The sequence below is a fragment of the Lynx rufus genome, unplaced genomic scaffold, assembly GCF_022079265.1.
Source record: "Lynx rufus isolate CCGP_SWC_20201006 ecotype Redwood Valley unplaced genomic scaffold, mLynRuf1.p SCAF_8, whole genome shotgun sequence".
NCBI classification, from domain to species: domain Eukaryota; kingdom Metazoa; phylum Chordata; class Mammalia; order Carnivora; family Felidae; genus Lynx; species Lynx rufus.
The window spans coordinates 22,446,018-22,590,196 of NW_025814896.1; the positions used below are offsets into that span (position 1 = coordinate 22,446,018).

The 144,179-nt window shown below is 40.1% G+C and overlaps 3 protein-coding genes across 5 annotated transcripts in view; 2 read left to right on the forward strand and 1 right to left on the reverse strand.

The window, feature by feature from the left end:
• Positions 1-8,116: 8,116 nt before the first annotated feature.
• RBL1 (RB transcriptional corepressor like 1) lies at positions 8,117-68,842 on the forward strand. Of its 3 annotated transcripts, none has more exons than XM_047068928.1 (22): positions 8,146-8,466; positions 12,724-12,857; positions 19,666-19,866; positions 20,231-20,295; positions 20,401-20,529; positions 20,641-20,801; positions 22,593-22,642; positions 24,046-24,232; positions 25,303-25,469; positions 29,883-29,995; positions 30,186-30,289; positions 35,190-35,327; positions 37,062-37,226; positions 39,789-39,936; positions 46,092-46,358; positions 47,157-47,368; positions 54,171-54,347; positions 55,804-55,875; positions 57,780-57,870; positions 62,988-63,136; positions 64,543-64,707; positions 67,352-68,842. In XM_047068928.1, exons 1-22 carry the CDS (start codon positions 8,311-8,313, stop codon positions 67,520-67,522), a joined length of 3,222 nt encoding a protein of 1,073 aa, XP_046924884.1. In that variant the 5' UTR covers positions 8,146-8,310; the 3' UTR covers positions 67,523-68,842. The 3 variants fall into 3 exon arrangements, with proteins under 3 accessions (XP_046924886.1, XP_046924884.1, XP_046924885.1); XM_047068929.1 differs by having other exon boundaries at positions 39,789-39,921; XM_047068930.1 differs by lacking the exons at positions 57,780-57,870; positions 64,543-64,707; positions 67,352-68,842 and having other exon boundaries at positions 8,117-8,466; positions 62,988-63,118.
• Positions 68,843-83,930: 15,088 nt separating this feature from the next.
• On the forward strand, positions 83,931-129,169 carry SAMHD1 (SAM and HD domain containing deoxynucleoside triphosphate triphosphohydrolase 1). The gene is made up of 16 exons (XM_047067907.1): positions 83,931-84,236; positions 88,053-88,119; positions 93,078-93,150; positions 98,881-99,041; positions 101,955-102,070; positions 104,246-104,316; positions 110,262-110,417; positions 111,450-111,550; positions 111,728-111,836; positions 112,678-112,769; positions 113,853-113,968; positions 119,667-119,806; positions 120,572-120,667; positions 122,598-122,702; positions 123,873-124,010; positions 126,908-129,169. The coding sequence occupies exons 1-16, from the start codon at positions 84,029-84,031 to the stop codon at positions 127,040-127,042; spliced, it is 1,884 nt and encodes a 627-aa protein (XP_046923863.1). The 5' UTR covers positions 83,931-84,028; the 3' UTR covers positions 127,043-129,169.
• Positions 129,170-130,567: 1,398 nt separating this feature from the next.
• Positions 130,568-144,179, reverse strand: part of TLDC2 (TBC/LysM-associated domain containing 2) — a 16,037-nt gene continuing 2,425 nt past the window's right edge. The window contains exons 2-7 of the mRNA XM_047069148.1: positions 142,161-142,268; positions 140,777-140,926; positions 140,144-140,296; positions 136,866-136,961; positions 131,782-131,855; positions 130,568-130,757 (exon numbers count right to left, since the gene is read on the reverse strand). Coding sequence (XP_046925104.1) covers positions 130,568-130,757; positions 131,782-131,855; positions 136,866-136,961; positions 140,144-140,296; positions 140,777-140,926; positions 142,161-142,268 — 771 coding nt within the window. The remainder of the gene's footprint in view (positions 130,758-131,781; positions 131,856-136,865; positions 136,962-140,143; positions 140,297-140,776; positions 140,927-142,160; positions 142,269-144,179) is intronic.

The window sequence follows — 144,179 nt, forward strand, 5'->3', positions numbered from 1 at the left end:
TAAATAAATATAAAATCATATAGTATCTTAGAAGCTGGAATATGTTCTTGGAAAACGATCAGGGTATGAGGAATCAGTAGTGTGGTGGTTGTGGGGACCAGGGGGTATAATTTTAAATAAAATGGTTAATAGTAGGCTTCATTGAGGTGATATTTGAGCAAAGACTTGAAGGAAGTGAGGGAGTTGATTATGCAGACCTGGGGAAAGAATATTAGCAGCAGAGGAAATAGACATTTCAAAAGCCATAACGTGGGACACCTGGCTGCCTTAGTCAGTGGATGGAGCATGTGACTCTTGATCTCAGGGTTGTGAATTTGAGCCCCATGTTGGGCATAGAGATTACTTATGTAAGTAAATCCTTAAAATACAATTTTTAAAAAGTCATAAGGCATTAGGGTTGCCTAGGTATTCTAGGAACCATAAGACCAGGATGACTAGGGTGGGATAAAAAAGGAGAGAAGCAAATGAAGGCAGAGGGAAATAAAGTTATATAAGGGACTAGATCCAGATTCCTAGTGACTTGTAAGCTGTGACAAAGAGTTTGACTTAACTCTGAAATGGGGAGTCACTGAAGCTTTCCAAACTTTTGGATTTTTGACAACTGAATAGATTTAAAAAAAATGTTTTTTGGGGGGCGCCTGGGTGGCTCAGTCAGTTAAGCGTCCGACTTTGGCTCAGGTCATGATCTCGCAGTTCATGAGTTCGAGCCCCATGTTGGGCTCTGTGCTGACAGCTCAGAGCCTGGAGCCTGCTTCAGAATCTGTGTCTCCCTCTCTCTCTGCCCCTCCCCCGCTCATGCTCTGTCTCTTTCTCAAAAATAAACATCAAAACATTTTAAAAAAATGTTTTTCAGTGGTGTAAACCTGTGTTTTTTTATTAGGTTGAGCACCTTTTGATATCTTAAAGCTGTTATTTCCTTTTCTAAGTATTCAAATCCTTTTCTCATTTTGAGGATGTTAAGTCTTTTTCATGTTGATTCATAGGAACTTTTATATATTGACGAAATTAGTCTTTGGTCTGTTACTTTGTTACAAATTCAGTTAATATCTGCAATGGTCTAACCACATGAGTTTCACTTTTGTCTGTTGCATTTCAAATTTTAGGACCATAGAAGTAACAGTGTGATTGTACATGGAAATTAATTCATGATTCTCTATTCCTGCATCTTATTTTTTAAATCAAATATACAAAGAAAAATAGTTTCTGAAATGAACAAAATGCTTAGAAGTCCTTAGGTGCATTTTTAAAAAATGTTTATTTATTTTTGAGAGAGAGAAAGGGGGGGTTGGGGAGGAGCAGACAGAGAGGGAGAGAGAGAGAATCCCAAGCAGGCTCCACACTATGATGCTTAGCCAACAGAGACACCCAGGCACCCCTTAGGTGCATTGTTTTAATTAACAGAGCTAATCAATAAAAGCAGGTAATAAAAAAAGTATCTTAAGTATCATAGCAAACATACATGACAGTCTATCTCCTTTATAGCATACATTTTATTTATTAGGTTATTTTTTGGAATAAGTACAAAGTTCGAAGGATACCGAAGATACACAGTAAAAGGCAAATTTCCTTATTTTTATCTCACCATTATTGAATTTCTCTTTCCTTAAGCACTACAGTTCTTATATTTTTCAGTTTCTTATACATCCTTCCAGAGACATTTTATATGGATGTGTGGGTACATATAATCTTCAGTCTGTTTGCTCTAAGTAGACCCATTCCTAATCTCAATTATTCAATGTAAATTCATGCATTTAAGAATTAACTATATTGACGGGGCTAACGTTTTAAGATGTGGAAGTGAAGATTAGCGTCAGGTGTTTCTGGTGCGGTAGGAAAATAGTAAAGGAAATAGTAAGTTATAATGTTATTTGTATGGAAGTTTCACATATTTTTTTCCCTTGCATTAGTTGTATAATTTAGACATTATTGTTATTGCCATTTTACAGATGAGGAAACAGGCTCAGAGAGGTTAAAGAACTTGCCAGAGAGCACAGAATCAGTAAGTAGCATTACTAGGACTTAAACTCAAGTGTCTTGATTCTAATTCTCTGTACTTTCTTTGGTAGCTCCACAGGGAACAGCCTTAGCTATTTCAAAGTTTCTCTAAACTGAATGAGGAAATTGAAATGAGGCAAGAAGCAACAGGTATAATCTCACCAAGACTGTTTGCTATTACTGTCTTTGAATGTTACATACATCTCTCTCATATGGTTTGATTTTCCATCAGGTTCCTCTGCTTTGGGCTAATATCTGGGGTGATTTTTAGTTAATAATGTTCAGCTTCCCGGGGATTAAGGGTGAGCAAGATTATTCTAGGTATGCATGGGTTCAGGAAACAAAAATGATCATAAGTTTTGGTCCTAGGTAGAATTAAGTCTGTGTCAGTGTAATCTCTTAAAGGAAAACTTAAAATGCCGTCCTGAAATATCTTCTTGTGACCAAATTGAGTGCCCTAGACATAGATTTTGATGGATAAAGACCTTAGAATTACATTTTTAAGTTAAATTGGACTTTTTAGTTTCTTGTTTCCTTATCCAAAGTCCAAAGGAAGAGGAGCAAAAATCACTTAACTGCCCTTGTGAGCAGGACTGGTACTACTTTCCTGGGAGGGACCCAACTCACCAACCACCACTTTAGTTTTTCTTTTGAGGAACAAGAATAGGAAGAATGAGGTCAGGTTATGCTCCTCCCCACAACTATCAACTGCTTTTTTTTCCGACAGTTAAAAGGTTAGGTGGGTAATTTTTCATTAGAGGAGCATGTTTGTGCACACCAAGTACCTGCTTAGGGCACAACATAGCTGGGGGACGAAAAAATAATTTTTTGAACGAATTACAAAATGAAATAGCCATGTTGGAAAAAACAATCAGAACTTTGTTACACTTTCTTTTTGTTGTTTTTTGTTGGTGTTGTGCTTATTTTGTTTAGAATTGTTTATATTTTAAATTACATCTGGAGGAGGTACACGGTAAATGTTTTAGTTTTGGAGCCTCTAAAGACCTTAAGAGGTTCTGGACGCATGCTCTGGAGAATTCTGAAATATTAAACACCAGGGAGGCTAATCATAGGGCCCTATCACACAGTGGAATCAAAGCAGAGACAATTTTCACAATGTATCTGGATTCAGTACCCATACTTCATTTTCTATTCGAAATTCAGTGTAGTGTTAAATGGGAATTCATCTGGATAATAAGAAAAAATAAAAACCAACATGGGTAATAAGAAAAAATAAAAACCAACATGGGTAATAAGAAAAAATAAAAACCAACATGAATCCTGATAAAAAGCAGGGAGAGCGTATTGATGAAAGAAAAAAAAAAGCATGTAGGTGAGGCTGGATGTGACAGACATGTCCCCAATGCTCAATGCTGAGCTGTCTAAATCTGATTCAGTTATAATAGTGAACCCCTGAAGAGTTCTGAGAAAGAAAGCGACATGGTGTAAATGTTGCTTGAGAAAAACTGGTCTAGTAACTAAACATAAGATGGATTGGAAGAGAAAACATAAAATGTTGAAAGACAACCAGAAACCTGGTGGAGGAGGAATCCACAAGATTTAGTGACTAGGTATAGGGCATGGAGTGGTGACTAAGAGGGAAGCATGGCTGGTTTTGCCGGGGCAGGGGGGCGGGGGGTTGGTGACTACGGCAGTACTGTTTATTGAAAAGCAATGACATAGTTTAGTTACAGTCCGAAAGAGGAGGAAAAAAAGAGTACTGTTTAAATAATGCTTTATTTCATAAGGGAAATAAAGGAACATAAAGAGTTTTTTCCTTTCATCTTGGCCTCACTGCCAAGGCATGTACTTTCTAATAATTCGGTTTAGAACATTTGAAAGAATTACAACATGGCAAAAGAAAGTCGTAAAAGTAAGTCATTGATGGGGCGCCTGGGTGGCTCAGTCGGTTTAAGCGTCCAACTTAGGCTCAGGTCACCATCTCGCAGTTCGTGGGTTTGAACCCCACGTCAGGCTCTGTGCTGACAGCTCAGAGCCTGGAGCCTGCTTTGGATTCTGTGTCTCCCTCTCTCTCTCTGCCCCTCCTCTGCTCATGCTCTGTCTCTCTCACTGTCTCTCAAAAAATAAATGAAAGTTAAAAAAAAAAGTAAGTCATTGATTTAATGTAAAAGGCGATCAGGTGAATCAAAAGATAGGAGATGAAAGTGGAAGGCTTTACATAGACAGGATATGGCTTACTGAAAATCCAAAGTTACAGCCTAGATCCAGTCGTAGAAAGAAGGAAAAATGTGTGTTTCTCAATTTTTCTTTGCTGGATGACATTTGAAAGGTGCTTATTTTGTTTCTTGGATCATTTTTAAGCCAGCAGTGCCCCTCAGTTCAAGTCTGGATGTTCTGAAAGTCACATCAAAGGAAGAATCAGTATCTTGCACAAAGCAGGCAATCAGTAGACATCGTGGAATGAAGAAATTAAGGAGTTTCAGGACTCAGTATACATGAAGTGAGAAAAGAATCAGGAGAATCAAATCCAGTAGCAAAGATGAAATGGGCTAGAGTCCGTATGCTGCAACTCAATGAAAGCCAAACTACTAGAGAAATGAAAAATGAGGCAGCGAGTCTCTGGTTTGGTTTGTAATTCCTGAAGCTCTTTCCTTTTATCTTGGTTTCTTTTGAGGTCAGAATCACCCTCTGCAGGTTAGATCTGGATAAAAAAGTGATTAGTTGGGGCGCCTGGGTGGCGCAGTCGGTTAAGCGTCCGACTTCAGCCAGGTCACGATCTCGTGGTCCGCGAGTTCGAGCCCCGCGTCGGGCTCTGGGCTGATGGCTCAGAGCCTGGAGCCTGCTTCCGATTCCGTGTCTCCCTCTCTCTCTCTGCCCCTCCCCCATTCATGCTGTGTCTCTCTCTGTCTCAAAAATAAATAAATGTTAAAAAAAAAATTAAAAAAAAAAAAGTGATTAGTTATGACAAAGGCAAAAAGCTTGACATTTCTCAGCTCTTGTGATCCTATCCAGGACCAACTATGAAAGCCAGGATCCCATGGGGCAGAGATAGTTTTATTCTATTTTTCCTCAAAAACTTACGACCAATATGTTTGCATTTGACAGACCAAGTGATATTTCTCAGCAGTTGTTCCAAACAAACCTTTACCACTCTCAACTCCCTACTGCATGTTGCTCTACTTTGCACTCAGCAGAGCACCTAGCAGTTCTGCTTAATCTAGATGTAAGGTGATAACCTTGCAGACAAGAGCTACCTAGAAAAAAACCCAGGCTCTGGATTCTTGGCTTGGCCAGCTTTTCCAGGGCCTGGCTAAATCAATGATCTCTTTATCTTCAGTCTCTCTCTGCCTGCCCCTGTTGCTGATTATTCACATACTTGTGTTTCCCCTATCCTAGAAAATTCCCTTCCTTTTGCCTCTCCACCACAAAACTTCTTAGAAGCTTTTATTTCCTACTTCCAACTTTCTGACCTTCCTCCCTTTAGCCCCTCAGCCACAGTATTCTGGCTTCCACTCTCACCGTGCCAAAGAAAACTGCTCTGGCAAAGGTCACAAAAAACATATGAATGATAAGATATGAGGTCTTCTTTGAATTCTATTTTAATTCTCTGCGGTGTTGGGCTCTATGGAATACTTCTTTCCTGGCCTCTGAGATACCACTCCTTTATGTTTATACCTGTTTAGAAGTTTAATTCATTCATTCCTCAAATTCTGCCCATCTCTGAAATGTAGGTGTTCCTAAAGGTTCTACCCGGAATCTCTTCTCATGCCAACACACCCCCTACCTGCTCCGTTAGCATCAGGAATTGCCTGAATATTCCCAATTCCTCATATCCGGGCTGTCCCCACTCCTGTAGCTCTCTCCTCAATAAGCATAGGTTAATCAGAAAACAAATGAGCCACTACAAGAGGAATTTCACCCATTACCTCCACTAATCCTGACATTTCTTTACTGACACACCCCTTGGCACTGGAGATAGACCTCCCCTCAACCACCCATACCAGCCCTCTAAGTAAATAAAAACCAATGGGAGGAGATTCTCTGTGCAGACACTATGTGCCAACATTCCCTCCAGAGATAATGAGATGGTCCTAAAGTCAGCTGCAGTAGTAGCTTCTAGAAGGAAGGAGAGAGCTGGAAGTACCACATGGGTGTTTCAGTTTGATTTTGAGGGGTAAGAGGAGTTTGAGTTTTTTCTCCTTTGAGACCTGGCTTGCAGCTGGTTCCCAAATCCCACCCCTCTGCATGTGTGGACAGTATAGAAGACTGAGAAATTGTCAGGAGAGAGGAGAAAGGGGCTACCTTCCAGGTTCCAACAGCCTCCTCTTAAACTTCCTGCAAGCATCCCAAACACAGCTGCTCTGCGACTGAGCTCGTCCCTCTGCTTGCACTCCCATTCCAGGAAACCGCATCATCTTTCACCCTCTTGGCCTAGATGGAAACTTCTGTTTGGGGGGACTTCCCTCTTTAGCAGTGTCCCATTCAGTTCTGAGGCAGTGACCTCTCTTCAGACTGGCTCCTTCCAATGCTGGACCAGCCCCCTGCCATCTCCATACCTCTGGTCTCTACCCCATCCAATCTGTGTCCCACTGTAGCCAGAGGGACGTTCTCAGAACATATATGGATCACTCATTACCTCCTTTCATTAAAACCCGCCACCGATGGGGCGCCTGGTGGCTCAGTTGGTTAAGCGTCTGACTCTTGATCTTGGCTGAGGTCATGATCTCACAGTTTTGTGAGTCTGAGCCTCGAGTCAGGCTCTGCGCTGGCAGCACAGAGCCTGCTTGGGATTTTTTCCCTCCCACTCTCCGTCTCAAAATAAATAAACATTTGAAAAACACACTGGCAATGTCTAGGCTTTCGGTGGGGCTTATGAGGTCCTTTGTAACCTACCTTGACTTGTCTTCCATTTTCATCTCTGGTGACTCCTTCCCTCACCCAAGCATCAATGGACATTTTGTAATTTTTCAAGTACTATGAGCCAGGCACTAATCTAAACATTGTAATACTGTGAACATGGAAAAAAAAAAAAAAAGCCCCTGCTTTCTTTCAAGTCACATTTTAGTAGGAAGAGCCAGTGAATAAACAAGATAATGTCAATTGTGATATGGTACTATGAGACAATGAAAAGGAGTGTTGGAGGGAGGGCCAGCTATTTTACATACAGTGCTCAGGAATGGCCTGAGAAGTTAACATTTAGTTGAACTTGAACCAGGAGGAGGAGCCAGACAAGCAAAGACCTGGTGTTGAGTATTTGGGGCTCTTTGATGAACAGCATGTGAGAAAGGCCTTGAGGCAAGAACTAGCTTGACAGCATGGCATTTTCAAGGTTCCAAAACAAAGCAGTTAGGCTGCACCTTATTATATACTCGTGAGGGGGGCAATGAGGTGAGGCCAGATCACAAGGAATTTGGATACTATTTTAAGGGCAAGAGGAATCTTTTGAAAGATTGTGAGTAGAGTGACATGCTCTGGATCACTCTGGCTCTTCCTGCAGAAGGGGTTTTGGTGGAGCAGAAGGGGAAGCGTGGAGACCCGTTCCATGCCTTAAGGCTTATGCTCAGGCCATTTCTAAGCCTGGAATGACTGTCTTGACTAGGACGGTTCCCAGGGTCATTGATTACTGCAATTCTCTCAGCCCAGGTCTAGCCTGGTTTAGCAACCGAGAAGAGACAAGGAGTAGTTCCCTGACATCCCTGCCTCTCCAGTCCTTCAGTCATCTAACAGACCACTCACTGGCCGCTGGAGACGGGAATCCCGAGGCCTCCCGCTGTCACGAGACCACTTTTTTCAGTTCGTGCCTCGGTCTCTTATCAAGGGGCAAGTCTGAGACGAAGTTTGGCGAGGCAGTGGAAAACACACGCCCATGGGTTAGTGGTACAGAGGAAGCTTCTCCCGAAGACGATCGAGGAGACCACCTCACAAGAGACAGCTCCGTCGAAGCCGAAGAGCAGCCGAAACCCGGGCAGCGCCGCGGCCGTCAAGGCAGGATATGGACTACAATTCCCAGCAGCCTCTGCGCGCGGCTGCCGATCCCTCCGCAACAACTTGCTGCGCTGGCTGTGCCCCTCGCAGCCCGACAAAGACCACGCCCAGGGTGTTTTTGTTTTTGTTTTTTTCCCCAGGAATTGAGATCCATCTTCTTATCACACATCTCCAGAGAGAGGCCACTGGGTGCCCTGGAGGAGAAACGGACTTTTTTGAGGGGAAACGCGGATGCAGACTGTCGGAGAGACGTCGTGCTAAAGTCACCGACTTTCGCGCGCTTTGGCGCAGGGGGTTGTGGGTAGCGCGCCCAGAAAACGAGAAAGGAGCCGGGGGGCCGTGGCTGCGCCGCCCGCAGGGCCTGAGGGGATGTTCGAGGACGAGCCCCACGCTGAGGGGGCGGCGGTGCTGGCCGCCGCCGGGGAGGCGCTGCAGGCTCTGTGCCAGGAGCTGAACCTGGACGAGGGGAGCGCGGCCGAAGCCCTGGACGACTTCACCGCCATCCGGGGCAACTACAGCCTAGAGGTGAGCGGCGGCAGGTGGGGCGGCCGGACCAGACCCCTGCCAGGCCCCACCCTCGCCCCGCCCCTACCCCACCCTGTGGGGCGGTGGGAGTTTCCCCGCCGGGAAGGGTCGCTGCCCAGCCGGGAGCAGAGGAGTGCGAAGCTGGAAGGGCGGGTGTAGACCAATCTATCCGTTTTCTTTCTGAGGCGGGAAACCGAAGTCCGGAAGAGGAGCGGAGGGTCACACGTCACTCGGGGGTCCCCTAGACTCCAGACCAGCTTCCCTCCGCCCCGTCGAGCGCCGCAGACGTCATGATAGTGCCCGTAAATGTGTTAAAAAACCAAATGCCATAATGGTAAAAGCTAAAGTGAAGTTAGTGCCTACACCACTGCCCAGCTCTTTAAATCTGTTATCTCACTTAGTTCTCACCATGACCCTGGGAACCCGACCTGGGATCGCCATTCCACGAAAGGGCTTAAGCTTTGGCCTCCACCCTTTGGCCTCGTCCGGGCGGAAGTGTGGGGTACTCGCTTTGAGGAAAGGCTCTCAGCCCCAGCTTGCTCCTGTGTCCGTATCCTGATGCTTAGCACAGTGCCTGGTTCTGGATAAAATAAGTGTAAACCATCATTAGATTCTTCCCAACCATTATTGCATTGAGTCCTCCCCCACCGCCCTGTGAATATGGCAGGGCCGAATTATACCTGCTTTCCAGGTAATAATATCAAGGCCCAGAGAAGGGTCTTCCTCAGGGTCGTTCTGCTAATTATTATAGGAATCCAGACAAGGAATGCAGTGGAGAGATGGCATTGCGGCGGAGTGTATTTCATTATATTTAAATTCAGAGGTTTTGTTTCATGATCCAAGGGGTCTAGACACACACACACACACACACACACACACACACACACACAGTGCTCCACCGACTCACCACCCAGTGAAATAATTAATTGGTGGGTTCAGAAGCATATAGTTGGATATTTGAAATTGAGTATGTGTGTCTGTATATGAGGGAAAAATACCTGGGAGACACTCTTCGTATGTCTCTACAGTAGGACTATTGTAGACTGGATAAAGGACAGTGACCTGCATCCATGAGTGGCATGACTGGAAAGCTGAAGGAAGAATAAGAAAGGGAGATTATGAATTATGGCCACTCAGTGAAAACAAACTAATTTCTAAAAGCCCAAGAAAGTGTTTCCGACATCCCAAGTCCTCTTTTGGTCGCTGAATAAGAATTTACTGTGCAAACTGGTCAGGGCATTAAACCGGACACCTCTTTCAGATTCTTGAACATGCCAAGTTTCTTCCCACTTGTGTACTTTCTTCATGCTACACCCTCTGCCTGGAAACTTTTCCCACTCACCAACAGGCAAATTGAAGAACTAAATCTCCAGTTAGGGGAAGTTAATCAGGACATCCTGAATGTTTGATTTAGAGAGCACAGATCTGTGAATTAAGATTTGGTGAGGGTTTATTCTGTCCAGAGTCTTTTATATTCTTTCTCTTCTTTTATTTTTTAAATTAACTTATCTATTTGAGAGAGAGGACGAGCAGGGAGGGGCAGAGAGAGAATCCCAAGCAGGCTCCACACTTACAGCGCAGAGCCGGAATCAGGCTCCATCCCACCAACCATGAGATCATGACCTGCACCCAGAAGCAAGAGTTGGACACTCAACCAACTTAGCCACCCAGCCGCCCCTCCTTTTTTTTCCTCTTTTGTTTGTTTTTGGTGAAAGACTCTTAGAGTAGGTATTTTCATAGATCTACTGGTTTTTATAAGGCAATCTTTAAAAAAATTTTTTTAAGAGAGAGATCATGCACGCAAGCAGGGGAGGGGCAGAGAGAGAGAGGGACAGAGGTTCTGAAGATGTGGGGCTGGAGGGACTGAGATGTGGGGCTGGAACACGTGAACTTCGAGATCATGACCTGAGCCTAAGTCAGACACTTAACCAATTGAGTCACCCGGTGCCCCTCTGTTGTTAAGAAGCCCTGTCCCCAGCTTCCTGCCTGTCAGTATGCCTAACAACTTCCTGCTTACATTTCTCCTTTGCCTTTCCCTCTTACATTTTGGTGTCTCCCTCTGTGAATCCTTCTCTGACCTCCACTTAACATCAGTTATTATACTGTAGTCTCTCACACTTTATCTTCAATTCTTACAGCATGTCTCACCAATTATAGATCATGGTTTTCTGTTCCTTTTCTTAACTCTAAATTTGTAATTCCATGAGGTCAGAAACCATCATTGCATTTCTAAGGCCTAGCATCAGAATAAATAATAAAGATGACTTTTTTCTTTCTTTCTTTTTTTTTTTTTTTTTTAGGAAAAAGAAGCAAAACTTTCAGTACTTATTTTCTTTATCTCAATGGTGTTTTCATCTAGTAACCTGTATCCAATGGCTCTTTTTTTTTTAACGTTTATTTTTAAGAGAGAGAGAGAGAGCATGTGTGACTGGGGGAGGGGCAGAGAGAGGGGGAGACACAGAATCTGAAGCAGGCTTTAGGCTCTGAGCTGTCAGCACATAGCCCAATGTGGGACTCAAACCCACGAAGCACAAGATCATGACCTGAGATGAAGTCAGATGCTTCACCGACTGAGCTACCCAGGTGCCCCTCCAGTGGCTCTTGTAATATTTGGATGCTATTCCCAAATAATTGGTTAATCAAGGCTTCTAAAATTATCCAAACTTAAGCTTACATGCCTCATTTAATACCTTGAGCAAATAAGATTTCTCACTACTTTAAGGTAGTAACACTGGGCTTTAACTGCCACCCCATTTCTGTCCACCCCTTTTGGATTACTACAAGAAATCTTTCCATGTTTTTATCCTTCTAGAATCTGGTCTTAAAGAGGATCTGTAGAATAGTAAATAGGAACAGTAATATGTTGTGCTGTATTGTGTCTAATTCTTAAACCTTAAAATCCATATATAGTTCAGTAGTAAACTTATAAAGTGATTTTAAGGGGCACCTGGGTGACTTAGTCGAGTGTCTGACTCTTGATCTTGGCTCAGATCATGATTTTACACTGTTTGTAGGATCAAGCCCTATGTCAGGCTCTGCGCTGACAATGCAAAGCCTGCTTGGGATTCTCTCTCCCTCTCTCTGCCCCTCCCCCACTGGCATGCATACTCTCTCTCTCAAAATAAATAAACTTCAGAAAAAATAATAGGGATGCCTGGGTGGCTCGGTTGAGCATCTGACTTTGGCTTGAGTCATGATCTCATGGTTCATGGGTTCAAGCCCTTCATTAGGCTCTGTGCTGACAGTGCAGAGCCTGGAGCCTGCTTCAGATTCTGCGTCTCCCTGTCTCTGCCCCTCTCCCATTCGGGCTCTGTCTCTCTCTCTCTCTCAAAAGTAGATAAACATTAATAATAATAAAGTGATTCTAACTTGGGAGATATCTCAAGTCTAAAGCAGACAATTAAGTGTTGAATTACCAAATGTCATCTTTTTTATAGCATTATAAATTGAGATATCTGCTAAAATAGGCTAAATTACTATTTTAAAGATCAGGTAAATATGGGTGCTCGGGTGGCTGAGTCAGTTGAACATCTGACTCTTGATTTTGGCTCAGGTTGTGATCCCAGGGTTGTGGCTTCAAGCCCTTTGTCAGGCTCTTCACTGAGCGTGGAACATCTTCAGATTCTCCCTCCTCCTCCCTCTCTCCTTTCCTCCTCCTCTCCCTCTCGCCCTCCTTTTCTCCCTCTACCCCACTCCCCTGCTCATGCTCTCTTTCTCTAAAATAAAAAAATTTTTTAAAGATTAGGTAAATAATTCCCCAAATTTTTACCTAGCAAAAATGACAGTCTCCTTTATGTTGCTTGAGATAGATATGAACTTTTTATGTGTCTCCCTGGCCATCTTTCTACTCAGTACTTTCCTTTCTCTGCCAAACTGGTTAAAGAAGAAACATAAAATTAACATGGTGGAGAGGAACTTAAGCATCTTCAAGGCCATGACTCACCGGTGTTATAAAATTGAGAAAGCCAGTGCTGAGAAATTTTAAGAGAACTCTTTGGATAATATTAGATTTGGGGTGTAGATGAAAGATCTGTTTTTAGACTAATGTTGATTTAGCATCTTACACAGGACTGATGTAAGGAGTTTTATACCCATTACTGCAAAACTAAGCTTCGTGACCTTGGGCAAATATCTTCATCACTTTGGCCTGTTATATACATAATGTAAGATCAGACAATTCCAAGATCTTTTTTGGTTGTAGAATTCAAGCATATTAACATAATACATCCATTTTACTGTTTGTCTTTTGCCTGCCAGGGAGAAGTTATACACTGGTTGGCATGTTCGTTGTATGTTGCATGCCGCAAAAGCATTATTCCTACTGTTGGGAAGGGTATCATGGAAGGAAATTGTGTTTCACTTACCAGAATACTACGTTCAGCTAAATTAAGGTAAAGCACTTTGATTTTTCAAACACTGTTTTATAAGTCCTAAATTTAGCTTTAGAATTTAATTTCTGTTTAACTCTATTCCATTTTAAGTTTGTTATCCTATAGGTCTCCTTTTCTAATTCTCACATTATTCCATTGCTCCTTTTCCTCAAATTCTGACTTCAGAGGTCTCTGTACTAAAAATTTTTTATCTGTAGCTTTTTTTATTAATTTTTTTTAAATTTGGAGACAATTTCAAGCTTTCAGAAAAGTTGCAAAAATAAGCAAAGTAGAAAGAACAACAATATACCCTTGACCCAAATTCAGCTATTGACATTTTACTCCATTTGCTTTGTCATTTGATCTTTCTCAAATAGTTTTTCCTCAACTATTTCAAAGTAAGTAACATACATTATAGCCCTTTGTCCCTAAATAGTTCAGTGTATAAACTTAGATAACTACAACAGTTATCAACTTCAGCAAAGTTAACATTGATACAATAATTTAATCTATTATCTCTATTCTAGTTTTATTAGTTGATCCAATAATGGTCTTTATAGCAGCTTTTTAAAAGAACAATTTCCAATCTAGGATCAGTTATCACATTCACTTATCATGTCTGTTTAGTTTCCTTTAATCAGGAATATTTCCACAGCAAGAATATAGTCCACAACCACCTTACCCCCCACTTAAAAAAAAAATTTTTTTTTTAATGTTTATTTTTGAGAGAGAGAAAGACAAAGTGCTAGTAGGGGAGGGGCAGAGAGAGAGGGAGACATAGGGTCTGAGTAGGCTCCAGGCTTGGAGCTGTCAGCACAGAGCCTGTTGTGGGTCTCAAACTCATGAACTATGAGATCATGACCTGAGCTGAAGTTAGATGCTTAACCAACTGGAGCCACCCAGGCACCCCAATTACCTCCCCCTTTTTAATAGATTACTCCTCATTTTGGATTTGTCTCATATTTTCTTATACTTAGAAGCAAGTTACATATCCCCAGATAGAAAACTACATAAGTAGTTTTGTGTCTTCACTATATTACATCTGGAGGCACGATATCCACCTGCTTCTCTTTGGTGATGTTAATTTTGATTATCTGCTAAAGGTGTTGTCTTGTTTTTCTACTGTATAGTTAGTATTTTTTACCTTGCAACAGGTAAGCAATCAGAAGGTCTTAGCTATAGCTTTTACTTGCTCTAGTATTAATCATGTGGAACTATTTGCCTGGATACAAAACAAAAGAAATGGAGTGAACCAGATATAGGTGGTAGTGTTCTCAATTTCTGGGATTTTCTACCCATGACAAGACTACTTGAGGTTGTTGTCAATTTGCTGTCATGGGTTTCCAGCATGGAAGAGAAACAAACTTTGAAAGACCTATCCAGGGAGAGCAATTAGGTTTCAATTCATGCTAAATTAAAAACCAAAATTTTTTTTTCTCAGAACAATTTTAGTTTTCATAAGTGGAAAAATAGTACATTAAAGACAAAATTTTTCCCTGAAGGCAGTTTTTAAAACTTTAATAGGTATCAATTTTTGTCATTAGTGATAAAAATAAAATGAAAGTATAATTAAGATTGAATTCACATAATTTTTTTAATTGAGCAGAATATCCCTCTTCATTGTAATATAAAATAATCTGACTTTTCTATCAGTGTTTCTCATTATTGACCATATAAAAATTTTTAAATATTTAGAATATTAGGTTGTTGGGGAAACTGAACCAAAAAGAAGAACTTAAAATTTAGAGCAGTATAAGTATATGGTAAAAATTTCAAATAATGAAAACATTCTGGAGATGTATGGTGGTGATGGTTGCACGTTGGGAATGTACTTAATGTACACTTAAAAATGGTTAAAATGGTAAGTTTTCTGTTATGTATACTTTTACCATCATTTTTTAAAAGGTTCACAAATTTTCAAATAATACAGAAAGTTTAAAAATGTAAAGATACCTCTTTCTTTTTTTTCCTCATTCCCCAGAATTAACCACTTAAACAATTTACTGTTAATAAATTATTAAACAGAAAAAAAAGCCTGTTTTTTAGTGTTTTGGTTGTTTTTTAAAACATAAATGCGATCCTACTATACGTATTGTTTTGCAGTTGCTTTTCTTAATATTCTGGTAATCCTTCCATATCACCATAAGTAGCTCTTCCTTACTCTAGGATTTAGGGTGTAAGGATGTTTCATATAGTTAGCCAACCCCTTATCAATGACCATTTAGGTTGTATCCAGTTCTTTGTGATAATACACAGCTTAACATCATTGTGAAAATGTATTTCCGCTAAATTTCTAAAAATGTAGTGAAGGGTCAAAAGATACTAGTTTTTTAAATGTAGATTGATATAAATTAAAAACAAAATTTTTTTTTAATGTTTATTTCTGAGAGAGGGTGAGCAGGGGAGGGGCAGAGAGAGAGGGAGATAGAGAATTCAAAGCAGGCAAAGCCTGTCAGCACAAAGCCCAGTGTGGGGCTTGAACCAACCAAACTTGAGATCATGACCTGAGCCAAAATCGGGCACTCAACCAACTGAGCCACCCAGGTGCCCCTGATATAAATTTTTTCAGGTGTCAGATTCTGAACTACTAAAAGAGCATAGACCAGCTTCATCATGTTCAGACAAATAAAAAAGAATTACAAGTGATGTTATTATTTACATTGATTTATAATAATTTGGGCTATTTTCACAATTTGAACTTTAAGGATAATTTTAAATGATTAAATCTTTTTTTTTTTTAATGTTTATTTATTTTGGTCATGGGGGAGAGAATCCCAAGTAGGCTGTGCACAGAGCCCTACATGGGGCTTGGTCCCATGAACCATGAGATCATGACCTGAGCCAAAGCCAAGAGTCAGACATTTAACCGACTGAGCCACCCAGGTGCCCCTGATTATTCTCATCAAATATTGCTCATAAATCATACTGCAAAATACTGTGCAAATTTAGATTCTAGATGTACATGTAAAACTAGAAAATTTTTATTGAGAAATTACCTGTATGGTAGGCACTTACTATATACTAAGGGTTTGTATTTTTTTATTCAGTTAATCCTCACAGTTAATCCCATGAAATGAATCTCATTTTACAGATAAGGAAACCAAGTCACCAAGAACTTAAATTACTTCCCAAAGGTTATACTCCTAGTAAGTGGCGGAGCCTCCCAAGTCCATGCTGTATTACATATGCATCCACCCACAAATATTAGTATGTTTGTTTTGAACTGTATTTATATATTCAGCCTCAGTTTGTGAAAAAACTTAACCAAAGCAACTTTCTTTTTTTTTTAATTTTTTTTTCAACGTTTTTATTTATTTTTGGGACAGAGAGAGACAGAGCATGAACGGGGGAGGGGCAGAGAGAGAGGGAGACACAGAATCGGAAACAGGCTCCAGGCTCCGAGCCATCAGCCCAGAGCCCGACGCGGGGCTCGAACTCACGGACCGCGAGATCGTGACCTGGCTGAAGTCGGACGCTTAACCGACTGCGCCACCCAGGCGCCCCCAAAGCAACTTTCAACTTAAAATGAGTTCCAACTAAAAATTTATTTGGCTATTAAGTGTAATATTAAAAAATAGTTACTGTTATATAATTTGAATTTTTATTTTATTTTGTCTGCATCTTATTGTATTAAGTATTGAGAAGTAATTTTTCCACATTTTTCACAAGTTTTTCAATAACTTGCGATTTAAATCAAGATGACATTCATTCATTATTTTTATGTTATAATAGAACCTGAATGAATATTTAGTTCATGAAAATTTTTTTTTCATAATTTTAATTGGAACATTGATGATGTTAACTTTTTACACAATAATTTCTTTTTTATTTTTTGAGTGCCAGTAAAATTCAGTAGTGTGCTGCTATTGGGACATATGCCCCATGTTTACCATCCCTACTCTATATTTGTTTTAGGGTGTGTGTGTGTGTGTGTGTGTGTGTGTGGTAAAATCTACATAACAAAATTTACCACGTAACCAATTTTAAGTGAATATAGTTCGGTGGCATTAAATACATGTACATTGTGCAACCATCACCACTATCCGTCTCCAGAACTTTTTCAGTTTCCCAAATTGAAACTCTGTAACAATTAAACAACTTCCTTCTTCTCCCTCCTCCTAGCCCTTGGCATGTATCAGCACTTCATTCCTTTTTATGTCTGAATAATATTTACATTGCATGGATATATCACATTGTGTTTATCCACTTATTAGTTGATGGATACTTGAGTTCTTTGTACCTTTTGGCTATTATGAATAATGCTGCTATGAACAGTTGTGTACAACTTTTGGAGACATATATTCATTTGGGGGGTGGTGTATATGTATGAATGAAATTGTTGGATCATATGGGAATTCTATGTTTAACCTTTTGAGAAACTGTCAAGATTGTTCTCCAAAGTGCACGAGTTTACATTCCCACCAGCAGAGCTTGAGGGTTCCGTTTTACCACTACCCTTGCCAATACTTGTTATTATTTGTCTTTTTTATTATGGCATTCTAGTAGGCATGAAATGGTATCTTGTATTTCCCTGATGGCCAGTGATGTGGAGTTTCTTTTCATGTGCTTTTTGGAATAATGTTTTCTTTACAACAGAATCCCAATGAACAGGATAGTTTTGAAAGCTGTCAAGTTTACTTTGCTTCTTATTTTAGTTTTAAAAATCATAATCCTAGTTTAAGTAATAACAATGCTGTAAGGTTTTTTTTTTGTTTTGTTTTCAAACATTTGATGTACTTTGTTCCACAATAGAACAGCCATTTTGGGGGTAACAGTAAATACAGTGGATTTATATGGGGATGTGTTAGTCAAGCCCCTTGTTTATAAAAAAACAGATACCAACTACCAACTTTGGCTAACTTAAGGAGAAGAGAAATTTACTGAAACGATATTGAATAGCTGACAAAGTCTTTAGAATGACTTGAAAGAATAGACTTGGAAAATGTCCAGGAACAAAAGGAGCCTGGCTATAGCGAAAAGCATATCACAAAAATTTATCTAACAAGGACATGACTTGCATGATCATCAGTACCATCCCTGGACATTGCGACTGTATTTGCCCCTAAGAGCTAATTGATTGTAAGAATTAATCAGTTGTTGTGTTCTCTGCGCCACCAGCTCCATATTCAAAATCCCAAACATATATAAAAGACCTCAGGTTTTATGCCTTCACCCTAACTTCCAGTGAAGGTGATCTATCTAGCAGATGGCAAGACTCAAAATTGGGGAATTCCTCAAACAAAGGAAAGGATTTCACATGCTGAGCATCCCTGCCTCCCCAAACAAAGTCTCCTACAAGAGACTATAATTTGTCAGCCCAAATAAATATTTAGCAATCTGGCAATAATGTTTTTGGCTATTGTTTATAATCTTTTTTAAAATATTTATTTAATTTTGAGAGACAGAGAGAGAAAGCCAAGGAAAGGCTGAGAGAGAGGGAGAGAGAGAATCACAAGCAGATTCCAAGCTGTCAGCACAGAGCCTGACACGGGGCTCAGACTCACAAACCATGAGATCATGACCTGAGCTGAGATCAAGAGTCAGTCGCTTAAGCGTCCAACTTCGGCTCAGGTCATGATCTCACGGTTCGTGGGTTTGAGCCCCAGTTGGGCTCTGTGCTAACAGCTCAGAGCCTGGAGCCTGCTTCAGATTCAGTGTCTCCCTCTCTCTCTGCCCCTCTCCCACTCACACTCTGTATCTCTCTCTCTCTCTCTCAAAAATAAAGAGTAAAAAAAAAATTTGTAAAAAGACTCTTAGAGTCTCAGATTTCAGTCAGCATATCTGGAGTTTGAGTACCTGTGGACAATTAGCTGATGATGTCTTCTATCAACTTTTTTTTTTTTTTTTAAGTATCATTCCAGGGGCATCTGGGTGGTTCAGTCAGTTGAGCATCGGACTTAGCTTCAGGTCATGGTCTCACGGTTTGTGGGTTCAAGCCCTGCATTGGTCTCTGTGCTGGCAACTCAGAGCCTGAAGCCTGCTTCAGATTCTGTGTCTCCCTCTCTCTCTGCCTCTCCCCCATTCGCTCTCTGTCTCTGTCTCTCAAAAAGCTAAATAGCATTTAAAAAAAATTGTTTTAAAGTATCATTCCAGGGGCCCCTGGGTGGCTCAGTCAGTAAAGCATGCAACTCTTGATCCTGGGGTTGTGAGTTCAAGCCCCACGTTGGGTGAAGAGATTACTTTTAAAATCTTTATAAAAAAAGTATTGTGTATATAGTGCTAGACACTTAAATGGACTTTAGCACTACATATTTTCAATCTAAGACCATACTAACATGGGGACATAAAAAATGTACCCATAATTGAATAAGCCAGAAAGGTGGAGTAATAATCATTAAGTGATTTTCTGGATATGTACTACCTTCTTCGTTTATATTTGGTGGTAGAACCACACATTGGAACATGAACACTTGAATTTTATTCCTAAACTGTAGCTGTCTGGTGCTTTGTGATCAACTTCCAGAATCCACTACTTGGGAGATTATGTCTGTCCTCAAACTAATTTTGTGAACTCAACAATCTGTTGGTATTTACTCTGTAATGTATATACAAATTACTGTCTAGGTGCTGTAGGGAATAAAAGAAGTAGGTAGGTGTCATTGCCCCTTGCTTAGAAGACATTGATGTAATGACCGTAATTCAAAATCTACATTCCTATAGTGATTCTGGGAGTCAGAGTAATTTCATAGCACTTGGGAGCGAGATTTTTTTGGTTGTTTTTTTTTTTATAAATTTAGGTTTTTAAATAAAGATTTGTAGGCGTAAATAAAATGTTAACTTGTCCATTGTATGGACTCCTTTTAAAGTTGCTTTTTTTTAATTTGTTTAGCTTAATACAGTTTTTTAATAAAATGAAGAAGTGGATGGACATGTCAAACCTGCCACAAGAATTTCGTGAACGTATAGAAAGGCTAGAAAGAAATTTTGAGGTGTCTACTGTAATTTTCAAAAAATTTGAGCCAATTTTTTTAGATATATTTCAAAATCCATATGAAGAGCTACCGAGGTTACCACGAAGCAGGAAGCAGAGGTGAGAACCTTAATCGTTATATAATTGATATTAAAAAAACATAAAGCTTAGGAAATTTGCATTTTTAAAGTCTGCTTTTTACCATAAGAATCCATTTGTGGAAAAAAAATTTTTAAAAACCCATTTATAATTACCATATCTGGAAATTCAGGGTAATACTTATTTTTTTATGTTCTGATTATTTTGTGCAGACTAAAAAGGCTTATTTAAGTCCATTTAATGGACTGTAAATTGTCCTTTGTGAATGGAATTTTACATGTAATTGACTTTCTAGTTATTTATATTTGCTATTTCAATTTAAATGACAAATGTGGAGTGATATTTAGCAAATTGGTCAATTAAAAAGTACATTTTTTCTTTCTAGGAGGATTCCTTGCAGTGTTAAGGATCTCTTTAATTTCTGTTGGACCCTCTTTGTTTATACTAAGGGTAAGGTGATACTTTCAGTGGTTTTACATTTCTACTGTGGGAACTGGTTATTTGACATGAGAGGTTTCTGGTCTTCGTGTCTTTTTTTTTTTTTTTCTTATAAAGGTAATTTTCGTATGATTGGAGATGATTTAGTAAACTCTTACCATTTACTTCTGTGCTGCTTGGATCTGATTTTTGCCAATGCCATTATATGCCCAAATAGACGAGATTTGTTAAACCCATCATTTAAAGGTAATAACCTTATTTATTTTTAAAAATTCGTCATTAGTTTTTAGAAAAAGTTTTGAAAGTTGACCATATTCTTCTTCCCCCTCTTTTGCTCTTCATACCCTATCAAACTAGGTTTACCATCTGATTTCCATACTGCTGACTTTAGGGCTTCTGAAGAACCTCCCTGCATCATTGCTGTACTGTGTGAACTGCATGATGGACTTCTAGTAGAAGCAAAAGGAATAAAGGAGCACTACTTTAAGCCGTATATTTCAAAACTCTTTGACAGAAAGGTACTGTACTTATAAGTGAATGGCTAAGATTTTTAAGGGTCAGTAGCAGAAGCCTCAAAGGCAAAAACAAGGTTTTAAGCAAGTTCTCAGTGTTACAGGACTCAAGGTCAAGATTATCAGGGTTCAGTCTCTGTTGTGATGTAGAATGCTGTGGTGCAGAATTGCCCTATGATCTTTTGTGGTGTGCAAACTGAGCTGTTAAAGACTGTGACCAACTGTATGTACTGTCAAGTAAATTCATAGGCAGAGGCAGCTGTAAGAGGCTCTGATAAAAGAACTATGAAGAACAGAACGTAAAAAGCAGGAGGTCAGAGTAAACTAATTTACTGCCACAATTTGAGTAACTGCTGAGTATTTTCTAAAGGTGGGATGATCTATAACAACTATAGCTTTAATTCCATATAAATAGAGCAGGAAATCCGTTATAGTTTTGTAGCCGCTTACAGGCTATCTGCATGCATTCTGGGTTTTCGTCTAGGTAATTCACTTAGCTATTTCTGTATTTATGAAATGGCTTATTCCTCTTGGTCTCAATGTCTTCCCAAACATTGAGCCATTTAATCCAGCTAGTCCTTGAGTTTTCTCTTTGGTGAAAAAGGGTTTTAAATTAGGTCATCACTGTGGTACCCCTCTTTGTAGATATTATGAGATTTTTCTTTAAGCATAAAGTCTTTCCTACGTGGTGACTCTTCTTTTACACAAACTTTTGTATTTAGTGTTATCTTTCTTCCAGTGTGTGTGTGTGTGTGAGTGTGTGTGAGTCATGGCTCCTTATCTGTATGTTAAACATCTCCAGCAAAGTAAACTTTGACAGGAACTCAAGGATTATGTCTTTTTTGCTCTGCAGCAGCAGCATACTAGTAGCTCTAAGGTATAATGACCATACATCTTGGTTTGCCTGGATTATCTAGTTTTGGGTTGTTGTCTTGGCATAATTATTATAGGACTTCATTTCACTCCTGAAGTATCCTGAGTTGGACAATTGTCCTTCTGCTCTTGGGCCACAGATATTTTGTTTGGCCTGTGTAGGACGTTCTTTAATTTCATTCCATTTTAATTTACATATAAAGACTTTTTATGTGACAATCTCTTTCAAAAATCAGAAGCTATGGCAAAACAGGATTGGAATATCTACATGAATTTCTACATGGGTAACTCTGATCAAGTTAAATGATGGCCACGTCTTTTAAGATGGGAAGTATGCTTTCTACCCTCTTCATTTATGTATGTTGAGCTTTGACCCCTGAAGGCATTTGAGTTTGCAACCCTGATGTATAGTAGTCTAAGCATAGTGTGGGGTACATAGAAAATATTATAAACAGTGTACTTTTCTTCTCTCACCAGCAACAGTACCTATATTCCCTTTGAATCTTTTTCTTGCCTGATACATATAATCATTCAATAAATGTTAGTTTCCCTTCTCCATAGACCAGTGTTTAAAATTGGACTGCTTTTGTCAGAATCACTTGGGGAATTTATATAAAATGCTGCCTCAGCTCAGACCTTGGGGTCCATCAATCTGCATTTTTTATAAGTTCCCCTAAGTGCTTCTTATGTCACTAGAATTTATAAACCACTGCCATAGGCCAACTTCAAAGTATTTTCAAAATGGACTTTAAACTTTTATTTGCACACTATATAGGTTTTACTGGTTTGAAAGAAATATTCAGTAATTCTCTTTTGTGTGTATATTATTTATAACAACTACCAATGTGAAAATTTAGATAAATGTCATGTTTTTGTATGTTATTGTGTTTAATTACATGTCACAAAATGACTTTTTCTTCCCAGATTTTAAAAGGAGAATGCCTCCTGGACCTTTCCAGTTTTACTGATAATAGGTAAGTATCTAACACTAATGGTATCTGCCATATTATATGCTGTCAGTAATGATTTATTGCAACTTATTAAGTGGAACATTGTATCAAGTTAACTCCTTCAAACTCAAGTTCCTTCTGCATTAGTGGTATTAACTAGATGTTGTTAACTAAGCCTTGTTGTCTTTAAGTACACTTATTTTAGGAAACCTTTGCCACTTAAAAGAGCTCCTTCCAGAGAAACTCATAAACAGACCCAATGACTTCTGGCAAATTCAGAATGTATATATATTCAAAGCAACTATTGTTCTCTCAACGATCAGATCTTAATTAGGTTCAGCTAGTTTTGAGATTAAGTTTATACTCTCTTTTTGCTCATCTTTCAGAGTAATTTATTATCGTTATATATGTGAATGTGAAGCATGTCCATAATCAGATAAGAACCTTCAATATTGTTAGATGGGCAGAGTTAAAAATTTGAAAGTCATCAGCTTTTCCAGGTCTTGGAGTCTAAATCTATCTTGAAGTGAAGATAAATCCATTGTGGAGATGCCTAGCTGTTTCAGTTGGTAGAGCATGCCACTGTTGATCTTGGGATCATGAGTTCAAGCCCCATGTTGAGTGTAGAGATTACTTTAATAAATAAAAATTTAAAAAAAAAAAAGGTAAATCTGTGTGTAACTTAGTTTTATTCTAACTACTTAAAATAATTTTTGGGGTGCGTGGCTGGCTCAGTCAGAAGAGCACAAGACTCTTGATCTCAGGCTTATCAGTTCGAGCCCCATGTTGGGTATAGAGATTACTTAACAATAAAATCTTTAAAGGGGCACGTGGCTGGCTCAGTCGATTGAGTGTCTGACTTCAGCTCTGGTCATGATACCACAGTTCGTGAGTTCGAGCCCCAGACTCACTCCTGTCAGCACAGAGCCTGCTTTGGATCCTCTGTCCTCCTCTGCGCGCTCTCTCTCTCTCTCTCTGTCTCTGTCTCTGTCTCTCTCTCTCAAAAATGAATAAATATTAAAATAAAATCTTTAAGGGATGCCTGGGTGGCTCAGTTGGTTAAGCATCTGATTTCAGCTCAGGTCGTGATCTCACAGTTCATGGGTTCAAGCCCCACATCAGGCTCTGTGCTGACAGCTCAGAGCCTGGAGCCTGCTTCGGATTCTGTGTCTCCCTCTCTCTCTGCCCCTCCCCCACTCGTGCTCTGTCTCTTCTTTCTCTCAAATAAACATTAAAAAAAAATTTTTTTTTTTTTTTTACTAAAATCTTTAAAGGGGCATCTGGGTGGCCAGCGGGTTAAGCATCCAACTCTTGATCTCAGCTCAGGTCATGATCCTTTCTCTCTTTCTCTCTCTCAAAATAAATAAACTTAAAAAAAAATAATTTAAAAAAATCTTTAAAAGTAAATAAAATAATTCTCTTTTCAGCAAAGCAGTGAACAAGGAGTATGAAGAATATGTTTTAACTGTTGGTGATTTTGATGAGAGGATCTTTTTGGGAGCAGATGCAGAAGAGGAAATTGGAACTCCTCGAAAGTTCACTGGTGATGCCCCATTAGGGAAACTGACAGCACAGGCTAATGTGGACTGTAATCTTCAACAACACTTTGAAAAAGTAATATAACTTAGCCTGGCCTCAGTCTTGAATGATCTTTTTCTCTCTGTGTGTGATTCTACTAACAACAGACACATCTTTCAAGTTAAATCTTGAGTTTCTTCTACTAATTTATATTTTCCATGAAAGCCTTAAAAGGTAGTTTTTAAAAGTGGCATTTAGGGGGCACCTGGGCGGCTCAGTCAGTTAAGCATCTGACTTTGTCTCAGGTCATGATCTCACAGCTTGTGGGTTCGAGCCCCATGTCGGGCTCTGTGCTGACAGCTCAGAGCCTGTAGCCTACTTTGAATTCATATTCTCTCTCTCTCTGTCTCTCTCCCCCCCCCCCTCCACCTCCCCCTCTCACACTCTGTCTCTCTGTGTCTCTCAAAAAATAAATAAACATTAAAGAAAATTAAAAGTGGCATTTAGTATTACCTCATTTCTTGATGCTTTTCATATTTTTGATGTATTTTCCCAGAATGCCTGGACTTTTCAGTAGGGTATGTGTCTTTTGACATAAAGAAGGGTTTATGCTTTCTTATCATTGTTTGCATCACTTTAGCCACTTGCTTTAAAATTTAGTTTCCTTCTACCCATGACAAACTATGTGCTTTCCCTGAACTTTAGCCATACAACTCTGGGCTTGATTGTGAATAGTGAAGGCTTAATTCCGTATTTATGTGTAAAATGGGTTGGAGAATGAGGTCTAATGGAAAATTTACTGGTCTAGAAGGTAGAAAACCTGTTTTAGACCAAGCCTCTTCCATTAACTTTATCAGCTTCAACAGTTTTTTAAACTTTTCTGTGCTTGTTTCATATGTAAAGTGAAAATGTGTATATTTCAAATGAGTATTATGATAAAATGAGATAATAGGTAGTAAGTACTTTGAAAAAGTGTTTTTTTGAATGTGAGGATGTTATTAGCATTATACTGTTAAAAATTTGGTGGATAACCAGAGGAGGGAGGAAAAAAGTACTACTAAATATGAATAGAGAAGGTGATACATACACTGAATTAAACACATAATGAGGGCAAGGTAACTTTTTAATCTTTTTAAACTTTTTAAAAGATTTTTCTTTTTTGACAGAAAACATCATTTGCACCTTCTACCCCACTGACAGGACGGCGATATTTACAAGAAAAAGAAGCAGTCATTACTCCTGTTGCTTCAGCCACTCAAAGTGTGAGCCGGTTACAGAGTATTGTGGCTGGACTGAAAAATGCACCAAGTGAACAACTTATGAATATTTTTGAGTAAGTATAATATGATTATCCTTCTAAATAAATTTTAATTACAAGGTATGTTGACCTAAAATCAGATGGAAGTACCTATTAAAGTTACATAGAGATATTATTTCATAATATTATAGACCTTAAAGTTTAAATAAATACATCTTAAGGTTATTTAGCCCTGACATCCCACTCTTATATCTACCCCTAAGTTACGCATTAATTGGTTTTCTTCTTACATTGACTTTAAATGGGTTCAGTCTAAATGTTCATCAAGTGGGAGACTGAATACATATTGATGGTGCAGCAGTAAATGGAATTTTAATGCAGTTGCTTAAGATAAAGAGGCATGTGTCCTAGTAAAGATGGTAAATAGAAGCCAGATCAGAGAACTTTCTTTCCTAATACTTAGTGAAATAAGAGAATAGTAAAAACCAGCAAACTACTTACTAGCAGCAACCAAATGAGGAGAGGGATATGATTTCATGCTATAAATTTCCAAAATGATGGTAAGGAAAGGAATGGATGGTTCTTATATGCCCATCTCCAAGAAGCATTACTAGGGAAAGAAGATATGTTGATGGATCTTGAGAATGTTTGTTAATACCCCAGATGTAGAGAGAAACAAATGGGGTTAGCAGAAAAATGAGTAAAAGGTCATTGATACCTTCCCAGGTGAAAGCCCCTATATTCCACCACCAAGATCGCAGCAGAAATATGAAAAACTCGCAGGGCCTGTCCTTTTCCAAGGTTCCATACCGATTTGGGGTGAAATCCTAATCCTAATAGAACTAGAAGATATCTCTGACTAGATATAGTGAACCCTGGAATAGGGATATTTAATTAAATCTCAGAAGAGTAATAAGCAAAGCCCTGATCTTCTAACAAAAGCTGAACATAACACCACCTGAGCTCTCTTCTACTCCCAAACCTTTAGTTTACAGAAAAGTAGACAGAACAATCCTAACCTCAGACACAGCTCAAAAGATATGCAGACTGCTGATAGGGTAGGAAGACTGTCATGGAGAGCTTCAATCCTCATAGCACTTGAATAAAATAGATCTGGACTAAACTGTGTAAGCATGAACAAGTTGAAAAGAAGTGTCAAGGTAATGATGCAAACATTTTATAGCAACAAGAGAAAGTGGGAAGCAAGAAAACATAGTATGCAAAACACAAAGGACCTAGAAACAAATAAATGGGAAGACATTCCATGTTCATGGATGGGAAGATTTAATATTGTTAAAATGTCCTTATTACCCAAAGCAATCTGTAGATTCAGTACAGTCCATATCAAAATGCCTGTGGCATTGTTTATAGAAATAGAAAAAAAATTCCTATAATTTCATGTAGAATTTCAAAATACCTTTAAAACAATAAAGCAAGAACAACAAAGCTGGAATGCTTCCTGACTTCAAAATATATTGCAAAGCTACCATAGTCAAAACAGAATTGGATTGACATAAAGACAGGCTTGTAGACCAATAGAACAGACTAGAGAATGCTAAAATAAATCTTCATGTATTTGGTTAAATGATCCTTGACAAAGGTGCCAAGACTACGCTATGGGGAAAGGATAGTCTCTTCAACAAATGCTGCTGGGAAAACTAAATGTCTACATGCAAAATAATGAAGGTGGACTCTTATCTTACACCATACCCAACAGTTAACTAAAAAAGTTAACTTAAAAACCTAGACATGAGGGGCACCTGGGTGGCTCAGTTGGTTAATCATCCAACTCTTGATTTTGGCTCAGGTCATAATCTCACAGTTCATGGAATTCTCTCTCCCTCTCTCTCTGCAACCCCCCCCCAAAATAAATAAATAAACTTTAAAAAAATAGTTAAAAAAAATTAAAGACAACCTAATTGGAAGAAAACATTACTTAAGAGGCACAGCTTGCATTAGAAGAACTTGCTAAAAACAAAGTATTTTTGCCATATGTGTTGCTTACCTCTCTACACATCATACTGGTCTGTTTGGACATGGAGTTGGGAGTCCTGAACACTGCACTCATTATCTGGTTTCAGGCAGATCACTTTCTTTCTCATAGTCTGGATTTGTTTTGCATTTCTTTTTTTTTCCTAATGTTTATTTATTTTTGAGTGAGAGAGCACAAGCAGGGGAGGGGCAAAAAGAGAGGGGGACAGAGGATCGGAAGAGGGCTCTGTGCTGACAGCAGAGAGCCCAGTGTGGAGCTTGAACTCACAAACCGTGAGGTCATGACCTGAGCCAAAGTTGGACGCTTAACCACTGAGCCACCCAGTTGCCCTTGTTTGTCATTTCTGAATTAAGATTCTGTGTTTGAATGACAGAAAGGTAACAATATAAGGGTAACAGTTATTTCTTGCTAAGTGCCTTTTTAGTGCTGTATTTTTCTATTTATTATTATTTAGGCTTCGATGAGAATTACATACAGTTTATTGTTCCACTACTATAAATATATATAGTTGACCCTTGAACAGCATGGGGGTTAGAGTCACCAACCCTCCACACAATCAAAAAATATGTATATAACTTTTTTTTTTAAGTAATCTCTCCACCCAACATGGGACTCAAACTCACGATCCTGAGATCAAGTCACATGCTCTACCGACTAAGCCAGCCAGGTACTCCATAACTAATGATTCCCCAAAATCTAACTAGTAACAGCCTACTGTTGACTAGAAGAAGCCTTATCAGTAACATAAACAGTTGATAGACACATGTTTTGTATGTTATATGTATTGTATACTGTATTCTTAGAATAAATTCAGCTCGCGAAGAGAAAATGTTATTAAGAAAATCATAAAGAGGGGCGCCTGGGTGGCTCAGTTGGTTAGGTATCTGACTTTGGCTCAGGTCACGATCTCATGGTTCATGGGTTCTAGCCCCACATCAGGCTCTCTGCTGTCTGTACAGGGCCCACTTTGGATATTCTGTCCCCCCTCTCTCTTTGCCCCTTCCTCCATTCCTCCCTCTCTCTCTCTGTCTCTCAAATATAAACATTAAAAAAATTTACAAAAAAACCATAAAGAGAAAATACATTTGCAATACTGTACTATATTGAAAAAAATCCATTTATAGGTGGACCTGCACACTTCAAACTCATCTTGTTGAAGGATCAACTGTATCTATTATATATATATTATATATAATATATATATGAATACTGCTATAGCCTCTATTTTTCTTTAAATCAGGTTTATTGAGTATAGTTTATATGCAATAGGAGTCATCCTTTTAACTGTATAGTTGTATGAAATTTGACAAATGCATAGTTATGTAACCACCACCATCACAATCAAGATGTAGAACAATTCCATTAGCCCCCAAAATGTATGCCCCGTTTTAGTCAACCCCTATGTTATTCCCACCCACTGGCAAATACTGATTTATTTTTTATCCCTATAATATGGCCTATTATATATATAATATATATATCTGTATAGTTGTATGATTATATAATATATAATTAAAATAATATGTAATATATTATTACAATTATATAAAATTATAATGTGTAATGTTTATAATATAATTATATTTATACTATATTTATAATTTGGAATTTCAACTTTATATTTACTTATATAAGTATATTTTTATATATTAATATATAATTATAAATATATGTATTTAAAATCATAATTATATTAGGAATTAAGTCTGGAATTTCAACATTATACTTATATTTACATAAGTATATTTTATATATTAATATATATAATTATAAATATATGTATTTAAAATTATATTTGGAATTAAATTTGGAATTTCAACATTTATATTTATAATTGTACAATTATAATATAATTATAATAATATATTACATTTATAATATTGTGTTTATAATTATTATTTATAATATTATATAATTATATATGTAATATATATAAATATATAGTAAATTATATTACATATTATAATATGTATGTGTAATATATACATAAATACTGCTATAGCCTCTATTTTTCTTAAATCAGGTTTATTGGAGTATAATTTATGTCAGTTTATATATATGTAAATTTATATAATTTTATATAAATTTGTATATATATTGTATATATATAAATTTATATAATTCACAATAGGAGTCATCCTTTTAACAATTTCATTAGCCCCTAAAATTTATGCCCCTTTTAGTCAACCCCTGTGTCATCCCACCCACTGGCAAATACGGATATATCTTTATCCCTATAATTTGGCCTTTTCTAAAATGTCATATAAATAGAAGAACAAAAGAGATAATATTGACACTGCTAATGTTGAAATTCCAAAACAGTATGCCAGATGATTTTGTTTAAAAGCTGTAGATTTATTTGAAACATGCTTTTAACATATCTAGATTTACAGTTGGGAATAAAACTGTGGTCACTAAAACCAAATTAATTCTTGAAGAAATGTTGGTAGTCTGGGTTTTTTTCCTGGTAATTAGGTTCCTCTTCTATTTTATAGATCTTGTATACGTAATCCTATGGAAAACATTATGAAAATAGTGAAAGGAATAGGAGAGACTTTCTGCCAACACTATACTCAATCAACAGATGAACAGCCGGGATCGCACATAGGTAAGAAGACAAAACTAAAGTTGACACAGCATTGAAAGTAGATACATTGGCCCTAAAAAAGTAGAAATTAAATTTTTTCCTTCCTTGCTATTCTTAATGTATAAGATTTAAGCTTATATAAGTTTTTTCCTTCAGTGCTTAACAGTTACATTTCAGTAGCAAATATTTTCCCTTTTATTCCCCTCCCTAGACTTTGCTGTAAACAGACTAAAACTTGCGGAAATTTTGTATTATAAAATATTAGAGACTGTAATGATTCAGGAAACACGAAGACTTCATGGAATGGACATGTCAGTAAGTAAACCCATTCTCCCAGCCACTGGTAAGGTTCAAAACTCCTAAGCCTTAAAACAGTGTATTGAGAGGCTCTAAGGGTGTTGTGGGCATCAGCAGTTAATAGCAAACTTAGCCAGTATGACTTGCTAGTTGGCCCTAGTTGTGTTTTGCACATCTAGACCTGGCCACCTCTAGGTAGAAATGTAAAGTACATGAAATTCATCTCTGCTACATCATTAGTATCCTTTCCCTTCAGGTCCTTTCATTCCCAGCTAGCTAATAATGAGTCACCCCCCTCCCCTAACTATTAACCCGACTGATAATTAAGATATTTGCTCATACCTCCCAGGAATTTTTGAGGAATAAACTGTGAGTGGCTTGTTAAGAAATTCTTTGTGTCCTTTGATCATTTGATAAGTCTGACCACTCTTTCCAATAGCTATTTAAAGGAATTTTTCAAAAAAGTCAAAGTTGTTGGGGTACATGGCTGGCTCAGTTCGCAGAGTATGTGACTCTTGATCTTAGGGTGGTGAGTTTAAGCCCCATGTTGGGCATAGAGCTTACTATAAATACATAAGTAAATACATACATATGTACACACGTACATATATACATACTGTTTATAAAAACTCAAAGCTGTTAATATCTTTCAGTTTCCTCCTCCTCCCCTTTCTTGTCACTCTTGGAGTCCTCTGACTTTCAGTTCCATTAGCAACAGGTTGATGTCTAGGGGTGCAGCATAACTAATGTAATAAAATTTCTTTTAGTTTTCATTCTGGAAATGTTCATCTCTCTCTTGTGTTGGTCCACCTTTTTCCTGGATTTCATGGCTTTCTCTTTTGTGATTTATCTTAATATTTGATAGAGCATATGGTTCCATAGCTTCCTGAGAAAGAAGTAAATTTTCAACTTTTTATTTTGAAATAATTATAGATTCACAGAAAATTACAAAAGTAGTACAGAGAGGTCCTATGTAGTCAGTTGCCCCCAGTGGCTACATTTTACATAGTGTAATATCAAAACTAGGAAATTAATATTGGAACAATGTATGTATCTTCTTCCTCACCATTGCATCACTTGTAGATTAATGCTACTACCACCAAAATCAAGATACTGAATTGTTCTGTTATTACAACAGTCTCCCTCATGCTACCCTTTTGTAGTAATGCTCATTCTACTCACACTCTTTATGAGTTCAATTTTTTTTAATTTGTTAAGGTTCATTTTATGACCCCTAGTGTATTCTGTTGTTGGGTAGAGTGTTCTGTAAATGTCAGTTCTATAGTATTAATTGTGGTGGTGTTGACTTCTTCTGTATCCTTGTTCATTTTCTGTCTGGCTCTTATCAGTTGTTGAGAGCAGTATTGAAGTCTCCAGATATAATTGTAGATTTATCTATTTCTCCTTTCAGTTCTTTCCTTTTTTTTTCAGATTTTATTTTTAAGTAATCTCCCTACCCAGTGTGGGGCTCAAACTCACAACTCCAAGATCAGGTAATCTACCGACTGAGCCAGCCAGGCACCCCTCTCCTTTCAGTTCTATCAGGTTATTTTTTATTCATATATTTTGAAGCTCTGCTGTTTGATATATACACATTGAAGATTGCTATGTCTTCTTGCCTTTTATCATGAGATAGTGTCCTCTCTGAAGCCGTTAATTGTTCCAAAGTCTTATCTTTTGTTCATATATAGCCACTCCTGCTTTTGATTGTTTGCATGGTATGTCTTTTTCCATCCTTTTCTTTTTTTTTAAGTTTATTAATTTATTTTGAGAGAGAGAGAATGTGCTCAAGTGCACTTGAGCAGGGGAGGGATAGGGAGGGGGAGGGAATCCCAAGCATGCTCTGTGCTGTCAGGATGGAGCCCAGTGCAGGGCTCAATCTCACAAACCCTAAGATCGTGAGCTGAGACGAAATCAAGATTCAGTTGCTTAACTGACTGAACCACCCAGGCACCTCTCTATCCTTTTATTTTCAAGCTACATGTATCATTATCTTTGAGGTGAATTTCTTATAGGCAGCATGTAATTGAGTCACATTTTTTCATCTCAGTCTCTTTAAATCAGTAAATTCAGACTTACATTTAATTATTGATCTGTTAGGGCATATGTCTGCCATTTTATTTCTTGTTTTCTGTTTGTACTCTTTGGTGTTTTGTTTGTTTTTTTTTCCCCCATCTTCCTCTTGATTACCTGAACATTTTTTATTTGTTTTAAAAAAATTTTTTTTAACATTTATTTATTTTTGAGAGACAGAGATAGAGCACAAGTTGGGGAGGGGCAGAGAGAGAGGGAGACACAGAATCTGAAGTGGGCTCCAGGCTCTGAGTTGTCAGCACAGAGCCCAACGCAGGGCTTGAACTCACGAACTATGAAATCCTGACCTGAGCTGGAGTTGGACACTTAACCGACTGAGCCACCCAGGTGCCCCTATTTGTTTATTAAGCTCTATGCCCAACATAGGGCTTGAACTCATGACCCTGAGATCAAGAGTTGCATGCTCTACTGACTGAGCCAGCCAGGCACCCCTGCTTGAACATTTTTTAGACTGTTATTCTTTGTATGGATTTGTTTTAGTGGTTACTCTAAGTATTACGTTATATATGCATATCTTCACAGTCCACTGGTATAGACATTTTACAGTTCAAACAAGATGTAAAAACCTTAAGGCCCTTTTTTAAAACTCTGCATAAAGGCTTTATTTTATTTTATTTTATTTTTGTTTTGTTTTGTTTTGTTTATTTTTTAGAGAGAGAGTATGTGTGAGCTGGGGAGAGGGGCAGAGGGAAAGAAAGAATCCCAAGCAGGCTGCACCCTCAACACAGAATCCAACGTGGGGCTCAATCCATGACCCTGGGATATTTAAAGTTTATTTATTTATTTAGAGAGAGCACGAGTAGGGAAGAGGCAGAAGAGAGGGAGGGAGAGAGAATCCCAAGAGATTTGTGCAAACCCAAGGCTCAGTCCCATGACCTTGAGACCGTGACCTGAACCAACCGACATCAAGAGTTGGACACTTAACCAACTGAGCTACCCAGATACCCCTTAAAGATTTTAAGTAACGCCTCCACCCAACATGGGCTCCAACTTACAACGCTGAGAACAACCAACTGAGCCAGTGAGGTGCCCCTTTTTTCTCTTTGTTTTAATTTTTGTCTTCCAGTGGGAGGATTTCCTTATATTGTTGGATTGTTCTTGGATATCCACTTACATTTAAATGAGGCACTAAAAATGGGACATTAATAAACCCTTATGGTAACTGAACAGTTTGGTTCAAAGCTTTGTTGGGGCGCCTGGGTGGCTTAGTTGGTTGGGCATCCGACTTCAGCTCAGGTCATGATCTCACACACAGTTTGTGGGATCGAGCTCCGTATCAGTCTCTGTGCTGACAGCTCGGAGCCTGGAGCCTGCTTCCGATTCTGTGTCTCCCTTGCTCTCTGCCCCTCTCCCACTTGCACTGTGTGTGTGTGTGTCTTAAAAAATAAATAAAAACATTAAAAAAATTTTTTTAAGCTTTGTTGGCAAAAATAGGAATATAAACCCAACAGTCTCATATAATCATGTAGTATTAGAGACCCTCAACATTTGGTGTCTTTAAGATTCTTCTGGAATATTTCAGTTTCTGTAAAGAAGTATCTGCTAATTTTTTGCTGGATGTTGGTGTTACTGAACAGAGCAAGAAAGGGAAACTTGATCTCACAATGCAGTCTGCAGACTTTTGCCTAAAACCACAGTTTCTCCTATGTCTGGTGTTCTCAAGCTCTGAGTCTCCCTAGTTCAGTCTTAGAATAATTCTCCAGATCCCTGTTGGGACAGACTAGAGGCCTATCATCTGCTTCATTAGAGTAGGGGTTGAATGGGGACCTGACGAGTTCTAACTACTACAGACTTTCAAATCATCCATTCGTGTCAGCCCCTACCTAGCCCCTACTTTCCATTCCTCCTGTCCCTTCAGTTGCTATGTTTTCCCCAGGTTGCATGGAGCAAATTAATTAGGTCCAAGTGTCTCTCTTCAGGCCCTTATGTTTGACCATCCTACTTTCTACTGAGTAATTTGTCATCCTTCCATCCACTTTCAGTTTTCATGTATTCTAATTTGCAGTTACAGCTGACTTCTAGTTTTATCCAAGGAGTTTCTGTTTCTTATCCTTTTTGTTGATTTGGAGTGATATTTAAAAGAAGGATGGCAACAAACACTTTTTAAAACTGAAAATTTTGTTAAATCTTAAACTCAAAAAAAAAGTCTTAATGGTCAACACGACTTTTATCTTCTTAGTAAATTATTTCTCTGAACTTTTTTAAGTCTTAGCTGTGACATAATACCTTTGATTTTAGTGTTTTGATTAACAAATATTTTTTTATTAAGTTTAGTTGTTTATTTTGAGAGAGACAGAGACAGCGCAAGTGGGGGAGGGACAGAGAGAGAGAGAGAGAATCCCAAACTGGCTCTGCACTGCCAGCACAGAGTCCAGTGTAGGGCTTGAACCCACAAAGCCGTGAGATCATGACCTGAGCTGAAACCAAGAGTCTGACTCTTAACTGAACCACCCAGGCACCCCTGATTAACAGTCTTTATGTTAACAAAATAGTTGTTGTAAAACTGGCATTTAAAAACAAACAGAACAAAAAAAAAAAAAAAATGGAACCAATCCTAATGCTTCCTCTTGATGGGAATATTGACTGTTTTATTATTTCAAAGCAGATTGTTGTGTATGCCTCATTTAAATTTAAAATCTACCATTGAGCAAGATTATATGTTATAACAAAACTCTTTACCAGTTTGAGAGCTCACATTATTATCTTTGATAATCTGGTATAATATAATGTACACATTATTTTATGTTGTTTCTGTAGTCTTTATAGAATGGCAAAGGCTGAAATTGCTGAGAAATATTAAACTGCAGTTTTTCTGTTCTCCAAGGTTCTTTTAGAGCAGGATATATTTCATCGTTCCTTGATGGCCTGTTGTTTGGAAATTGTGCTCTTTGCCTATAGCTCACCTCGTACTTTCCCCTGGATTATTGAAGTTCTCAATTTACAACCATTTTATTTTTATAAGGTGAGATGAGAGCAAAGTTATGATATGGTGCACCTCATAAACGTTCTGTTTATCTTAGTGTTAAAGTTACAGGCTGTAATGATGTCTGGGAAATATTTCCAGAGGTATTCTGAAAACATTTTAGTCCTTTGGGTGGAATCAAAAACAAAAGGGAAAGGATGAGGATATTAGTAAATTCAGCCAGTCTCAAACTGCAGTCCTTTCTCCTTCACTGACTTGCAAATGTGACCAGGAATTAAGTAGTTAGCTTTGAATTTTCCATATTTATAAATGGAAATCATAATCCTATTAAACAGATGCATAATGAAGAAGAAAAGCTCTTTTCCCCAGGAGAAAGAAAAGGTATAAAATGGTTTGTGGTTATGGTTTAGCTAATGAAGCTGAAATAAAAGATTGTGCTCCTTCCTTAAATTTGAACTAATTCAGTGTGGATCAGTCTTACTTAGCTTTTTTTTTTTTTTTTCCTGCTAGAACTATTTTATTAATCTTTTTCTTTTTTCTTTTTTTTTTTTTTAAACTTTTTTTTCAACGTTTATTTATTTTTGGGACAGAGAGAGACAGAGCATGAACGGGCGAGGGGCAGAGAGAGAGGGAGACACAGAATCGGAAACAAGCTCCAGGCTCTGAGCCATCAGCCCAGAGCCTGACGCGGGGCTCGAACTCATGGACCGCGAGATCGTGACCTGGCTGAAGTCGGACGCTTAACCGACTGCGCCACCCAGGCGCCCCAATCTTTTTCTTACACAACATAAGGGTCACAACTACAGTAACATTTAATGTTACCTAGTATCCGAATTTAAGACTGATGCTACTACATTATCCTTATTGGTATGATTTAGTTAATATTTTGCTGTATGTGCTATTTTCAAAGTATTTATAGAAAAGTTAGTTTGAAGAGTTCAATTTTTATACCGAAAATATGTCTCAAGTAATGGAAAATGCAGATCATTAGAAAGCTTATCCATTTGAATTGCTGAGTGGGATTTAAATATTTTTTTAGTGTCTTAGGGAAAATTGCTTCTGATACTTGATGTGTGTTTTCAGATTTTCTGTTAGGAAATAAAGGGTAATTTTATTCAAGGACATTGTTGGTTTTGACCTTATCTGATAGCAATTCATTTTTATTTGTAGCATCCTTTTTTCATTCAAGAAGTGAAATGCCTTTGTTCTTTAACCACATAAATAATATAGCCTCCTTGAAGAAAAACAGGAAAGTACATATAAATGTGAATATTAAAACCATACAATATAATCCTAATTATAAATAATAATCACTTAATATTTTTGTGTATATACCTACAGACTTTGTTCTAGAATTTACCCTTATTAAAATAGAATTATATAATATAAGCAGAATTCCTTTTAAATATATTATCCATCTGTTCTCTTGATCTATTGGGAAGAATTGTCTGAGAAGAGACAGTAAATTCAAAGTAGCACTGGACTCAGAACCCAAGACCCGACTTCCACTATTGGCCTTGGTTGACCAGTTTCTCCCTATCATTGCCTCATTTCTCCATGTGTAAAAGAAAACATGAAAACCAGAAATGTATGTGAAAGTATTTTGGACATCTTAAGAAGTCCTTTTAAATTAAAATATATCGATCAGCCATTGAATCATAGTTCAACAATATCATTAGTTCTGTGTCCTTATAAGACCAAAGCTAGTCATACATGAAAGCCTAGAAATGACCAAGACTACCTATATTACCTTTACAATTTTCTCTTTACCAGGTTATTGAGGTGGTTATCCGCTCAGAGGAGGGACTTTCCAGGGACATGGTGAAACACTTGAACAGCATCGAAGAACAGATTTTAGAGAGTTTAGCGTGGAGTCACGATTCTGCACTGTGGGAGGCTCTCCAGGCTTCAGGAAACAAAGTTCCTACCTGTGAAGAGGTGAGTTAGGGCAAGGCTGATGATCCTGTCATTTTAAAAAATAATAGCTTTATGGGGTGCCTGGGTGGCTCACTCAGTTAAGTGTCCAACTTCAACTCAGGTCATGATCACGCAGTCCATGGGTTCGAGCCCCACATTGGACTCTATGCTGACAGCTCAGAGCCTGGAGCCTGCTTCGGATTCTTTGTCTCCCTCCTCTCTGCTCCTCCCCTGCTCACACTCTGTCTCCCTCTCTCAGGAAATGAATAAACATTAAAAAAAATTGTTTTTAAACATATAATTTAGTGTTTAGTACGTTCATGGATAGGTGCACCCATCACCTCAGTCAATTTTGGAACATATCCATCACCTCAACAAGAAACTGTATCATTTAGCTGTCACTTTCCTTACCCACCTTCTTCTCCTTAGCCCTAAGCAACCTTAATCTACTTCTGTCTTTATTAATTTGTGTATTCTGGACATTTCAAATATGTGGAAGCATATGATATGTGGTCCTTTGTGTCTGGCTTCTTTCACTTAGCATTATGTTTTCAAGGTTCGTCCATGTTATAGGATATATTAGCACTTCATTGCTTTTTATGGCTTAATGATACTCTGTCATTTGAATATATCATTTTGTTCATCCATTTATCAATTGATAGACATGTGGGTTGTTTCTGCCTTTTGGCTTTTATGAATAATGCTGCTATCAACATTCACACACAAGATTTGTATGGACATGTTTTTATTTTTTCTTAGGTACATTTCTAGGAATAGAATTGCTGGGTCACATGAACCTCCAGCTGTGTACACGTATACTTCCAGCTGTGTACCTCCAGTTTGGGGAAACCGTCACACTCTTTTCAAAGTGGCTGCACCATTTAACATTCCTACCATCAGTGTATGAACATTCCAGTTTCTTCACATCTTCTCTAAAACTTACCTTTGTTTTTTCTTCCCTGACACTTATCTTTTTTATTCTAGCCATTAGTAGACATAAAGTGATATTTCGTTACGGTTTTTATTTACATTTCCCTGTTGGCTAATGATGTGCAGCATCTTTTCATGTGCTTATTGGCCATTTGTGTATCTCCTTTGGAGAAATATCTATTCAAATCCTTTGCCGTTTTTTAATTGGGTTGTCTTTTTATTATTGAATTATAGGAATCCTTTATATATTGTAGATATGACTCCCTTATCTGTTAATAGGATTTTTAAAATTTGCCTTTCATTTCATGGGTTGCCTTTTAATTTCTTGATCAAGTCTTTTAGAACACAAAGTTTTTAATTTTGATAATGTCCTGTTTATCTATTTTTTTTGTTTCTTGTGCTTTTGGAAGTCATATCTAAGAAACCACTAATTTTATCATATTTAATTTTTCAAATGTCTATGTAAAAAATTAAATGGTTTTCATTAGTAGTATTTAGAATTTAAAAAATCAGAAATTTGTGCCTAATACACACAAGCCACACATTTCACAGTTTAGTATCATGTGAGAAACTGAGTTTTTTCTTCTTTACCTCTGTGTTGCTCTTTCGTAACTCTTGTGTTTTCATCTTTCTTTGCTTTTTTGTGTCTTATACTTCATGAAACCTGGTGAATTTTTCCCTAATTCCACACTACTGGAAGGACTATCCAAGACCAGGAAGAACTGAAAAGAAAATGATTTCTTGAAATCTCTCTTCCATGTATCTTTGGTTTTTTGCAACAAACTGTGATTAACTGTGCAATCTTTAGTATTCATCAATACTTCCATTGTAGAATCTCTTGGGAAAGTGAAAAAAGGCAATGAACTTGAAGAAAGAGGATTTGGGTTGAAGCCCTTGCTCTGTTACTTAATAGTAGTTGTCCTTGGGGCACCTGGGTGGCTTAGTTGGTTAAGTGCCTGACTCGTAGTTTCAGCTCAGGTCATGATCTCATGGTTCATGAGATTGAGCCCCACATCAGGCTCTGCACTGAAAGCACGGTGTCTGCTTGGGATTCTCTCTTTCCCTCTCTCTCTGTCCCTCCTCCACTCCTGTTTTCTCTCTCTCTCCCTCAAAACAAATAAAAAATAAACTTTAGTGATGCCTGTGGTGGCCCAGTTGGTTAAGCATCCAACTCTTGATTTTAGCTCAGGTCATGATCTCACGGTTCATGAGTTCAAGCCCAGCACTGGGCTCTGTGCTGACAGCGTGGAGCTTGTTTGAGATTCTCTCTTTCTCTCTCCCTCTCTCTGCCCCCTACCAAAATAAATAAATAAACATTTAAAAAAATATAAACTTAAAAAATAGTAATTGCCCTCAGGCAAATTTCATATTTTAAGCCTGTATTTTGTCATCCTTAAGTGGAAATAGATGGTGCCTACCTCATCAGTTTACTTCTAGAAGTGGTCAATAAACTTAAGGAGATAAATTATAAAATTAAGTGAGATATGTGTAACAACACAAACTATTGAGCACTTTATGCAAGTTGTTCTATTTTGTGAAGAAGAAAGAAGGGAAATAAAACAGTTGAAGAAGACTTTTTTCTCATTTTTCTGTTATAAGTTTTCATCAGTAGGTTTATCTATATGTAAAGCAAGAGGTTTTTATTTTTTACAGGTTATATTCCCAAATAACTTTGAAACAGGAAATGGGGGAAATGTACAGGGACACCTTCCTATGATGCCGATGTCTCCTCTAATGCATCCAAGGGTCAAAGAAGTTCGGACTGACAGTGGGAGTCTTCGAAGGGGTAGGTTCAACACAGGTAAAACAAAAAAATAACAAAGATAATTTTCTCAAAATTTCAAGTCTTGCTAATATATTATTATGAAATCTAATTTCTTCATCAAGATTGAAAAAGGGGCTTATGAAAAAGAATTTTTAAATTTAAAAGATAAACAGGGGCTAGGACACCTGGCTGGCTCAGTCAGTAGAACATGGGACTCTTAAACTTGGGTCATGGGTTTAATCTTACACCCACATTGGGTGTGAAGCCTACTTAAAAATAAAAATAAAACAAAATGTAAAAGGAGGCTTATGCTAACACCCTTTTGTGGCTTGTTGTATAGTTTTTCATATCAAAGTAATAAGATTTTCACTCTGTTTTTTAATATTTTTTTACTTCAATGTCAGTTGTTGTGGAAATAGTATTTTAGCCTTTTAATAAACACACTTTTCCTAATGCTAACAGAAAACTGTAAATAAGCAAAATACCTACTTTTCAAATGTGACAAAAGTTATATTCTTTCTCTATGTATGTCTTTATAGAAAGAAAAGTATTTGAAGCAGAGCAAAAAACTCTTTGGGATGCTTAAGTTCATCTAAGAAATAACTTATCCATACTCTCTTAAAATAGTTCATATGAACTTTACGGGAAGATTTTAGTTCATTCATTCGTCCTTATTTTCTCTTAAGATGTGTGCATCTGATGTGTGCATCCTCTGGATTATATAAATTTTTTCTTGAATTTTTTAATCAGTTAAAATCTTTTGATCACATATCCCTGAACAAACTTCAGATGAACAAGTACTCGGGCTTCACATGGCTCTTGATCCAACTTGAACTATAATTTTGTGTATGTGTGTGCAGGCACACATATAGTCTTTGCTTTACATGTAGTCCAAGATGATAAAAATGTGCATGCAAAAAAACAGTCTTCATAAGCAGTGAGAATGATTAAGATTGTTTTATGACCTTTAAAAATCTTGTCAGGAGACGGGCGCCTGGGCGGCTCAGTCGGTTGAGTGTCTGACTTCGGCTCAGGTCATGATCTTTCGGTCTGTGAAGTCAAGCCCCGCATTGAGCCCTGTGCTGACAGCTCAGAGCCTGGAGCCTGCTTCGGATTCTGTGTCTCCCTCTCTCTCTGCCCCTTCCCCACTCATGCTCTGTCTCTCTCTCTCTCTCTCTCTCTCTCTCTCTCTCTCTCTGTCAAAAATAAATAAACATTAAAAAAAAAATTTTTTTTTTAATTAAATCTTGTCCAGAGGCACCTAGGTGGCTCAGTCCATTAAGCAGCCAACTCTTAATTTAGGCTCAGGTCATGATCTCATGGTTTGAGCCCTGTGTCCAGCTCCACGCTGGCAGCATGGAGCCTGCTTGGGATTCTCTCTCTTTCTCTGCCCTTCCCCTGCTTGCTCATGCTCTCTCTCTCTCAAAATAAATAAGCTTTTTAAAAATATATAAATAAAAGCCTTTAAAAAGGAAAAAAATCTTGTCAAACTTGTATTTATCTATTTGTTTCATCAAAACTTTTAAAAATGATCAGACATTAGGGGCGCCTGGCTGTCTGTCAGTAGAGCATGTGACTCTTGATCTCAGGGGCATAAGTTTGAGCACCACATTGGGTGTAGAGATTACTTTAAAAAAGTGATAATTTAAAAAAAAGCTATGAGTCCTTAATGTTTAGCAAAATGAAAGATAATAAAAGTATTTACATAGTACAGTATAAAGCACTGGAAACATTGAGAATGGAAGTGGTTTGTTTTTCATCTTTTTGGTTTTTGTTTTTTCAAGATTTTATTTTTAAGTAATCTCTATACCCAACACGGAACTCAAACCCACAACCCCATGATCAAGAGTCACACACTCCACTGACTGAGCCAGCCAGGTGCCCTGAAAGTGGTTTGGTTTTTTTGTTGGTGGGTTTTTTTTTTTTTTTTTTTCCAAACTTACAAAGAATAGTTTAAACAGTGCTTGCCACCTCCTTCTCCTGTAATTTATGCTGGTGAATGAGCATCTTTTCTGTGCCTTGGTGAACTGTCATGTTCCTTTCTAAATTTGGATCAGCTTTCAACATTTTATACTTTGTGTGTTTAATTCTTTGAAATATCTCTGAGAGTTCCTCAAATGTGAAGTTTTTGCCATCATCACTTTCTGTTGGATATTTTCATCCTTTTAATCTCAACAACTTTCTTCAATTATGTCAACGAATTTCACTTTCAGGAAGTTCTTCAGGCTGTGTATCTAATCTCTTGAACAGTGTCAGTGTCAGTATTCCCAGAGTCAGTTGTTCCTTCTGTAACTTTACTGACATTCTAAATTAATTTCAGTTTCAGTATTATCACTTCCATTTCTTTGTTGCAATTTTCTTTTTTTTTTAAGGTTTCTTTTTTTTTTTCTTTGGTGTTTATTTATTTTGAGAGAGAGAGAGCACAAGCTAGGGAGAGGGGCAGAGAGAGAGAGAATGAGAATCTCAAGCAGGCTTCATGCTCAGCACAGAGCCTGATGTGGAGCTCGATGCCACGAACGTGAGATCATGACCTGAGCTGAAATCAGAGTCAGACATTTAACCGACTGAGCCACCCCAACACCCCCGTACTTTTTTTTTTTTTTGATGATTCCCCTCATGTGTCTGTTTTTATAAAATGTCATATAGGGTTTTTCACTGGAGACAAAGAGACAACATAACTGTATGCTTTCCTGTGCTCATGAATTGAATAGCAGATGTGCCCTGACCAATCAGTGACAGACTTTGAAAGAATTAACATGATTAGTTACTGATCGTGATTCACATCTATTAGTTATATAATGATTTGTAAACTAAAGTTTGTTTATGCAGTTATAGTTAGTACATCATGGAAACTGAAATTTGAACCATTTTGTTAGGCTGTTGTTATTTTAACTAAACTATGGTAACTTAAATTCTTGCATATTGGAACTGAACAAAGTATGAACAGTCTGTGTGAGAATGTGTGCATATGTGTATGTATCCTTGACTGTAATATATATATATGTATACGTATGCATATGTATTTATATTTTATATGTGTGTGTGTGTTTACAGCCTAGCTAGACATCTCAGAACTAAGATCATGAATAATGGTCACCCAAATATGATTCTCTCCAGATGGTGGTGTTTTGAGTGGATGTTACTTTCTATATTACAGTTTTTTGGTATTCTAAGAATTTTCTTTCGGTGAGCTCTTTTGTTCATTGGGTTATAATTCACATACCATAAAATTCACCCTTTTAACATGTACAGTTAAGTAGTTTTTAGTATATTCATAAGACTCTACAATTCTCACCATTATCTAATTCCAGAACAGTTTCATCAGCCCAGAAAAGAAACCCCGTATTCAATAGCAGTCACTGTCCAGTTCCCCCACCCAATCCCCTGGAACTACAATCTGCTTTTTGTCTCTATAGACTTGCCTATTCTAGAATTTTATATAAATAGAATCATATAATATGTGGCCTTTGTGCTTGGCTTCTTTCATGTAGCATGTTTTCAAGATCTATTTATATTGCAGCATATATCAGCTCTTCATCTTTATGACTGAATAATATTTCATTGTGTGGATATGCTATATATTGTTTGTTCATTCGTTAGTTGATGGACATTTGGATTATTTCCACTTGTTGGCCATTATGAATAATGTTGCTGTGAACATATAGGGCATATATTATTTTTTTTCAACGTTTTTATTATTTATTTTTGGGACAGAGAGAGACAGAGCATGAACGGGGGAGGGGCAGAGAGAGAGGGAGACACAGAATCGGAAACAGGCTCCAGGCTCTGAGCCATCAGCCCAGAGCCTGACGCGGGGCTTGAACTCACGGACCGCGAGATCGTGACCTGGCTGAAGTCGGACGCTTAACCGACTGCGCCACCCAGGCGCCCCTTCTTTTTTTTTTTTTTTTTTTTTAATTATTTTTATAAGTAGAAGAAAAAAGTATTTTCTCATAGGGGTTCAGGCAAGAGAATCAAATAATGGAAAATCCTTAGAAAACAATATTGAGCCTTGACTCTAGGAAGAAAAAGACATAATATTAATTTCTGTATTTATTAAATGTAAAGAGTTGTTCACTGTATCTTTTCCACTTCTGTGCTAACAAAAGATAATTTGAAGGGGTTTGCAGCTAACCTCATGGCTATACTATGAATCCTCTCTTGAAATGTCAACTTTAGGAGCACCTGGGTTGCTCAGTTGGTTAAGCGTCCGACTTCAGCTGCAGTCATGATCTTGCGGTTTGTGAGTTTGAGCCCTGTGTCAGGCTCTGTGCTGACAGCTTGGAGCCTGGAACTTTTTTCGGATTCTGTGTCTCTCATTCTCTCTGCTCCTCCCCACTCACACTCTGTCTCTCTCTCAAAAATAAACTTCAAAAAAAATTGTTTGAAATGTCGGCTTAAACATTCCTAGTCAGATTCAAGGGCTGTGTTGGATTTCTTAGGTATAAAGGATCCAGGTACACTCCTATTAAGTGATCATGGGAGTTACCACAGAACTTTCTATCTGCCACTGAGGTTGGGAAATCAGAGCTGTTTTCATAAGCCCCAGAAATATGCAGAGATTTTTATTAAGACATAACTGTTTCTCCTCTCACCTTATTAATACAGAGAGCTGTCAAATCATTTCCAGAAGTTATTTTTATACCTTGTAAACATGTTTAATAAGTCATCTTTACACCCAACATGGGGCTTGAACTCACGAGCCTGAGATCAAGAGCCACATGTGCCACTGACAAGCCGGCCAAGTGCCCTGAAATGCTTTCACTTTAAACAGCACATTATAGGTAGGACATCTGAGTGGCTCCGTTGGTTAAGCGTCCAGCTTCAGCTCAGGTCATTCATGATCTCAGTTTGTGGGGTTGAAGCCCACATTGGGCTCTGCACAGTCAGTGCTTGTGATTCTGTCTGCCCCTCCCCGACTCCCACTTTCTCTCTCTCAAAATAAATAAATACACTTAAAAAAAAAAAAAAAGCATACCATAGGAGTGTCTGGCTCAGTCAGTGGTGTGTGCAGCTCTTGATCTGGGGTTGTGAGTTTGAGCCCCACAATGGGTATAGAGATTACTTTAAAAAAAAAAACCTTTAAAATAAAAAATACGAGCGCCTGGGTGGTTCAGTTAAGCATCTGACTTTGGCTCAGGTCATGATCTCACAGTTTGTGAGTTCGAGCCCCATGTCGGGCTCTGTGCTGACAGCTCAGAGCCTAGAGTCTGCTTTGCATCTGTGTCTCCCTCTCTCTCTGCCTCTCCTCCAGTAATGCTGTGTCCCTCTCTCAAAAATAAACATGAAAAAATAAATAGAGAAAAATAAAAAGTATATTATATACCTGTAAAGAATCAGTGGGTTAGGGAAAGTGGGGAAGGATTGTGGAAAAAGATGTAGGGTTTTTAGGGGCTAGGAGAACCTTTACACACTTGGTATATAGGGAAAGCCCTCCTATGGAAGGATAGCATTGAAAACTAAATATAATCTATAATCTTTTAATCAACACACTACTGCCAACCCTCAGATTAAGGCAAGTTAAACAGAGTCTTATCACCTTTGCTCATCTTTATCTTCTCGTGAGCTTATAAAAGATGATTCTGTACCTACTAAATCAGAAAGCCATAGGGGCACCCGGGTGGCTCAGTAGGTCAAGCGTCCAACTCTTGATCTCAGCCCAGGTCTTGACCACAGGGTTGTGAGTTCAAGCCCCATGTTGGGCTCCATGTTGGGCATGCAGCCTACTTAAACAAAAGAAAAAGCCGAAGCTACTGCCTTAAGCTGCTTGAAGTATGGGTGTGTAGGAGGGGCCAAAACTGTGAACCAAATCACTGATTTTTCCTTCTCAGATGTTATTTACTAGATAAGATTGGGAGACAGAAGCTAATTGGACTGCTCAAATTTAGTGGTCACCTCATTCTACCTCTCAGCTTCTATTTTACCCTTAATATTTTGCTCCTTTAATAGTAGGCAGAGGTTCAAGAAACCAGGAAGATGAACTATCATAATTTTCACATGTAGTAACTTTTTCATACCTCTTTTGCTATACTCTATATTCTGTGAAGATAGAAGCCGTGTTATTTACTGCTGAATACCTATTGCTTAGCATATAGTAACTCAGTATCTATTTTTTGAGTGAATGAGTGAACCTGATTTATTATTTTAGAATACATATCAAACTATTTTAAATTTATTTTTCTCTCTATTAGATATGCAACCGTTGTCTCCAATTTCTGTCCATGAACGCTACAGTTCTCCTACTGCAGGGAGTGCTAAGAGAAGACTTTTTGGGGAAGATCCCCCAAAAGAAATACTTATGGACAGGATCATAACAGAAGGAACAAAATTGAAAATTGCTCCTTCTTCAAGCATTACTGCTGAAAATCTATCAATTTCACCTGGGCAAAGTCTTCTAACTATGGCCACAGCCATAGTCACAGGGACAACGGGACATAAAGTTACAATCCCATTGCACGGTAACATTTTAATGTATTTATTTTATTTTTTTTTCTGAGTTGGTTAGTAATTTAAGAAATGTCTTGCTGGGTTGAATCACATGGCCTTTTTGATCCAGTTTTTTTTTTTTTTAACCTATACCATTTTTTTAATTTATTATTTTAGAGCAGTTTTGGGTTCACAGCAAAATTGAGTAAAAGGTATAGAGATTTCCCATTTACCCACTGCCCACACACACACGGACCTCATCACCATCAACATACCAAAGAATGGTGTATTTCTTACAACTGATGAACCTACATTGACACATCATTATGACCCAAGTCCATAATTTACATAAAAGTACACTGTTGATGTACACTTCTATAGATTTTGATGAAAGTCTGATAACATATATCTACCATTATAGTATTATACAGAATAGTTTTACTGCCTTAAAAATCTTCTGTATTCCACCTTTTGTTTTGTTTTGAACTTATACTGGTTTTTGAATTTTCATACTTTTATGAATTTACCACGCTTTTCATTGGACTTATTTTCTTATCTGAGCTTTACAAATGAGCGTGTTAAGCAAAAATCTTTTTTCTTAATTACAAACATCTCCTTAAGAGTTCAAAAGAAAACATTGTTTCAGAGCAGAAATAGAAAACAAGAGTATTATAACCTAGAATTACAATTTTTGTAGCTTTCCTCTTTTCTAACCTATTCCTATGTTTGGATAGCTAGGTAGATAGGTAGGTAGGTAGGTAGATAATTGACAGTTTTTCTGGAACACATGCAACTTATTTCTAAAATAGAATTCTTGCTTATACATTTAGGTATTGCAAATGATGCTGGAGAGATCACACTGATACCAATTTCCATGAACACAACTCAGGAGTCCAAAGTCGAGAGTCCTGTGTCACTTACTGCTCAGTCATTAATTGGTGCTTCTCCAAAACAGAACCATCTGACTAAAGCACAAGAGGCACATACAGCTGGAATAAGCAAACCAAAGAGAACTGGGTCTTTAGCACTGTTTTATAGAAAGGTATGTGATTTTATGACATCTAAAAAGATCTCATTTGACGCACCCGCCTGGCTCAGTTGGTAGAGCATGCAACTCTTGATCTCAGGGTTGTAAGTTTGAGCCCCACATTGGGTATTGGGTGTAGAGATTAGTTAAAATATTTAAGGAGCACCTGGGTGGCTTAGTTGTGGCGTCCAATTCTTGATTTCACCTCAGGTCAAGATCTCACACTGGGTGAGATTCGGCGTCCCGTCAGGCTCTGCACTGGCAGCATGCAGCCATCTTGGGGTTCTCTCCTTCCCTCTCTCTCTGCCTGCCTCTCTCTCTCTCTCTCTCTCTCTCTCTCTCAAAATAAATAAATAAACTTCAAAAATAAATATTTTTAAAAATTAAAAAATGAAAATAAAATGTCATTCAATCAATGCAAGAAAGATTAACAGCAATTTTAGCCTTCTTTTTTGGATGTGTGGTAAAATGGACATAAAATTTACCATCTTAACCATCTTTAAGTGTATATTAAGTACAAAAGTGTCGGGGGGCCTGGGTGGCTCGCTCAGTTAAGCGTTCGACTTCGACTCAGGTCATGATCTCACGGTTCATGTGTTTGAGCCCTGCATCGGGCTCTGTGCTGACAGCTCAGAGCCTGGAGTCTGCCTCAGATTCTGTGTCTCCCTCTCTCTGTGTCCCTCCCCTGCTCACGCTCTGTCTCTTTGTCTCTCAAAAATATTAAATAAGCATTTAAAAAAATTAAAAGTACAACGTCATTAAGTACAAAATTGTCATTGAGTACATTCATATTGTCGAGGAGCTTTCACCACTATCCATCTCCAGAACTTTTTTATCTTCCTAAACTGAAACTCTGTCCCAAACAATTACAATAATTCACCATTTCTTTCCCCACCACTGGCTCCTAGTAACCACCATTCTACTATGAATTTGACTATTCAAGGTACCTTATATAAGTGGAATCATACAATATTTGCCCTTTTGTGACAGGTTTATTTCACTTAGCGTAAGTTTTCAAGATTATCTATGTTGTAGCATCATTCAGAATTTCCTTCCTTTTTAAAAATTTTTTTAAGTTTATTTGTTTTGAGGGAGAGAATCCCAAGCAGGCAAGCTCCATGCTGTCAGCACAGAGCCTGACGCAGGGCTTGAACTCATGAACCATAAAATCATGACTAAGCCAAAGTCAAGAGTCAAACACTTAACTGACTAAACCATCCAGGTACTCCTGTAGTAAGTTTTGAAATTAGGAAATGTGAAACCTCCAACTTTGTCTTCTTTTTCAAGATTATTTTGGCTATTCAGAGTCACTTGAGATTCCATACGACTTTTAGCATGGATTTTTCTTTTTCTTTTTAGAATGGATTTTTCTATTTCGGCAAAAAACATCTTGGGGATTTTTTTTTAAAGTAGGTTCTATGCCCATCATGGAGCCCAGCACAGAGCTTGAACTCACGACCCTGAGATAAAGACCTGAGCTGAGATCAAGAGTTGGATGCTTAACCAACTGAGACACCCAAGCACCCCATCATGGGGATTTTGATAAGGATTGCATTGAATCTGTAGATTGTTTTGACTGGTATTGACATCTTAACATTATTAAATTTTCAGTCCAGGGGCACCTGGGTGGCTCAATTGGTTGAGTGTCCAACTTTGTCTCAGGTCATGATCTTGTGGTTCGTGGGTTTGAGCACCATGTCAGGCTTACTGCTATCAGCATGGAGTCCACTTTGGATCCTCTGTCCCATCCCCCCCCATCCCCCCACCTCTCAAAAATAAGTAAACATTTAAAAAAAAAAAGTCTTCCAGTCCATGAACATGGGGCGTCTTTCCATTTATTTGTGTTTTGAGCTTTTTGTTTTGCTTTTTTGTTTTTTAGTTAACATGCAGTGTTTTATTATTTGCACTTTCTTTAATTTCTTTCAGCAGTATTTTGCAGTTTTCAGTATACACTTTCATATACTTGGTTAAGTTGATACCTAAGTATTTTATTCTTTTTCAGGCTATTGTAAATGAAATCATTTTCTTTATTTTTGGATTATTCATTGTTGGTAGTATAATAATGAAAGAGATTTTTGTGTGATTTTGTATCCTGCAACTTCGTAGAATTCATTTATTATTTCTCACGTTTTTTAAGGACTTTTTAGACTTTTCCAGTATTCTACATATGTAAACTACACACAGAGGTGATTTTACTTCTTTTCCAGTTTGGATGCCTTATATTTCTTTTTCTTGCCTAATTGCTCTGGCTAGAATTTCTAGTACTATGTTGAAAAGTGCTGAAATTGGGCATCCTTGTCATGTTCCTAATCTTAGGGGAAAAGCTTTTTTCTTTTCTTTGTTTTATTTTTGAGTATGATGTTAGCTATGGATTTTTCATATATGGCATTTATCATGTTGAGGTAGTTTTATTCTATTCTTAGTTCATCGAGTGTTTTTATGGGGAAAAAAGGGGGGCTTTGGGGGCAGCTGGGTGGCTTAGTTGAGCATCTGACACTTGATTTCGGCTCAGGTCATGATCACAGGGTCACGGGATTGAGGCCCAATATCAGGCTCTGCCATAAGCATGGAGCCTGATTAAGTTTATCTCTCTTTCTTTCTCTCTCTCCCTCTGCCTCCTCCCCAGCTCACACTCTCACTGTGTAAAATAAAAATTTTTTAAAATTAGAAAATAAAATTTAAAAAGAAAAAAAGCATTTTGGATTTTGTCAGTTGCTTTTTCTGCATCAATTGAGATAATCATATTTTTCCCTTTATTCTGTTAATGTAGTATATTACTCTAATTGGTTTTTCTATGTTAAACTATCCTTCCATCCCAAGAATAAATCATAATTTGATCACACTGTAAAATCCTTTTAGGGTATGCTGTTGTGTTCAGTTTACTGGTACTTTGTTGAGGGTTTTTGTATCAATATTCATGAGATATTGGTCTATATTTTTTGTAGTATCTTTGTCAGCTTTGACATCAGGTAATATACGTTTACCCTTTTAAAAGAAACATATTTGACCTCTTAAGAAAACATTATGATTTTGGTGAACTGTGTTTGACTCAGGCTTATATGGTGTGACTCCATTTCATGATATAACTTATATATCCTACCACCTTATGTTCTTATATCACTTTGAGCAGTTGGCCATCCTCTGAAATTTAGTGGAACTACATCGTGTTAGGTTGCTGTAGATTAGAGTTCATTGTGGGACAGGTGCTTCTTGGATCTTACAGATAAGCTTAAATTATTGAAGAATTGTTATAAAAATTGGTGGAATACTGGGTGGCTACACAGTTTTTATCATAAATCCAATGCGTTACCTTTTATTTATTTTTTTAAGTAAATTCTGTTCCCAAAGTGGGGCTCAAACTCATGACCTTGAGATTAAAAGTCACATGCTCTATGGACTGAGCCACCCAGGCACCCCTTACTGTGTTACCTTTTAAATTAAGATTTGACCAATTTCCATTATAATACATGCATTACTGTAGTATTAATGAAAAAGGACTGAAAGATTTAACATAGAAATAATTTCAATTTGCCCTACCCATTTTTACAAGCACTGTCAACTTCTGATAAGACAGGTAAGTTAATTAGATTTTTATAACCAAACATGATTCTTCTCTAAAATAAATCCCAGAACTGAAAGTACCTCTGTAGTCTACTCCATAACTACATGGCTGGCTAGCCCATTCTCAAGAATTATAAAGGAGGGGCGCCTGGGTGGCTCAGTTGGTTGAGCTTCCAACTTCAGCTCAGGTCATGATCTCAAGCCTCCTGATTTCGAGCCCTCATCGGGCTCTGTGCTGACAGCTCAAAGCCTGGAGCCTGTTTCAGATTCTATCTCCTTCTCTCTCTGCCCCTACTCCACTCACACTCTCTCTCTCAGAAATAAATAAACGTTAAAAAAAATTGTAAAGGAAAAAGAAAGCACTGTTTTTTGTCTTAGCATTGTGATTAGGGTTTAAGACTTAAAAATTTTAAGAAATTATCTTTCCAAATTACTTCTGATGCAAATTTAAATTTATTTCCTCTAGTCTTTTTAATCATAATTCTTGAGAGACTTGCCATTTTCTCCACTTCCCACTGCCTCCGCTACTCTGCCTCCATGACTACTGCCTCCACCTTGTGCCTATATAAGGCCTGTTTTTTGTTTTTGTTTTTAAAGTTTATTTATTTATTTAGAGAGTGAGGGAGCACAAGCAGGAGAGGGACAGAGGAAGGGAGAGAGAGAGAATCCCAAGTAGGCTCTGCGTTGTCAGTGCACAGCCCGATGTGGGGCTCAGTCCCACAAACTGTGAGATGATGTCCTGAGCAAAAATCAAGTCGGACACATAACCTACTGAGCTACCCAGGCGCCCCTAGTTCTGAATTTTTAATTCTGCATTTATTTCAGAATCTTGGGTTTTTTTCTTTCCATTTATTTATCTATTTGAGAGAGGGACCAGACAGACAGAGAGAGTGCAAGCTGGGGAGAGGGGCAGAGGGAGAGAGAGACAATCCCAAGCAGGCTCCATTCTCATCGAGGAGCCCAATGCAGGGCTCAGTCTCACAACCCCAGGATCATGACCAGAGCCAAAATCAAGAATCAAACACTTAACTGACTGAACCACTGAACCACTCAGGCATCCTTCTTTCCATTTAATTATAACCTGTTTGACATAGATTAGAAACTAGAAAAACTCTATCCTAAAAGAGAATAGGATGTCTGTATAAAGAAAATATGTGTCCGTGGGGCGCCTGGGTGGCTCAGTCGGTTGAGTGTCCAACTTCGGCTCAGGTCATGATCTCGCGGTCCGTGAGTTCGAGCCCCGCGTCAGGCTCTGTGCTGACCGCTCAGAGCCTGGAGCCTGTTTCAGATTCTGTGTCTCCCTCTCTCTCTGACCCTCCCCCGTTCATGCTTTGTCTCTCTCTGTCTCAAAAATAAATAAACGTTAAAAAAAAAAAAGAACATATGTGTCCGTATCTATAGTGAATTCAAAATAACCATTCCTTGAGTAAGTTGCAGCTATTATCTATGCTGAATTCAGCGTGGTGCTGGTGTTCCAGGACTGAATAGAATGTACTCTGAATTTTTTTGTCAGAATCAGACTTCCACAGTATGTGTTTCTTTAAGGCATTGGATCAACTCTGTAAAGGATACTTAACAAATATTACTTAATGACTTATTATTTTTAATCTTTTTAACTAGGGCCATTATCTTTTATTTTCTGTGACAAATGTAAAGTTCTGGCATCTTTCCCACTGCACTGACCCAAATGGATTCTGTTTATCTTTTGGCCAGATGGACTAGAAACAAGGGGATAGGATGCAGAAAAAATGAATTTGCTATAAAATGAATCACTTGTGGCTTTGGAGTCTACCATTTGACTTTCTATCAGATTAGTGTATTGGATAGCTTATGATTTGTTTTTAAACTCTTATTTGTGGATTATTTTCCTGCCAAAGATACTTTTTTTTTTTTTTAATTTTGAGAGAGAGCGGGGGAGGGGGCAGAGGGAGAGAGAGAATCTTAAGCAGGCTTCATGCCCAGCACAGAGCCTGACACTGGGCTTAATCTCAGGACCCTGGGATCATGACCTGAGCCAAAATCAAGAATCAGATGCTTGGGGCGCCTGGGTGGCTCAGTCAGTTAAGCGGCCGACTTCAGCTCAGGTCATGATCTCACGGTCCGTGAGTTCGAGCCCCGCGTCGGGCTCTGTGCTGACAGCTCAGAGCCTGGAGCCTGTTTCAGATTCTGTGTCTCCCTCTCTCTGACCCTCCCCCATTCATGCTCTGTCTCTCTCTGTCTCAAAAATCAATAAATGTTAAAAAAAAAAAAATTTTTTTTTTAAATAAAAAAAAAAAAGAATCAGATGCTCAACCAACTGAGCCACCCAGGCGTCCCCAAAGATAATTTGCTGTAAGGGATGCCTGACTCTTTTTCCCTGAACATTTAAATTTGAAGACTTAGTTCAAACAGAATAGTGTGATTTAGGAATACCACAGCAGGGTCACCAGTTTTTAAAACAGTAAAACATAATGCTTCCTGGATGATTGGAAGCCATTTTAGAATCTTGCAGGACCTTCAGGTCATTTGCATTAGTTATCAATTCGTATAAAAGTTGTATATGAAAGGTTTTGGGCATTGAACTAAATTTACTCTGATGTACTTAGAAACAACAAAAACAAAAAACCTTGTATCTCATTTACTTTAATATTCCATTTATGTGCTCATAAAAACAGTGTAGAATATAGGGGAGGTTTTTAAAATGGTTTTGCTTTCTGACTCATTCTTGAAATCAAACATTTTAGTTCTTTATTATCTGACTTATTATCAAAAATTTTTAAAGATTTTACTTTCAGGTAATCTCTCCACCCAGCATGGGGCTAGAACCCCCAACCCCGAGATCAAGAGTCACACTCCACCAACTGAGTCAACCAGGCACCCCTATTATCTGACATTTTAGACTTCCTAGTAATCTTTTCTGAACAAAAAAAGGTATGGGGGATTTCTGAACACTTGAAAAATTATGTATTCATAATGATCATGATGCAAGTAAATCTTGCATTTTAGTGTTTCTTACTTTACATAGATGACAGGATAGAGGACATCTTTTCCAAAAGAGTTTTTAAGACAGTCTTCTGAAGAGAATTGAAACTAGTGAAACTAGTTCTGCCAGTGAACTAGTACTATAGAACAGAAATTTTATGTAATTTTACATACATTTATCAACAGCCTAGGTATTTGTTAATCTTGGCCTGAAAGCCCATGTTCATGGTAAGACATAAATTCGAAGAATTATTTACTGGTTTTCTTTGCATCAATGTGCTACCTTCCATCTTAGGTCTATCATTTAGCAAGTGTACGATTACGAGATTTATGTTTAAAACTGGATGTTTCAAATGAGTTACGAAGGAAGATATGGACATGTTTTGAATTCACTTTAGTTCATTGCCCTGATCTAATGAAAGACCGACATTTGGATCAGCTGCTTCTTTGTGCCTTTTACATCATGGCAAAGGTAATGTATAAGTTGGGGGAAGCTCTTTGCCCTAGTTACCCATTTTTGAAGCACAAAGTGAAAATCTTTTGCACTTAATTGTTAGTTTGTTCAAATGCCCACTATTGTTAAGTAGTAAATTCCAGCTACTGCATCTATTCTCTGGACTCTCCATTTCATTTTGTAATAATCAGCTTTCCCACATCGTAAGAATACATTGGTTGTAAAGAAATTGGAAAAGGTCTTAGAGACCATTTGTATAAATGGTTCTCCATACTGTTAATGTGAACATCATTTTTACCGCCATCGCTGTGACCCCTCTCATCTAATACTTTACAATAAAATGATCATTATGTTGTAGGTAGTAATTGAGGCCCAGAGCTGAAAGTAACTTGGTCAGTTATACAATTAACAAATGGCACCCTAGGATTTCTTATTTCATAATTTAATGAACTCATACTTCATAAAATAGCTTCTCTAATATACTGCTTTCCAGTGATTTTTTGCACCACCTCAGAAAAGCACTTTACTTTCTAGGTGCTACAACATGCTTTCATTCATAAAATAGTATATCTTACTTGCTTTTTAAAATTCTGATATACCTGAAACAATCATCTATAACTTTGGTCTGAACCATATTGACCACACTGGCAGTACTAGCAGATGTACGTAGTTAAGACCTAATTCTTAAGCTTTTTGAGGCAGAGGACATGTTTTCAAACTCCTTTTGACTCCTCTCTCACAATGCCTTTAAGATCTCTATACAAAATAGAGATTAATAAATGTTATTACCTAATATTTTGTGTTTTCCATGGAACTCTCAGAGTTCAGGCTTTGCCATTTTTAGCTCATCATTATGGAAGAACAGGTTTAGTGCTAACGGACAGTAAAGCAGAGAGAAGGAGTAATTTAAGTAAATTTTATAATAACTGGAAGGGATACTGTTATGGATCACCAATTCATTTCCTTCCTTTTGGCCACCACCATAACTTTTCTGTCTAAGCATTAGAAACCATATAGTCTGTCCTAAAATATTAAAAACCTAATCCTGTAATAATTGTTCAGTTTTCTTGTGAATCACCATAAGACATTTTTTATCCTTTAGTAAGTGGCTACTTTACTTTTAAGAGGGTACTTTAAAAGTCAGTAAAATCAGAGACTGCAGGGGATACAGCAGATTGGAGTTTTCTGGTATCATTCTTTTTATAAAAAGAAATGTATTTTCAGTAAAGTTATACCATAGCAATCTCAGTGCTTTTGATTAATGAAGCTATTAGCTGAGTCCCCACAGGCCACAAAGCTTGAACTTTAAAGGTAGTAAAAATCATAAATGGTAGTGGTTTTTAGTCATGGACTGGCCTGGGGTTAATGACTTTCTGCAGGACTGCTCTCACTGCCAACCTATAATTGAAGCTTTTGTTCAGAGCCATTTTTCTTTTAAAAGCAACTGATAAATGCAGAATTTACTTTTCCTTAGGTAACAAAAGAAGAAAGAACTTTTCAAGAAATAATGAAAAGTTATAGGAATCAGCCCCAGGCAAACAGTCATGTGAGTAACATTTTTCCTCCCGTCCAAAAATAGATTTGTACTAGTTCTCTGTTGACAAGTCATAGAAAAGGTAAACTTCTTTTATAGTTTTACTGTACTTTAGATTTTTTGGTTTAGTGGATATCATTAAACTCTAAAGAAAATTTCAGTAAAAGCCAGGAAATTGGCTGTTTATATACTAATCAATATATTTGCATATATTTGTCATGTGTTTTCCTATTCCATTTATTTGTTCATTTGTTGAGTGGGACATTTTTCACAAAAAATCTAATGAAGGGAAGTGCCTGGGTGGCTCAATCTATAGAGCATAAGATTCTTGATCTCAGGGTGGTGAATTTCAAGCCCCACGTAATAATACGGAGCCTACTTTAATAAAAAATCTAGGGGTGCCTGGATGGCTCAGTTGGTTGAGTGTCCAATTGTTGATTTCACCTCAGGTCATGATCCCAGGGTTGTGGAAGCCTCGCATCTGGCTTTGCACTGACAGTGCAGAGCCTGCTTCGGATTTTCTCTCTCTGCCTTTTTCTCTTTCTTACCCTCTGCCCATTCCCCACTTGCACACGCACTCTCTCTCTCAAAATAAGTAAACTTTAAAATAAATAATCTAATGAAAATCATCTATAATAATGCCTGGCTGGCTCAGAAGAGCACGTGACTCTTGATCTCAGGGGTCATGAATTTGAGTCCCATGTTGGGTGTAGAGATTACCAAAAAAATAAATTTAAATAATAATAATAATATTCTCTAATTGTGTGGGACTTGATTCTCTAATGATGTTTAAAATCCCGTGAAATTTGAGGATTTATTAGCTCAAGTCTAGCTTCATTTGCCACCTACTAAGAATCTTAATGTTTGAATCTTTAAATAGATACCAAGCATATTTGATAATGTCATTTTATAATAGCCATGGTAAAAATCCTATAAAACCTTTCAGTCATGGAAATATAAAATGCTAGCCTAGTGGCCGGACACATAGTAAGTATTTAATGACTATTCTGTATTGTTATTATTACAGCTGAAGAACATAAAGTTGGGCTACCTTAAGGCTTTGACCACTCAGGAGCTTAGTTGCTGAGCTCTAGGGAGCATAATGACCTCTTTTCTAGCCTTGGTGATCTGCCATCTTAGGAAGAGAGATGTGATGTGATGTAGCTACTCAGATATCCCATGCTTAAGTACTGGTAGTCACAACCCCTTCTAAGAGAGCCCCACATAGAGTTTCACTTCTTTAAGCTCTAAAATACATGGAAGAGCCAAGTACAAGCATTTGCTATATCCTTTGATAGGCTAAGAGTGTCTGGACCTCTTCAGAAAAATCCTTCAGGAACAGATTCTAGAAAGGTCCAGATTATCCCTAAAGATCATTAAGGTGAAGTTAGTGTGGGTCCAAAATGGACCGAGCCATAGCTTCCTAAATATCCTCTCATACCTACCACCCATAGGATGAGGGGAAATGGATTATGCCTTTCAGCTGTCTTGGAGGTAGGAAAGAATTTAGAAGAAGGAAGGGAAACAGATTTTCATGTGACCATCTGAAAGGAGATGGGAATGGGATGGGAGTAGGAAAACAAGCCTTAATGAGATCAAATGATTCTTATGCAAGGAATTAAAAGGAAGAACAAGCTCAGATATTTGAAGTTGCTTTTATTTGGCAAAACCTGCTCATCAGTGTTTAGTTTTTGTAAACTACAGTGGCAGTATTAGGTGGTAGGCTCTGTTTCCATATCCCCTCTACTAAGATAGTTGCTATAATCTATATTTACCAGCCTAGTAACATTTTGCCCTCGATTATCACCAATACAGACAAATACCTTTTAACTGGCATGATATTCTATTCTTATTTTGGTTTTGCTTAAACTGTGCATCTTTATGACTTAGCAGTCTTTTTCCACTCTAACCTGTAGGTCTATAGAAGTGTACTGTTGAAAAGTATTCCAAAAGAAGTTGTGGCATACAATAAAAACATAAATGGTGATTTTGAAATGACAGATTATGGTAAGTTGCCCAATTTAATATTCTATATGTAATATACCTTTGATTACATGGTACATAATGCAGTGGATGTCAGGCAGCATGGAGTTAGTGATGTAAGTGGAATGGATAATGCATATGTGAAAGCATTTGGGAAGAAACAAGTTTGAGATAAGTATGAGTCAGATGCCTCCATCCAAAGAGGTTGTGAGTTGAAACCATTTTTCCCCTATTAATTGTGCTTTAGAAGAAGTTTTGTGGGGCGCCTGAGTGGCTCAGTCGGTTGAGTGTCCGGCTTCGGCTCATGTCATGATCTCACCGTTCATGAGTTCGAGCCCCGCGTCGGGCTCTTTGCTGACCGCTCAGAGCCTGGAGCCTGCTTCAGATTCTGCGTCCCCCTCTCTCTCCGCCCCACCCCTACTTGTGCTCTGTCTCTCTCTCTCTTTCAAAAATGAATAAACATTAAAAAAATTTTTTTGTTTTAAAAAAGTTTTGTAGTATACTTACAACATTAATAAAACACATAAAAGGCTCTTAATAAATTTTAAAAATAAATCTGAATTACAGGGGAAGTAAGGTAGCTGTCAGTGATCTGCCTGGGGTGACAATTAAGGAAATGTCTTGTTCATTAATAAGTATATAAGTATTCTTCCACCACCAACAAAGCTGCCATCCTGTTGTTACCATCATGATATGTAAGACTTGAGGCACTAGGAAATTTTTTTCAAAGAAAGGAAAATCAATTATTCATATTGTCAAGGTAATTATTCCTATGTTGATAAGCTGTAAAAATGCTTCTTCTGCCCATCTTTTCCTTGTCTCATCTTCCCATTACTTAACGTGTACATGTGTAACACATGTACTGTGATGTATTCTACAGTGTGGGACATTTAGATTATTAACCATTATACATAGCTTTGTGAGGAACATCACTGTAGCTTAATCTTTGATCCGTATCCTTAGGATAAATTCTTAGAGAAAATTGCCAGAGTCAAGGACTCTTTTTTTAATCACGTAGATATCCGTGATCATTATGGTGTTTATTGGGATCTGAACTTTTAAGATCTTACTCAGCAAAAAATTTTTTAATAACAATGCCCTAGAATCTGCCCTATTTAAGGATACATAAGCCAAGCTCAATTCTTTTTACATAGATATATTATTCCTGAGCCTTTTCAAGGCAATGGAAGTGTATTAGACAGTAAAACTGAAAAAATGCATATATATTATATATACGTACATATACATCAACTACAAACGTGTGTATAAAATACACACATACACACACACACACACACACACAGCCTTTCTATTTTTGTAACACATGTTGCTCATCTGTCCCAGGTGGTTTTTCTGTCCATACAAAACCAGGCATGTGGGGTGGGGGTAGAGACAAACAGGCACCAGAGGTTAGCTGGAAAATAATGTTCTCTATGAGAAACAAAGTAACTACTAGCAAGTATCTGGCATACAAGGAGCAGTGAAGTTCAATAGATACAGTATCTGCAAATGAAATTTGAGGTCAATGAAGGTTAGCTACTCTCTACAACCTAAAGGTTTCAAATCAATTTCTGTTGTATATACATTTATTAACTAGATATTTATTAGCAAGCAAACAACCATTTTTAAGATTTTATCCAATGGTGATGGCACAGAGCTGCACAAGTATCCAGTGATAATGGACTCAGGAATTCTGGCACCAAAAAGGAAAAAGTTACAGTGGAGGATACAGTCAGGCAAGTTTATATTCAGATAAGGTATGTTAAAGTTTCTCCAGCTATGGTTGGTTGCTATGACTTAAACATAACAAAGAATACCACATAGTGAAGAACAATTCTGGTTCTATAAAATTCTTAATTAGGTATAAAATGATTACTATTTAGAAAGCACAAATAGTTTATGCATCCTATATAGGTTGTCCAAACACCCAGCTGTCCAACCACCACCTCACACATTAAAGGTTCACTTGAAGCAGGTGCCAAGATTCCAGATTCAGGACTCTGTTAGCCTTAAAGCCAGGATCAAGCAAATGACATGCATCAGAGTTCAGGGCTGGTCTTCATTATCATCCATAATAGTAGAGCTCCACAGACTTCAGTGAATCACTCATCTGTATCATGATGTTGTGGACAGTGTCTCAAATATGTTAACCAGTCTATTTAGGTACTTCTAATTTCCCCAGCATGCACCAACTTTAAGCATTAGGCTTTCATAACAGTCACCATTTTCATCAATAAAAACCAGATTCTTAAATTTTTAAATTGCTTTTTAATGTTTGTTTATTTTTGAGAAAGAGAGAGACAGAGTGTGAGCAGGGGAGGGGCCAAGAGAGAGGGAGACACAGAATCCGAAGCAGCCTCCAGGCTCCAAGCTGTCCGCACACAGCCTGACGCAGGGCTCCGGCTCACAAATGGTGAGATCATGACCTGAGCCAAAGTTGGCCGCTTAACCAACTGAGCCCCCCAGGCGCCCCTTGAATTTTTTTTTTAATGTTTATTTTTAAGAGAGAAAGAGCACAAGTGGGGGAGGGGCAGAGAGAGAGGGAGACTCAGAATCCGAAGCAGGCTCCAAGCTCTGAGCTGTCAGCACAGAGCCCATTGTGGGGCTCAAACTCACGAACCATGAGATTGTGACCTGAGCCAAAGTCAGACTCAATCGACTGAGTCATCCAGGCGTGCCTACCCCCCCCCCTTTTTTAATGAATAAAAACCCATTTCTTACATTGAGTATGTTAATTAGCAAAGCATTGGCCTTTGATTAAGATAAACCTAACAGAAACTCTTATAATAGCTACCTGTTGGGAATGAGCTTCCTGATCAAAATACCAATTCTTCACCATTATGTGAGCAGACCACCCTAGACTGGCATTATTGACTAGAACACTTGAGAGACCCAGATTACAGCTTAATCTCAGTAACAAATATAATACTCAAGTGTATAATGGTACACTGACAAGTTTACAGTACTTCCTCAGAGACTTGTTTTAAGGATTACAAAGAATGATGTAAGTATCATGTTTAACACAAGACCTGCTTATAGTAAGACCTCAGTAAGTAACAGCTGTTACTTAAGTTTTTTTTATTTTTATTTATTTACTTATTTTTTTTTGAGAGAGCGAGCATGAGTGGGGGAGGGACAGAGAGAGAATCCCAAGTAGGCTCCATGCTGTCAGTAAGAGCCCAATGCACGGTTTAATTCCATGAACCATGAGATCATGACCTGAGTGGAAACTCGGAGTCAGACAGTCGACCAACTGAGCCACCCATACACCCCTATCATTTTTTAAGCAGTGTAAAATTTATGGTTTTTTATTAATGAATATTTCTCTTTAAATTTTTTTTTCTTTTTCTTTTTCACGCTAATTTGTCTAAGGCCATATTCCTTATTTGCAATACTTTAAATGTTGTTGGGTGCCTGGCTGGCTCTGTCGGAAGAGTGTGTGACTTTTGACCTCAGGGTCGTGAGTTCAAGCCCCATGTTGGGTGTAGAGATTAAACATAATAAAAACAAAATACTTGAAATGTTGAGTAGGTCACATTAAAAGAAAACAGTAAAAGCAAATTCTCTCATGAGACGAAAATTCTGTTTTCATATGAGATATATAATATTGGTAACTGCATATTGAAAATCAGGTAACTTTATTTCACATTATGCCCATCTTAAAATCACCAGATAGACAATGAAGATAAAAATAGAGCACAGTTTTACTTGTTTTTATATTATGGTCATGCCTTTTAGAGTTCACAAGAAACTGCCAAAATATCACTGTTTGTTTGTTTTTTGTTTTTTTAAGTAGGTTCCACACCCAACATAGGGCTTGAACTCACAACCACCAGAGTAAGAGTTACATGCTCTGCTGACTGAGCCAGCCAGGCATCCCACCAAGGTCCCAGAGAGTTTTAAATGTTTGGTTCCTTCAAAATAAATAGAGCCCATTACTTTATGTAAATATTAATGACGAGAATTGGAATGACACACAAATCTGAAGACTGTGTATAGTCTCTGTGTCCAGAAATTTCTAATCAAAGGAGGACCTTAAATAATTTTGACTGATCCATGTAGTGAGAATAACCTACAACAGCTGATACAAAGCCAATATGGCTTGGAATAGCATTTATTAGGATGGTAGTAGGTGTTACAGGGAAAGGGGACTGTGCATAAAAAATTTGAGAAGAAGGGCCTGGGTGGCTCAGCCAGTTAAGCGTCCGACCCTTGATTTCAGCTCAGGTCATGATCTTGTGGCTCATGAGTTCAGGCCCTGCGTTGGGCTTTATGCTGACAGCATGGGGCCTGCTTGGGATTCTCTCTCTCTCTCTCTCTCTCTCTCTCTCTCTCTCTCCCCCCCTCCGCCAATACATAATAAATAAATCAATAAACTTAAAAAGTATCATTGTGAAAAAATTCTTGCTGAAATAGTATCTAGAGAAAAGAGTATTAGCCTTGGGGTGCCTGGATGGCTCAGTCGGTTAAGCTTCCGACTTTGGCTCAAGTTATGATCTCCTGGTTTGAGTTTGAGCCCCACATCAGGCTCAGAACCTGAAGCCTGCTTTGGACTCTGTCTCCTTCTCTCTCTGTCCCTCCCCTACTCACACTCTGTCTCTTGCTGTCTCTCAAAAATAAACATTTAAAAAATTAAAAAAAAAAGAGTATTAGCCTAAGTACATGTATTTGTATTTCTCAAGTTTCCAATTTAATTTATACATAATATAGATGGGTTTCAAACATTTTCTAAAAACATTAATTGCTTTATATAAAGATTTGTGTTTCCTTTTTTTCCCCCTTAAATTGGTTCCAAATCCAGCATGGAGCCCAATGCAGGACTTGAACTCACGACCCTGAGATTCAGACTTGAGCTGAGGATCACCTGGGTGGCTCAGTCAGTTAAGCATAGAACTCTTGATTTCAGCTCAGGTCATGATCTCATGGTTTGTAAGTTCAAGCCTCACATCAGGCTCTGCTGTCTCTCTAAATAAATAAATGAACTAAAAAAAACAAAAAAGATCTGAGCTGAGATCAAGAGTCAGATGTTTGACTGAGCCACCCAGGCGCCTCTGATTTTGTTTTTATATCATAGAGTTGTGATTCAGATCACCACTTTGTGTATTATAATACATCTGTCATAACCCTGAATCTTTTAACAGAATTGGAAGATGCTACAAAAACACCTGACTGTTCTAGTGGACCAGTGAAAGAGGAAAGAGGTGATCTTATCAAATTTTATAATACAATATATGTAGGAAGAGTGAAGTCATTTGCACTGAGATATGACTTGTCAAATCAGGACCATGTGGTATGTTTTATATTTTACTATGATATGAATATTCATAGTCATAGTTAGATTACTATAAGTTTATTAGATAAGTGTTTCAGAGTTAAAGTGTCACTGATGCATTTTATAGGAGAAAAAAAATACCAGTAATTAATTAGAGAATGATTAAAACTATCATACAACACAGACCAGAAGAAATCAGGGAAATTTTATCCGTATTATGATTATGTTGCTGGAAATTATGTTAACATATGGGCAACTACTAGATGAGAATGTGGAAAAAAGAAAACAATTCTGCTAATTTTTTCTCTTAATTTTAATTTCTGTTGTAATATGTATATATGAGATAAGTGGTTTTCTCAAGATAAAGAGAAAAGGAAATAAATAGGCCTGAATCATTAGTAGAGGCAACACTAAGACATTTTAATGCAGATTTGGCAGTACTAGCAGGCCTGTGAAAACATCATCAGTGTATAAGCTGAGGTTGGTTCCCAGGAGAGCAGACTTTAGTTGTAAGAGGAACCAAGTGAAACTGCATCTAGCCAGTAGCCATCTATGTGTATTTTGTGTCTCCCTTTACATTTCAAGGAATGCGGTCTGTGACTATTCTCAGAGGCCATGACTATTCATTCAACTCCCATCAGGTCCACCTCCCCCTATCATGAATATGTCTGTCATGAGCCAATTGAAACTAGTTTTATTAGCTTCAGTTGAAGATGATGAAATTATTAATTAAGGAACCATCTCTATTTATTCCTAGAATGGAAACATTGTCGAGACTATTAAAGGAAAGTGCAGACCCTGCTTCCCTAATTCTATTTCTAAATAATTTGCATTTTAGTATAAAGTCTTAATCATTTCACTAACAAATTTGTTCCATGATGGACCCATCCTTCTGGCTCATAGAGTTCTGTCTCTCTTTTATTCTCTCTGCTATGGCTTTGGTTATGGGGCAGGAGGTGTATGTTATGTATATAGAAAGATTATCATTGTGTTAGAATATTGATTACTCTTTGCCTCTCCTTTCTGGCTTATTCCTATATACTATACTATACTCCTGGCTTATTACCACTTCTGGGTGTCTCAGAATTCTTCAGTATTTCCTGAAAGATGCAGGAAAATAAATTTTAGTTTATCTGTTAGTAACTCTTGAAAAACAAGGGGTAATGGACCATGTCTTTGCTTTTTTTCAGCCATTAATAGATTCTTATGGTGTAGCTGACACATAAGAAATGCCAATAAGAATAAAAATATGGGGGCACCTACCTAGCTCAGTTGGTAGAACATGCAACTCTTGATCTTGGGTTTGTGAGTTCAAGCCCCATGTTGGGCACAGAGCCTACTTAAAAAAAATAAAGGAATAGAAATATGGTGGGATTCAAAAAAGAACTTTTATCATACAAAAATTTACTTTTGGATTATTTCAGATGGAAGCTCCACCACTTTCTCCTTTTCCACATATTAAGCAACAACCAGGCTCACCACGCCGCATTTCCCAGCAGCACTCCATTTATGTTTCCCCACACAAGAATGCATCAGGCCTTACACCAAGGAGTGCTCTGCTATATAAGTTCAATGGCAGCCCTTCTAAGGTAAGGTGTTACAACAATCTATGTACTTGTGTTAAAAATTGGATTTCATATTGCCAGTTAATAATCTTTAATCTTGGGGCGCCTGGGTGGCGCAGTCGGTTAAGCGTCCGACTTCAGCCAGGTCACGATCTCGCGCTCCGTGAGTTCGAGCCCCGCGTCGGGCTCTGGGCTGATGGCTCAGAGCCTGGAGCCTGTTTCCGATTCTGTGTCTCCCTCTCTCTCTGCCCCTCCCCCGTTCATGCTCTGTCTCTCTCTGTCCCAAAAATAAAAAAAAAAAAAAAAAAAAAAAAATCTTTAATCTTGCTCTGTCTGCAAAATTACTAGTAATAAATATGAGTTGGGGCACGTGGGTGGCTCAGTCAGTTGAGCGTCTGACTTCGGCAAATGTCATGATCTCATGGTTCATGAGTTCAAGCCCCACATCAGCCTCTGTGCTGACAGCTCAGAGCCTGGAGCCTACTTTGGATTCTGTGTCTCCCTCTCTCTCTGCCCTTCCCCCACTCACGCTATCTCTCTCTCTTTCTCTCAAAAATAAATATTTTTTAATTTTTTAAAACACGTAAACCCACAATATTGGTCTTCACTTTTGACTCAGACTGTTCTTTACACTTCATGTCAGCAGGGCTTTATAAAGCATTTCTTTGTAATTAATATAGGGGTTGGATTGCTGCAGTGAATTGAAAAAAAAGAAAATCCATTCCCTGCCTTGATCTGAATCCACAACCAGGCAGGAAAATAGATGAATAAGAAGGTAGTTTTGTCAGAATATCACAAATACCGTGATAGCAATATACACATGAGGTTTATGGATACTCAGGTCATGATCTCACTGTTCGTGAGTTCGAGTTGTGTGTCTCCCTCTCTCTGCTCCTCCCCCACTCACACTCTGTCTCTTTCTCTCTCAAAAATGAATAAACATTTTAAAAAATTTTTTAAATAATATGAACTGTTACTGTGGCAAGTTTCCTGTGATTAAGAGCAGTGTATTCAACTGCTTCAGTAGCTTAATCCATTACTATTGTTGTGATACTAGGGAAGTTCACTGCAAGAGTCCAATGTGTCACCCTGCTTAAATACGATCTTGAGAAGGGACCAGTAAGGCAGGTGGTCAGACACGAGGAATATTGACTTTAAAGAAAAGCTTTCAAAGTGGAAGTTCCTTTGGTGATGGGATAGTGAAAAGTCTAAAAACAGAGGCCTTCTCTTATTTATGCAAACAGTTCTGTGGTTATCCTCATCTTAACTCCCATACAGTGATGAATATGTGACAGTTATATGATAGATGTTTTCAGATACTTGAAAGGCTATCAAGCAAATATGTTTAGTATGTCTCCAGAAGTCAACCTCACTTGAGATAGAATACCTCACAGATTTGCATTTCCTCTTCATAGAAGTTGATTTCCTACAAGGATGTTTAGAAGAGATTCTTAAATGAAATCAAAGATGGGACCACCTGACTTCTAAGGCAATGATTTCAAAACCATAGACCAGAATCACCTGGGGGACCTTGTTGAACACGGATCTGTTCAATAGACCTACTGAATCCCAAAGCTCTGCCAGTCAGGTTCTCTAGACAGTTATGATCCACAGCTTTCAGGAGCCACTACTCTAAGGCCTTTCTACTCAATATAGTTTATAGACCTTCAACATCAGCATCACCTGGGAACATATTAAAAATGCAGGATCTTGGGGCACTTGGGTGGCTCGTCAGTTGAACAACTCTTGATTTCGGCTCAGGTCATGACCCCAGGGTCTTGGGATTGAGCCCCACACCTCAGTACGGAGCACACTCAGTGTGGAGCCTGCTTGAGATTCTCTCCCTCTACCCCCTCCCCTGCTCACACGTGCATGTGCTCTCTCTCTCTCTCGCTCTTTCTCTGTCAAAAAAAAAAAAAATTAAAAAATAAACTTAAAAAATGCTTGATCTCAAGCCTCATGCCAGCCCTGCTGAATCTGAATCTGCATTTTAACAAGATCTGCAGATGATTAGTAAGCACATTAAAGCTTAAAAAGCATTGCTCTAGGAAGAGGATTTCAAATGTCAAGGGAGCTCAGAATCACCTGGAGGGCTTGGTTAAACATAGATTGCTGAACTCCATCCCTAGAGTGTCTGATTCAGTAGGTGTTAGGGTGAGGCTTGAGAGTTTGCATTCCTAGTAAGCTCCTTGATATTTCTGCATCTGGTCCAGTGTCTTTGAGTACTACTGCTGTAAGGTAAATCCAGTTTTTTTTTTTTTTTTTTTAATTTTTTTTTTTTTCAACGTTTATTATTTATTTTTGGGACAGAGAGAGACAGAGCATGAACGGGGGAGGGGCAGAGAGAGAGGGAGACACAGAATCGGAAACAGGCTCCAGGCTCTGAGCCATCAGCCCAGAGCCCGACGTGGGGCTCGAACTCACGGACCGCGAGATCGTGACCTGGCTGAAGTCGGATGCTTAACCGACTGTGCCACCCAGGCGCCCCTAAATCCAGTTTTTAAAACCATGAAAAGATTAGATCTAATCACTCTTAGTAGGTTGGCCTAGATTCAAAAGATAATCTCTACCCTAGTGTTCAGCTTTGGGTAGAGTGCAGGAAAAAGCAGTTACTTAGTTCTTTTTTTTTTTTTCCCCTTTTACTCACACATGTCCTCTATTTTTGCAGAGTTTGAAAGATATCAACAATATGATAAGACAGGGTGAACAGAGAACCAAGAAGCGAGCAATAGCCATCGATGGTGATGCAGAATCACCTGCCAAACGCCTCTGTCAAGAAAATGATGATGTTTTGCTTAAACGACTACAGGATGTTGTCACTGAGAGAGCAAATCATTAACGCCCTTCCTGTTTCTACGCTAAAAGCACTTTCAGGTAGCAGAATGTTGGGGCTCTATCCCTCAAAACTTTCAGCCCTGTAGATGGAAAGTATCACTGAATTACAAGAAAAATTGCACCAAAATTATGCGCTTTTTTTATGTCCAAAATTAATTGACGGTATATTTGAGTTGGATTGGAAAGCAATATTTCAAGTGCCTTTTAAACATTTTAATAGTTAAAGAATTTTTTAAACGTCTATTTCTTGGGTTAGTTTTAAGATGAAGTAAGGAGATACCTCATAACTTTTTAGCTCACTTTTTAAAAATCAATGTCTCCTTCTATGCTTTGTAATATGAAGGTACATAATCTGTTTTTGGTAAGCACACTTTGAAATATTTCTGTTCTCATTTAATATTGAGCAGGGGGGCACATGGCTGGCTCAGTTGGGAGAACATGTGAGTCTTGATCTCAGGGTTGTGAGTTCAAGCCCCATGTCGGGCATAGAGATTACTCTAAAAAATACATATGTGTATTGAATAGGGATTGGTTCCTATAGCACCTGAGCCAAAGGATGATACACCAGCCTGTCTCTGACCCACTATGGTAACTCCACATCCAAGTGCCACTACTATCCTGGGTTGTCTAGCTCCCTTCTCATGGCCTTTCTCTCTTTGAGCATAAGTAGATTTGTACCTGAGCTCCAGCTCCTTGCCTTCCAGACCTAATAAAGGCCCTCTTAGCTGATGTCACAACCTAATAAAAGGGGTACTTGGGTGCAGCTTTCCAAAGAATCAGCTGTTCAATATTCACTTTTTCTAATGTGTTTCCAGAATCTGGAAGGACATGGATAAACCATTCTTAATTAATTTTGAGAAAATGTTATGAAATGTATGTTTTTTAAACTGAAAAACTTATTTTTTTAAATACAAAATGTTTAACTTAACTTATGTCTAACCCTGGCTAATTTGACTTAGTCTAAGATTTGGCTGTAAATTAGTAATTGCTGTTGTCAGGAATTTTATTTTTAAATTTTAAGAAGAAAAGTGATTTTGGTCACATTTTACTTTTCTGCAAATTATATCCTCACTTTTTTGTGTAGTATCTACACATGTTGTAAACCAAATAATATCAAATGTGTCTTAAGTCCTTGTATATATTTTTATGTAGCTGTAACTATTGTGTCATTTTCATCTTCATTATTAATGTAGAAAACATACATGAGCATTTGTACAGTGACTATATAAGAAGCTTTGGACATGTTTTTATTAGTTTTCAAGACGATATCAGTGTACATAAAATGGTTAATAAAACATTGGAGTTTTTGAGATACTGAAAAAAACTATATTTGTACTCTTTTCTGTGTGACTAGAAACAATTGTACAGCTATCTAGAACCTAGACCTTTTTAAATACCTGCTTTATATCTTTTAAATACCTTAGTGTAACTTAAAAGTTAATGTTCCTGGTGGTTTTCAGGGGCTAGGAGGAAAATGGGGAGTGACTCACTGCTTGAGTATAGGGTTTCTTTTTTTTATTCCTTTTTTTAATATAATTTATTGTAAAATTATCTAACATATAGTGTATAAAGTGTGCTCTTGGTTTTTGGGGTAGATTTCCACGGTTCATCGCTTACATAACAACACCCAGTGCTCATCCTAACAAGTGCCCTCTGCAATGCCCATCACCCATTTTCCCCTGCCCCCCACCCACCCCCATCAACCCTCAGTTTGTTCTCTGTATTTAAGAGTCTTTTATGGTTTGCCTCCCTCCCTCTTTGTTTGCAATTTTTTTTTCCCCTTCCCTTTCCCCATGGTCTTCTGTTAAGTTTCTCAAGATTCACATATGAGTGAAAACTCATATCTGTCCTTCTCTGACTGACTTATTTCACTCAGCATAATACCTTCCAGTTCCATCCACGTTGCTGCAAATGGCAGGATTTCATTCTTTCTCATTGCCAAGTAGTATTCCATTGTATATATAAACCACATCTTCTTTATCCATTCATCAGTTGATGGACATTTAGGCTCTTTCCATAATTTGGCTATTGTTGAAAGTGCTGATTCATAGGGGCACATGTACCCCAATGTTTGTAGCAGGGTTTCTTTTGAGGGGAGGAAAATCATTTTAGAGCTTAATCTAGATGGTGGTTGTATAACATTGTGAATTCACTAAAATACACTTTAAAATGATTATTTAAAAAAAATAAAAATGTAATTTTTAAGTTAGGTGAATTTTACCTCAGTTCAAAAAATGCCTTAGACACAGAAACAGGACTATTTCAACTCCTTGGAATGAATTTGTGGACCAAATTATGTTACTGAATTAAGGAAAGGGTTTATTTCTCTCTTAGTGCCTTCACGCATATTTCTCCAGATGAAACTCACAGCTTAAAGTTCTTTTCTAATTAAGATTTTAATGTTAGATTATATTAATTCAGATTTTTAAAGAAAGTAATAATATTCCTGCTCATTTTTATTTTCTTCTTTTTTTTCTTCTTTTATACTACTTTCACTAAGTCAAAAATGTTACTAGCTGCCTACCATATTCCTGGCCCTTAGCTAGGTGCTAGGGATATAAAACTAAACCAGCCTTAGTTTTCATTCTCAAGATATAATAATTGTAACCCATTACTACAGTTGATCTTTGAACAACGTGGGGGTTAGGGACACTGACATCTCCACACACACACCTCATGCCCTGCCATTAAAGATCCGTGTATAATTTTTGACTCCCCCAAAAATTTAATTATTGACCAGAATTCCACCTTACCAATAACAAATGGTTGATTAACACATATTTTGTATGTTTTATATGTTATATATCGTATTCTTACAATAAGAGAAAAAAAATGTTAAGGAAAATACAGTACTGTTCTGTATTGAAAAAAAATCTGCCTGTTAAGTGGACCTGCACAGTTCAAACCCACGTTGTTCAAGAATCAGCTGTATAATGTAATAAGTATAGTAATAGAGTTCTACACAAAGAGGCATGGTATTAGCACAGAAAAGAGAATGAATTACTCTGTCTGGGCAGGTGTGTGAAGGAAATCTAAAATTACTCTAAAGGCGAAGGAGCTAAGTGGTAATTCAGTCCTTAGGGATGAATAACTGCCATTCAGAGAGCACAACCTGTAGAAAGGCCCAGAGGCATGACTGTACCATAGGTTTGGGAATTACAGGTAGTTCAGTGAGGTTGGAGTGTAGTATGCACAGGCAAAAATACAACGCAAAATAGGGCTAGGAACGCAGGCAGGGGCCTTTCACAGTTGGGTTTTCTAATCTAGGTTAAGCAGCTCAGGTTTGATCATTCCCAGTGGTTCTTAACATTGGCTGCAACTGGGGAGCTTTGAAAAATTCGCCAGTGGGTGGGTCCCTCCCCTAGAGTTTTTAGTGGGTTTGGGGAACAGCCTAGCATCCAGATTTCTAAATACTTCCTAGGTAAGCACCTAAGGTTGAGTTGAGAATCACTACTGTAGGCCATGGAGAGTCACTAAAGAGATTTTAATTTTAGGTGGATAATGACAAAATCTGATGTTTATTTTAGAGTAGCAATTCCCAAATTTGCCCAAGGATGAGAATTACCTGAGCCACATGATAACAATATAGATTCTTAGGTCCTGCCCTTTACCATGGAATGATCATCTCCAGAAATTTTGTTGAACTGTTAACCTCTGTTCCAAGTGATAGTCACCCCCAAGTAAGTTAGAGACCTGGTAGTGCTTCTCAAATTTAATGTGCATAGGAATCACCAGGGATTGTTGATCCTGGTAAAACTCAGATCCTGATTCAGTAGATCTGAGGTTGGGCCTAATATTCTGCTTTTCTAGCAAGCTCCCTTAACGCCAATGCTGCTAGTCCAAGGACTACACTTTGAATAGCAAGGTTTAGGAATCTGAAGCTGTGGAGAGGCTGGAGGAGAGGATGGTTAGACTGATATGAGACACAAATTTGTAGTTCTTAATTTTGGAGTAATTTTGTCCCTTTAAGGGACATTTGGCAATGATTGGAGGCATTTTTGCATTTTTGGTTATCGCAATTCAGGGGCGAGCATGCACCAGTCCCTGAATTAAGTAAACACCTGTCAAGAAGAGCTGTACACTTTCAGATGCTGGTAGTGGGGACAGAGAGTCACCTGACTGAGCATGTATGGGGTCACAGTCAGGGATGACTTTCCAGGAAGGATTAATAATGATAGATTCCAGGTGGGGTAACTAATATATATGTGAGGTTATTTGGCATCAATGACAGACCCTTAATATGTTAAGAAAATGTTCAGGAGGTTTCAGATCCTCAGATCCTACATCTAGGCAATAGTCCCATCAAAATTCCCAATGGTAAGAATCACTGTTGAAGATTTATGAACCATACAGATTCAATAGGATGATGCACAGTTTTGTTAAGCATCCCAGGCTGTTCTTACCATGGAAGTCTGAAGCCAGCAGAAGAGTATAATGGCCAAGAGTATGGAGATCCAGGTTCAAATATCCTCCTTGACACTGCACTGCCAAACCAAATTGAATGTTACTTCAGTTAGGTCATCATCATCATCATCACTTCGGGAAATAATTAATTATAGAAAATCACATTTATTGTAGAGAAATTAGAAGATACATAAACAAAAGCAAAACAAACTATAGTCCCAGCACTCAGACGTCATCTTTCTAAAGATTTTATTTTTGAGTAATCTGTACACATGACGTAGGGCTTGAACTCATAACTCTGAGATGAAGAGTCTCACACTCCACCAACAGAAGCAACCAGGCGCTCCTAAAAATTTGTTAAATTTAAAAAGATGACCTCTTTAATAAAATTGGCCAGAGCTTGTTTTAATAAACAAACGACCTCAAGGGCACCTGGCTGGCTCAGTTAGTGGAGCATGAGACTCTTGATCTCAGGGTTGTGAGTTCCATCCCCACATTGAGTGTAGAGATTACTTAAAATCTTTAGGGGGGCCTGGGTGGTTCAATCGGCTAAGTGTCTGGCTTCGGTTCAGGCCATGATCTTGGGGTTCATGAGTTTGAGCCCCGAATCAGGTATGCTGGAGCCCCAGTTCTGGTGAGCACGAGTCCCTCTACTCTCTCTCCCCGCCCCCCCCTCTCTCAGACCCTAGTCACTTGTGCCCTCGTTCTCTCAAAATAAATAAAATAAAATCTTAAAAAAATGTATTACAATTATTTTTCACATGAAGGAAAATGTGTAAGTCTTAAGTTGTATATGCTACACTGAATTTTTTCCAGCTTTGTTGGGGTATAATTTACATAGAGTAAGATGTACCCATTTTCAGTATACAGTTTGATAAATTTTAATAATAGTATATAGTTGTATAACTACCACCACAATCCATATATAGAATATTTCCAGGGGCACCTGGTGGCTCAGTTGGTTGAGCGTCCGACTTCGGCTCAGGTCATGATCTCACAGTTCGTGAGTTCAAGCCCCACGTTGGGCTCTGTGCTGACAGCTCAGAGCCTGGAGCCTGCTTCAGATTCTGTGTCTCCCTCTCTCTCTCTGCCCCTTCCCCGTTCATGCTCTGTCTCTCTCTCTCTCAAAAATGAATAAACATTAAAAAAAAATTTTCCGTCACTTCAAAATGTTCTCTTGTGCCCTCTGATCTTCCCTGCCCTCCCCACATCCTTCCCACCACACACTCTACTCAGTCAACTGTTGACTCTTTTTTATCATTATAGTCTTGCCTTTTCTAGACTTTAATATAAAATATATGTATGCACAATATGTAACCTTTTGTTTGTTATTTGTTGTTTTAAATTTTTTTTAGTGTTTGTTTATATTTGAAGGAGAGAGTGACAGAGCATGAGTGGGGAGAGGCAGAGAGAAAGGGAAGAAGACACAGAATCCAAAGCAGGCTCCAGGCTCCAAACTGCCAGCACAGAGTCCAACATGGGGCTTGAATCCATGAGCTGCAAGATCATGACCTGAGCTCAAGTCGGATGCCCAACCAACAGAGCCACCCAGGTGCCCCTTTTTAAAAAAAATGTTTAATGTTTATTTATTTTAAGAGAGAGAGTACAAAAGCAGGGGAGGGACAGGGGAAGAGAGAGGGGGAGGGGGGGAGAGAGGGGGAGGGAGGGAGAGAGAGGTAGAGAAAGGACCCCAAGCAGGCTCTGTGGTAGCCTGAACCATGAGATCATGACCTGAGCCAAAATCAAGAGTTGGATGCTTAACCAACTGAGGAACCCAGGCGCCCCAGTATGTAACCTTTTGTATTTGAGTTCTGTCACTTAGTGTAATGTTTCTGAGATTCATTCATGTTGTATGTGTAGATAATTTCTTTCTATTGCTAAATAACTGCCCATACTATGGATTGTTAACAAAAACAAGCACCTGCGTGGCTCAGTCGGTTAAGCGACTGACCAGCTCAGGTCATGATCTTGCCGTTTCCGAGTTCGAGCCCTGTGTCAGGCTCTCTGCTGACAGCTCAGAGCCTGGAGCCGGTTTAGATTCTGTGCCTCCCTCTCTCTCTCTGCCCCTTCCCCACTCATGCTCTTTCTCTCTCAAAAATAAATAAACATTCGGGGCGCCTGGGTGGCGCGGTCGGTTAAGCGTCCGGCTTCAGCCAGGTCACGATCTCGCAGTCCGTGAGTTCGAGCCCCGCGTCAGGCTCTGGGATGATGGCTCAGAGCCTGGAGCCTGTTTCCGATTCTGTGTCTCCCTCTCTCTCTGCCCCTCCCCCGTTCATGCTCTGTCTCTCTCTGTCCCAAAAATAAATAAAAAACGTTGAAAAAAAAATTTAAAAATAAATAAATAAATAAATAAACATTAAAAAAAACAAAACAGAGGCCCAAAATAGTGTTACTTAGACCAAGTTCCCAAATCAATGCTTAATTAATACATAATCTAATTGCAGTTTCAAGTTCCCCTAGAAATGTAGTCTTAACTGGTCAGTCAGGAATTTTTCAATTCCTGCCAATCAGGCAGGCACCTGGGTCCTCTTTTCCCCTCAAAGTGAAATGAGGTAGTCTGTATGATAAGACACCTTGCTTTTCCCCCTAAAAAACAGCCTTGCCAGGAACACTTCTTTTCTTTTGCTAATAACTTTCTTGCCCCACCATCCTATAAGAACGATCTCCATTTTGAGGTGCATGTGGGTGGCTCAGTTGGTTAAGCCTCAGGCTCTTGATTTCCGCTCAGGTCATGATCTCACGGTTGGTAGGTTTGAGCCCGCATCAGGCTCCGTGCTGAATGTGGAGCTTGCTTGGGATTCTCTCTCTTCCTCTCTCTCTGCCACTCCCCTGCTTATGCATGCTCGCTCTCTCTCTCTCAAGAATAAATAAATAAATTTTAAAAAGACAAAAAAACCTTTCCATTCTGTACTACACCATGGAGCACCTCTTTTGCTAGATGGGGTGCTGCCTGATTCATGAATCATTTAATAAATCCAGTTAAATCTTTAAATTTACTTGGTTGATTTTGTTATTTACCAGATTATACATACACCACAATTCATTTATCTATTTGCCAGTTGATGGACATTTGGGTTGTTTCTAGTTTTGTGTTATTAATAATTATGAATATCTGCATTCAAGTCTTTGTACTTATATTTTTATTTCTTTTATTATTTTATGAATTGGATTGCTGGGTCAAATGGCAAATATATATTTAACTTCATAAGGTAATGACATGTCCTTTTTCAAAGTAGACCATTTTGAATTCTCACCAGCAGTGTATAAGGGTTCCATTTGTGGGGTGCCTAACTGGCTTAGTCGGTAGAGTGCAACTCTTGATCTTGGCGTTGTGGGTTCAAGCCCCACATACAGTGTAGAGATTACCTAAAAAAGAAAAAAAATCTTAAAACAAAAAAAAAAGAGTTCCACTTGCTCCACATTCTGGCCACGTCTTGATGTGAATCTTGCTAGACTTTTTTCAATACATATATTATGTATTTTTTTTAGTAAGAAATGGATCATATATCCATTTATATCATATACTATGGCAGATTTATCATTGTAATGTCTAAATTATGCCCCAAGATGATTCTTCTTTTGTTTTTTAAAAGTTTATTTATTTATTTTGAGAGAGAGAGAGAGAGCACATGCACACATGAGTGGGGGAGGGGCAGAGAGAGAGGGAGAGAGAGAATCCCAGTCTCCCTGCTGTCAGCACAGAGCCCAATGTGGGGCTCAAACTCACAAACCGTGAGATCATGACCTGAGCCGAAATCAAGAGTCTGATTCAACCAACTGAGCCATCCAGACGCTCTGACAATTCTTTCTCTCTCTCTCTCTCTTTTTTTTTTTTTTTCTTTTTTTTGAGAGAGAGAGAGAGACAGAGTGCCCAAGCCCGGGCACCCAAGAAAGGACAGGCAGAGGAAAGAGAGAGAGAGAATCTTAAGCAGGCTCCACACCCAGCATGGAGCCGGATGTGGGGCTCTGTCCCAGGACCCAGAGGTCATGACCTGAGCCGAAACCAAGAATTGGACGTTTAACTGACTCACTCAGGCTCCCCTTCTGTAACAATTCTAATGGTTATGTTCCAATGTATGGATGTATCATCATTTACGTTATTTTATCATCAAACAAGAAAAGATTAAAAGGGTGTTTGGGAGGTTTTGTGTTTGAATGTGTTTCAAATATTAGAACTGAGGGTTGATGGGGGGGTGGGAGGGAGGGGAAAGTGGGTGATGGGCATTGAGGAGGGCACCTGTTGGGATGAGCACTGGCTGTTGTATGGAAACCAATTTGACAATACATTTCATATTTTTAAAAATAATAAAAAAATAATAAATAAATATAAAAATAAATAAATAAACATTAAAAAAGGTTTTTTTTTTAAGTAAAAAATACATAGCAACAAATGAACAAGCCAAAAAAAAGGAACTTGGTATAAATTTTGGTGAGTCTAATGTTTGCAAAGTTAATCAGGCATTATTATGATATTAATGATATTAATAATATTATGATATTATATATATTATTGATATTATTAATGATATTTGATAATTGATATTATCAAATTTGATAATAATGATAATTGATATTAAATGATATTAATAATATTATGATATTATATATATTATAGTATAATGATATCATAATAACATTATGATATTAATGATATTAATGATATTAAAATACTAAAGATACTCATCATATAATGGAGTACCACATAGGCTCCCTTCACTTGGGTCTCTGTTCCCATGCCAAAGCACAGCACTTCCTAGACCAACCAGCCTTTCCTGAACTTTTGGTTTCTTTTTTTTTTTTTCCCCAGAACTTATGATCTACTCGTGTTATCTGAATCTACCACTAGTAATTTAGTAAGTGCATATAGTTGAATATATAAACTTCAAGTGTGTATAAGCTCCATGTAGTTAGTACTTTTTCCCTGTGGTTTCCCCAAAGTGTGGAATGATGCATTAAAGAAAGTATGATATTGACATTTGTTGAATTAATGAAGAAGGAGGCTTAGGGATGCTTTTTATAATAATGATAACTCATATGTATGGAGCATTTTCTATGTGCCAGACTCAATTCTCATAAAATCCTATAATAAAACTTTTGTACAAAATTGGAAATTAAAGGCAGTGGCTGGCTGGCGAAGTTGGTAGAGCATGTGACTCTTGATCTCTGGGTTGTGAGTTAAGCCCCATGTTGGAAATAGAGCTTACTTTAAAAAAAAAAAAAAAGGGACATTCCTATTGTTGTGCAATCAATCTTCAGAATTTTTCATCTTGCAAAACCGAAACTATACCCTTTAACAACTTTCCTTTTCTCCTCTCCCTGGTTCCTGGAAACCACCATTCTAATTTCTATTAGTTAGACTACTCCAGATACCACATTACATATAAGTGGAATTGATGTGGAAATGTTGGCATTCGGAGCAAATGGTCAAGAAAGAATTCTTGAGATGTCTTCAGTGCAAAAAAGTGGTTTTATTGGGGTGCCTGGGTAGCTCAGTCAGTTGAGCACCCAACTCTTGATTTCAGCTCAGGTCATGATACCAAGGTCATGGGATCAAGCCCCGCGCCAGGCTCCTTGCTGAGTGTAGAGCCTGCTTAAGATTCTCTGTCCCTCCCTCTGCCCCTCTTCCCTGCTCACAATCTCACTTTCTCTTTCTAAAAATAAAAAGGTGGTTTTATTAAAACACGGGTCCAGACTCGTTGACAGAAAGAGCTGCACTGGGGTTGTGATGGGTGACTGATTATATATTTTCAAGTTGGGAGAGGGTTAGGGAAAGCACAAGCCTCCAAGGAATTTGGGAAACAAGGTTTCCAGGACCCTGAGGAGGCTAGCTATTGTTAGGAAAAGGTCAATGAAAAATTACTGTGTAGTAAATCCTCAGTCATGAGACCCTTCAGATGTATATCAGTGAGCCATATGCTTGGAGGATGACTGCTAACCTATGTTTGAGGGGTTAGAGATAAAGGAAATTTCCAAAGAAATTTTTATATGTTTATTATTTTTTAAGTTTATTTATTTATTTTGAGAGAGACAGTGCGAGTGGGGGAAGGGCAGAGAAAGAGGGAGAGAGAAAGAATCCCAAGTAGGCTCCACACTGTCAGCACAGAGCCCAATGCAGGGCTCGGATTCATGAACCCAGGAGAACATGCATAACCTGAGCTGAAACCTGAGTTGGACGCTTAATCGACTGAGCCGCCCAGGCGCCCCAGAGCTTTTATATGTTTAAACTAGACTCACAGGATCCTGGAGGGGCAGGATAATGTTGAGATAAGATTGCCTTTTGCCCTTAGCAAAGTGTCAACACTGAGGGAGCTGAGCTCTCAGAGGAGTTCATTCCGCCTGTTTGAAGGACTTGTCAATGGGCTGTAGGTAGTAAGGAAATTTAACTTTTTCTTTTGCCTTTGTTTCGCACATCATAAAGTATTTGTCTTTTTGTGACATTAACATAATGTCCTCAAGGTTCATTCACGTTGTAGCATGTCAGAATTTCCTTCTTTTAAGGTTCAGTAGTATTCCATTACAAGTATATACATTTTCTTTATCCATTCATCTGTCTTTCGACTGCAGCCTAATTTTTAATCTGTATGATATACAATGTCTTTCAGTATTAGTCTTGAGTGACTCATATTCACGTAAGGATCCCCTGTATTCTGGGAAGTCTGTACTCTTAAGTTTCATTTCTTCCTTTGCTCTGGAAAACTGTCTGTTTACATTTGAGAGCACATCCTCACACTCCCAGTTCCCACAGAAGGAACTCTGCCTGTTGAAAGATTCCCAGATAACAAAAGTGTTGGGCAGGGGCGGTTGTGGTAATGACCTCCAATGACAATCTTCTCCCTTCACTCAATTTTCTTCTAAACCCTGTCTCCCAGTTGCCTCCTGCAAACCCCAAATGCTTCACCTTTACTGTGTCTTCCCTAAACTTCCCACTTTGGAAGCCTTAGCACCAGCTTCCACCAACACCCTGAAGATTCAGTGCCCCCTTCGCTACTTTCCCAAGGAAAAGGGTCTTTTCACCAAGGAACACTGCTGTCCTCCTCAGAATCTGGTGCCAGTTCCCCCCCAATACTCAGAGAGGACTGAGTAAGGGAAAGTTCACTTTCCTGCAGCTGCTTCACTTATTTTTTTTTTTTAATTAAAGTAAGCTGTATGGGGGTGCCTGGGTGGTTCAGTCAGTTAAAGCGTCTGACTTCAGCTCAGGTCATGATCTCACAGTTTGTGGGTTCGAGCCCCGCATCGGGCTCTGTGCTGACAGCTCAGAACCAGGAGGCTGCTTCAGATTCTGTCTCCCTCTCTCTCTGCCCCTCCCCCACTCATACTCTGTCTCTCAAAAATAAATAAATGTAAAAACAAAACAATTTTTTAATAAAAAATATAATAAAGTAAGCTGTATGCCCATGCCCAAGGTGGGGCTGGAAGTCACCACCCTGAGATCAAGAGTGGAATTCTCCACCGACTGAGCCAGCCAGGCGCCTCTCTGGCAACCACTTCAAATGTATGTGGTACTTCTCTTTCCTAGGGATAGAGGTTTTTCTCAGTCCTGTAAAAAGCGAATAAGAGCATCTTAAACACTATGGTTATTGGTCCACTTTAACTCACAATATAGGTAAGTTCAGTATGCTTGTTATGCACGTGTAACTCCAATCTCACCCAAGTTACAGGCTTTAAGTCCCACCTTTACAGAAATCCTGAAACCCTTATCCTTGTTGATAGTAGAGACACCTACCCTCCAGAACAAGTCCCAAGAATACAAATGCCTAGAGAAGAGCCCAACATGGAGCTGGATCTCATGAAATGTGAGATCACAACCTGAGCTGAAATCAAAGAGTTGGACCCTTAACTGAGTGAGCCACCCAGGCACCCCAAGGGTCGAGTTTTTAAGTGAGAAGGATCACAATGTAAACAAGATATTTAACTTGGGGAAGGAATGTAAAAAAAAAATGAACAAAGCCTTCCTTAATACTTGAATCACTATGTGTTTTGTTACTAATGACAGCACCCTTAAGAGTAGAGAAATAGACAAATACATGTGACTTTATTTATTTATTTTTTTTATCTTTATTTTTGAGGGAGAGACAGCTAGTTGGGGAGGAGCAGAGAGAGAGGGAGACACAGAATCTGAAGCAGGCTCCAGGATCTGAGCTGTCAGCACAGAGCCCGACACAGGGCTCAAACCCACAAACTGTGAGATCATGACCTGAGCCAAAGTCAGATGCTTCACCCACTGAGCCATCCAGGCGCCCCCATGTGACTTTATTTTGCATAATAACCAAGAAGCCTGGGACCCAAAGGCTGGCAACCACAAAGTCAAAATGTCCAACCTTAGGCCATCAACTCAGGAGTGGACATAGTACAAACATGTTGGTCATATGTATTAGTCTGCTAGGACTGCTGTAACAAAATACCACAGACAGTGGCTTAAATATAACAGAAGTTTAGTTTCTCACACTTCTGGAGGCTGGAAGTCCAAGATCGAGGTGCCAGCACAATTGGTTTCTGGTAAGACCTCTCTTCCTGGCTTCTAGACAGCCATGTTCTTGCTGTGTCCTCACGTGGTCTTTCCGTTGTGTGCACAGGGAAGGAGATGTTACCAGAGGGAAACTTGTCCATGTACCTGATGCACAGTAAGCCAATGTCTGAGACACCAGTTTTGAAACAAAGCTTTACCATCAGAAGGGCAGCCCAAAAAGAAGGCAGGGGTTGTTCCCAAAGAAAGCTACCTTAGCTTTGTTGAGCTTTGTTGCTTTGTTGAGCCTAGGAACAGTTCATATACGGGGAAGTAAAGGTAAACACGTGAAAGGATTGAGGCACAGAAACTGAAGGGATTCTATTTTATTTTATTATTTTTTTTAAGTTTAGGAATGCCTGGGTGGCTCAGGTCACAAAACTTAGATTTGTGAATTCATGCCCCACTTCCAGCTCTGTTCAAAGAACAAAGAAGCTATGTTCCCACTCGAAGGGAAGACAAGAAAGTTAATCATTCTCTAAGTTCATCCTAGGCCCTCAAACACCTGGATCAGGTAACATCCGAAAAGAACTGGATCCCAAACATGTTCCAGGACATTAGCTTCCAGCGAACAAACCTCCATCAACACTGTCATCAGTAATCCCCACCTTTGGTGATTTATAGGGTAACACCTATTGTTCACCTGACACTTACCTTTGATCTGACCCTACCTTGCCTTCCTGAAGGAACACGTACCTTGGACCCCTGTCCAATATAAACCCCTAACCCCAAGCAACAGAGAGACTCACTTTTCCAAGTCTTTCAGACACTGTCTGCTATACTCCATCACTTACACTATTCAATAAACTGATCTCCTTTCCTCCTGGCTTGGGTATAGAGATTACTTAAAAAATAAAAATTTTTCAAAATAAAATTAAGTTAAAAAAAAGAATTTTGGCTTGGCTTTGGGATTTGGGGAAAATACTAAAAAAAAAAAAAAAAAAAAAAAAAAAGAAAGAAAGAAGTCTTGAGAAGGCTAGGTTCCACAAAGGGTGGAGAGGAAGTAAAACAGTGATGACAGCTGGCATTGAGAACCAGCAGCACTGGTTGAAGAGGAAGCTGCGGAGAGATAAAAACCGCAAGGTTAATGCTGACAGAAATAAAATTGCCCAGCTCAGCTGGGTAGGTGGAAGGTAGCTAGGGAAGGGCTGAGAAAAATTGCTGGAGATATTCAAGGTCATTAAGCAATGGGCTTGAAATTAATTTGAAATTACCTTTTTTTTCTAGTCCTAACTATGGTGAGTGAGAAATCAGAGGCGAGTCTGAGCAGTCATCTCCTTTAATATGACCAGAGCACAGGGCCTATGTCAAGTAGGTAACTGTTCCCAAGTTGTGGAAAGATAGAAGGAACAAGATCACCAGAACTGTAGATAGAGTTAACTCTATTCAGCAAACCAAAAAGCACCAAAGTTTGGGAGTCAGCTTAAAATCTCAATTCTGTCACTTACCAGCCATGTGACCTTGAGCAAGTAACCAACCATCTTGCACAAGATCTAGGGCCCCTAGAAAGTAGAGGAAATACTAAATATGGAATTAAATTACACTCTTTAACAAACACAGACAAATAGAAAATTAAAGTTCTCAAAAGCAGCTGCTTTGAACAAACCCAGTTGGTTAAACTTAAAACCCTGCTTATATCACCTTCTACTGCCAAGGAAACCTTGCTGTCAGGGCAGATTTTCCCATAAGTCTAAAAAAATACAAGTTTTTAAGCCAGCCATTTCCAACTTGAAATATAAGGCTTTCATTCATGTGCTATTTGTTGTCTCTTTCACCCCTTTGTTTTGGTTTCACAAGTCTTGGCAACTCTCTCATCTCATCTCAAATTATTCTGGGACTTAAGGGCATGTTTTGCTGAGCCTGGCTCTTTTAGGCAGACAGAGGGCAAGTACCCCTCTCTATACTTTTCACCATGGCTCTGTGGGACAAAGGAGCAATTGAAAATTTTGAGTTACCTGATATAATTCTATGTCAAAATTCCCATTAACAAGCAGGTTAGCAAGTGACTTTGGAGCAAAGCTAGATTGCCTGGGTTTGAATCCAGGCTTTATCACTTACTAGCTGTGTGACCACAGGCAAATTATTTACTTATTTCTCTGTATCTTAGTTTCTCACACCCTGAGGTGGTTGCGATACATAAATGAATTAATATTTGTAAAACCCTTAGGAAAATGCCTGGCACCACAGTAAAGCTCTAAGTGTATGCTAGTAATATTTTGCTCTCTACCAGACCACTAGTTCATAATGCTTGATGATAATCTGCCTCATACACTCTTTATCCCCTAGATGGGTCTATGGCTGGGTGGATGGAGAGGTGTTAAGGCTTTAGTGGTGGTAGCAGTAGTCTTTTTACTAGTTAATTGCATGAACTAGGATTTACAGGGAAGTTTGGTCCTCCCCCCGAGTGACTAAATTGATGGGGGCATGCCTCCCATTTTTACAGGCTGTTACGACCAGCTGGTAAAAGTCCTTGAAGATAAGTTTTAAGTAATGTTGAAAAAGAAACAGGTCCAAAATGAAATCACCCGTGTGAGGCCCCACATCAGCAAACCAAGACTTAGTGTCTAACCCAATTGCAGTTTCAGCCTCTCCCTGAACTGTGACCTTTAACAGGTCAGTCTGGTATTTCTTGGCTAGCACTAGTGAGTTAGTGGCCTGGTAGACCCCTGCCTTCCCCCCACAGCTGGGTGACTCTGCCTAAAACAATCCTTTCTTTTGTCATGACTTCCTTGTCTTACACCCTTTCAGTCTTTAAAAATCTTCCATTTTGTACAGTTCCTTTCTCCTTACTAGATAGGATGTTATCCTATTCATGAATCATTGAATAAAGCCGATTAGATCTTCAAATCTACTCAGGTGAATTTTGTTTAACAGTAATCGCGATGACCACTTCCTTTTCTCTGGGCAGGGAGTTGGGCTGGAGAGAGGGGTTGAGGATTCTTTTAGAGAGAAATTTGAAGTCCGCTTCTGTTTGGAAACCTGAAGATAAGAGTTCATGGCTAGGCACCCCCAGGGCCCTCTAACTGCCCAGCGATACCGTAGAGCTTGTGAAATGCAAGAAGACTACCTTCATATCAGATCTGAAATCATTCTAGGGTCTTCCAGTTCAGCTTCTTGCCCATTGGTCTCTCAATTGGGAAGATGCTGGCCCCCTGATGATGGCCTTTTAGGTTTAAGTTTGGGGCATATGAAACACGGCCAAGGGTATGCCTGGGATATTCATTTGGAAGAAGACACCCGCAATTCACCAGAGGAGCCCGCGCTCCGGGCTTTGGCGGGGCTTCCACGGGTCCTAGATACACTCTTTCCTCACCTCGCCCGTATTAGCACTTCCTCGGCTCTGCGTCTAGTCGGCCCCTTTCGGTAAACTTCCCGACCTGTTGAGGACCAGTGGGCTGTCATTGCGCCTGCGCAAGGGGGCCCGGTGGCTGAAGTGGCTGGGCTGCCCGGCCACAAGGTCTGAGTACCAGTGCGCCTGCGCGGGAGGCCAGTAGGCTGGCAGTGCGGAGCGGACTAGTCCCCACCGACCGGCAGTCAGTGCGCTTGCGTGCGGTCCCAGCGCCGCGGTTCTTGACTGTGCTGTGCAGGGCGCTGGTTGTTGCCATGCAGGGAGCGGACTCGGACCAGCCCTTCAAACGGCCCCGACGCGATGGCAGCCCGAGAACCCCGCCAAACATCCCTTCCGCGGCGGCGGAGAGCTCCCCGGGCCCCAAACTCCACCGCGACCACCAGACCTGGGGCCCGGAGCAGGTGTGCTGCTTCCTAAAGCGCAGTGGCTTCAGTGATCCCGGACTGCTGGAACGCTTCCGAGGTAGCAGGGCTGCAGGGCTGCGGGGCCGGGGGACCGCGACCCGAGGCGGGGACCGCGGGCCTGAGGGGAGGGCACGCCGAGGCAGTGAGCTGGGGGCCTCAGAGAGGACCCGAAGCGGAGAAGGGAGACCTGCGCGGGGAGATACGAAAGGGGTGGACCTGAGGCGGGGGGTGTGGGGCGCCGAGCCGGAGATGAGCTGAGGCGGAGAGCCCCTCTGAGCAGGGGGCCTGCGGCGGGGAAGGTACCAGAAGGGGTAGACCCGAGGCGGGGGTGCCGAGGTGTTGGGGGCGGGGAGGGTGGGGGGACGACCTGAGGGTGAGAGTCTTCCAGAACCGGGGTCCTGAGACGGGGACGGAAGGTGCCAGAAGGGGCGCCCAGGAGTGCCCCCCGGAGATGGAGGGAGGAGAAATGGGGCGTCTGGGGCTGGGGACCCGCAGGGGGAGAAGCCGACTTTGAGGATTGTGAACTTGGGTGAGGCACCTGGTGTGAGGCTGGTGGGTTTCTTCGGGAACTGGTCACCCCAGCGCGGGGCAGGCGAGACTCCGGTCCCTGTTGTGACTTAGAAGAACGTTTTCCCCAGACCGTAGTCGGAGGGGCGCTGTCATTCAGACTCACGGGGCTCGGGAGACCCCCTCTGTGCTCCTGCAGCTCCTTGAGCACTTGGAGTGTGTTTTGCTTTCAAGTTTAGGTTTCCTCCCTTGGCCCCTCAACTCGGGGTTTTCCTAATGGGGAGGGCACATGCTCTGTGAATCCCTGCATCCCCATTGCCTTACCCGTAGCATGCCAGCAGGGCTCAGTGCATGTTGGTTGACCACACTTGTAGAGCTTGGTAATGATTCTGTTTTGGTCTCCAAAATCAGTTTGCCTAGTTAAATCTGAATGACACTGGGAGTGCTGAGCTGACCACCGGACTCCCAGCAGCCCACAACTTGGCCACATCACATGGGGCAAATGTGTGGGTTGTGAGTTTTAAGCAACTGGCTCCAGTTCAAGCATCCATCCAGTTGAGATCTAAACTTGCCCTAACGGATGTGAAGCTTAACCTCTCTCTGTCTTACCCATTTGTAAGTTTAATAAATTTTTGCAGTGATAGGGTGGAGTCCTGTTTGTCTAGGGTCGGAGGGACTTAGTGTTTGAAGACTTAAAAAACAGCTTGATGGTGTGGGAAATGGTACTTCTTTTTTCTTCTCCCCCCCCTTTGGTTGGCCTGCACTCAGAAGTTTTCTCTGAATAGCAACTAGGTGGGGATGAAGTAGTTTTATATTTTCTGTCTCCAGAATATGATGGACTATGATGTTGGCTTTCTCTTTCAGTGGTGTTCTATAGATTTTGTTTTTGTTTTTGTTTTTGGTGTTCTGTAGATTAAGTCATCAACCTTCAGAATGATCTCTTGAACCTACAGTCAAATGCTAGCAGAACTCACTACTTGCTTTAATTGGTAAAAACTGACCTCACATTCACAATTGCTCATTTCTTTTTTATTTCTTTTTTCTTTTTAAATTTTTTAAAAAACATTTATTTATTTTTGAGACAGAGAGAGACAGAGCATGAACGGGGGAGGGTCAGAGAGAGAAGGAGACACAGAATCTGAAACAGGCTCCAGGTTCTGAGCTGTCAGCACAGAGCCGGACGCGGGGCTCGAACTCACAAGACCGCGAGATCATGACCTGAGCTGAAGTCGGCCGCTTAATCGACTGAGCCACCCAGGTGCCCCTCTTTTTTCTTTTTTTTTTAAGATTTTTTATTTTTAAGTAATCTGTACACCGAGGATGGGGCTCGAACTTAAAACCCTGAGATCCAGAGTCCAATGCTCCGCTGACTGAGCCAGCCAGGTGCCGCAACAAATGCTCATTTCTTTTTTTTTTTTTTTTTTTTAAATTTTTTTTTCAACGTTTATTTATTTTTGGGACAGAGAGAGACAGAGCATGAACGGGGGAGGGGCAGAGAGAGAGGGAGACACAGAATCGGAAACAGGCTCCAGGCTCTGAGCCATCAGCCCAGAGCCTGACGTGGGGCTCGAACTCACGGACCGCGAGATCATGACCTGGCTGAAGTCGGACGCTTAACCGACTGCGCCACCCAGGCGCCCCAAAATGCTCATTTCTTAACCGTCTGCTTTGTCTTGACCAAAACTTTAGTCAGCCTTCTCTCTCTCCTAGAAGGCCCTGAGATCTTGCTTGTCCCCAAACCTGAACAAGCACTAAAAAAGTGGAATGCCCCATCATCAGCCTCTCCAGTAACCAGCTGAGCATAGCAGGATACTGTCCTGTCAGACCCCACTGGGATCACTTCCTTTACCCTATGAAAAAAAACAGCAACACTTTTGTCTGTTTCATTTTGAACCACTTGGAGATTTCTGAGGTCACAACATTCTCCCTATTGTAATAGTCTTCCTTTCTAATCCCTGTCTTAGTCTGGGTTTGCTTTTATTTGGCAAAACAAGGTATTGGGTCCCTCTTCTCATTATGGAATACAGTCTCACAGGAACCCTGAAATTAATTAATTAATTAATTAATTAATTTTTAATATTTTTTTTGAGAGAGAGAGAGATACAGAGCACGAGTGGGGTGGGGCGGAGAGAGAAGGAGACACAGAATCTGAAGCAGGCTCCAGGCTCTGAGCTGTCAGCACAGAGCCTGACATGGGGCTCCAACTCACAGACCTCGAGATCATGACCTGAGCCAAAGTCAGATGCTCAACTGACTGAGCCACCCAGGCCCCCTGAAGCCCTGAAATTTAGAGGCTGTAATCCCTGTTTTGTTTACAGATGATGTGTTTGAGGTCTAAAGATGTTAAGTAACTTTCTAAAGGTCATACAACTGGAAAAAAAACAGAACTGAACGTTAAGATTTTGTCTTTGGACTCCAGAATTCATGCCAGCTGTACCTTAACAAGTGTTCTCATCAAAGATCATCAAGGGTGGGGTTGAGCCCTGAGTCAGGCTGTTAGTGTGGAGTGTGCTTGGGATTCTCCCTCTCTCTCTCTCTCTCTCTCTCTCTCTCTCTCTCTGACCCTCCCCTACTCATGAGTGCTCTTCCTCTCTCAAAATAAATAAACTTAAAAAAAAAAAAAAGATTTTTTTTGTTTGAAAATAGTCCAGAGTTGTGGAATCTGAGGTCAGGAAGGAGTAAAATTAATTATATAGTGAGTGAAAGAAAAATAAACGTATATATATTTCAAAACACAGTATTATGTGCTTTTCTTGGAGGTTTTTTTTTTTTAAGTCTTTTATTGTTTAAGTAATTTGTACACCCAGTGTGGGGCTCAAACTCACATCTCTAAGATCCGGGAGTCAAGCCCCTCCTTGGAGGTTTTAGAACTCAACCAACACTTGGCACCCTTCAGGCTATGGTTTTGACCTGACTATTCTAAGAACAATAGATTTAAACTTCCTTTCCTCCCCCCACGCCAAACCTCACCTATTTTAGAAGGAAGCCACTGGTTTTGCTGCTGGACTTCCTCACAAATAAGTCATTCAAATAATTTAAAAGTTTTTACTTGATTTATCAAAAATAGCCTGTCAATATAGTTATCTAATTAAAATGAAGACTATCCAATTGAGAGGGGCGCCTGGCTGGCTCAGTCTGTAGGATATGTGACTTTTGGTCTGGGGGTTGTGGGTTTGAGCCCCATGTGGAGAAAAAGACCTTCCAAGTGGCAAATGAAAGTGGTTTTTACACAGTCCATTACCTGTAGTGGGTGGTTTAGTAAATGTTGATTTGGGTAAATCTGGTGAATCCAAATTGAAAGAAACAAAAAAGCATATGGTATAATTGTTGAAACCATTCATCTTTTTTTCTCCCTTTTCTTCCAAAGTAAATAAAATCACAGGTTCAATACTGCTCCATCTTAATGAGTCTGATCTTGAAAGTCTTGGAATAAGGTAAGAATGATAAAATTCAACTTGTAGCCAAGCATACTTCTGACCTTTTTATTCACCTCTGAGGGACAAAGCCCATGACACTGATCTTAACTGTCCTCATTTTAGATCTACAAAGTGTTGGGGTGCCTGAGTGGCTTAGTCGGTTAAGTGTCTGGCTCTCGGTTTCAGCTCAGCTCCTGACCTTATGGCTTTGTGGGTTCGAGCCCCGCACTGGGCTCTGTGCTGGCAGTGCAGAGCCTACTTGGGATTCTCTTTCTGTCCCTCTCTCTCTGCTCCTCCCCCACTTGTGTTGTCTGTGTCTCCAAAAATAAATAAATTAACTTTAAAATAAATAAATCTACAAAGTGTTTTAAAACTGAATCCCAACATAATTGTGTCTGTTTTTGCTGTGCAAATCCTGTGTTTAATATTACTAATGATTCCTACTTTAAAAAATTTTGCTGACAAGCCTTCATGAAGTTTGCAGTGACCAACTTTTTACTCTCAAGTTCAGAATAAGTGGATTATACACACCATAAAATACATAAGGACTAATAGGGGGGCAATGTCGGCAAGAAAAATCAAGGCTACAACCTTATCTTGAACATATTTTTAGGTCTTCGTAAAGCTGTCTTAAGACTGGAATGTATACTTGGTATTAGATTTAAAGACACGATCCAAAGTAGCTTGTTCCTTTTTTGGTTGTGTGATTTGAGACAAGTAATTTCACCTTTCAGTTTCTGCACCTGTGAAATGGAAAATAATAATGAGACAGTGTATATAAAGTGATTAACACATTGGCCCTTAATAATAAATTATATATATATAGGTAGAGATCCCTATGTAAGGCTGGAGGTTGTAGGGGCTAGATTAGTGTGGATCCACTTTAAAGATCACAGTTGAGAAACAAATATTTAAATATTGCTTAAAATGGAGACTTTTTTTTTTTTTTTTGAGAATTGGCAACAGTGGTAAAATAAGGTATTTTTTCTTCTGGAGTCCCACTTGGCTAAGTGTTGTTTGTGGTAACAGTAACCAAAGAATCAAAACAATTACTTCATACACTTACTTCATACACTGTTGTTTAGTAGTTGATAATAGAAGCAGATTGTGAGAAAAGATCACCTTAGGACATTTACTTGAATTTTAATAAATGTCCTTTGGATCAGAATCATCAGGAGTCTCTTTCATAATCACGTTTCAGTCCCCTCAACATCCCCCTTACTATTTATTTCTTAGGTATATTGAGTTGCTTACTATTTTAAAAAATTTTTTAATGTTTTTTTATTTATTTTTGAGACAGAGAGAGACAGAGCATGAACGGGGGAGGGTCAGAGAGAGAGGGAGACACAGAATCCGAAGCAGGCTCCAGGCTCTGAGCTGTCAGCACAGAGCCCAACGTGGGACTCGAACTCACAGACCGTGAGATCATGACCTGAGCCGACGTCGGACACTCAACTGACTGAGCCACCCAGGCACCCCTAGTTGCTTACTATTTTAATTGAATTGCATTTATTCTAATAGTCTGGCTTTTAAAGAGAACCATATATTTTGTGGACCCAAATACTACCAATTTATTCAACAAATATTTATGGAGGGCCCACTACATGTTAGGAATTCTTCTAGGAACTTTGGAGACATGAGTGAACAAAATAGAATTTCAAATGAACATTATCTGGTTGTGCCCACCGTATAACTCTGAGGTATATTCTGCAGGACTTTTCAGGGCTGTGTGTTCCTATATAGCAGCTGCTAGTTACATGTTTAAATTAATTAAAATTAAAGTCTCAGTTCCTTACCTAGCCATATTTCAAGTGCTCAATAGCTACTTATGGCTAGTGGCTACCATGTTGGACAGGGAAGACACAGAACATTTCTATCTTAGCAAAATTCTGCTGGCTAGAGCTGCCTTTGAAGATCCCAGTGAGATTAGGCAAAGTTGTTCACAGCGGTAGTAGTTCAGCCAATTTATTAATATAACATAGTACTGTTTTTCCATCCTTTCCTGTTTTACCTTTCCTAGGATTCACATCTTAAAAATAAATTACCTGTACATAAGGTCTTGTCTTAGATTCTGCTTTCTAAGAGGAAGTCCAGTTTAGAAAAGTACTGAAATTTTCTCAAGTTTATGATCAACTGTTGATTGAAAAGATGTTTTCTTTTTGGTTTGTTTTAATTTTTGACAGAGAGAGACACAGAATGAGAGCAGGGGAGGGCCGAGAGAGAGGGAGACACAGAATCCGAAGCAGGCTCCAGGCTCCGAGCTGTCATCACAGAGCACAATACAGGGCCTGAACTCATGAACTGCAAGATCATGACTTGAGCAGAAGTCAGCACTCAACCAACTGAGCCATCCAGGAGCCCCAGTTTAAAAGGTTTTTCTAGGGTGGCTTAGTTGGTTAAGCATCTGACTTTGACCCAGGTCATGAGCTGTCAATGTGGAGCCCACTTCAGATCCTCTGTCCCCCTCCCTCTTCTCCCCTGCTCGTGCTCGCTCTCTCTCTCTCTCTCTCTCTCTCTCAAAAATAAATACACATTAAAAAAAATAAAAGGTTTTTCTAAGAAATAAGAAACATTGGTACATTAACTGTATATGTCAGTTGTAAGACATTTTAGATTCAGGAAATGATGAAATATACATATGAAATCTTATAGTCTAACTATGGCCCATGGATACTTGAAATAGTGTTGTTGTTTTAAAAAAAATTTTTTTAAATGTTTGTTTATTTTCGAGAGAGAAAGAGAGCACGAGCAGGGAGGGGCATAGAGAGAGGGAGACACAGAATCCAAAGCAGGCTTCAGGCTCTGAGCTGTCAGCCCAGAGCCTGATGCGGGACTCAAACCCACAAACTGTGAGATCATGACCTGAGCTGAAGTCAGATGCTTAACCAACTGAACCACCCAGTCCCCCGTGTTGTTGTTGTTTTAATGTTTATTTTTGAGAGAGAGAGAGAGAGAGAGAGAATGTGTGTGTGTGTGTGAGTGAGCAGGCGAGGGGTAGAGAGAGGGAAACAGAGGACCTGAAGCAGGCTCCATGCTGACAGTGAGAGCCCAACGTGGGGCTTGAACTCAGGAATCAGGACTTCATGACCTCAGCCAAAGTTGATGATTTAACCGACTGAGCCACCCAGGCGCCCTGGCCCATTGAATACTTTAAATTTTTCTTTAAGATACTGTATTGTTTTTATAACCTTTGTTAAACCAAAAAACCTCTAGGTTTTGGGTGTCTATTTTCATAGATTTTATCTTTTTTTAATGTTTATTTATTTATTTTGAGAGAGAGAGCATGTGGGTAGGTGGGGGGGGGGGGGGGCTGGAGGGAGGGGACGAGAAAAAGGAGAGAAGGAATCCCAAGCAGGCTCTGTGCTGTGCTCACAGAGCCCACCACAGGCTGGAGCCTACCATGGGGCTCAGTCCCATGAACTGTGAGATCATGATCTGAGCCAAAATCAAGAGCCAGACACTCAACCAACCGAGCCACCTAGGTGCCCCTAATTTTATAGACTTTAATCAGCAATTTCTTTGTGAATATTTCTTTTTGGGTTTTATTAAGTAATGAATACCAAGTATCAGTTCAAGTAAATACTAAGCAATGAGATTGGTTTAGGTTTGGTATTTTATGCTGTAACTCTTGGTTGTGCTCAACTGTGCAATGATACTTAACCTGACTCCGTTATCGCTGACCTGTAAGTACTTCTCCAAGCTTGGCCTTTCCCTCTGCTTGTTATATCAAACTAATGAGGATGGTAGGAGAATAGGAAAACACAAGGTATGCTGCTTTATGATTTATCAGCTGTAATAATGCCTCCATATATCCCAAGAAAGTGATTCTTAGATTGTAGTATGATTTAATATGATATAGAGGCCAATTGTAGCGGTTCTGACTCTAAGTGTATCTAGGACTTTTAGCAAAAGATTTATTTTTCAATCTAATTAGCTGTTAGGTCAGTAAATTCTGCCCCTTTACATGCTGCTTCTGTTGATAATTAGCCAAGTGTCAGGCTAATTTGCTTGGACCAATTAGGTAAAAGAAGCCGGATAACCAATTACAGGATTTTGAGCTGTTTACATTAAATCCTATTAAATTTATTTCTCAAACTGAAGCATTACAAGGGATTACTGACAAAAGAAGATGGATATAAGTAAAGCTATTGCCTTCATATATATTGGATTTGTGCCTAAGTCATATCCAATGTTCATAAGTCAGACTTGGACCTTTGTAACTCATTACCATAATAAATTTAAAAATCTCTTCATGGACTTATCAGGTGAACTTTGTTCACATGTTTATCACTTGTTCACACTAATAGATTCCTAAATTCTTATAGTTAAAATACTTCTGATAGGGTAAATATTGAATTGATAATCAGTGATGATTTCTGTGACACCGGTAATCATAGTTAAATTTCTCTAGTTCTTGAGGGAAGGAACTGGGTCTTTATCATTAACTGCAGTGCTGAATACATTATTTAATCCCTCTCCAGCTCTGTAAGGTAGATAATATTTTCCCTGTGCTATGGATGAGAACATTAGTATACTAAAAAAGGTTGAGTGATTCTCCCTGCCCCCAAGGTCACACAGATTCCATGTGCAGATGTGAACCAGTTCTAATTTCAAAGTCCTTTTTCATTATCTCTATGCTATAATTCCGTGTACTACCTTGAACCAGGCAGATTCAGGGTTGCGAGAGAAGATGGCAACTTCGGTTAGGTTAAAATAAGTCTGAAGTATAAATTGAGCGTTAAGTAGAGACGTAGGAGATGTTGAAGTCTGAGTTACCAAGAGAGGAGAATCAAGGGCAGAAGCCTCGGGGGAGAATTTTAGAGGGGGCGTATGTTTAAATTATTAATTGTTCCTTTTAATCTGACTTCTCGTTCTATTAGTGTAGATAATTTAGAGTTGATTATATGCTATTATATACTCGAGGGATTATTATTAAGCAAATAATGATGGATTTGCTTATCCTGTTGTAATTTTAGTACTTTGGGTGACAGAAAGAAGCTGCATAATTATATCCAGCAACTGAAGGAAATTCATGTTGATGCAATGAAGGTAAGAAGAATCTGAGTTTATTATGTTTTTTTGACTTTTTATTTTATTCTTTAAAAAAATTTTTTTTTTTCTAATGTTTATTTTTGAGAGAGAGAGAGAGACAGAGTGCAAGCAGGGGAGGAGCAGAGAGAGAGGGAGACACAGAATCCAAAGCAGGCTGCAGGCTCTGAGCTGTCAGCACAGAGCCTGATGTGGGGCTCAAACTCACGAACAGTGAAATCATGACCTGAGCCGAAGTCGGACGCTCAACCGACTGAGCCATCCAGGCGCTCCCTATTTTATTCTTTTTAAATAGGCTTTATGCCCAGCACGGAGCCCAGTACAGGGCTTAAACTCACGACCCTGTGATCAAGACCTGAGCTGTGGGCACCTGGGTGGCTCAGTCAGTCAAGTGTCTGACTTGATTTCAGCTCAGGTCCTGATCTCACGCTTAGTGAGATCAAGCTTTAAATCGGGCTCTGGGCTCTGAGCTCACAGGGCAGAATCTGCTTGGGATTCTCTCCCTCTCTCTGTGCCCCTCCCCTGTTAGCACATGTGCCCATGTTACTTTCTCTCTTTCTCTCTCTCTCTCTCTTTCTTTCTCTTTCTCAAAATAAGTAAATAAACTTAAAAAAATAAAAACAGGGTGCCTGGGTGGCTCTGTCAGTTTAGTGTCTGACTCTTGATCTCGGCTCAGGTCATGATCTCATTGTTCATGACTTTGAGCCCTATAGGGCTCTGCGCTGTCTGCACAGAGCCCGCCTGGGATTCTGTCCCACCCTCTCTCTGCCCCTCCTCCTCCTTGCTCTCTCTCAAAATAAATAAATAAACTTAAAAAAAACCCAAAAAACAAAAAACCTGAGCTGAGATCAATAGTTGGATGCTGAACTGACTGAGACACCTAGATGCCCCTATTATGTAAGGGTCCAACTCTTTTTTTTTTTATTTGTTTTTTAATGTTTGTTTATTTTTGAGAGAGAGAGAGAGAGCGAGCAGGGGAGGGGCAGAGACAGAGGGAGACACAGAATCTGAAATAGGTTCCAGGCTCTGAACTGTCAACACAGAGCCTGGCATAGGGCTTGAACCCACGAACTGTGAGATCGTGACCTGAGCCGAAGTCAGACACTTAACCAGCAGAGCCACCCAGGCACTCCTGTGAGCGTCCAACTCTTGATTTAAGCTCAGGTCTTGATCATGTTGGGCGTGAAGCCTACTTTAAAAATAAATAACTAAATAAGAAAGAAAAAACATTAAAAAAAAAAGAATGGGAGGAAATCTGCTTCTCAGTAATAGAATTGTAATTGATTTTTATATTTCTAAACTGCATTTTCTCAAATAAGCACAAAATATTTAAACCAAAAGAAAAACTAAAATATATTAAGCATACAGAAAAGTATAAGTAGGCAACTACCTAGCTTGTTAAATCTTAATATTTTACCTAATTTTGCTTCAGATCTGTTGTTTTCAGAACAAAATGTTAGAAACAATATAGTCTTTTTTGTACCTATTGTAGATTCTGTTTCCATCCGTTCTTCCCCCAAAATAAGTGCCATCTTGAATTAGGTTTATTCATTTTCACAAATGTTTTTTACTTTCACTAATGTATATCTATAGCTATAAACAATGTATAGTGTTGTTCTACATGTTTTTTAAGCTTTATAAAAATTATAAACAGTAAGTAACCTTTTAAACTTTCATTTTACATCGCTTTTTAAAAATTATTATTATTATTATTATACTTTTGAGCATCCTCCACATCGACACACATAGCTCTGCTTTCCCCTTAGAGAATAACTTTTAAAGTTGTGCTGAATTTTCTTGTCAGCTCCGGTAAATTTTTGTGTCAGATATTAGTCCACAGGGTGGATACATTCCTAGAGTTTCATCTATCAATAGTTCTTATTAAAAAAAAATTTTTTTTAACATTTATTTATTTTTGAGAGAGAGAGAGAGAGAGAGAAAGAGCACGAGTGGGGGAGGAGCAGAGAGAGAAAGAGACACAGAACCTGAAGCAGGCTCCAGGCTCTGAGCTGTCAGCACAGAGCCTGACACAGGGCCCGAACCCACAAACTGTGAGATCATGACCTGAGCCAAAGTCAGGTGCTCAACTGACTGAGCCACCCAGGTGCCCCTCAATAGTTCTTATTTTTCATCTCCCGGCCCCTTCCAGACATTCAAGGCCCTGTTTTTTGGAATTAGTGTCCCAAGAATCATTTTAACAAGTGGTCAACTGCCCACCCTCCATCTCAGAAATTCTGATTGTGGGAATTTACAGTAGGCCCGTGAATGTGCATTTTTCACAGACTCTCTGGTATCATAATTAAAGAAATGTTTCTTGATTGGTGACAGAAATTTTATCTTATTGTTCACCCTTTTGACTTCTGTAGGTTAAGAAAACTTAGTTTCAGACCTGGAAGAAGGTGTAGGATATCTAAATCCCCTTTTGTACCCTTTTGCAATGATCATGTACATTTTTCATTAGCTGTGTTTGGTATATTTTGTACGGTATTTAAGTTATCTCAGATCTCTATGAGAATACATATTTCAATTTTACTCTTGCCAGTTAGTCTGCTTATTTCCCATTGAAAATCATGTTTGAAAAAAAAAATTTAAGATTTTATTTTTAAGTAATCTCTACACCCAACATGGGCCTCAAATTCACAACCCTGAGTTCAAGAGCCACACACTCCCCTGACTGAGCCAGCCAAACTCCCCATGTTTGAAATATTTAATAAATGTGTTTGGTTCAGTCCTACAAGAGTTTTCTTTTATAGGCCAAGTAGTGGTTCTTATAGCAAGTATTTTATTTGAATAATCAAATTTTAGCCCTTTCTGAAAAAGTTACCTAATATTAAAATACCTCATTCTTTTCATGACAAATTAAATAGGGTGATCACTTATTAAAGATTATATTTAACAATTTTGTCCTGCAGTTGGAAGAAAATTGCCTGCAATCTATTTTGTCCTTCATTCCTTCATGAGAAGGGCAGCACAGAGTATTCTCTTCAGATAGGACATAGATAAGTTTTCCTTATTAGGTGAGATCATCTCAGATGATCTCTGTTACATTTTCACAGTGCAACAAAATTTGTAACAAAAATATTTTTTTAATTGTTTTTTTACATTTATTTATTTTTGAGAGACAAAGAGAGATGGAGCACAAGTTGGGGAGGGGCAGAGAGAGAAGGAGACACAGAATCCAAAGCAGGCTCCAGGCTCTGAGGTGTCAGCACAGAGCCCGACGCGGGGCTCCAACCCACAAATCGCGAGATCGTGACCTGAGCCGAAGTCAGACGCTCAACCGACTGAGCCACCCAGGCGCCCCTGCAGCAAAAATAATTTTGAAGTAATGTTCAAGACACCAGTTTCGGGGCTCCTGGGTGGCTTAGTTAGTTGAGTGTCTCTTGATTTTGGCTCAGGCCATGGTCCCAGGGTCATGGGATCAAGTCCTGTGTCGGGCTGAGTGTGAAGCCTGCATCAGATTCTCAGTCTCCCTCTGCCTCTCTCCCCCACTCACATCTCCCTCTCCCTCTAAAGTAAAGGTTAAAAGTTAAAAAGAAAGACAATCAGTGTCATTTGCTCACTTTTATTCTTTCTATGTTTCATCAAAAACAGAAAACTGCCTAACCATATTTATAAATTATAAATTACATTTGTTGCAAATAGATTTTGAAGTTCCTAAGTACTTTTTGGTCAGTGAGTCACTGTATAGTCATGAAATTGATAGCTTTAATGATTTTATATATTTTTTAATGTTTATTTTGAGAGAGAGAGTATATATACACAAGTGTGCAAGAGTGAGTGAGGGGGAGGAGCAGAGAGAGGGGGAAAGAGGGAATCCCAAGCAGACCTGAGCTGAAATTGAGTTGGACGCTTAACCAACTGAGCCACCCAGACACCCAATATCACCCAGTTTATGATAGTGATAAAGTGACTTTATAGAGCAGGTGAAAAAAATTAATACTCACCAGTCATAAATCTAATCTTTGTTAATATACATTACATATTGCTTAACAAAGGTATAAATTCTAGGCATTACTTGACTCAGGCTGTTGATGCACAACTTGAATTGAGCTATTTTTTTTAAATTTTTTAGTATTTATTCATTTTTGAGAGACAGAGAGCGCGAGTGGGGGGAGGGGCAGAGAGAGAGGGAGACACAGAATCTGAAGCAGGCTCCAGGCTCTGAGCTGTCAGCACAGAGGCTGATGCAGGCTCGAACTCACGAACCATGAGACCATGACCTGAGCCGAAGTCGGACACTCTACCGACTGAGCCACTTAGGCGCCCCTGAATTGGGCTGTTTTTAAAGGAAATGACTTCCTTATCACTAGCATGTTCAAATGTTGGACCAGATGACCCTTTAAGCTTCTTTACAGCATAGAGCTTTTGTAATTCATATTTTGTATATATCTATATATGGGCATGGTACACTTTAACTATAAGAATCTTAACGTATGTATCTTGGGGCACCTAGGTGGCTTAGTCCATTGAGCCTCCAACTTCGGCTCAACTCACGATCTCACAGTTCGTGGGTTTGAGCCCCTCATTGGGCTCACTGCTGTCAGCACAGAGCCTGCTTTGGATCCTCTGTCCCCCCCTCTCTCTCCACCCCTCCTCCCATTCATGCTCTCTCTCAAAAAAATAAATAAACCTTTAAAAAATATTTGTATCTTTGCAATGGCAGTTCAACAGTAACCATTTAAAACATATTTGAGTTCCTACTGTGTGCCAGGCATTACGCTGCGTGATGAGTTCTGAGAATATGGCAGTAGACAAGGCCCTTCACCTCCCAGAATTCCATACATTTTTAAGGAACTTCATGGAAAAATTTGAAGCAGTTTGAAAATCATGCATCAGATCATTTATTAAGTTCCTTTTTTCTTTTCTTTTAAAAAAATTTTTTATTATTTATTTTGAGTGAGTGAGAGAGAGAGAGAGAGAAAACACAAGTGGAGGAGGGGCAGAATCCCAAACAGGCTCTATCCCATCAGCTCAAAAGTCACAAACTGCATGACCTGAGCCGAGATCAAGAGTCAGACACTTAGCCAAATGAGCCACACAAGGGCCACTCCTTTTTTATTGTCTTTCTCTTTAAAAGGCGGTTATGGATAGTTAAGATGTATCTTTATTTTAAGAAACACTGAGGGACATTAAATCTTCACCTGTATTTAACCCTGTTTAAGCTTAGAGTAATAAATAATTGTAAAATTTATCTTCACTAAGTATACGTATTTCTGAGTGACATTGAGTAGTATAGAATTTCATTTTCCTGCCCAAAATTTCTTATCTATATGGTAGGAAGCTTCCCATTCTTTCTTCCTCACTCCCTCTCTTCCTAATGGATACCATATAGATACATTTAGGAAAAAAACAGACACATTGTCTATAGCAATAAGGCTTATATGATCTGAATGAGTGTGTTAAATGAGTACGTTTAACTTGAATACAAGACTAACTTATTAAAGACTAATCAAATCATATACACAATAAAAAAATTGAATTCCTTATTTTTCTATATTAGAATCCATTAAGAAGAAGTAAAATATACCCAGATCCAATATACTTGATCTGTCTGGTAGTGATACCTAAATAAGGTAATGATATTAATATCTTGTTATTTCCTGTAGAAGTATTCTTACTTGAGAACAATTGAATAGCTTTAATTGTGCACTGTAGATAGGAACGGCTGCACAAAAATTTTAGATGGAATTATATATTGTTATTGATATTAATTTAAACATTTTCTAGGTCATTAATGATCCTATCCATGGCCACATTGAACTCCACCCTCTCCTCATCCGAATCATCGACACACCTCAATTTCAGCGGCTTCGATATATCAAACAGTTGGGTGGCAGTTACTATATTTTTCCAGGCGCTTCGCACAACCGATTTGAGCACAGTCTAGGGTAAGAAGGCAGTTGATGGGGAATTTACAGTTATTTAAGTACTTTCCTTATCTTATGAAATAATGACCTTTTAGAGCATAGTTTTACAAAATGGTAATAATATCCATATTTTGTTGAGAAAATTGAGGCTTTGATTTACCTTGCTATATTTTATGTATTTAAAAAAATTTTTTAATGCTTATTTATTTTTGAGAGAGAGAGAGAGAGACAGAGCATGAGTGGGGGAAGAGCAGAGAGAGACAGAATCCAAAGCAGGCTCTAGGCTCTGAGCTGTCGGCACAGAGCCCAATGCGGGACTTGGACTCACAAACCTCAAGATGATGACCTGAGCCAAAGTCAGACGCTTAACCAACTGAGCCACCCAGGCGCCCCTATTTTATGTACTCTTATAAGCCAATTCAGATCCTCACTGGAAAGATAATGAAAGTATCTATTGACAGGCCATTTCGATGACATATTTGTTTAAACATGGGTTGGTTACTGATATAACTAATGTTGTAAATTTTATTATTTAATTTTCCTGTTTAGTCTTATAAAGAATTGCCCTTTGAAACCAGATAATATTCTTAAAAAAAATTTTTTTTTAACATTTATTTATTTTTGAGACAGAGAGAGAGCATGAACAGGGGAGGGTCAGAGAAAGAGGGAGACACAGAATCTGAAACAGGCTCCAGGCTCCAAGCTGTCAGCACAGAGCCCGACGCAGGGGGCTCGAACTCACACACCGTGAGATCATGACCTGAGCCGAAGTCGGACGCTTAACCAACTGAGCCACCCAGGCGCCCCGAAACCAGATAATATTCTTAACCTAGCAGGAAATGTGTAAATCAGAAGAGCATTCACAAGCGTAGAAAAGGTGGCACCTCTGTTTCAAACAACTAGTTGAGAATTTGGTCTGCTTTTCCGTTATGGAATCTAGAACCAGGAGAACATGGGCTGGGGTGGAAAAAACTAGACAATTTTCTAGGTTTCATGGACTACTCACACTGTTTTACATTTGTTTGTTTGTTTTGAAGTGTGTGTGTTTTGTTTTTGAAGTGTTTTTAATTAGCCAGAAGACAAGTGTCTATTCAGATGTTTATTCATTCATCAGCAAATATTTATTGAAAACTTACTAGGCCCTACCAGACCAAGGTAGCAGTTGTAGCTTTGTGGAGTTAGGGTTTAAGCAGAGGCCCTACCAGACCAAGGTAGCAGTTGTAGCTTTGTGGAGTTAGGGTTTAAGCAGAGAAAGAAAGATACTGTATTCACTCAGGAATTACTTTCTGAGGGAAGTGCTAAAAGTGCATTTAACATTTGTTGGGCACTTTATCTTCAATCTATGTTATAAAACCAGAAGTCCTGCTTTTTTGAAAAAAAAATTGTGGTAAAATACACAGGATATAAAACTTACCATCTTAACCATTTTTAAGTGTACTTCAATAGTGTTAAATATATCCATATTATTGTGCAACCAAACTCCAGAACTTTTTCATCTTGCAAAACTGAAACTCTTCTCCATTAAATAACAATTCCTCATTCTCTTCTCCCTCTAGCCCCTGGCTATCACCATTCTGCTTTCTGTTTCTATGAATTTGACTACTCTAGGTACCTCATACAGTAGTTATCTATTTGTGACTGGCTTAATTCACTTAGCATAATTTTCTCAAAGTTCATCTATGTTAGAGCATGTGTGAGAATTTCCTTCTTTTTTAAGACTGAATAATATTCTTTTGTATGTTTATACCACATTTTGTTTATCCCTTCGTTTGTGAGAGGACATTGGGTTGCTTCTACCTCTTTGACTTTTTTTTTGAGAAAAGTTTTTTTTAATGTTTATTTCATTTTTGAGAGACAGATAGAATGTGAGTGGGGGCGGAGCAGAGAGAGAGGGAGACACAGAATCTGAAGCAGGCTCCAGGCTCCAAGCCCTCAGCACAGAGCCTGATGTGGGGCTCAAACTCATGAACCATGAGATCATGACCTAAGCTGAAGTAGGACGCTTAACCAACTGAGCCACCCAGGTGTCCCATGAACTGCGAGACCATGACCTGAGCCAAAGTCGGACGCTTAATCAATTGAGCCACTCAGGCGCGCCTGAAAAAAGTTTTTATTGCAAGCACAGTGAGCATAAGGAGACGTCTTCTCACACGATGTGGCCACAAGGTCTGCCATTAACTAAATCTCTTTGGCAACCCTTTATTGGTTTAAATCATATTAATTAGCTTCTTGCTATCGGGTGTACATCATTTCTGCCATGTGGGGCATTTTCTTGGGAATATATAAGTAGTATTCCATGTAGCCTGACAAATCCTCAATGATCACATCATCCACTTAGACTTGGGCTTGCCCAGAACAGGAGCAGGGAGAGCCAGACAGAGTTCTGGTGCAGAGTGACTGAGTGCTGCTAGGAACATGGGTGTGCTTATACCTCTTTGAGACACTGCTTTCAGTGTTTTTGGTTATATACCGCGAGTGGGACTGCCGGATCATATGGTAATTCTAGTTTCAATTTTTTGAGGGACCACCATATTGCTCATAGCAGTTGCACCATTATACATTCCCAACAGCAGTGCACGAGGTTCTAATTTTTCCACATCCTGCTCAACATTTGTTTTTTTGTTTTTTGTTTTGTGTGTGGGGGGGGTTTGTTTGTGTTTTGTTTTGTTTTATAGCTTTTCTAATGAGTGTGAGGGGGTATTTCATTGTGGTTTTGATTTTGCGTTTCCCTAATAATTAACTGATTGTGAGCCAATAGGTCCTGCTTTGAGGATTCTATTTGTGTTTCTGCCTAGTTCTCAAACCGACTATTCTGTTAACTTGTAGAAATATATTAAAACATTTGAGAAACATATTAGAATTCTTGAGTTCCAGAAGTATCATCTTTCAAATGGAAGAGTGACTTTATGTTGTTTTGTTTTGCTTACTCTGCAGCGTAGGGTATCTAGCGGGATGTCTTGTTCGTGCACTGCGTGAAAAACAACCAGAGCTGCAGATAAGTGAACGGGATGTGCTCTGTGTTCAGATTGCTGGCCTTTGTCATGATCTCGGTATGCTGTACAAAGAACCAAAGTTGTTAACATAAAACCATAACAAGTTATCTCTTTTTGGAATTAAAAAATCTAATAATGGAAAGAAATATGAAAGTAGTGTTTAACAAATTTTTTTAATGTTTACTTATTTTTGAGACAGAGAAAGAGCATGAACGGGGGAGGGTCAGAGAGAGGGAGACACAGAATCTGAAGCAGGCTCTGGGCTCCGATATGTCAGCACAGAGCCAACACGGGGCTCGAACTCACGGACTGTGAGATCATGACCTGAGCCAAAGTCAGATGCTTAAACCGACTGAGCCACCCAGGCGCCCCTGAAAGTTGTGTTTTAATTCTGCAGTTAACATTAATATAAATGTGCCCTTGCTTCTTCCTAGAATGATTCATAAGCTCAAAGCTTTGCTATTATTTTTTGTGGTCTTTAAATGTATTTCCCACATTAAACAATTTTGCTACAAGTTATATGAAAGGACTTTTTTTTTTTTTTGGATATTTACATTTTTAATTTTTTTATTTAAAAAAATTTTTTTAGAGACAGAGAGTGTGAGGAGCTGGGGGTGGGGAAAAGGGAGGGAGTGAGAGAGGGAGGGAGAGAGTGAGAGAGACAGGGAGAGAGAGAAAGAGAATCCCAGGCAGGCTCCATGCTGTGGAGCCCAATGTGGGGCTTGATCCCACAACCCTGGGATCATGACCTGAGCTGAAATCAAGAGTAGGACACTCAACTGATTGAGCTACCCAGGTGCCCCAAAAGGACCTTCTAATAGTGAGATTTTTGACTACTCTGTTTAGGATGATATGAGTTTTATCTTTCCTTTATTCTTTTTGTTGCCATTTTCTGTCAGTTACTTTATCAAATTCATTCTTCTCATACCTAAAATACATAATCTTCCCTAGCAGATTAACAACACATTTAGAGAACTCCTTTTCTCTCCTGACCCATGTGAGGTCTTAGACCATTTTAATCCAAGTAGAATATCATCCTTCTTTGACAAAGAAAGAGAAAAGACGGGTGCCTGCGTGGCTCAGTTGGTTAAGCATTCAACTCTTGATTTTGGCTCAGGTCATGTCATTATCTCACTGTTTGTGAGACTGAGCCCTGAGCTGGGCTCCACACTGGGCATGGAGCCTTCTTGGGATTCTCTCTCTCCTCTCTCTGCCCTCCCCCTGTGCATATGCGCTCTCTCTCAAAATAAATAAATAAACTTAAGAGAGAGGGAGAGACTGTCCTCTTTTTTACAGGAGTTTTCAACCCCATGTCTTTGTAGTTTATTCCTACCTATTGGAGGATCCTGAGAGTTTGTGTGTGCCCTGAGGGTAGAGAAAGGGAGGTATCTGTGTTTGAACAGCCAGATTTTCAAGGGGATAAGGCACTCTCTTTAGCATGTCCCCTTGGAGATTTCAGCAGGACCAGTACCACTCCTAGATGATAAATTTAACAGATTCTAGAGGGGATCATTGGGAAACTTTGTCAGTGTCTAGGAGTCTGAGCACTGCATTAATGAGCCTTTTTCTATAGACTGTGACATGCAAAAAGGCCCAGGGCTGGTCCAGGTGGGGTCCCTCTTTAGCCAAGTAACTCACTTCAGAAATTCTGATAATTACAGAGTTGTGTGTCAACAAAGTTTCATAGTATTAAATGAGTGGAATGTTAAAATCACTTATGAATAAGATAAACTAGTGATCTCCACTTTTGGTTGCCCACATCAGCAGTAAAAACCCAAGCGTGTATATTTATTATAAAATGTATTATGTAAATTATACAATTTACATGAAAATAAATGTTTTAAAAGGATGAGAGTAGAAAAATAAAGTTTTATTATTTTCTTCCTCCACCTCAGTGGATGATCTTAAAATGACTATTCTAATATAAATATTCAATCTGAAGATGCCAAAGTTTTTCATTAATATTCCTTTTAGTTACACAGAACTGTCCTTTCATCAGATGTATGTGAGCTCTGACGACTCAAAGACCCCTCCATGGGCAGTTCACTTTCCTATATGTTTTTGTTTCTTATTTTCTTGTTTTAGAAAATAGGAAGGAAGGATTTTTGTTCCTCTTTGTAAAGTACTTATAAAGTATTAATTTCTGTTGATATTCAATTTTCGCTAAAAAGATTAAAAATAGGTTCACTTTTTACCAGTTTGCAAGCAGTTTTAAGGCTTTTGTTTTTTTAGGTCATGGGCCATTTTCTCATATGTTTGATGGAAGATTTATTCCACTTGCTCGCCCAGATGTGGAATGGACGGTATGTTTTCATATATTCAATAGTCAATAAAGTAAAGACTATTTAAGCAACCATTGCTGTGTTATAGTATACTTCCCCATTACAGTTTTCAGGGTGCAATCATATACAAATACATAATGTTTCATTTGATCTCACAGTAGTCTATAAAGGAAGAATCATTATCTCCATTTTTATAAGTGTAAAGGAACTTGAAGCTCACAGAGGTGTATTGAACTGATACACAAAAAAATCACAAAGCTGTTAAAGGGTGGAGCCAGCAGTAGAAAACCAGGTTTTCTAGATGCTAATTTAATGCTTTTACTATTCTGTCATATTATTGAAAAGTAAAATAATAGCTAACTCCATTTTTATCATGAAGTAACTGATACCAGCCAAGTTTCATTGTTTATATTAAATGAACCATTTTATTATTAGGGATTTGGAGGTGGCTGACCCATATTTTTGGAATCAGGTTTTGGAAAGTGAAGTTAGGCTGGCTTCCACACTATATTTCTGGAATCTGTAGTAAAGGATATTAATATGTACTGAATCCTCCTTCCATGTCAACCTCTATTTCCTTCCTTCCTTCCTTCCTTCCTTCCTTCCTTCCTTCCTTCCTCCTTCCTTCCTTCCTTCCTTCTTTCCTTTTCTTTCCCTTCCTTTCCTCTTGCCTTCCTCCCTCCCTTCCTGCCTTCTTCCCTCCCTCCTTCCCTCCCTCCTCTCTTTCTCTTCCTTCCCCTCTTCCTTCCTCCCTGTTTCCCTTTCTTTCTTTCTTTCTTTCTTTCTTTCTTTCTTTCTTTCTTCTTTCTTTCTTTCTTTCTTTCTTTCTTTCTTTCTTTCTTTCTTTCTTTTTTTCTTTTGTTTTCTTTTCTTTTGTTTTCTTTTGTTTTGTTTTGTTTTCTTTTCTTTTCTTTTCTTTTCTTTCTTATGTTTTTTTAAAGTAATCTCTACACCTAACATGGGACTCAAACTCATGACCTTGAGATCAAGAGTCACATGCTCTCCCAAATGAGGCAGTCAGGCACCCCTTTTTTTTTTTTCTTTTTCTTTTAAAGGAATAATTCAAGGGGCAGCTGGGTGGCTCAGTTGGTTAAGCATCTGACTCTTGATTTAGGTTCATGGTCCGTGAGTTCAAGCCCTGCATTGGGCTCTCTGCTGTCAGTGTGGGGCCTGCTTCGGATCCTCTGTTCCCTCTCTCTATATGCCCCTCCCCCACTAGCTTGCTCACTCTCTCAAAAATAAATAAACATTAAAAATTTTTTTAATTTTAAAAAATAAAGGAATAATTCACATATAGTAAGTTGGTACCAATCTTAATTTTTTTTTTAAGTTTGTTTGTTTATTTATCTCAAGTAATCTCTACACCCAACATTGGGTCCAAACTAATGACCCTGAGATCGAGAGTCACATGCTCTACTGACTGAGCCAGCCAGGCACCATGGTTCAGTGAATTTTTACAGATAGATATATCCATGTAATCACTACCCAAGTCAGGATACAAGATGTCTTCATCTTCTTGGAAAATTCCCTTATGCCCCTTCTCAGTTGATGGCTGCTTCTCCCTCATCACCTTCTGATTTTTTAAAATATAGATTAGTTTTGCCTATTCTTAGATTTCATGCAAGTAGAATCATATCATATATACTCTTTAGTGTTTTGCTTTTTTTTTTTTTTTTTTTTTAAATTCTTTTTTCAACGTTTATTTATCTTTGGGACAGAGAGAGACAGAGCATGAACGGGGGAGGGGCAGAGAGAGAGGGAGACACAGAATCAGAAACAGGCTCCAGGCTCTGAGCCATCAGCCCAGAGCCTGACGCAGGGCTCGAACTCACGGTTCGCGAGATCGTGACCTGGCTGAAGTTGGACGCTTAACCGACTGCACCACCCAGGCGCCCCTTTAGTGTTTTGCTTTTATTCATACAACATGATGATTGTGAGATTCTATCATGTTGCATGCATTACTGTTGATCCCTGCTTATTGCTGACTAGTATCCCCTTGTGTGAGTAAATTGTGATTTGTTTGTACTTTTCCCCTTCAATATAATTTGGGTTGTTTTCACTTTTTGGCTATTACAAATAAGGTTGCAAAACATTTTTATGGAAAATGTTTTCATTTCTTTTAGGTAAAATACCTGAGTAGAATTGCTAGATCATGGAGTAGGTGCATGTTTACTTTATAAGAAACTGCCAAGGGCATCTAGGTGACTCAGTCGGTTGAGCATCGGTGTCTGACTCTTGATTTAGGCTCAGGTCATGATCTCCCAGTTCGTGGCATAGAGCCCTTCATTGAGCTCTGCACTAACAGCACGGAGCTTGCTTGGGATGTTCTCTCTTCCACACTCTGCCCCTCCCCGACTTGTGTGCACACGCACCTGCGCGCATTCTCTCTCACTCTCTCTTTCTCAAAATAAGTAAATAAACTTAAAAATTAGAAAAAAAAAAAAAAAAAAGAAACTGCCAGACCTTTCCCCTGTTGTTGTACCATTTTGCCCTCTGTTAGCACTGTGGGAGATTTCCTGTTGTTCTGTAGCTTCATCATTTCATTTTTTAGATTAGCCTTTCTAATGAGTGTGAAGTGGTATTTTGTGGGGTTTTGGGTTTTTGTTGTTTTGTTTTCTTTTTTTTGGCATTCTCTGATATATGCTGAATACCGTTTCCTGTGCTTTGTTTTTTTGTTTTGTGTGTGTGTGTGTGTGTGTGTGTGTGTGTGTGTGTGTGTGTGTTTTAAGTTTATTTTTGAGAGAGAGAGAAAGTAAGTGTAGGGAAGGGGCAGAGAGAGAGGGCCCCAGACAGGCTCTGCACTGTCAGCACAGAGCTGGATATGGGGCTCGAACTCACAAACTGTGAGATCATGACCGGAGTGGAAATCAAGAGTCTGAGGCTTAACAGGCTGAGCCACCCAGGTGCCCCCCTGTACTTTGTTATTGATGTATCTTCTTTTGTGAAGAGTTCTTTCAACACTTAACCCATTTAAAAAATGTTGTTGTTTGCTTTTTGATTGTTGATTTGATTAATTACTTATATAACTATGTAATAGTATGTATAGTAACTATATATATAATGGTCAGATATATGTATTGTGAATATTTTTTCTTCAGTCTCTTACTTGCAAATTCATTCATTCGTTTAAGTAATCTCTACAGCCAATGTGGGGCTCATGCTCACGACCCGAGGTCAAGAGTCACATGCTCTTCTGACTGAGCCTGCCAGGCACCCCTCCAATTCATTAAAAAAATTTTTTTAATATTTATTTATTTTTGAGAGAGAGAGAGAGAGAGAGTGAGTGCATGAGTGGGGGAGGAGCAGAGAGAGAGGGAGACACAGAATCTGAAGCAGGCTCCAGGCTCTGAGCTGTCAGCACAGAGCCCGACACGGGGTTCGAACTCATGGACTGGGAGATCATGACCTGAGCCGAAGTCAGACACTTAACTGACTGAGCCACCCAGGCACCCCTCCAATTCATTTTTTTTTTAATGGTACTTTTTGAGAAACAAATTTTAAATGTTGATGAAGTGTTCTGGTTCTTTAATGAACTGAGATCGATAGTTTCTCTATAGTTTTGCTTCCTGGGAGCCTCATACTAAAGGCCATAAAAGAATTGGAATATTGCCCCGTGCTCTTTTTTTCCAAGTATTAACTTCCTGCTGACATCTGCCTACTTTGGTCGCTCTCCAGTACTTTTAGGAAGTTGTCCAGACTTAACAGTTGTTTTCTTCAGCAAGGCTGATCTAAATAGGATCTACTCAGCCATTTCCATGTCTTTTATTTATATGTTTGACCTTTTGGGGCACCTGGTTGGCTTGGTTGAGCATCATTATGGGATTGAGCCCCATGTTGAGCCCCACGTTTGAGTCTCTCTCTCTCTCTCTCCCTTTCCCCCGCTGCCCCTCTCCCCGCTCTCTCTCTCAAATAATACATACAAACAAACGTACATACATACATACATACCTAGATTTTTAAAAATAATAGATATTTGGCCTTTCACATATAAGTCCTTAACTCATGTGGATTTATTTTTGTGCATGTGCATAGTAGAAATCTAATGTCTTTTTTTAAAACATGGATGATTGTTTACTGAACAGTTCATTCTTTCCTTGCTGATCTATAACACACCCCCAACATTTATTAACTTCCCATATATGATGAATCCTTCTGGATTCTCTTCTATTTCACACTTTTTTTTTTTTTAATTTTTTTTTTTCAACGTTTTTTTTTTATTTATTTTTGGGACAGAGAGAGACAGAGCATGAACGGGGGAGGGGCAGAGAGAGAGGGAGACACAGAATCGGAAACAGGCTCCAGGCTCCGAGCCATCAGCCCAGAGCCTGACGCGGGGCTCGAACTCGCGGACCGCGAGATCATGACCTGGCTGAAGTCGGATGCTTAACCGACTGCGCCACCCAGGCGCCCCTTTCACACTTTAATTATTATTACTTTATAATAACTTTTCATCTCTTTTCTTTTATTGAGTATCTTTGGCCATTTGCCCTTTATTATAAATTTTATCATCTTCTCCATAAAGGTCTTCTATATCTTTTGTTATATTTATTCCTAAGTTGCTTATAATTTTCATTGTAATTGTCCATGTTATCTTTGTGGGACTTAAATTTTTCTGTATAAATAACATTTTTTTTCGGGGTGCCTGGCTGGTTCAGTTAGTGGAGTGTGAGACTCTTGGTCTCTGGGTTATAAGTTTGAGATCCATGTTGAGTGTGGAGATTACTTAAAAATAAAAATCTTTAAAAAAAGTAAAATTTTTTCTGAACCATTTGAAAGTGAGTTGTAGACATACCCCTATATTCCTAAATACTTCAGTGGGTATTTCCTAAAAACAAGAACATTCTCTTACATAACCTCAGTACAGGTATCAAAATCAAGAAATTAATACTGATGCTATACTATTATTTAGTTTATAGTTTCTGTCAAATTTCATCAATTGTCCATGCAGAAAAGGAGAAAGAAAACTTTATTCCTCCCCAATCCGTACATAAATCATACTTAGTTGCTATTTCTTTTTAGTCTCCTTTGATCTGGAACAATTCTTCAGTCTTTATCTTTCATGATCTTGTTATTTTTTTGAAGAGTACAGGTGAGTTGTTTCTGATATGTCCTTTAGTTTGCAGTTTTCTGATACATAGTGTCAGACTATGTATTTTTGGCAGAATGCCACATTATATCTTCTTTAGCATCAGAGGCACGGAAACTCTGTTTAACACAATGCTGGTGACATTAACTTTGATCACTTAAGGCAATGTTTACCAGATTTCTTCACTATAAACCTGAACTATGTTTTTCCTTGTTGTAATTAATATGTATCTTGATTCACTTAAAAAAAGTAGTTACAGGACCATTCAGGGTTTTGTTTTCATATTGAGTCGGGTTTTGGTAAGACCTGTGATGGTGCCAGTATCTTCAGGGGATCATTTGATGTTTACAATTATGAATGAGTGAGCAGACAGATGAGTAAAAAGAGGCCAATTTGAGATTCCCCCCCTAGATCTTGACTTTAGAACTCTAAACACTTTTGTTCTTAAGTGGCAAGTTTGCAGTTACTCCTTCTCACCACCAGATGGAAGTGCTAACAGAATTTGTAACTTCAAATGTTCCAAGCCTGATGAAACAATAGAACTGAATTTTATAGTGATATTCATTAAAGCAGGATCCCATCTGTATGACTGGGTAATATTCTTTTGTACTGTACTATACAATATTTCTGCACTATAAATTATATATCTCATTAAATATATTTATGAGATAATGAACATGATATGTAAAAGGTTTATTTGTTTACAGACAAATTTAACAGGTTTTTTAAAATATCTGTAAGATGGTAGTTGGGAACTAGATAATTAACATGCATTGGAACCTTATCTCTGAATTACCTGGAATCAAGAATAATTTGAATTATTTGGAGTCCCTGATGGACTAGAGTCTATAACAGATCATATTGTGCTGACTTTTCCTAGCATGAACAGGGCTCAGTGAAGATGTTTGAGCACCTAGTTAATTCTAATGGACTCAAAGCTGTCATGGAACATTACGGTCTCATCCCTGAAGAAGATATTTGCTTTATCAAGGAACAAATTACAGGACCACTTGAATCACCAATCAAAGATTCTTTGGTAAGTTTGTTTACAACTTAATTTGAATTGACTGTGTTTTCCATCTAGTCTTTTCTAGTTTCCTTCAGAGCTTTTTTTTTTTTTTTTTTTTTTTATCCTTCAGAGCTATTTGAAGAGAGATATTTGGCTATTTTAGGGAGACTAAATGATAAAATACATTATGTATTTCTACTGTTTAGTGCAAAAAAAATAAAAAGACTTATCTATTTTTTTCATCTCTTAACCGTTCTTTAGAAATTACCTCCCAAATTAAAATACATATGTAAATGTTTTTTGATGAATATATATGTAGTATTCTATATAGAAGCCTGAAGTAACATTGTTTGAAAAATGTAAAAGGGCGTGTCCTGTTTCTCCATTAAAATTAACATGTTTGGGGCTTCTGGCTGGCTCAGTCGGCAGAGTACATGAGTGGTAATCTCGGGGTTTTGAGTTCAAGCCCCATGTTGGGCATAAAGATTATTTAAAAATAAAATATATTTTTTAATTTAATTTAATTAAAAAATTTTTTTCAAATGCTTGTTCACTTTTGAGAGACAGAGAATCCACGTGGGATGGGCAGAGAGAGAGGGAGACACAGAATCTGAAGCAGGCTCCAGGCTCTGAACTGTCAGCACAGAGCCTGACATGGGGCTCGAACTCACAGACTGCGAGATCATGACCTGAGCCGAAGTCAGATGCTTAACTGACTGAACCATCTAGGCGCCCCAAATTTAATTTAATTTAATTTAATTTAATTTAATTTAATTTAATTTTTCTTTAAGAGAGAGAGAGCTTGTACACGAGCAGGGGAGGAACAGAGGGAGAGAGAGAATCTTAAGCAGGCTCCATGCCTAGTGTAGAGCTCAACACAGGGCTTGATTTCATGACTGTGAGATCATGACATGAGCCAAAATCAAGAGTCAGACACCCAACCGACTGAGCCACCCAGGTGCCCCTCTGTTTATAATTTTTAGATTAACACAGTTGCTTTGCTTGTAAATAGATTTCGTTCATATCCTAAAACTTTTGGTGAGTTTTCTTGTCTTCCAGTGGCCATACAAAGGGCGTCCTAAAGAGAAAAGCTTCCTTTATGAGATAGTGGCCAATAAAAGAAATGGCATTGATGTGGACAAATGGGATTATTTTGCCAGGTATGCACTGAACACTTCAGAAAAATTGGTTAAAATCTTCATATCCTTTAAATATATACAAATTTTATTTAAATAAATGAATAAAATAAAAAAATTGTTATATACATTTAGTGTTGATACTTAAGGTATAGTTTTCTTGTTGACAAATTTCATCTCTCTGCTTTGGAATCTTTCTAGGGACTGCCATCATCTTGGAATCCAAAATAATTTTGATTACCAGCGCTTTATCAAATTTGCCCGTGTTTGTGAAGTAGATGATAGGAAGCGTATTTGTACTAGAGATAAGGTAAGCTAGATCAGAGGAAACAACAAAGAAGGTGTAGTTCATAGTTTGAAATCTAGAAGTAATCATTCAATAATTCGGAAAAATCAGAACTTGGTAAATTATCAGTCTCTTTACTTAATGCTTAGCACTTGTTAAGTGTCTTAAAGTTCTTTTCACTGCTACTGCATTGTTAAATAATAACAAAGTTACAACAGACATTTATTAAGTATTGTGCGAGGCACTGTTTTTAGGTGCTTTGGGTGGATTAACTCAACTCTCACAACAGTATGAAATAGATACTATTATTATCCCGCTTAACAGGTGAGCAAATTGAAGCAAAGAAGACATACAATTAATAAAAGGCGGAACTGAAGTTTCAGCCTAGAAAGTTTGGCTCAAGTCTCATCCTTAACCATAGTTAGTGATATATGTTAGTGTTTCATAATAGGTAAAATACTAAATCATTAGGTCTCTGCTAGATGAGAGTCATGTAGCTAAAGAGTAGTATGGTATTGTACTACAGAAAGTCTTTCTTTTGATAATAAAGAATATATAAAGAATAATGCCTAATTTTCTAGACTTGTTGAGATTAAAAAATATATTGAAGATGCCTAAAACAGAACCTGCCACAGACTTAAAACAATAGATTTTGGTTTACTAAGAAGAGAAGTTTCAAACCAAAAGTTGCAAACTACCTTGTATTTTTTAATGGGTGGGCTCAGGGATTTTAATGAGGTAGTCCTTATGCATAGCCTTCTTGTCCATCTGTCACCATCCCTTTTCCTTATCCTATGGACTTATCTACTAACAAGGGTAACATAACCTGAACCTACATTAATATTTATTTCATGTTTTTCTGCAGGAGGTTGGGAATCTGTATGACATGTTCCATACCCGTACCTCTTTGCACCGCAGAGCTTATCAACACAAAGTTGGCAACATCATTGATACAATGTAAGAAATTCTAGTGCTATTTCCCTATAAAATTTCTTCATGATGCTTTGCTAGAGTATGATTCTTGGGTCAAGTTGAGATTTCTAGGAATTCAAGTAAATTTTAAGTGAATAAATCTAAAATGGTTCCCTTAAACACAACAAAAACGAGCATAAAGTAAAAACTTATTTGGAGGAAGAGGAGGAGAATAGATAAAGGGGATAGATGAAGTGTGGAAGAGTTGGCTTCAGCGAGACATGAAGAGGCAATGTCAGCATGCCTTAGACCTCCTCACAGGTAGTTACTCATGTGCCGGATACTAGTCATCAAGGTGAGAGATGGGACGTGAATAATTGACATTCTGAAGTTAATGACAAGTTAATTTCAAGAATTAAGATTAACGCCCGTCCTTACCCTGTCAATTATTTGTCAAAATTAGTAGCAGATAGTAAGACCAACAGGAATTTGACCTCTTCTCCCTGGCCCAGTGAGAACCATAGCAGAAAAGTTCAGCCAAGTACAGATAGAAGTATAGCCATACATCTCTGTGTGACTCAAAGACCCATGAGGAATTCTCAGAAGTAGGATGTGAGTTAATTCCATATCTCTAAATAGTTTTAAATTGACATGAGCAGACTAGTTAGAACACATTCATCTATTTGTATGGTTGTTACTTTGATAAGAAGTTTTTATTTGTTTTTAATTCAGCTAGTTTCAAACCCTGGTATGGCTTCTTCCTAACTTGATTAAATGAAAATTACTTAATTTCTGCATTAGTAAAATTGAGGCTGATTACATCTATCTTCTTGTTGGAAAGATTAAATAAGATAATGTATCTAAAGCCCTACCATGATGCTTGGATCACAGTAAACATGGTAGCTGATGAATCCCCATGCACTTATTTATGTATTTATGTATGATCAAAAAACAGTTGTCTTTTTTTATCTGTTTGTTTAAAAAAAAAAAAAACACAGTTGTCTTTAGAACATCGCGTCTCAGGGTTTTACTTCTCTGAAGTAGAAAGGTTTCCTTAACTTTAAGCATGGCATTAAGCAAATACTCAAATTTTCTCATAAGCATAAATTTTTATGAAATGATCTTTAGGATTACAGATGCTTTCCTCAAAGCAGACCCCTACATAGAAATTGTAGGTGCTGAAGGAAAAAAGTATCACATTTCTACGGCAATTGATGACATGGATGCCTTCACTAAGCTCACAGGTAAGAGCTAGACAGTAACACAGGAAGTCCATCTCAGATAAAGTGTAAGCTGTGCCTGGATTGCAGATGTGTTCTTTTCCAAACATACCAATATATTTAGCTTCTCTAGTGATTGTATACTTTTGGATTTGAGTTTTGTCTCTGCTTGGTACTAACTGTATCACCTTGATAAAATCATTTAACCTCTCGAACCTTAGTTTCCTCATCTATAAATTGGGCTATTGATACCCAGCATATAGTTTTGTTATAGTATTTAAATGAGGCATAGCACCTGGTATGTAGTACTTGGCACTTAAGTACCCAATATTCACCGTTATTTAACTTAAAATACGGCTGGACTGATACCAGACTAAAAAACTGACTTGCTTTTAACGTTACTTTTGTTATAAAACACAGAATACCAAGAGCATTTTGCCACGTTTCAACACAAGCAAAACCTGCAGCTTAGGGTGAGAAGGGAGAGGTGAAGGTGTTGCAGCTGGTTCTTTAATGTGGGAAAGTGCTGACTGAGCCATAAAGATGAGCAAAGCAAAAGTAGACCACAAAAGTTGGAGTTCTTCGTGGCGGATCATGAAACTGACTCTGTTTAAAAAGAAAGTTAGGGGCGCCTGGGTGGCGCAGTCGGTTAAGCGTCCGACTTCAGCCAGGTCACGATCTCGCGGTCCGTGAGTTCGAGCCCCGCGTCAGGCTCTGGGCTGATGGCTCGGAGCCTGGAGCCTGTTTCCGATTCTGTGTCTCCCTCTCTCTCTGCCCCTCCCCCGTTCATGCTCTGTCTCTCTCTGTCCCAAAAATAAAAATAAACGTTGAAAAAAAAATATTTAAAAATAAATAAATAAATAAAAAGAAAGTTAGAAAGCAGTCACATAGCTTGTAGAGAATCGGTGGAAAGGCTGAAGGTTTTTCAAATGAGCAAAAACAACCCAAGCTGAGTGGGCTAAGGCAGCCTAGATCACTTTACATGAGCTTCCTGTGTGTGATGCTACTGCCGGGTTCTGTCTGAAGCACAATGCCAGAACGAGACTCACACCGGTGCCTCTCAAACTGTCTTGAAGAACCAACATTCTCCATGCCCAACAACTCACAGATTGATCCCCTTGTAAAACAATAAAAACGGATTACTAGGAGAACGATATGGGGGTGGGAAGCACATACAAAATATGAGCCCAAATATTTCATATTGAGTTTAACAGACTTAACATACATTTCAGTAAATATAACCAAAAGAAACAAAAATTTTAATAATAAAAACTATATGTATTATAGTGTACTATAGTATATTATAGAATATATACTATTCTTTAAAAATAGACATGTAGGTGATATAGAGTCCCTTTTAGGCTTAGAACTTTTTAGTCACTTTTCAAACATAAGTAAATCAAAAATTAGAAGTTAAATAGTGATTCCTCATATTACATTTCTTTGTGCACACTCAGAATGTTGTGTACAACAATATTTAAAGTTTATAATAAGTGATTTTCCTACTGGTTAATTAATCTAGATTGGATTGATGACACTTTCACTCATAAGAGATGATGTGTATCTAAATTGTTTCTGTGTTGTTTTAAAAACATCATAGCAGATACTAGTCTCCCATTGTTATGTTGATAGGAATGGAAGAAGAGATTACATAACAGTTTGAGCAAGCTGGGGATATTTTAACTTTTGTTCATAACGAAGCAGGTGATGCTGTATTTAAAAAGTCATCTTCAGTGGGGCGCCTGGGTGGGTCAGGTGGTTAAGCCTCTGACTTCAGCTCAGGTCATCTCACAGTTCGTGAGTTCGAGCCCCACATGGGGCTCTGTGCTGACAGCTCAGAGCCTGGAGCCTGCTTCGGATTCTGTGTCTTCCTCTCTCTGCCCCTCTCCTGCTCGCACTCTGTCTCTGTCTCTCAAAAATAAACGTTAAGAAAAAAAATCTTCAGTCTTCATCATCAGAAGCTAGTTCTAACAATTTATCCTGTAACATTATATTACATTTCAACTTTCTTTTGATGAAAAGAAATGAATTCAGGATTTTACACACTTTTGGGTTAAGTGACAAACCATAAAGCATACAGTTTAATGTGATCTTTGTTTTTTTAATTTTTTTAACATTTATTTATTTTTGAGAGAGAGAGTACAAGCAGAGAGGAAGCAGAGACAGAGAGAGAGAGAGAGAGAGAGAGAGAGAGAGAGACAGATTCCGAAGCAGGCTCCAAGCTCTGAGCTGTCAGCACAGAGCCTGATGCAGGGCTTGAACCCACAAACTGCAAGATCATGACCTGAGCTGAAGCCGGGTGCTTCACCCAGCCACCCAGGCACCCCTGGTCTTTTTTTTTTTTTTTTTAGGTTTATTTATTTTTGAGGGGGGTGGGAGACAGAGGATCCAAAGCGGGCTCCACACTGACAGCAGTGATGATACTTAATCAACTGAGCCACCCAGGCGCCCCCTAATGTGGTTTTACTACATGACTATACATAGCTCTCTCTCACTCTGAAGGTTCTATAATACCCAAACTAGCTTTTACCCTGTTCAATGGGATGAGTCCACTGGTTATACCCCTGGATATTGTATTAATGTCAAAAATCCTATACAAAATGTTAGGTCACATTTTTGTGCTTTATCTGCCAAGAGTATGGTAGAATAAGCATATGGATTTTCCAGCTTTCATCATTTGAGACCCAGAATCTTATCTTCCTTGCATATTATTTTGAGCAGTCATAAAATCTTTACTGGCCTTAACTACATAACCTGGAAGGAATAGGACCATGTGAGCCTTCCTTACCTTTGCTGCTTTTCCAAAAGTCAACTCACTTTATCTAAAAGTCTCCACTCATGGGGCGCCTGGGTGGCGCAGTCGGTTAAGCGTCCGACTTCAGCCAGGTCACGATCTCGCGGTCCGTGAGTTCGAGCCCCGCGTCAGGCTCTGGGCTGATGGCTCAGAGCCTGGAGCCTGTTTCCGATTCTGTGTCTCCCTCTCTCTCTGCCCCTCCCCCGTTCATGCTCTGTCTCTCTCTGTCCCAAAAATAAATAAACGTTGAAAAAAAAAATTAAAAAAAAAAAATAAAAGTCTCCACTTCTTGTTTTTTAATTTTTTTAATGTTTATTTTATTTATGAGAGAGAGAGAGAGAGCAAGCACAGCTGGGGAGGGGCAGAGAAGGAACAGAGGATCTGAAGTGGGCTCCATGCTGACAGCAGAGAGCCTGATGTGGGGCTCGAACTCATGAACTGCGAGATCATGACCTGAGAGATCATGACCTGAGCCAAAATCGGACGCTTAACCAACTGAACCACCCAGGCGCCCCTGTTTTTTAATTTTTAAGAATGTTTTTCCACATGTTACTGGGAAGTGTTGAAACCTGCAGCAATGTTGGAAGAATTTTACAGTGAACACTTGTACACTCGCCACACCGGTACAGTTCTAGCATTTACTGAACTTGCTCTATGACTTGTCTGTCACTTACCATCCTGTCCATTAACCCATCTGAATTTTGATGCATTTTCTTCCTTTTTTTTTCTCTTTTCTTTTCTTTTCTTTTTGAGAGAGTATGAGCTGGGAAGAGGGGCGGGGAGAGAGAGAGAGAGAGAGAGAAAGAAAGAATCTTAAGCAGGCTCCATGATCAGCGCAGAGCCCAATGTAAGCATCAATCCCATGACCCTGGGATCATGACCTGAGCTGAAATCAAGAGTCGGACTGACTGAGCCACCCAGGCACCCCAGTTTTGATGCATTTTTAAGTCAATTGCAGTGATCAGTACATTTTACCCTAACTCCTTTAGCATGAAGATTAAAGTTCAACAATAATTTATAGATTTTTTTTCTTCTGATGTAAAATGCAGACACAATTCGTATAAATGCACACATTTTATGTACATTTGCTAATGTTTTGACACATGCAAGATACAGAACATTATCTTCTCCTTAGGAAATTCCCTCATGCTTCATCCCAGTCAGTTCTTGCCCTCACCTCACCCCTAGAAACAACCACTATTTGCCTGTTCTAGACTTTTTTTTTAAGTTTATTGATTTTTAGTAATCTCTACACCCAACATGGGGCTCAAACTCATGACCCTGCGATCAAGAGTCACATCCTCGGGGCACCTGGGTAGCTCAGTCGGTTGAGCGTCCAACTTCAGCTCAGGTCGTGATCTCACAGTTTGTGAGTTTGAGCCCCGTGTCAGGCTCTGAGCTGAGCCTGTTTCAGATTCTGTGTCTCCTTCTCTCTCTGCCCCTCCCCTGGCTCACACTCTGTCTCTCTCAAAAAACTAAATAAACATTAAAAAAAAAAAAAAAAAAAAAGAGTCGCATGCTCTTCCAACTGAGCCAGCCTGGCACCCTGTTCTAGACTTTTACAAAAATGCAATCAGGCAGGTGTACTCATCTCTGTAGGGCTCCTTTTACCCAGTGTTATGTGTCTGAGATTCATCTAGATTGCATGCATCAGTAGTTTATTCCTTTTTATTGTCGAGTAGTAGTTCCTTTTATGAATATGTCATAATTTGTCCTCTCTGCTTCCTAAATTCCTACTTATAAATTCCTATAAAAATTCCTATAGGGGTGCCTCAGTGGCTCAGTTGGTTAAGCATCCAACTCTTGATTTCAGCTCGGGTCGTGATCTTACAGTTCTTGGGATTGAGCTCCAAGTTGGGCTCTGCACTGATAGCCCAGAGCCTGCTTGCTTGGGGATTCTCTCTCTCCCTTTCTCTGACCCTCCCCTGCTCATACTGTCTCTCTCAAAATAAATAAACTTTAAAATAAAATTAAAATAAAAATGCCTATAAATGTTTCAGCTTACCTAGATGTTGGCTGTCTTAAACATAGCAAATGTCATATGACCACTGCCTTAGGGAACCGTTTTCTTACTTTAGTCTTTTTCCCTTAATATTCCTAGGAAATAAGTGGACCTTATCCCTTCCCTCCCTTCCAATGCAAGCCCTCTACCCCAAAATATCTTAATTAAATTGGAATAATAGAATGTTAAATTTATTTTTTTATTTAAAAACAATTTTTTTAATGTTTATTTTTGAGAGAGAGAGAGAAACAGAGCATGAGTAGGGAAGGTGCAGAGAGAGAGGGAGACACAGAATCAAGCTCCAGGCTCTGAGCTGTCAGCACACAGCCTGATGTGGGGCTTGAACTCACAAACTGGGAGATCATGACCTGAGCCGAAGTTGAAGGCTTAACCGACTAAGCCACCCAGGTGCCCCTCAAAATAAATAAACTTAAAAAAAAAATCTTAAAAAATAAAATAAAATCTTAAAAACAACTACCTTCTACTTTCATCATGGAACTTTAAAAAACTTTTTATTATGAAACATACAAAATTCCATGTACCCATCACTTGGCTGCAACAATTACTAACATGGCAATTTTGCTTCATCCCCTCCATCCACCCACTCCCGTAAAATACTGGTCTGTTTTTGAAGTAGATTTCAGACATAACTTTATAATTACGTAAGTATCATTCTCTTTAAGAAAATAAAGCACAACCACAAATTAATACACCCCTATTTACCCATCACCCAACCTTAAGCCATCTCTATATGCCCTTTCCCATGCACTAGATTATCTTAAAGCAAATCCAAGACATTGAATGTTATACTGTGCTTACATTTGTAAATGTCCACTTAAAATCCTTTCAGAAGTACAGCGGTGTATGAGTCTTTAAACCTTTTTTGTCCCCATCTTAACATAACTGAAATTTTATCAAATTGGCAGATAACATTTTCCTGGAGATTTTATATTCTTCTGATCCCAAACTGAATGCAGCACGAGAGATTTTAAAAAAAATTGAATGCCGTAATCTATACAAGTATGTGGGTGAGACTAAACCAAAAGGAACAACAAAAATTGAAAAGGTAAGTTGAGTTGTTAATAGTGAAAGATGTCTCTCTTCCAAGAGAGGAAACCTCCAAAAGGAAGCCATTAACCCATCACAATATCATGACTCTGTTCTAAGCCCTCTACGTTCATTTTCACTTAATCTCATCAATAACGTGTTCTTTGGTCCTGTAGATGAAGGAACTGAAGCTTGGGAGAGATTAAACAACTTGCCTACAGAAGCTAGGATTTGAACCCAAGTCTGTCTTAGTCTAAACCTTTATTCTCTCATCCCAGAAGTGAGAGGGGGTGCCCCAAATTTTGGCTAGATCTAAAGGCAAGAAAATGAATGGGGCCTCAAAATAAGGTATCTGCATGAGCTTCTCTGAGAAGCGAAGGACCTGCTGTTTACTAATTTCTTCTTTCACATTATATCAGGTTCTCCCAGATGGTGCATGCCAGATATCCATATCTGTTTTCATCTCCTGCTGATGGAAGGTTTTTCTGTTTGCCGGAAAGCCAGTAACATGAGCCACACTGATTACCACACCCTGCCTCATAACACTTTCCTCCTATTAAGTCAATGCCACATTTTTTTTTTTTAATGTGGAAGTTTTGTTATGAGAATCACTCTATTGTGATGTGTTTGAAGGATGGCATAAGCCAGAAGCTCTGTATTTGTTAGGGGTATCTCTACCCACTCTTCCTAGTAAAGTGCCATTTTTAGAGAGGGAACCTTTTGTGGCACAAACACTAATGATGAAAAACGGGGGTTCTAATGTAAGGAGTCTTGTCTTTTCTAGGAAAATTATAAAAGCCTTCCAGAAGATCTCGCTGATTCTAAACCTAAGGACATCTTGATAGAAACTGAACTAAAGGCTGAAGACTTCATAGTGGATGTAAGTAGTTAGCCCAAAAATATACTAAGTAAAGATTTTTTTTTTTTTTTAAGATAAAGCCTCCCTACTTCCATTATAAAAGCAGCACATGTTCATTAAAGAAAATTTGGAAAGGGGCGCCTCAGTGGCTCAGTTGGTTAAGCATCCAACTTAGGCTCAGGTCAAGATTTCGCGGTTTGTGGGTTCAAACCCTGCGTCAGGCTGTAACTGTGCTGTCCATTTTGGTAGCCACTAGCCACAGGTTCAGCACTTGAAACGTGACTACCTCAACTAAGTAACTAAATTTTTTATTGTATTTAATGTTGATGACTTTAAATTAAAAATCCACCTATGACTAGTGACTGCCACATTGGGCAATAGAGCCATTCGTCTTAGCACTTCTGTGGAGCCTTACAGTATCCATTCTGTCCTGTCTCTTTGACTTTCCCATCAGCAGTTAAACAGACTTTCATCTTAAGAAAACAACAAACAGGGGCACCTGGGTGGCTCAGTCAGTTGAGCGTCCAACTCTTGATTTCAGCTCAGGTCATGATCTCATGGTTTGTGGGATCAAGCCCCACGTTGGGCTCTGCATTGAGCCTGCTTGGGATTCTCTCTCTTTCTCTCCTTTTCTCTGTGCCCCTCCCCAACTTGTGTGTGCCTACACGTCTCTCAAATAATAAACAAACTTAAAAAACAAACAAACTGCACCTTTACCCCTGTCAAACTCCTTGAAAAGTACCCCCCTTTTACCTTTCCCAGGTACCATATTCCTCTCCATATTCTTCTTTCTTGCATCTTGTTAACAGCCAAGCTTCTAGGAGTTGTCTTCTCTTTTTTTTTTTTAATTTTTTTAACATTTATGTATTATTTTTGAGAGAGACAGAGTGAGCACAGGAGGAGCGGGGCAGGGGGGCAAGTGGAGGTTGGTAGATACAGAATCTGAAGCTGGCTCCAGGCTCCAAGCCGTCAGCACAGAGCCTGACTCGGTGCTCGAACTCATGAACCGCGAGGTCCTGACCTGAGCCAAAGTCGGATGCTTAACTGACTGAGCCACCCAGGCACCCGCCCTGTCTTCTATTTTTTACTTCTCATTTACTCCTAAACATTTTGTGTGTCGCCATCACCATACTAGAACTATTCTTCCAAGATCAACAGTGACTTCAGTGTTACTTAACCCAGCTCACCATTTCAGTCCTGTCTGCCTCAGAGCTTTTTCTTCTGCCTGGAATTCTTTTCTTTTCTACCTAGACCTGGTTCATTCCTGTGACTTTCCCAGGAAACACTCCTAGTCATTCCCCCAAAGCCCCAGACCACAAGGCTCCCTGGTTACAAAGTTTGACAGCACCCTTTGCTTTTCCTTGGTAGCTCTTGTAACAAATGTAGCTTGATAATTACTTTAAAAAATTTTTTTTAATGTTTATTTTTGAGAGAGAGAGAGAGAGACGGAGCACGTGAGTGTGAGAGGCAGAGAGAGAGGGAGACACAGAATCTGAAGCAGGCTTCAGGCTCTGAGCTGTCAGCACACCTTGACGCTGGGCTCAAACCCATGAACTGAGATCATGACCTGAGTCAAAGTCAGAGGCTTAACCGACTGAGTCACCCAGGTGCCCCAATAATTACATTTATAATCATTTGTTCAACCTCAGTCTAGGCCACATGGTGCTGTGGGGTTGGGATTGTACCGAGTTTCCTTGAATCTGTAGTACCATAGTGGCTATCACATAGTGGGTACAGACTTTATACCCTCCTTATGTTGAAAACACAAATATCTCCCCCACCCCACTCAGGTTTCAAGACCACATCCCTACGGCACATGCACCAGAGTTATTTTCATTCCACTATGAGCTACCTCCAGAGAGCTCTGCTTCATTTTTTGTGACGCTCCTACAACCTTGAATTCAATTCTCATTGTTCTGTGAGTGATTACTAATGTATTCCTTTTATTAAGGTTATCAACATGGATTATGGAATGGAAGACAAGAATCCTATTGATCATGTTCGCTTCTATTGTAAGAGTGACCTCAGCAAAGCAGTCAGGATTACTAAAGATCAGGTAACTACTTGGGCAAAATAAATATACTGTAGTGGCATTTGGCAGATTTATGATAAATCTGCATTTTACATGCAGGTTAGGTCCTAAAGTCAATGTATACAGTAAAAAAAAAAAAATTATTTTTGAAATTAAAGTATATCTGATTTTTGTGTAAATCATCTTAACAGCCAGTTTTTCCTGTTTGCTAAACATAGATGAAAGCACAGTTTTTGGTTTGGTAGCTAGGTTATAAATCTGATGGGAAAGAAGTGTTGTATGGTTGACATCATGTAAGTTAAATGTGTTTGTTTGCATATCTTCTAATGAGAGTCTGATCTACGTATAATTACATAATACAAACTTTTTTTAGTCTTAATAATATAAAATTGTGGGACATTTTGCAATATGACAACTATCTTCAATTCTTTTCTTTGGATGACAGTTGGGATAAGACAGCAAAACAATGTGGTGTTTTTAATATAACATGAAAAATGGAGCTTAGGTTGAGGTGCCTGATTTGCTCGGTCATTGGAGTGTGCGACTCTTTTTTTTTTCTTTTTCTTTTTTTTTGTTTTTAAGTTTTTAGTGTTTGTTTATTTATTTTTTTTTTAATTTTTTTTTTTAACGTTTATTTATTTTTTGAGACAGAGAGAGACAGAGCATGAACGGGGGAGGGTCAGAGAGAGGGAGACACAGAATCGGAAACAGGCTCCAGGCTCTGAGCTGTCAGCACAGAGCCCGACGCGGGGCTCGAACTCACGGACCGTGAGATAGTGACCTGAGCCGAAGTCGGCCGCTTAACCAACTGAGCCACCCAGGTGCCCCTATTTATTTTTGAAACAAACAGAGACATTGTGAGTGGGAGAGGGCAGAGAAAGAGGGAGACACAGAATCTGAAACAGGCTCCAGGCTCTGAGCTGTCAGCACAGAGCTCGACACAGGGCTCGAACTCATGAACTGGGAAATCATGACCTGAACCGAAGCCGGATGCTTAACCGACTGAGCTACCCAGGCGCCCCTGGAGTGTGCGACTCTTGATCTTGGGGTCCATGAGTTCAAACCCCACGTTGGGTACAGTCTACTTAAAATCTTAAAAAAAAAAAAAAAAAAAAGAATGAAGCTTAAGAACAGCTGAGCTCTCTTCAATGTGTGAATTCAAGATGACAGTGAAATCTTTTGTTCTTTGAAAAGGTTTCAGAGCTTTTGCCAGAGAGGTTTGCAGAGCAGCTAATTCGCGTATACTGCAAGAAGACTGATGCAAAGAGCTTGTTTGCTGCACACCAGTACTTTGTTCATTGGTGCTTAATCAGAAACTTCACCAAGCCACAGGTACGTAGTTTGTTGTTCACGTACTTTGCACAATTTCCTGTTTTTAATTAATAACCTAAAGAGATCCTTACTTTCCTCTGAAAAGTTCTCATTTAAATGATAGTCATTTAGGGGCGCCCGGCTGGCTCAGTTGGTGGAGCATGAGTTCAAGCTGGTCAGTTGGTCAGTTGGTCATGAGTTCAAGCCCCACATTGGGTGTAGAAATTACTTAAAAATAAAATCTTTAGGGGCGCTTGGCTGGCTCTGTCGGTTGAGTATCCATCTCTTGATATTGGCTCAGGTCATGATCTCAGGTTCATGGGTTTGAGCCCCACGTCAGGCTCTGCACTGACAGCATGGAGCCTGCTTGGGATTCTCTGTCTCCCTCTCTCTCTACCCACCCCTCTCTCATGCTTACACTCTCTCTTTCTGTCTCTCAAAAAAAAATAAACATTTTAATTAATTAATTAAATAATTTAAAAAATCTTTAGGGGCACCTGGGTGGCTCAGTCAGTTAAGCATCTGACTCTTGGTTTCAGCTCAAGTCATGATCTCATGTTTCGTGAGTTCAGGCCCTGGGGTGGGCTCTGTGGTGACCCCGTGGAGTCTGCTTGGGATTCTCTCTCTCCATCTCTCTGCCCCTCTCCTGCTCACACACACACACACACACACACACACATTCTCTCTCTCTCTCTCTCTCTCTCTCTCTCTCTCTCTCTCTCAAAAATAAATAAACATTAAGGAAGAAAACTCCAGCAGCAGATGGATTGGAACTAGGAGAGACTAGAATTAGAGAGACCAAAAGCTATTGAAGTTCAGCCGTGTGGCAATAACTACTTTAAAACTAGATACATTCATTCCTTGAATGAGGATTTTCGCTAGGTCCTATGTTAGGTAGCAGAGATGGAACAGTATCTAAGACAGACATAGTTCCACGGATCACACTCTGTTAATAGACGCACAAGTAAATAACAATTACAGTGGTGTGGTAAGTGCTTTGGGGCGGGGCACAGTGTGTACAGAGTCTTAGATGAGCCAAAAGAAGAAGGATTTAAGCCACACTTGGTTGGTTGGTAAAAGCTTATTTTAAGAAGGATTTAGAAGGTGAGACCTGAAGGATGGATGAGGAGTCACCTGGGTAAAGGGGGTGAAGGGAGGAGGCCAGAAGATGATCAAGAACATAGTGCATTCAGGGAGGGGTCCATGGGATCTTGCATAGTCTTGTGGGCCAAGAGCAATGGAAGCCATTGAAGTGTTTTAAGCACGAGAGTGACATTCAAGTTTGTATTTATAAAATTCACTAGAGTCGAAACTAGAATGGGTAGAAATAAGGATCCTTGGTAGAAATAGAGATGAATTTGAAGGCAAATAATGTTGACCTTGTACTATAAGATCTTCCAGATAGGAGTATCATGGCAATTAAATGGCCACTTTTAGTAGCTCTATCAAGTCAGATCCAGAGTAGTTTGACAAATTTAATAGCGGAGACAAGATACAGAAGTTTTGGCAGAGCTAAATGAGCAGAGGATAGTGAGACAACAGCAGGAAGCTGCTACCACCTCTGGGGGTGGAGGTGGGAGCCCAGGTCTTGGGACCACCTGCAGAAGCTAGAACCACAGAAGACTCACGGCCACTGCTGCCAGTGCCAGAAGGGTTCAGGGGAGTAATACCCTCACTTCTCTCTCCTCCTCCCTTCCAGTCTTCCACCTGTGCCCCCCTTTGGCCAAACCTAACCAAAAGCCAGTAGGCAGGGGACCTGGCAAACATACTTTATAAGAGGAGCTCCTGTTAAGGTAGCTCAGTCGGCTGAGTGTCTGACTTTGGCTCACGTCATGATCTCGCAGTTTGTGAGTTCAAGCCCCGCATCAGGCTCTGTGCTGACAGCTCCCTCTGTCTCTGGCCCTCCCCCCTTCATGCTCTGTCTCTCTCTCTCAAAAATAAATAAGCATTAAAAAAAAAAAAGCAGCTCCTGTTACATAGAGTAGAGCAGCAGAAAGGTGAAAAGTGGATCTGAGAGCACAGGTGCAAATGAAGAGCATGTATTCTACCCAGACGTTGTATTCCTAGTGCAGTAAAGGCTCTCAGAGTTCCTGAACCCTCATACACCCTAAGAGAATCTATGCACAAGTTCAAGAACAGTTTAGGATAGTCAGGTCTTAGAGGGCCTTCTTACACTCATTTCTTTCAAGTCATAGTGTCACTTCACTTTGAGGTCATTCCTCATTTTGGGTGGAATCTATGCTGATGGGCCAAAGTTATAACTTTGCAGGAAAAAGTTCAAGTTCTGCACATATAAATTGCCCTTACCCTCCCCTTTAAAAAAATTTTTTTTATCGTTTATTCATTTTCAAGAGAGACAGAGCGTGAGTGGGGCAGGGGCAGAGAGAGAGGGAGACACAGAATCCAAAGCAGGCTCCAGGGTCTGAGCTGTCAGCACAGAGCCTGACGCAGGGCTCAAACTCATGGACTGCAAGATCATGACCTGAGCTGAAGTAGGACACTTAGACACCCCTGTCCTTCCCCCTTTTGGGCCTCTTGTAGACCAGGACCATCTACTGCAGAGGGGAGTAAGCAGGAGAGAAGCAGGGACCCAGTGAAGTCCCTCTTTCCTGGAAAAACCAAGTTTGTGTTTCATGAAAGTGTATGAAGGGAGAGGGTCATAGAATGGGGGAGGGTGTTGCTTTTGGTCATCTTTGAAAAGAATAGGTCTGTTAGCTTTTTCTACAAAGGCTCTTACCTGCTTAGGACTGCGGTGTTTCTAATTGGACCTAAGCACAGGGCATATATATAATTTGGGGTTTCCCAAGAGTACATTCGTCTAGAAGCAATCTGCAAGACAAGGATATGTGTACCTGAGGATTTCCTCAAAATTATGAAAACTGGATTTTATTTGTTCCTGGTTTTTCTTTTCTTGACAGGATAGTGATGTTGTGGCCCCACTTATAACACCTCGAAAAGAGGAGTGGAAGAACCCGGATTCAGCCCAGAGCCCAGATCACTTACAAAAAGTGTCCAAATTTAAAACCCGGCTTTTTCCAGATGACTCTGTGTGAATGTTTGCAACCGATAGTTTACATAAAGTCCTCTTCCCCATCCCCCAACAGTATTAGCTAATTTAGGAAATTTGGTCATGAACTCTACAAATTTGTGACAACGAGTGCTTTTTACATTTTGAATGTACACCCATGCTGAAGCTAAGTAATTTTTATCCGAAGAAACAAAAAGGTGTTAGACAGCTCTGGCTGTACATGCTATATGGAAAGCATGACCTTGCCTATTTTAACATTAACTAAAGCCTCTCTTCTTTGTAGTCTATTCTCTTAGAATAATATTTTTTTTATGTACTCTGAACTCTTATGACATAATGATTGTTTTTTGGGTTTTTTTTAAAGTTTGGAAATGAGATAAAGTGCACATTGAAGTATGAAGTTGGGATTGTCATAAACAGCCATGGTTAAGAACAAAACATAAAATCCTAGCCCCTTGAGGAGGTACCCATCACCTTGAATTTGAGGAAAATTCTTCTTAAGTGATCTAAATATTAGTGAAACACCTTCCCTCACCCTTTTAGCCAGGTTGGACTAGACAGTAGATGAGGGTGACAAGTGAGTTCCACCTCTTGGGTGAGAGTCCTGATTATTAGAAGTATCTGAGGGCTCTGGCCCCCTCTGAAATGGGACATGAGACTGCCTCTCAGGAGACCCCTATCCCCAGTGGCAGAGGGATTCCCCCAAACCAGGCTGTTCTCTGGGTCAGTTGCATGCAGCTCCAGACCCGGGCGGTTTCTTCGTCCTGATTACTCACTACCGATGTCCCGAGGTCTTTTTCACGATCACTGCTCAGCCTGGAGAAGGCTCCCCTCCGGCCTTCTCTCTGAATTTCCCTTGTGAGCTGATCAAAGGTTGTCACAGGAGCCTTTCTGAGGGCTACTCAGAGCTGGGACTTTGTTGTTGCTGGCTCAATGTGCATGTTACGAATTTCAGAGCAAAGACTGAGCTGCTTGGGATGAGATGAGTGATTATCCCCAGAATTCCAGGTCCCCCTTTGTAGCCCAGTATACCCACGCTCGTTCTTTACCTCCTGTGCACCACTGTGGTTGAGCGAGTCTGTGCAGAGGACACCCATCCCCACCTCCATATACACACAATTGCCAGTTCTGCAGAAATTCACCAGGAGTAAAATCTGGAGTTAGAGCCAATGCTGGTGGTAGCCAGAGGGTCCTGTAGATGCAGGGCAGTGGGGAATGGGAGTCAAAGTCCTTAACTTTGCTATAGTTATAAAAGTCCCTATCTTATGCTATAGACACTCCCTTACAAAAGCCTCCATGGCAGCCTGGGATTGGGGGGCCAGCCCTGGCTCCGGGCAAGAGTAAGTGGGAGGAAAGGAGGAACTCCGACCACAGGCCGGTACATCATCCACAGTCTTAAGAGTGCTGTAACCTTCCGCTATGTAACCAGGTTCTGTTCTGTTGACCCTAGGGTGAAAAGTATTAGGAATGTCTGCCATTCTGTATTACCACCACCACCCTCCTCCACCCCCCAGCAGATGATCAAGAGTTGACCCTCATTCATAGGAGAATAATTAAAACCCTTCCCAGCTCCTCCACCATAGTGCTGTGTAGGTGGGGATATGCGGACATGTGGGCTCCTAGAAGCACAAGTGAAATCAGCCCTGGTACTGGGTCACATCTGTTTTGGCCAAGGTACCCCTAAAACATTCAGTGGGGGAGAACTATAGGGCTCAGACTTAGTGTATCCAGATCCAAGGTCAAGAATGTAATGTTTTTCTGCTAAGATTGTTTTATTTCTGCAACTCTTACCTTTAAATCATTGTGGTTTACTCTGGAATTTTTTTAGTTTCAATATTGTATCATTTTGCTGAGAAATAACTTGAATCTATTTTGTTTGCATCCTTTACATATAAGTCAGCTGCACTTTATGCTCTTTGCAACTGTTTTAATTATCAGAACCATGTGCCATTTACAAGGTTAAATTTTTCTAAGAAGCGCCTTCACTATTTGTATAAAAACTGAGGTTTTAACAACTTAACCTCTAGAGTTACTGAACTTTTGTCACCTTGAGAATGTTAAGTAAGAACTGCAAATTTAAATGACTGGTTACTTCATTTGGGTGAGGGAAACAGATGCAATAAAGCTTCATGAATGTATCTTCATCTTGAAACCAAAGGTGTTTTCCTTCATGACATTCTCTTATGTGCCCAGTTTGGACCCTTTTGTACGAAGGAAATGTGTCTAGGAATCTACCCAAATGTTTCAACACTGTGTTGGGTTTGCAAGAGAGGGGATGATATTTAACAGGGCTTATGTCATCTGGTTTTCTGGCAGGAGGAAGAAATATGGATGTTTCTTCTTTTTTTTTTTTTTTTTTTTTAATCTTTATTTTTGAGAGAGACAGACAGACAGAGTGCGAGTGGGGGAGGGGCAGAGAGAGACGGAGACACAGAATCCAAAGCAGGCCCCAGCCTCTGAGCTGTTAGCACAGAGCCAGAAGCAAGGCTCAGACCCACAAACGGTGAGACCGTGACCTGAGCTGAAGTCGGACGTTTAACCAGCTGAGCCACCCAGGTGCCCCTGGATGTTTCTTCATTTACTGAGCTCTTGGGACAGGAAACGTATCTTTCCTCCTTTTTCACCTGCCCCAGAGATTCAACTTCTTTATCCACATAGGCATATTGTTCATTTGCTGCTTTCCCATCTTCCTCATGAAATTAGAGACTTGCAAGCACCTGGCACACTGACGGCAGGCAGAAAGCCCTCAATGTTCTAGAAAAAGGAACATGCTACTGGAGTCTTTCTTAGTTTCACCAGTTGAGCCCAGGTGTCTGTGGTTTGACAATATAAGTTAAAATAATTTCTAAAGCATACAGAATAGAATCCCATTTTTGTAAGATGTATATATCCATTGCCTAGAATGTTCATGATTTGGGGGGTGGTTGAATTGTAGGCAGTTTTAAGTAAAAAAAATTTTTTTTAATGTTTGTTTATTTTTGAAAGAGAGAGCGAGACAGAGTGTGAGTAGGGGAGGGGTAGAGAATCTGAAGCAGGCTCCAGGCTCTGAGCCTCCGGGCTGTCGGCATAGAGCCCGATTCGGGGCTCAAACTCATGAAACCGTGAGATCATGACCTGAGCTGAAGTCGACCCTTAACTGGCTGAGCTACCCAGGCGCCCTAGGCAGTTTTAACTTTTTAAATGTCTTCTGGTTTTTCTACAATAAACATGTATTAATTGTATAATCTCTAAAAAGAAATTTCAGGGGGCACCTGGGTGGCTCAGTCGGTGGAACATGCAACTCTTGATCTCGGGGTTGTGAGTTTGAACCCTGGGATGGGCATGGAGCCTACCTAATAAATACATAAAAAGAAATTTCATGAGGGACTTTGTGCTGCTCAGATGAGATGTGAGTGCATTTCACTCTTTCAGAGTCACATCCCCAGGAGAATATTGCTTGTTTCCATGACTGTCTTGGGTCCCCAGACCACAGGAAGGTTTGCTTACAACCACAGTCATCCAGGCTTCAGAGAAAATGGGCAGCCCTCTATAAGGAGGTTCTAGATAGCATTCATGAGCAAGTGTGAGCACTGGTTGCTTCAGGAAGCTTCCCACGATGGGGGCATCCGCTCAGGACCCAGGCCTCCAGTTCCTTGATGCAGAACTGCTCTCGCCGGGCCAACACCTCATTGTTGAAGGTTGCACAGGGGTGGCTTCCGCCGTGATACAAGTCTCCATCCAACCACAGTCCAAACTGGCCACTAAAAAGAAGAGGAAAATCTTGGCATGGCTCACTCCTGGAGGTTGACCTTCCAGATCCTCACCATCAGCCTTTGGCCACACCATGACCACAGCTCTGTTTTGACTATCTCATCTTAAGCCGATTTATCCAGAATTGTTGGGAACTCCCCATGTTGTTCCCCATAGGGCTTAGAGCATTTTTTTTTTTACAGTTAAGTTATTTTAATAAACTTATACAGTGGTATAACCATCGCCACAGTCCGGGTTTAGAACATGTGGAACATTTTAAAGATGGTAATGCTTAACCAAAGGACTGAATCTTAAGGCATGGACTCAACCCCCAAAACACATCAGAAAGCATTCGTTCTGATCCCCTCATTTGACAGCAAACCAGGCTGGGGCTGGAAAGTGGGCTGCCGATTGCAAATCAGCAATGGCTGCTGTGTTCTTCTCCAAACTGGCTCAGGGTGGGGGGCTCTTCAGGCAGTTGGGAGAGCAAAGAATTTGCCTGCTACTAATCCGACAATGCTCTCATCTTTGCCCCCAGGGTAAGATTTTACTCTGCCTGAATGTGGAGTTCTCACCAGGGGTAAGACTAACCTCTTCTTCCTAACCCACTCATCCCCCTCAGCATGCACTCACGCACGCACACTGGGTTCCTGGGCAGAGGCCTGCCTTCCCCCGATGAGTTATGTTCCCTGAGATTATGGGGCTGACAGGCACATGTAAGGCTCACCTATCCCTGGACTCCAGCCTCATCCGAACATGCGGAATGCTGTTCCCCAAATCACATACATTCAGACTAGGCTGTCACCGACTATAAACACATGCCATTCTTTCCTCTCCGTGTTTACTTAAAGTAGGTTTGACGGGTTTGGCTGGGAGACTGGGCAGCACCTGGGAAGTGTTGAAGGGAGAGGCCTGGAAGTTAACCACCAGCCTCGTTTTGTCTGGGGCAGCCTTGCCCAGTATTTCCGGATGGGAGAGGGACCAGAACACAGACTACCCCCAGACTCCAGAGTCGGGGAAGACTGAGACACGCACCTGCCACTGCCCATCATCAGTGAATCCAAGTCTCCTTTCACAAAGAAAGAATTCCTTCCTGTCCACTTGAAGACCTGGGGTGACAGGAAATGCTAGGTTACTGGAAGAGTCCTGCCCTTGCAGTTTGACTCCACACCACTGGGGGGCAGTCGTTCCATCGTGGACAGAACAGAACATCCAGGCCCAAGCCCCAGCTAAACAATAGGAAGTACCCCTGGCCCCTAGACTCTTGAGATTTCTTTACATTTTTCCCCAAGGGGGCTCACCTCCTTTTGCCTTCCAGTCTGAATTCCCACAACCCAAAGCCCGTCTGTTCTAGGGCAGACCAGAACTCTCTGAAGCATCCTATTTCCAAATGGAGAGAGGAGGGGGAAGGTCCAGGTCAGGAGTTGGGCCCTGATCCTGCCATCCACTGTTTGCTCATCTCTCACTGCAGCCTTCCCTGTGCTGCCTCACACTCCCGTTCCTCGGCAAGTCTTGTGGGCCCCACCCCAAAGAGACACCCAGACTACTCCCATTTCTGTCCTGTCCTTCTCCACTCTTGCCCACCCAATCCACACCACAGTCACTCCTCACTCACTCACAGCCTCCTAAAGCGTCCCTGCTTCCACAGTCACCCGCCCACAGCCCATCTTCACACAGAAATGTGATCGGAGAGTATTCCTCTGCCTAAAGCCTCCAAGGGCTGCCCATTGCAATGGGAATAAAATCCAACTCCTGGCTAGAGCTGACAGCCCAGGTTTCAGCAGGATATCCTTTCAGCAGGATAGCAGATCCCTGCTTTCCTCTCTGACCTCTTCTCCCCCTTATTGACCACACTTCAGCTACCCTTGCCTTGCTGTCCCTGGGATACCCAGAGCTATTCCTGCTTTACGACCTTCACACTTGCTGACCCCTCTACTGAGAATGCTCTTCCCCCAGATCCTTAATTGGCCCACTTGTCATCTTTCAGACCAAATGTCATCCCAGAGAAGTTTCCTGGATCACCCTGTCTAAAGTAGCCCTTCCTCCCACACCCTGTGTCCTTTTCCTCAGCATTGACCACCCTTTGAGATGACCCTCTCCATATGCCAATGTGCCAATGCCTGCCCCACTAACATGTGAGCTCTGTGAGGGCTGTCTTGATTCCCAGCAGTATTCCCAAGACATGACATAGATATCTGTTGAATGAATGAATTATTCAAGAGTCAATTTGGCTAATAAAAATATTTTTAGAGGGCCACAAAGGTATAGCATATTATGGCCTGAAATTAGTTGTTCAAAATATTCTATGAGCAATCAAAGGGTTTTTAGCAAGAAAATAAGATTAATAAAAATAAGCGTGGGCTCAGAAGAGGTGAGATAATATTAACAAGTGACCATGAGAAGACAGAACCATTCAATTCCTCCTCTACTTTCATCGAAGAATGTGACCTTCAGACTTGAAGGAGTAACATAAACATTGGTACAGAAGAAACTAAGACCATGTTCATGGGCTGTTTGGAATCACCATCAAGGAGCCACTGGGAATTCATAAAGAACACGAGAGGTGCCAAACGACCAAAGGTAGGTAAAGATTACCCAGGTTTTAAAAAAACAGGATTCCATGGCAGGAGACTGTGAAGACAGCCCCTGTAAAAAAAATTCATTTCATTCAACAAAATTTTTAAAGCATTTAGTACCAGGCACTGTTTTATGTTCTGGGTAAAATGGTGACTATAATAGACAGAATTTCTTGCCCTCACGGGACTCCCATTCTAGCAGGCAGGGGCAGGTAACTAAGTAAAATATGCTAGGTGGTGACAAATGCTAAGGATAAAAAAGTAGATAAGGACAAAAAAGGGTTTCCAAGGAATAGAATGTTGTAAATTTAAATTAGTTGGTCACAGAGGGCCTCTCTGTGATAGTGACATTTGAGCAGAATCCTAAAGGAGGTGAGAGCTGAGCCATGTGGTGATCCAGTAGAAGGCAAGCTAGGCAGAACAGCATGTGCAAAGGCCCTGAGGTGGGAGCAGGCCTGCATGTTTAAGGACCAGCTCAGAGCTCATTGTGGCTAGAGCAGAGTGAGGGAAAGGAAAAACAGCAAGAAACAACATAAGAGAGAGGCCAGAAAATGTAGGACTTACAGGTTATTATAAAGACTTCAGCTTTTCTCCAAGAAAGGAAGCCATTGGCAGGTTGAAGCCAAAGAGTGACATGCTCTGACTTGCCTTTTTAAAAGGAACACTCTAGGTATTGTGATGACTGAGGTGGAAGCAGAGAGACCTGTTACGAGGCTATAGCAGGAACAAAGACAAGTAATGATGGTGGCTTGAACCAGGTGACAGCAAAGGACATGGTGAGAAGTGGTGGGTTCTGAATACAGACAGAGAAGGCAGAGCCATCAGGATTCACTGACAGCTCAGACGTAGGATGTGACAGAGAGGAGTCAAGGACTCAAAAATTTTTGGTCTCAGTAGCAGAAAACATGGAGGTGCCATTAACTTCACTGGGGAAGCTGGCAGGATGAGTCGATTTTAGCGGGAAAGTCAGGAGCTCGGTTTTGGACAGGTGAGGCTCGCAATGCCATGTCGGAGGTCCAAGCAGAAATGCTGGGTACTAGTTGGATATATGTCAGTTTGGAGTCCGGGGGCAGAAGCCATCAGTACGTGGATGGCATGGAAAGCAGTGAGAATGGACAAGACGTTGAAAGAAACAAGGGTAGACAAGAGTCAAGAACCAAAAACTGAGTTCTGGGCCCCTGTGATGTTAAAAGGTTTGGGAGAGGAGGAGCCAGCAAAGGATTCTGCCAAGGAGTTATCAGTGCAACAGGAGGAAAATCCTAGAACTTTAGAATTCTAGCATGTGAATACAGGAAGGCAAGTAGTAATTAGAATCCAGCATGGGTTTACTGTGAACTGCAGACCCCTTTCCTGTTTCCTGGAAAGAGTACCAGGCTGGCTGATAGAGGCAATGCAATAGATAGAGTGTGTTTTGCCTTTAGCAAGGAGTCCAGAGCTCCTTGTGACCTACTTGTCATGTGATCAAGTAATCGCTGAGTATATGTGTAGGTTCTCGGTCCATTCATGGGAGGAGAGATCTCTAACAGCAAACAAAAACACTTGGAACTGGTTCTTTATCCATTGAACAAATATTTCATGAGGGCATGCTATGCCAACGCAGAGGGCTATGCCCTCCCTCACACTCTGACCCCCTACCCATTCGCCTGTTGGGTTCCTAAATGGGCATTGCCTTCTTTCCAATTACTGTGCCTTTGCACGTGCTCCAAGAAGACTTTTCCCTATGCCCTCCATCACCTGGTGATCTTCTGTTTGTCCATCAAGACGCGATGCAAGAAGCTCCTCCTCTGGGAAGTCTCCTTTGATCTCCCCACCTCCACTTCATCCATGTGCTTCTCCTTGGGGTGTCTTCCACAGCACTGATCACTCTAGATTGTACTCATCTCTCCTCTGCAAGCCTGAGAGCATCTCAGGGCAGAGAACTTCGGACATTTAGAGAGGTAGTGTAGTGCTGTGGCTGAGTTTCAAGCTCCGGGGCCTGTTCCTGCATCGCATCCTCACTACCGACTGGCTGTGTGAGGTTGAGCAAGTGACTCAACCTCTCTGTGCCTCAGTTTCCTCAACTGCAAGATGGTGCTGATAATAGTATGTACCTCATAGGAATGTTGTCAATCGAATGCACGAATTTGTGAAATGAGATTAGAAACTAATCTGGGCGGACAGCTCAGAGCCTGGAGCCTGCTTCGGATTCTGTGTCTCCTTTTCTCTCTGCCTCTCCCCCACTCGCACTGTTTCTCTCTCTCTCTCTCTCAAAAATAAGTGAACATTAAAAAAAAAATTTTTTTTAGGGTAGTGTCGTCTTTCATGCCAGGCATGCAGTGCTAAGTAGTTTTGTTCACTAAATAGCCCAGAGATGGAAAAGCTTTAGATGGGAGGGGTTGGGGACAATTCCCCTTCCTCCTTCAAAAGCCCTGCTCTCTGGCAGCAAGTGCCATATGACGACACCAGTCATCTTGTCTCTGCCGGTCACCCACCTCCTAGTCACCAGTCACCATTAATTAGAGGCATGAGCTCTGGCTCACCATCCTCTCCTCCTTCCTAATTTCTGCCTTTGTCTTTGGTGAACTTTGCCATCCACACGGACCCATCCAATGGCTGCCCTCAGCTCCTCTCCTCTTCCTCTCAAGGGCTTTTCTTATACCCACCTCAGCCACTGTCCCTTACGGTCACAGCCAGGAACCTTACCAGTCTGTTTCCAACGTCCTTCGCTCTGTGTCTTATATTCCAACACACTGTCCCACTTGTGTCATTGCCCCAAGTCTCTGACCTCAAGGCCACTTCTCATCTGTTGTTCTCATCTTTGCCTCATTGTCCTTCAGCCTCCCTGGCTTCCCTTCCCCCACCGATCCTGTGGGTTCTGTGGTCCATTTTGTATTTTCACTCCCTTCAACTTCTGCTTCCCTCTCTCCCTCTGTCAAACCAGCTTGGCCAAAGTCCCATCCTGGATGAGCCCTCCCAAGGACTCTGTCCATGCCTCAACCCGAGGACCTGAATGCAGCTGGAGGAAAACACGTGCCCAAGTGACTGGCTTGCCTTTACACTGACACTCCCCACCTCCAGTTAATGCTACGTAGCTGTCCTTATGCTTGTCTGGTTCTCTCTCACAGGCCTCCCTCTCCACTCCTGTGATGACAACTTGATACTTTCTCTCTGCTCAACCTTCACACTTCTCCATCCTCACTCTTAGTTGATGACCTCACCCCACACTTCATAAGAAGACTGAAGTCATCGGATGTGTCTGTCTTCGTCTTCCTACCTGTACACCCACAGATCTACCTGCACTTGGACCCATCTTGTCTTTGCAGCCTGCATCTGGTGAGCAACACGCCTCTTCCTCTCTGAGCCAGTCCGTGGCTGCCAGGGATCTACTGAGCCCTTTTAAGAAATGAAATTGGGCAACGCACTGCCCACCACTGCCTTCTGGGAAAGATAGATGGATATCAGGCATGCCAGCATAGGGAACGGATCTGGGATCTGTCCAGTAGGACCCCAGGATCTTTGTCATAAGTCCTCCTTCCCCCCTCTCTAGAAGGTTGGGAATATTACCTTCAGCTGTGGGGAGAAGGAGAAGAGGAATGTCTCTCCAGTACCATAGAAGCCTTTGCTGAGTCGAAGAGCCGAGGAGGAGAAGGCCCCAAACATCTGGAAAGCAGAAGAGCTTGAAGTTGCAGCTGGAAGGGAGTGGAGGTCCTCTGGCAACCCCGCTCTCCAGGCTTGGTAATATAGGCTCATTCTAGTAGGGCCCCGGGGGAGCCTGGGACAGAGCTGGGGGATGGAGAGGGCCCCAGAGCCTATCAGTGTGTCCCTTCCCTTAACACTCCCCAAGGAAGAGCCCTTGCTGGTGTCCTCCTCCTTTTTCTTAAATGTACTTATTTTGTATAAGTAATCCTTGTAGAAAAGTATTAGAAGTTATAGACAAGCAGAAAGAAAAAAATGAAGCCATCCCAAATCCCCCTCTGCTCCCCAAGATAACTATTCTTAACATTTTTGTGCATTTCCTCCCAGCATCTGTTTAATACCAGTGTGTGTATTCTTTTTTAAATTTTTTTTTCAACGTTTATTTATTTTTGGGACAGAGAGAGACAGAGCATGAATGGGGGAGGGGCAGAGAGAGAGGGAGACACAGAATTGGAAACAGGCTCCAGGCTCCGAGCCATCAGCCCAGAGCCCGACGCGGGGCTCGAACTCACGGACCGCGAGATCTTTTTAAAGTTTTTTTTTTTTTTTCAACGTTTATTTATTTTTGGGACAGAGAGAGACAGAGCATGAACGGGGGAGGGGCAGAGAGAGAGGGAGACACAGAATCGGAAACAGGCTCCAGGCTCTGAGCCATCAGCCCAGAGCCTGACGCGGGGCTCGAACTCACGGACCGTGAGATCGTGACCTGGCTGAAGTCGGACGCTTAACCGACTGCGCCACCCAGGCGCCCCTAGTGTGTGTATTCTTATACAGAAAACCAGATCCTATAGTACATCTGTTTGTTTGTTTTTTTTAAGTTTTATTTATTTAGGTAATTTCTACACCCAACGTGGGATGTGAACTCATGGCCCTGATATCAAGAGTCACATGCTCTTTCAAATGAGCCAACCAGGCACCCTGTACATTGTTTTGTAAGCTGCCTCCCCCCTTCACTTTTCTTCATAAAAGTCCAAACATCCAAAAAAAGTAAAAGTCCGGCACAGAATACCCTCCATGAGGATTTAAAACTGTAAATGTGTTTGCCATATTTGCTTTCTCTCTCCTTATATTTTTTTGGTGTCCTGTTTGAAATTGTAGGTATTATAACCTTTTACCCCTAAATAGTTCAGCTCCAAGAATGGGGGCTTTCTCATGTATAACCACAATACTATCATCTCACCTAATAAAATTAACAGCAATTTCATAATGTTATCTAGTATCCAGTTCATAATACATTTTCTCCACTGGCCCAAGAGTGCCTTTCATATCCTGCTTTACAAACAAAAACTTGGGGGGCACCTGGGTGGCTCAGTCGGTTGGGCGTCCGACTTCGGTTCAGGCCATGATCTCGCAGTTCGTGGGTTCAAGCCCCGCGTCAGGCCCTGTGCTGACAGCTCGGAGCCTGGAGCCTGCTTCAGATTCTGTGTCTCCCTCTCTCTCTGCCCCTCTCCGCTTGCACTCTGTGTGTGTGTCTCTCTCTGTGTCAAAAATAAATAAACACTTATGGGGTGTTTGGGTGGCTCAGTCGGTTAAGTGGCCGACTTCGGCTCAGGTCATGATCTCACGGTTCATGAGTTCAAGCCCCGCGTCGGGCTCTGTGCTGACAGCTCGGAGCCTGGAGCCTGCTTCGGATTCTGTGTCTCCCTCTCTCTCTGCCCCTCCCCCATTCGCGCTCTGTCTCTCTCTGCCTTTCAAAAATGAATAAATGTTAAAAAAAAATAATAAATAAATAAATAAATAAATAAACATTAAAAAAAATTTAAACAAAAACTTGAGGGGTGCCTGGGTGACTCAGTTGGTTAGGCGTCCGACTCTTGATTTCAGCTCAGGGCATGATCTCACAGTTCATGAGCTCAAGCCCTGCATCGGGCTTGTGGCAACACAGAACCTGCTTGGGATTCTCTCTCTCCCTCTCTCTGCCCCTCCCCTACTTGCTCTCTCTCTCTGTCTCTGTCTCTCTCTCTCTCTCAAAAATAAATAAACATTAAAACAAACAAACAAACAAACAAACAAACTTGGGGCACCTGGCTGGCTCAATGGGTGGAGCACGCAGCTCTTGATCTCAGGGTTGTGAGTTCAAGCCCCACATTGGGTGCAGAGACTACTTAAAAAATAAAAATAAAATCTTAAAAAATAAAAAAATGAAAACAAAACCTTAACACTTTTAATAGCTATGACTCTACATCATTTTTCTTACCAGCCCTTGGCAATATTTCACTATGTAGCGGGACCATAGCTCACTTAGCCATTTTCCCCTTGTGGAATAGTTGGTGGACTGCAGGTTTTCACTCTCATACACTGTGTTGAGGGGCAGAGGCAGGATCATTGGGAGGCAGCCATGGGGAGTAGGTTTTGACTTAACATAAGGAACAACTTCCTCCTAGTCACTGGCATTCAGCCAAGGGGCTCCATCCTGAAGAAGTGAGCTCCCTGGCCTTGAGGTGGAAAGTCCTGGATCAGCATCTTGAGGATGTTAGGAACTCCTGCCTACGTGAGGGTCCTCAGAGACCCATGAGATCCCTCCCAGCTCTAACATGTTCTTTCCACAGAAGAGCAGTTGAAACCAGCTTTTATCCTCTCCACTACCCTGTCTAGAGAGCCTGCCAGAAATCCCCTCTTGGTGAGACCACCTGGATTTGAGACAGCGCCCTCCCCAGGTCCCTGCTGTGAAATGCAGGCGTTTCCTGTGGCTGCCTCCTCACTGGCCGGCTTTCTCTCTTAGCCCCTCTAATCCATTCTCCCACCAGCAGGGGGATGTTTTCAAAGCGTAAATGGATCATTAAGGCATAGATACCCCACTTAAAATGTCTTCCTAGTTATTTGCTTAACTCCTGACCCTGCCTCCCTATTAGGCCTGTAGCTCCAAGAGGGCTGGAACCACTTCTGTCCTGACGTTGGTCTAGTCCGCGTTTAAGCTGGCACAGAGAAGGTGCTTAGTATACACATGTTGAAGGGATGAATTAGGGAATGAAGGGGGGAAGGGATGGCTCTGAGCAATGTAGGTGTCACTGTCATCATCAGTGTCCATTATAAGTGACTTGGGCTATCACCTCTGCCTCTAGCCCCTGAGGCTGCCCTGGGGCAGGGCCCACTGTGTGCGGTTGGGCACCCCCAGAACTTCAAGTTGGGGCGCTGGCCCAGCTCACCTGCCCGTCCTGGTCCCTCAGCACCAGCAGCACTGGCCCACTGTGGCCTTCCATCTGCCGGTAAAGGCTCCGCAGGCTGAAGCCATTTCTCGACGTACAGAAGGCCAGGCTCCAGGAATGTCCGGTGACTCTTGGGGGGAGGTGGAGGCTGAGCTAGAGACAGGGCTGGAGGTGAGCGATGGACCCAAGTCCTGCCCCGCGCCTCCCACCATATCTCTGGTACTCCACTCACACGGGCATGGTGCTTTACAGGTGACAGAGGAGTTTACTGTTTCCAAGGGCTCATTACCAGCCTTCAGAGAGAGGGATTATGATTCCCATTTTACGGTTGAGGAAAATGAGGCTCAGGGAGGTGAAGCAAGTTGCCTAAAGCCCACGCAGGGAGTAAGTGGCAAAGCCAAGATTTGAACCAAGGTGAGGTCTCCCTCGGGGCCCTCTCCCTTTGGTCACCTTGGTCTCTAGAGGCTGGAGAATAGATGAGATGCGGAACCCCTCCCCCTAATCCACCCTACCTCATCCTTCCACTCCCATCCCAGCTTTGGGACATAGCGGGAGTGACCCCAGGTGTCCCTGGACCTGGCTGGGGTAGAGCAGGAGGGTGAGACCCTCAGGCTCCTCGCGCTGTGCCCGAACCTGCCTCATCTCCGAGGTTCCTAGAACCTGGCTGGCTTCTGCCAGCTGGGGCTCCACAGGATCTTCAGGAACAGGAGCTGAGAATGGGGCCGGGGCTGTCTCCTCTTCCTCACCCTCGTCCACAGACACAGCGTCCTCCACCCGACTGGGCTGTGAAGACACAAAGAGCCCTGGTGAGTCGAGGGACAAGGAGACACCAGCTTCCATGTCTCCGGAGCCCGAGAGCTTCAGCTGCCTCATCACCCCTGCCCAGGGCTCTGCAACCGGCAGCCCAGCCAGAGAAGGCCGGTGCCCATGACAGACAAGTCTGCCCCTGCCCGTATCCGGCTTCTGCCCTGGCCCCTGCCTGCCGAAGGTCAGAGGTACGTGTGCCCATCCGATGTGGCCATGGGTGCTATGGTCTTCTGCATGCTCCAGATCCAGAGGATCAAGTTCTAAGCTCAGGGGCAGGGGAGAAGCGCTGGTGGCAGCCCAGCCTGGCCCTGGGAGCTACATCTGTGTGCGTCTGCACGTGGAATAATAATCCTAACACCACCAATACCGACAGTGGCTGATATTGATCAGCACACACTGGGTGAAGTGCTTTTGCTGTGCATGACCTCCCTGTATTTTTCCCAAGAATCCTAAGAAGAAGGTACTCCTTACTGCCCTTCTTTTACAAAGAAAGAAAATGAGGGTCAGAGGCTTCCCTGTCAGCCGGGGAGACAATGCGTGTAGTAGGTAAGTTCGTGCGGGTTTGTGTAAGATGTGCGCTCGTCCGTGTGAATGGGTGCATTGGCTCCACATAGACCTGTGTGGGCAAAGCAGTGCGAGGAGATGTTGAGTAACCGTGTGTGTTTACCTGTCAATGTGTTTGTGAGTCGGGATTGTATCAATATGTGTGTGTGTCAGTGTGGATGTGTGTGGGTTTATGCATTCATTCAGTTACGCTTCCACTCTGTACCGGAGTGGACGTTGGAGCGTGCGCGTGTATGTGGGTGTGTAAACGTGTGCGTGTGCGTGTGTAAACGTGTGCCTGCACACGGTGACTTGGGGGAATTTTTGTAAGAAGGAGAGGCCTCCCTGAGGATGAGAAATGACCAGGACGCCGCTTTGCTATTCCCCAGGTTCAGGCTTGGGGAGCAGGTCCTAGCTGGGTGGGGCTTCTGGACAGAGCTCCATCTGGCTGGAGACAGCCGTCTGTGCTCCTTAGGGTCTCCGGACCAGGGGGTGGGTATCAAGGCGCCTGGTTCCTGAGCTCTGAACTCCGGGCCAGCTGAGGAGGGACTTGCGAGGGGGACACATCACACCTGCCTCCAGTGCTAGCCCAGATCCCATCCCGCCAGAGATCTGGCCTCCCGCACCTTTGCTGACCTAACCCCCCAGCCCAAGCCGGGCCCCTTACCAGCCGAGTGTAACGCCAGCGGAGACCTTTCATTCTCCTGTCCGAGCCCAGCCGCTGGCAGTAAGAGTCCTTAGCCGTCACAGGGGAGAAAGCACTGCTGGGAGAGGCCTAGAGGTGAGAGGGAGAGGCCTGGGGCACACCCTGCTAGCTTCAGGCCACCCAGCTGCCCTTTGCTCCCTCTCACCTGTCACTCCCAGGATGAATTGTCGCTGGGTGGGTCTATGAGGTCAGCTACCCTCGGCATTCAAGGCCTCACTTGCAGTTTGTGACTAACACACATTAACCATACATGGTAAATTCTAGCTGTGATTCCCTTCCTCCTCCCTGCCCTTCTGGCAGCTTGGCCTAGGGATTATGGCCCTTTGGGCAGATGCTTGAGCTCCAGGCTGGGGGTCTGGAACTCCTGGTTCTCTTTCTGACCTTGGTTAAGTCCCTTGTACCCTTGGGCTTCGGTTGTCCCACATGAAACACGTTGGACCAGATTATCTCAGAGACCCTCACAATACTGACTGCCAGGTACTCTCAAAGCCAATGAGTATATCAGAACAGATGCTCGAAAGGAGCCAACCCTAAACCAGAAGAACAAATCTTGAAAAACAAAAAACAGGGGTGCCTAGGTGGCTCAGTTGGTTAAGTGTCCAACTTCTGCTTAGGTCGTGATCTCACGGTTCATGAGTTTGAGCCCTGCGTCGGGCTCTGTGCAGAGCCCGGAGCCTGCTTGGGATTCTGTGTCTTCCTCTCTCTGCCCCTCTCCCACTTGCACACTGTCTCTCTCTCCCTCTCTCTCAAAAATAAATAAACATTAAAAAAAATTTTCAAATAGATACATTTTTTAAAAATCTTCATTTTTCTAATTTAAAAAGACATGTTAATTATAGACATTTTGAGGAGTCTAGAAAAGAATAAAGCAAAATACAAAAATATTCATAATTTCATCTCTCAGGGATACACTCTCTACCCTTAAGGTATTTTCCCCATCTTTTTCATTTATTTAATGTACATATATATACACACTTTCATAAATACATCATACCATGTATATTTTATGAAGTGGCTTTTCCACTTAACAAATGAGAATTTTCCAATGACATTCAGTACCTCTTGAACACACGATTTTTAATGGTTACATATTATTTTATCATAGGATACATATCATTCATTCCTCAACTGTTGGACATTTTGTTTACTTCTCATTTTCTGTAATTATAAGCAAAACTGTAATGAAATTCCCTGTTCATAAATCTGATTATATCCTTTATGATAAATTTCAAAAGTTGACCGCTGAGTCAAAGGGCATGCACTGAGTTCTTGATACTGTTTCCAACAAGGCTTCCCAGTGCTTAAAACCGACCCATCTCAAGGCATCTTTAGGGAAGCTCAGGGTAATGTATTTCTGATCATCAATCACAGATAAAGAAATTACCACTCAGAAAGGGAAGAGACTTAGCACAGCCACACAATAGTATAACACGGAGGTTACAAGTACAGGCTCTCGAGTCAGGGAGTTCAAATCCTGGTTTTGCCACTTACTTGCTATGTGACCCTGGGCAAGTTACTTAACATCTCTGTGCTTCGGTCTCCTGTGAAATACTAATATCCACCACACAGGGCTGTTGTAAGAGTAAATGAAGATAATGCCCGAGGAACTAGGATGCTGGGGCGTCTGGGGGGCTCAGTCGGTTAAGCGTCCAACTCTTGATCTCAGCTCGGGTCGTGATCTCAGGGTCGTGAGATGAAGCCCCGTGTCGGGCTCCGTGCTGAACGTGGAGCCTGCTTGGGATTTTCTCTCTGCACCCCGCTCCCCCAAGAACTAGGATGCTGAGCCCAGCCTCCATTACCAATTTGGTGAGATAAGCCACAGTGGCTGGTGTTTCATAGCACTGGGTAAATGACAGTGCTTATTGCCTTTCCCCCACGCTGCCTCTGAGAAGTCCAGGGCTCAAATTCCAGACAAGTGGCCACTTAGGCTCCACCTGGGCTCCTCTGGGACAGATTGTCACTCCATCACTCAGTGTGTGG

Excerpts from the sequence above, each read along its gene's own strand:
- RBL1 (XM_047068928.1), top strand. The coding sequence starts at position 8,311 with ATGTTCGAGGACGAGCCCCACGCTGAGGGGGCGGCGGTGCTGGCCGCC. Across the intron at positions 37,227-39,788 it reads AAGTTCCTACCTGTGAAGAG|GTTATATTCCCAAATAACTT; the intron begins GTGAGTTAGGGC and ends TATTTTTTACAG. Across the intron at positions 47,369-54,170 it reads TAGCACTGTTTTATAGAAAG|GTCTATCATTTAGCAAGTGT; the intron begins GTATGTGATTTT and ends CTTCCATCTTAG.
- SAMHD1 (XM_047067907.1), top strand. The coding sequence starts at position 84,029 with ATGCAGGGAGCGGACTCGGACCAGCCCTTCAAACGGCCCCGACGCGAT. Across the intron at positions 110,418-111,449 it reads CACCAATCAAAGATTCTTTG|TGGCCATACAAAGGGCGTCC; the intron begins GTAAGTTTGTTT and ends CTTGTCTTCCAG. Across the intron at positions 124,011-126,907 it reads GAAACTTCACCAAGCCACAG|GATAGTGATGTTGTGGCCCC; the intron begins GTACGTAGTTTG and ends TTTTCTTGACAG.